General features: G+C 38.1%; 6 protein-coding genes across 9 annotated transcripts; 1 reads left to right on the top strand and 5 right to left on the bottom strand.

Annotated features, from left to right (window-relative positions):
- Positions 1–12031: 12031 nt before the first annotated feature.
- On the top strand, positions 12032–63364 carry LOC124157518 (extensin-2). The gene is made up of 2 exons (XM_046532318.1): positions 12032–12232; positions 59712–63364. The coding sequence occupies exons 1-2, from the start codon at positions 12212–12214 to the stop codon at positions 63195–63197; spliced, it is 3507 nt and encodes a 1168-aa protein (XP_046388274.1). The 5' UTR covers positions 12032–12211; the 3' UTR covers positions 63198–63364.
- Positions 63365–67882: 4518 nt separating this feature from the next.
- LOC124156865 (elongation of very long chain fatty acids protein AAEL008004-like) lies at positions 67883–73855 on the bottom strand. The gene is made up of 6 exons (XM_046531356.1): positions 73643–73855; positions 72199–72279; positions 71855–71911; positions 71533–71632; positions 70174–70307; positions 67883–68440 (listed from the first exon to the last, which is right to left on the bottom strand). Exons 1-6 carry the CDS (start codon positions 73721–73723, stop codon positions 68246–68248), a joined length of 648 nt encoding a protein of 215 aa, XP_046387312.1. The 5' UTR covers positions 73724–73855; the 3' UTR covers positions 67883–68245.
- Positions 73856–78034: 4179 nt separating this feature from the next.
- Positions 78035–79669, bottom strand: LOC124156864. 3 transcript variants are annotated; one of them, XM_046531355.1, is made up of 3 exons: positions 79329–79420; positions 78875–79248; positions 78035–78291 (listed from the first exon to the last, which is right to left on the bottom strand). In XM_046531355.1, the coding sequence occupies exons 2-3, from the start codon at positions 79224–79226 to the stop codon at positions 78068–78070; spliced, it is 576 nt and encodes a 191-aa protein (XP_046387311.1). In that variant the 5' UTR covers positions 79227–79248; positions 79329–79420; the 3' UTR covers positions 78035–78067. The 3 variants fall into 3 exon arrangements, 2 of the variants coding, with proteins under 2 accessions (XP_046387311.1, XP_046387310.1); XR_006864414.1 differs by having other exon boundaries at positions 78842–79669; XM_046531354.1 differs by having other exon boundaries at positions 78875–79399.
- Positions 79670–88114: 8445 nt separating this feature from the next.
- LOC124157517 (peptide chain release factor 1) lies at positions 88115–100364 on the bottom strand. 2 transcript variants are annotated; one of them, XM_046532317.1, is made up of 7 exons: positions 99938–100364; positions 99574–99656; positions 99201–99351; positions 91473–91639; positions 89937–90054; positions 88602–88789; positions 88115–88317 (listed from the first exon to the last, which is right to left on the bottom strand). In XM_046532317.1, exons 1-7 carry the CDS (start codon positions 100308–100310, stop codon positions 88168–88170), a joined length of 1230 nt encoding a protein of 409 aa, XP_046388273.1. In that variant the 5' UTR covers positions 100311–100364; the 3' UTR covers positions 88115–88167. The 2 variants fall into 2 exon arrangements, with proteins under 2 accessions (XP_046388273.1, XP_046388272.1); XM_046532316.1 differs by having other exon boundaries at positions 99201–99384; positions 99938–100363.
- A 2065-nt stretch (positions 100365–102429) lies between these two features.
- On the bottom strand, positions 102430–108068 carry LOC124157516 (rRNA-processing protein FCF1 homolog). The gene is made up of 7 exons (XM_046532315.1): positions 107975–108068; positions 107820–107902; positions 107667–107738; positions 107278–107426; positions 106724–106884; positions 106511–106605; positions 102430–102554 (listed from the first exon to the last, which is right to left on the bottom strand). The coding sequence occupies exons 1-7, from the start codon at positions 107975–107977 to the stop codon at positions 102506–102508; spliced, it is 612 nt and encodes a 203-aa protein (XP_046388271.1). The 5' UTR covers positions 107978–108068; the 3' UTR covers positions 102430–102505.
- Positions 108069–109992: 1924 nt separating this feature from the next.
- Positions 109993–136574, bottom strand: LOC124157515 (protein KRI1 homolog). The gene is made up of 12 exons (XM_046532313.1): positions 136259–136574; positions 135839–135918; positions 135550–135766; positions 133819–133994; positions 122411–122571; positions 117972–118164; positions 114730–114942; positions 113802–113940; positions 113343–113461; positions 112400–112732; positions 111409–111569; positions 109993–111285 (listed from the first exon to the last, which is right to left on the bottom strand). Exons 1-12 carry the CDS (start codon positions 136368–136370, stop codon positions 110724–110726), a joined length of 2466 nt encoding a protein of 821 aa, XP_046388269.1. The 5' UTR covers positions 136371–136574; the 3' UTR covers positions 109993–110723.
- Positions 136575–141764: the final 5190 nt, after the last annotated feature.

The raw sequence follows: 141764 nt of genomic DNA, 5'->3' as shown, positions 1-141764 counted from the left end.
TGTGACTTGTTTTTAAAATATCAATCAAAACGGGATGTATTTACATTGAGAAGTCTACCTATATATTTTCTGTTTCCATATTTCTTTGATAGAATTTGGGTGAATTTATCTTCAGTGCTTTTTCAAGATCAATAGATACGTGACGTGACTCAAAACGTGAAATCCCAGTGAGAAATGGGTGGTGGAATCCACGTGGAACCCACGTGGAGAATTAACGTGGATACCACGTGTTTTTGGTCGTGGAATCAACGTGGAACCCACGTGGAAATTTGGTGGAAAAATTAAAACAGCAGTAGGTGCTGTCCTAAAACCATTAAAACCTCAACCACTCTATATCTAAACCTTCTATATATGTGTCTACGATTTTTCATGTGCTCTCATGGCTGCCTTTCCACGAATTATATAAAAATAGAATGTGCGATACATTTTCACATAACTAGCGTGGTTTCAGGATGATAAATGACGAAATGTCACCAGAGAGTTAAGTTTCACAAATTAGAAATTCTGTTTAACATTTTATGATAATCACCACAAATCCACTTGAAATCAACGTGGATTCCACGTGGGTCCAACCACTCAATATCCACCACCACCAAATATCCACCACTCAACGTGGATTCCACGTGGGTTCCACGTGGATTCCACCACCCATTTCTCACTGGGATGTTGTTGAAATTCCTACCGATAATAAATGTTGCGTGTCACTGGCGATGGAACTGTTTTTTTTTTCAAAGACACTCATTTCCATCACAAGTGTACATAATTTAACCTGAGAATTGTATCGTGTGCGCTATCATCTCGTTATAGTCCTGTGCCCGTAGTCATTGCTATTTTTTCACCATGTAGCCAGTATATATTGGCTTCTACCTATAAGCATAAGTATTTTACCGGTTCAATTTCTCTATCCATTGTAAATAAGTATTGAATACGATTTCAAAGTTTCTGGAAGTCCTTATAAAAAATATGATCTTGTTTCAATATAACTTTGTTTATTTGTTTCACTTAAACCAGCATGTATTAGTCTCTATCGAAAATTCTCATAAAGGAATATAGATTCCGAAACCTGAATTGTACTTAATTTATAAGTTAAGTGGATTGAAGCAAATTATTATTTTTAATCATAGAAATAATTGACCTCCGCCAAATTAAAACGGAGACACATGAAGAAGTAATTTAAGTCTTCACATTTACACCTTAAGATAGTAGTTTCGTACAATGACGTGAACTGTTCTGAGGACGAAGGTGTTGAATGGTTGAAATATAAATTGAAGGTGTGAAGTGGGAAAGTGAGAAGGTATAGAATAGTGGAAGGAGCGCATCAAGCTATTCATAAAATTACTTTCATCCTTTGTAGCTTAATAATGGACCGGTGTTTCTTCCTTTGACCGCCATCATCAACCCCTAGATTGCCTACCGAGCCCTAATTCCGTTGGTATTTCGGTTGCCTGTCGTCTTCCTCCAATGAATTCCCGCGGCGGCCTTCCGCCTCAACCATCACTGCTTTGAAGAAACAACTCCAAAATACCTTTGACGCGCAAGATTGACTTAGAATCCGATCTGGATGCCGGGAGGAAAAGAAATCCTCCTGATAAAAATCTTCTTTTACACTTCCATAAGGTGCGTTGAAATCTCCCGGTCGCATTCCTGAGGCACGAAGACCTCACGAAGATATCTGGCCGAATCGCAATATTCGCTCCAACCCGGATCCCAATGTGCAGCTTAAGTTATGTTAAAATTGGAAAGTAAAATTCGAGAAACTTTTTGCAATCACGGAAGGGTGTTTTATTATCTTAGCATAAACTAATTATCTCCCTATCAGTGCGAGAATTCAACATCTACTTCAATTTCAAGCAGTGGAAGTTATTTGCTCTCCTCTAGCACTCGTAATTATAATAAAAGAGTATTTTTTTATGAATTTATTTGAAAAGATGTATTTCGTCGTACAGATGATGTGGCTTACGTATGGTTCAGAAGAGGCCAACATGTTTATTTCACCAGCTCTCAAAGTGGAATTTCTACAGGGTCGAAATATTTAATTAATTTTAATGGTTTATCAATTATAATTCACCTCTTTCAAACTATTATTGAAACCCGCGCGAGAACGCAAGAGCTTCAAGACTAATTTTCATACGCTTCACATGGGTATTAACTGCCCTAAAATGCTAACCTTCTAATAAATTAACCTTCAGACTGGTATATTGCCATCGATGACCGAGTGTATAAATAGATTCATATTTGCAGTAACGTTGAATGGAAGAGAAGAGTACCAATTTTATCATAGGAAAATTAACCTCTGCCTCTTGGTTATGTAATGACCGGTACAAGGACCTTAGAAAGGAACTTCAATGACGTAATGAAAATAAATATGCCATGCATAAGATTTTTTTTTTGAGTTTCTTGGTAAGAATATTCAAAATATTTATGGATTCTCTTTATGGATTCAGTTTTGATACCTGACAGGGAGAAACAATTTTAAAAGATGTGCTTTAGTTCTCGACTCGTTTTTTTTTCGTCATACATTTTATATTAAATTTTTAATTCTTTATGTATGCCGTAACTCGACGACTGCTCTTAAAATAATTTTTACGTGTGCTTTGGTCACTGCTGACGACAGCATGATAGTTTAAATACGCAAGATCTCAATGTTGGAGTAATTAAAAATATATAGTGAACACAAATCTATAATACACGGCTTTGTACTGTCTATACTAAACTACCCTTGCTGTAATTTATTGCCAGTCATGACGGCTCTCTTGAGCCAAAAATATGTTCATCTTTATTTTTGTTACATTCTTATTCCCTTTTTAACATACATGTAAAACAATATTTATTGATTAGTTTGACCTGTGTTGAGGGAGAAATGCGTAAGCATAAAGTTGAATATAAATTTCTTTTTCCTTGCAAATACGTTTTCAGAATCGCTGTTAAAAATGTCAATAACATTTACAAATAACCCAACAAATGTAATAACCTTCCGTTTGACTTCATCATTACCCTGACATAATTAGTACAAGAATTGTATTAATGATTCAAATTACAACCCTGTCTTAAACAGGCAGCCTTGAAATAATCACAAGAAATTTCTTCGCTTACGATCTTTCCATTGGACGAAATATATAAAATATTGAATGGAGATGATATCAGCATGAAGCCTGTCTGATCATTGTTGCCGTAGTAGAGACTTAAACTGGCGGCTATCTTACGGTTGGAAGGCGTAGATGATGAGAGGGACGATCATCCCCTTCTCTTGAATCACTCAGCCCATCCTCTGCGTGCATTCTCTCACCTCCTAAAGCCGCCAGACCTCACCCTCCCCTACCCTCACCCTCTACCCTACCCCCCTCCGGCCGCTGCCTTTCCTATACCTGAGCCACTGACCTACTTTCACGGGAGCGTCTCCTTTTCCCCGTAACCCTCCCTTCCCCCCACTCCTACTCCCCCTTTCACCCTCTTTCGTCTCCGATCAAAACTCTTCCACCACCTCTTCCCATGCAACGATCTCTCGGCGGGATTTCGGACTCTTCTGCTGGCGACTCATCTTATGCTGGCCGGTCGCCGGAGAAGTCGCTTTTGCCACGTTTGACACGGGCCGGGGGACAATTGTGCCGCGGAAAGAGATGATGAGGTGGTTACAGCGGTCTCGCAGTTATGGGGGATCGTGTTCTTTCCTTGATACTGGTGTGGTACCTTACTTCACCGGAAGGAAATCTGTGATCCTGGTATGGTAGAAGTCGAGACATTAAAGTCGGAACCTTACCTTACCTAGCGTATGTGGCCACTCAAACCCAAAGTTCTGGCCTTACAATCAGCTCTTTGCCATCCATCACGGTGCTGTATTTGCTCTGGCGTTACATTTGGTGTATCTATATCGGTCCTATCTGTAGGAGTTGGTAATATTTCATGGGTACAGGCCTTATACATAACTTAACCGGCTGACTTTCTTAAATAATGGTGAGATAAAAGTATAGACTCCAAATTAATGGGAAACCTTACTTGACCTATGTGCCACTCATGCCTAAGAAGGTTTTGGCCTCTCCAACAGCCTAACACCACCCGTCACGGCCCTAAATTTACTCTTGTTTAACATTTAATCAAACCATATCCTTTAACACTTTAGTTCCCATAGTGGCTGTCTGCCCCGTAAAATATTTTCTACTACCATCATAAATATGGAATCCTCCTCCTCCTGCTAATGTGGTAATCAAAGTTCATCTAAGCCTTCTGCTTTTGAATTGGGCAAAGACGTCAGGGTCTTGTTGTAGGACCCTAAGTTCTATGTTAGTCCGTATCTCCAAAGATTTTGATTGAGCACTGGACCAAAAACAGTGCACAATAGTAATTCGATAAGAACACAGAGAGAAACTCGCTCGATGGATACGACAGGAAAGTACAAGATATTTCATAGCGATATCCATTAACGATAATATGTTATATTTCACCATATCTTAAGAAACCTCTAAATAATTTCATCTCACACGGGCCCGCATGCCTAAGAATTGTCCACTCCATATCTCTATGTTTAGTATCCAAATGATTATTCCTTATCATATGCGCGTTTCTAAGCCAGCCTGGTGCGGCCGTATTAATATCTTCCGGTATCTTACGAAGGATAATAAATACCCGGTGTCAATAATAACACCTTGGATCTCGGTACCATATGAATGTGGCGTGTTATATTCAACCGGTGGTTCCAGTTCCAACCTCTTCAGTTTAAATGCTTTTTGGACTGCACCCGAACGAAAAGCGGCATTCCTCGGATAATCCGTCACCGAGATTTAGGGTTAAAATCCTGAATCATTACGCTTCATACTTCGATTCTTTTTGCCATAGTAGTATTGTTGCCAACGTATCGGTAAACTCTGTCTAGTTGCAAATACTATTTCATTCACGAGTCACTATGCACTAACCGATCTTTCAGATGCATGATTTTGGGAATAATATTGCGGATACATTATTTAAAGTGGATTTATAGATTATTATATATAGTATTTAAAGATTTATATATTATTTAAATCCCAAAATTTTTGTCGTAGTCTCAGAATACAATAAAATGAGAGGAGTTTCGTTCGGCAGAATAGGAGGTGATTTGCTCGATTGAATACTTACGAGTTTAAGGATGTGAAAAGGGGATTAAAATGAAAAAAAATTACTTAATGTAAAATAATCTATGTACGTAGTCACGTGTACGGGAGCTAAGTTATTTACACCAAGGATTAAATTCGCCGCGAAAAAAATATTTGTCTCATCATTCTGGCCATGGCTTGATATAAATGGAAACCTCGTCTACTCTAATCTAATTGCTAGATCTAATGAAAGTTAACGAAGGTGCTAAATCTTCCCTCACATTCGGTTTGTAGTACTGGATCTTGATTTGTCTGAACTGTATCTGCAGTTGTCAAGCATTGAATCCGAGCCCCAAATACAGGAAGCCGGCAATCCATCCGCCACCCAAACCTTTTCCTCGGCTGTGCCAATGTACCAGCCTCAGAATTACATCACGGAATGAATCGATCTCACGGTGTTAAGGCTGCTAACATTCGTGAATAATGGAGAGCGAAGATGCACGTGCGAATCGTGGGGCGATCATGTGTTCGTGAGCAGATCGGAGCACGAGCTTCCAATGAAGTCGGTATCGTTCAGTCACACCAATATCTCTCACTCGGAATGGGTTCGTCGATAAATTCATGGGTTGAAGCCTCAATCGTGCGTTAAAGCACTCTCTAAACAATACACTCCCTTAATAAAGCCTTTAAAATCTCATCTCTTTGAAATTGTGTTAGTAATCAATTTTGATCGTTGTGAATATTTGCTGAACTGGTCCGAGAAATAGGGAAGAAAGGATGAATCATTAATTTCCTGTCACAAGCATGACGTGGTGGTTTTAAACGTTTGAGTTAGCTTTCCTATTCCATAAACGAAAAATAATTTCCGTGAGAAAATTTTTGATACGGTTAATGAGAAAATTCTATGGGAATGTGATCACAAATCAAGAAAATTATCAACATCCTAAAGACAGCAAGAACTCCAATAGAAAATGGATGTATGTTATTATGTAATTAAATTGATTGAAGTCGATTCTTTTATTTATATTCCTGTTGCAAGCCAAAAAGATAATTTTGTATGATTATATTGCCATTCTTGTTGTCCTTAAATATTGAGAGATTTATATTGATGATGAAATTTATCATGACAGCGTGGAAACCATGGAGTATAAGTATCTTTTGAGAAGCCCCTAATGGAATCAGCTGACCTCGCATTAGAAATTTAATGGCTTTCTAAAATTATTTCATGGCCCGTTATGTTCTGAAAAAATATCTAAATAATGTCAAACGAATACCTTACGTTCTGTGTCACATCAAAGGCTGTTGGACACAATGCAATATATATTATGGTTTTTAAGAAGAAAAATAAGCATAAGAATCATAATTAAGCGTAATCATCTACGTCTTATCTAAATGACTAAAACACGTTCGAATACGTATTGCTGGTTTTAAATGTATTACTGTATACTTTCTAATGCAAACAGTTTTAACTCGAAGTGAGTGAGAGATATATTATATTATTTTGTTCAGTATTAATCCCACGGGTCGAACTCATTGAAAACACGTGTAAATGCCGTTGGTCGAGTTGAGGTTCTTTGCGGAGCCACCTTCGGATTACACATCCTGAACCACTTCCAACGAGATTGCAAAACGACGATTGCTCTTGGAGAGGGTAGGTGGCTTTTGGGGATGAGTTGATTTACTCGTCGATTACGTATAGGTCGACTTGTTTGCAAGCGCGCTCCAACCGCCTTTTACTTTAGATGGTGAGGAGGAGTCGTCCAACTCGTGCTGGGCAGGATGATCACTCGCTTTGCGTCCAGGCAAGGGTCATTTCAGCTGCAATACGCTAACTTTCGTCGGAATGCCTGAAAAAGGGCGACATTTCTTTGAAAAGAGATGATTTTTAGGGGCTCCTGTTTGCTTGCATTAAATTTACATTTTGCTTGATTTAAACTAATACATAGAAAAACGATTTTAATATTTCCTGGTGAATAATATTGAGGAATTCTTCTCGGGGTCACAACCAGGTTAATTCATAGTTTTGGAAAACGCCTTGTTTTCCATTGAGCGTAAAATTAGACATTCATTGACCAAAACAAAATGGAAGACAAGCCGTTTTCCGAAACGACGGCCAGTACGACTGAATTAATCTGGTTGAGAACCCGAGAAGAATTCGTCAATATGCATAGATACGTACCTACTCCCTAAATTCGCCTATTTAAATATTTCGCCTAAACCAATGGGGAAATTTTTTATTGCGTTAGAATATGTATTTGTTGTTTTCATTCAATAACACCATTTATATCAATACATCCCATATATTATATTTTCAACTATAAAGAATTATATCAACATATCCATATATTCGTATATCATATTCCTCGCCAGCGTGAAATGGTGGTACATCGAAACAAGGGAGCTTAGCAACCTTGAGATCGTGCAACATTGCAGTAATAATGGTAGTGTACCGCCTGTGATTGAAAAGCACATTCTAAAATTACCAGATCATATATCTGTAAAAATTAATGCAATGAAATTTTATTGCCTCTTCGTTCCATAAATCAAATTTGTAGCCATTCTTGGGAAAAAAATTTTTAGGTGCATAATTTTCAACAAGTTAATGCTATGCATGATACTTAGAGATAATTTTCATTTTTGTCTAAAAAGGTAATATCATTTTCGTGTGCCAGAAAAATTATTTGTTTCAATAGCGATATTTCTCTACCTAAAAACGAACAATCAAAAAAACCAAAGCCGCAATACCATTACTTAAAGTCACGACCTCGTAGCTTTTTTTCTTTCAAAACAATATTAATGTCATTTTCTGAATATTCTTAATGAGAACAAACAAACTTACTTTGCTGTGCTATTCTTTTCGAGGATTAAAGACATTTTCCTGAGTCACGTCTTTAACATTTCCGACGGCTCTAATATCTCTATGATTACTTACACGATATTGAACTTGAACATGTGCTACTCCGGCAGAATTAAACATATCATCGATATAGTTTTCACTTCATGTTATATAGGCATTGGTCGGCAGTCAGTCGAGACACCTAAATAATAACATCATTTTACGGGTAAGTAGAATTTTGAGTAAATATATTTCAACATCATTACGCATTAATTTTGCTATCGACCGATGCAAGATGCTTGATTATTCGATTTCAAATTGGAGCTAACCGGATGTGACGATTTTGATCACTCTTCAGATTCCGGCGGTTAGATGTTCCGGGCGGAGAGCAAGTGTGGGAAACCACAAGTGACGGAACGGGATGACGTCGATGTCGCAGGTGTGAATTTCACTCCCTGCAGGCCTTACATTGTGGTGATGTGATTCACTTGCCAGTATCCTCTTTAAGTAGGTGACATACTAAATAACGTGCACAATGGTGAAACTCAGTGGCATTGAATTTTTACACGGTTTGCTTCCAATTTGTCGAATATTGGTTGATGGAAATGATTTTCGTCTCGGCTCTTCATCACGGAGTAAGATTGGCAGCCCGGAAAGTATGAGTATCTTGATGCCAAATACAGATTATATTGACTTTTCTCCAGTCATACTTTTCCCCAAAATGAGATGCCAAGCTGGTGCATAATCTTACAAGCATGGATTGTCAGTGAGATAAAAAAAACCTAAGAACCAATTGACAACGATCTCTAGACATCATATCTCCGAACCATGGCATGGCACGAGAATTGCTCGCCAAGTAACAAAAGATAGTTTCGATTTGAGTTTGCGATTGCGAGTTAGATTTTCGTTATATCCATTTCCACTAAAATTTCAATGAATGCTTTCATTTCAGTTACAGTCACATTCCGCCACTACCTCACTCTTGATCTTGGCGACAATTTATCATGAGCAGCAAGGAACTGCTCCGCATATCTGTTAGTTTCCGTTGTAAACAGATAACATAAGGTGCAGCACCATATTTTTACGCTTTTCTCATTCAATGTAATGTTATCATTAAATGTGTGGCCCTTATTTATCTCCGTCACTATGAGAAATGTGTGTATTGTGAGTGTTTAAACTTTCCTTGCACACTTTCGCTTAGTTCGTGCGATACTTACTATTTTTGTTTATTAATTTGTGCAATTTTTCCATGCTTTACCACAGGTGGCGATATTGCACTAAGCGAAGGTTCTACGTTTTTTTATTGGAATTGGCTCTGTTTTCCTTCCTCAGCTTTCCTAATATCTCATCACACCCGCCGTAATCAATCGTCGCTTTCACTCTCTTCCAAGTAAACGTAATATCCCTGATGTTTATTCGAGACAAATATTTTTTCCAATCCAACGCCGAGTATTCGTCATTAGCGTTCACTGGTGTGTCACGAAATGGTCCATTCAATTTCTCTGAGGCTTCACCAAGCGAGTCATGCATGTCGCTGGATTATAATACTCCCATCTCCAGGGTCACAGTCATTCGGAAACGCTCTTCGTTTCCCTCATAAAACATGTCACTTTCTCTCCATCCGCCGATAACGTACCAAAATCATTTTTTGACACCCCAACCTTTCAATTCTGGTCTTAGAGACTACCTGTAACAAAATGGAGCTGTGAACATGGCTAGTTCTTGAGCTTCAAAGTTCCATGTTTCTATTAAACTTTCGCACCGACTAATTATCTCGATTTTGTAAAGAATCGTACTAGAGGGAAATGCATGGAATTCTATGATCAGTTGCACTTACAAGTTTTCTATAAATCAAATTAAAATTTTTATACCCAATAAGAATAACCAGAACCTGAACCCGACTTTCTTTATTTGTGAGCATTGAAAAGAAGACAAAAAAACACTTGGTTTGAATAATTTGAAGCTCATGGATGATGCAGCTCTTCATCTGCACCGTTTTTTAATTCACTTGGTATTAAAGGTGAATAATTAAATCTTAAGGTAAAGTTTTTCCTAAACTTCCTGTTTAAGTTGAAATTGATCACTTCTAATTTTTTCACTGTTTGGTGTTACTAATTTTGATGAAATCGTAAGTGTATTTTTTGCCACAATTAATATGCTAAACCTTTTAGACGAAATTCATGTACGCTTATAAGGTCCGGAATTTTTTTTAATTTGATTTATAAAAATATGAAGGAAAATATTCTAATTCCTATATTATCCCTGGCTCAATACTTTATTTTTTTATTAAGTTTGGCTATGCAAGTTCAATGACTCGTGCGAAGAATAGTTTACGCTAACCTGTTCTTTGATATCAAAGTAGACTGATGCTGAAAAATTACCAATGCCTCATTGTAAGGTCACTGGAATGGAAACTTGAGTTACATATTAAGCGAGAAAGGATTTGATGCTAAATTGCGTGGAGAATTAAGATGTATCCTAAAAATGTTGAGGCCTAGTTTAATGCGTGGGCAATCTTAAACATAGCGAAGAAAGCAATATAGATGACAATAATACAGAAGTATTATTATTTTGTCTACTTTTTAATTATATATTAAATCATTTCGTATTTGGCAGTGAATATGGGCTTTTAATGGGAATTTATTTCCATTTGCATGATCATCAATTTATCGTTTAATTATTTTTAATGAATTGAAAAAATATTCATTCCATATTCGGAAAACCAATTCCGGACTATTTTCATATAGCTGATGCATAATGTCATATTTGAAAACATATGATGATGCAATGCGCTGAATCATTTTGGAATGAGACTTAATTCTGTACCTGCTTCTTTATTCAAGGGATATCAATGCATTCCGACCTTTTGTTCAAATCGATAATTTTAAACTTAATTTGAGTAGTCCTTCAAAATTTGAATTATCACGAGGTAATAGGGACTACAAATTAAATTCATCGTTAAAACTGCAGAGTAAACGTGAGGTAGAACTGATGTGGATGATGTGAATAACTTAGAAAACCGATTTGGAACTTCAGATTAAGGATATTATGACTTATAAAATGGCTATGGGAAGAATTGTTCATCCACAAACATAAATCAACACGAATGAAAATAGAATCTATAAAATGTACATTTTCAAATTTGTAATTAATTATAATTGCAAAAAAACTCTTTAAAAAAGTAAACGGTAGGATTACTTTAATTTTTGCTTCTGTACATGATCTATCAATATTTTCTCGCACAGAGGGTACAAAAATTCAAGGCCATATCAATTATTATGTAATTCCATTATATAGTGTTTTTTAGTTTCTATTTCCCTTGATGGCGTTTCATGCTCCATATCATCCTATCTGACTACGCTCCTCATTATTTGTGTATAATTATTTACCTTACGATGTAGAGGTGTTTATTTTCAGTCACTACTGAATAAGCGCATCCAAATCCCTCTTTGCTCGGGCCACTCGTAAGATTTGATTTATTCCCGGCCAAAAATTCAAAGAAGAAAATTCACTATATGCCCAATTGGTAAGGAATTTCCCATTTCAAGTAAAACATTAGTTCTTGCTCAGTGGGAAGTCTGTGAGGGCTTCATCTCGATTAATAGGTGGTTACTTAACATTTTTCCTATCCCACAATTAGGGTCCATCCATTTTGTGCAGTAGCAAAGATCAACATTATCTTGTGGTCTCCTTAGATGGGTCTTTTTCAGAGCCACTGTCATTTTTTTCTTTCAAGAAATCCAGGAAAAGGGATATTATTTAGATACAGATCCCCAGGCCACAAACTGAACTCCGCTTTGCGTTCCTGAGTAATATAGGAGGTCTGGTAAAGAAGGAAAAAATCCCCATACGCCTCAATCTTGTGGTTACCTCACTCCATCATACCGGACCACTATTACCACGACTACTACTACTACTTCTGCATTTCCCTCACACCTTCTTCCCCCTTCCAAGCCATATAATTTCTCCCAAATCCCACCCCTTCAACCGCCCCTCACGGCTTTCCCCTCTCACCCTCCCGGCCGACTTCTGCTTCCCCCTCCCCCTCTCCCCGACTCTCCCACACCGCCCTCCTTCCACCAGGAGCCCACCTTCCCAAGAGGTCTTCTTCCTTTAGTCGGCATTCGTTAGTTATCCATGTGAGAGGGCGAGAGAGGCCGGAGTCGAAGGCGTCCGTAGGAAGGTCCTTTAAAAAAAATACGTGGAGATTTTTGTCGTGCGTTGAAGTCTCCGGTCACCCAGCGGGACCAGAAGATACTGTTTGTGCAGACGCGGGAAGGGAACCCCGGGAGGATAGTGGTCATCTCCGGAGATGAACGAGAAGGCTAAATGGGTGAGTGTCGATCGGTGTGCGTTGTTCTGTTCGGACGGATGGCTCTTTTTTAATCCTCGCTTCCAGATCGGATCGAATCCGTGCCACCGAGTCCGTGGGAAACTTATTGGGAGTCATCTCCTTTCCGGTGACCCATCGTCGGTGGACTTGTTTTTGATGCTTCATTTTCTGGGCAGTGTGTCGTTGTGTTCTTTTTTTCGTCTTTAATCGCCTGCGAACCCGGACTAGTTTGCACTTCTTTGACCTCTTGCTCTGGTTTCCTCGTAAGAAAAGAAGTGCGCGGGCTTCATGTGGACATTCACTCACCTTAATTGGCGAGTTAATTTTGTGTGTCGAGTTTTCGGGTATACGTTCATGTACAGAACAATGTCTCACGTTGAAGTACCGGACAATGCCTCACGTAGGAGTGTGAATTGCCATTTTGGTTTAAAGAGTATGGTCGTCACTACCAGGTCTTGCGACATGCTAAAAAGAGTGCACGGTCAACTTTCAAAGAGAAGGATTCATCGATTTGAGGTGTTTCTATTTTATGATGTGAGTGAATTGTTTACGTGGAGGTAGGGGAATTTTTTATTAACCTCAGTTTATTATGCGCAGAAAGGTTTGTGATGACTGTTATCGTTTGTGTGATACTAAGTATTACGGAATTTTATTAGCTTCGATTTATTAAATAAAATATCATAAGGTTGTAATCATTAATGAGTGAAGTTGCTTAATCGATGCTTCGACTATAATGGGGCTCTAAACATTCTATATCCTCAAATTATTCACACCAGAAATGTCGTATTTGCTCGTTATATTTAAACCCTTGTGGTAATTGCGTTGAATATCGAAGATTACCTTTCAAATCCAAGTAATTTTAATGGTTATAACAATACAGAAAGGTTATGGGACCCTTTTTAACCCTTGTTTGATTTTTTATTTTCCATTTTATGTCATTATCTTTTTTAATTTTAACTTTCCTTCGATGAAGAAGATATTTTAATAGTTGTTATCATAGTTTTTTAGAGAATTTACTCCTGATTTGCAATTTAATATCCACCCTACTTAAGATAGTACGATAATATACTTCCCTTCTGAAGATCGATACCCTTCCCTTAGGTAGGGAAGATGAAATTTATATTTGTAGGGCTGGATTTAAATATCAAGTTCAGAATATAAGTGACTGTCAGATGATGAGCATTTTCTATTGACCTTAGAAATTCAGGAATACCTATGATATCATGTTACCGGATTACTATTCTTTTTATATCCTGCCATGATGTGTGCCAAGAATCTTAAGATACCGAGTCAAATGTCAAGTATGTTTAAAAACATAATTTGTATGACTTGTTGAAAGGAAAAAGTCCATAACATTCGTTTCAACAAAAATATCATTTTCAGCGCATTTCCCAGTACTCGTTTCAATTTTTTCTCGGTAATAATATTTTTATGGTCGTATTTGTGAGTTCTTTGTGTGATTGGGTTAACTTTTATAGTTCGTCGAAATATTTTTGGGAATTGATGATCATCATTCAATACTGCGATTAAGAGTCGAGTTCGCAAAATTCATGAATTATACTTTTTCAATAGACTGTCTCGATCGGATATAAGTGCCATAAAAACCCTGTACAGGGCTTCCGTTTGCCGCTGGTTTAGATTTCGATCGCTCGTGGAGTCAACGTGGAGACGCGTTTCCTGCATATGGCATTGAGGTCACCAGCCTTCCCCATCTTTCTTATACTTCCTACTATTCAGCCTTCTCTTTTTCCATTCGAAATTGCTTAAGCTCGACTGGAAGGTAATGTTCTCATTTCTCTCGGAATCTTCATGCTTTTTATGAAATTGCAGAAAGACTGTGATCCTCCTTTGGTGTGTCGTTTCTTGAGTTCCCATTCAGTCACGTGTGGAATAGCGAAATGTACCATCTTATGAACGTAGTTCCATCAAGCTAAAAATTCCTCTCATTCATGTGTAGGTCTGAATTTGTTGTGAATATATTTAACATTTTTATTGCTACGAAAACATGGGTTGCTCTTTTAACTTGTTTTTATATACGTAATTTAAAATAATGGGTGGTACTTTACCGACCATAAAATTTAAGAATCGATGAAATTACGAACAGGTTTGTTTTACTTCAACGAAGTATTCTTCTGGTTTTCGTCGCCTCCAGTCGTGAAGTCTCAGAAATTGCCTTTATTAAATTGCTAGTTTCTATTGAAAGTTTTTATACAAATAATTTACATCATCATTTTATATTTAAAATTCAAGTTGTCTTTCAAAAAATATATTCCGTTTACATTTGTTAATTTTCGGAATAAACGGAAAAATTACATTTGTTAATTTTCACCCTCTTCGTTTTCCTATTGAATTTATAGTGAACTTGTCTGATTGATGACTGAGAAAGCAGGTTTTCATGATGTTCGCGTTCCTTCACATTTTTATTTAGTTTTAAGCGATATTCTGTGCAAGAGCCATTTCATTAATGGTAAATTCTCGCGGATGTCTCGAGTAGAGAAATCTTGAGGCTGCATACTGCAATGCCTATCTTTCATCTCTTGAAACCAATTGATTGGCGTTCGTCATTAAAAACCTTTCACATCGGTAAGATCCTTTCACAAGACCCTTTAATCCGTTATTTTTGCCAGCATCCATCAATTGCGGAGCTAGGTATCGAAAATCATGATCAGGCGTTCTTTAAATGTCACATAAATCGACCATCATTGGAGCGACTTAATCTATCCTTTTATTACTTCAGCAGCGGGAAATGCTTGAACCTACGATAGCAGACTGATTGATTTTACTTAGTCGCTATTAGATTGAAATCATGGCGAGGTATAGATTCTTAACTGATTAAATGAATACTGGAGGAATAGTATAGATTATTTTCAGTCAATTTGTTTTGAATCACTTCCTTTTAAATCGCCTCTTTGCAATCACACCCAGATAACCGTCTTTCCAATCCATCCGAGCTCCCGCGAGACGTAATTTACTATAAAATGGATTGCAATGGATTATGAGGTACAATTGGTAAAAGTCCTTTAAATTTCAATCGTAAATTGATAATGGGTATTTTTAAATTTCTTAGTAAATGATAGTAGTACTTCGCTAAGCAGTATTTTTTAAATCTACGCGTCCAAAATATTTGTGCCAACTAAATTTTTTCGAATTTATTTATATATTTATGCTTGCATTTATAGGTTTTGTCCAAGTATCCTGTTGGTGGAACAGCATGAGTTTTGGACTCAGAATTTCAGATTTATTTGTCATTAACATTTTACGACATCGATCATTTATATTGAACTTCAGATTTTGCGAATACACTTCATTAATTATAATTCTTCCATTGATTGTCTCATAAATGAAGGGCCCTTTAGTATTTTTCTTTATCATGGATTAATGGCGATAATAGATATATTCACCCTTATATTGTTCTTCCAGATATCCAATGTCTTTCCAATCCATCCCACCGATAAAAATGACGTAATTTTTCGCCGACCCCATTAAGAGCCGGAAATAAATGACTTATCAGCCAGAATAGGGTTATCATATTGGTTTGGTTACTCATTTGTCGACCGTAAGTTAACGCGTTAGGATGCCAGATCTTGTGAGGATTTTTTGTTTAATAACTCTTGTTTGAGATTCCTCTGGAGTAAATTTGAAGTTCCTCGGTTTATATTTTACTATGGTTCCCTTTGTGGATCTCTTTGTAATTTGGCTGCCGTTGGCTTCGAATTTCTCTTTGCCCATCCTTTCACATACTATAGCTCACGGATCGATCGTCGTATTTTACCCAAGGTCCGTGCTGCACTGATTCTTGGCGGCAGCTCCAAGGACAGTGCATTAAACAGCAACCGCTGCTTTTCTCTGGGGGCCTGGCACAGCAGTATCGGTAGCCCTGCCAAAATATTTCTATGATTCATACGTATAGCAGCCACTAAGTCCATGAAGTTCAATTGATCGTCGTGATCACTCCTCTTCTTAAATAAACTATGAACTTCCTACAGACAAGATAAAGGATCGACTGAAACCAGATGATATATAAAAAAATTTATGCATAATTACCTAATTTCTTAACCCTTAGTGATAACAAAAAATAAGAGAAAACCTTCAAACTATTTCAAGACAGATGATTGAACCATCGATGTGTCACTTGGAAAAGGTTTAGCCGTTTTGAATATCATTTTTGGGACTCCTCATTCATTAATATAAGGAGGAGTTGGTAAAAAAAACGTGATTGTCCCATGGAGAGTTTACAGGGCCTATCGTAATTGTGGAATTAACTGGCCGAGGTATTAATCGTTGGGAGGAATAGAATTTATTTTTACGTATATTGAAACCAAGAATAAATGGAAAAAAAGAAATCGCGATCTATATTAAGCTTATTTTTTTAGTTTTCACGACATTTTTTCGCTTTTTTTACGTGAAATTTCAAAATTTATAATGCTTTCATTGTTGGACAAATTTTTTCTTTGAGCATGAAATTTTAAACCCTTCATATCAATTGAAACTTTTCAAACCTTCGAACAAGATTTGGACTTCTCATCGATGAAAATATGGGAGAACTTAAAAATTTTCCCGGCGATACCTTGGAAAGTTTGCGGAACCTGTAAGTGATTCTCTTTGTGCCGTGGCAAATTGGCCGAGGAATTAATCGGTGGGAAAAAAAAGAACATTTATTTTCACCTTCGTCGTAAAAAGACAAGTCGAAGTTGGAGGAGGAGTAGGGGCGAGTCAATTAAGTGAGGAAATTGACAGTTTCGAGGGCATAGACGAGAGGATGAGCGGTGGGTGGCGCGTAGGGGTGGTTGGGGAGGCTGAGAGCGTGAAGGGGCACTTTCTCTTGGTGTTCACTCGACGGAAAGAGGTGCTTCCCACGGACGGAATAGTCCACAAACGACCCGATGAATCGATCTTCTTTGTTGTCATCATTACGTGATTCCGCTCATAACAGAGCGGCGCGAAAAAAAAAATTTTTTTTTCGATCGAAGGCTCGCTCAGCTGTCATGCCCCACTGCGCCGTCTGTCCATGCCGTCTTGCATCAGTAATCGAATGGGATTTGCCGTAAGAAGTGTCCCGTCTTGGTGACTTTCTGGAATTCGTCGCGTCGTCCGGATTCCTTCCCGGATACGTCTCTTACCTAATTTTATTGGTTTTTTTTTGCAGTCTACCAACTCATGATGGAGTTAATTATCCGCGGAGGGATCTGTCGCGTGCCAATGTTTTTGCTGCATAGTTTCATCGGTTTTGTCCTTCTTCTCTCTCTTTCACTGTAGGTAGTGATTGTTCTTGCTTACTCACCGCACCACTTAATTCTGGTGTGGTTTCTAGGCATGAAATTTCTGGATGGAGTCATTGCTCAGGCCGTGCCTTGAATTAGTATTAATCTTCCCCTGAGATATAACAGTTGGCTTTGTCGCTATCGATTAACTTCATACCTGGTTAATTTTTCAGGAATTCAGTTCAAAAGGAATTCAGTTGGAACTTACCACTATTGTGTCTGAATAAGTAAATGTCTTAGCAGCCATTCAATTTTAATTAAATGAAATCGTAGTTTAAAAATGAATTTCTAGCTCTACTCATGGTCCAAACATCGAATCAAAATTTTTGATATTTGATGAACTTTTTGATAGCAAATTTATGAGGGAAATGGCAGGGTCTCCCCCTATAATTTTTGGCCTCCTTTTTGATGTTGGGAAGCAATCTCAGAAATTTTTGTTCTGCAAGTTTGTTTATCAATTGGGGATTTACTCTGTGGCTCTGTTTATTAATTTTCTATTTTGAAACCAAATCCATGTAGCAAACCCTGTATATCAATTCAAGGTGGTTAGAGTGATACATTTGCCAAAATAAAGACACTACCAAAGTAATTTTCTTGCAAAAATTATAAACAGTATATTGGGAGGACATTAAAACCATTGAATTAAAGTGAATCCATAACTCAATTATTTTACTGTCCACATCAATATTTTTTTACTAAGCCATCACAAATGGTAACTTGGCTCTTAGATATATTCAAATTTGCAACCAAGGACTTCGCTCCGCATTCAATCCAATTTTGGTGATATTCGTAAGCCTTGTGTCGTTCGAAGTTCACAAGCTGATTGCGAGGCGAATGCGTAACACTGTAAAAGAAATTTTTAGCCTTTTTTAATTTCACGAGTGTATGCATCAAGAAAAAAATTGTTTTAAAAAACGCGTTGTTGTTAAAAATGATACTTGAAAACAGCTTTTTCTATAGTTGAGGAAATCTATTGCTTATGAAAATCAAGTTTAAAACCAGCGAGATAATTTGAAAACAATGGTAATATACAGCAATTGTGGAATGAACGGATTTATCACAGATAAACGGCTTAACTTATGAAAATGTCTCACATTTCATCAGACTACCGTGATGTTTCATGAATTGGAAGCCTTAAAAATGAAAAATTATTTTAAAATATCCCTGCAGCTTATTCATATTAAATCGTCCAGGTAGAGTATTTTTACTATAATTCGGGATTACATACGATAAATGTTATGTAAAACGTTGACGCCATAGTTAATTTTACGCGGTGTCTGTCCAGAGATATAGTAATTGAGGTAGAAATGCAGTCATTGAAGTCTCTCATCGAACACAATACCAGTTTCCCCCATAATTCACGCGTTTGGAAATTGAACTCACTGAAACAAAACTGAAATGCATATTTATCAGATAACGCAGGCCAGTGGCTGCGATTCGACCATTGGCGTCGAATTTGCTTAACCTTTTGGTATTGTCTTAAGCCATATGCATATCACTTGCGCCATTTCCTCATGTCACTTCTGACCAATTAGGTAACTATCAGCCTTATCCCGGCGGATGTAGCTAAATACAGTGAGTTGGTGGTAAAGGGGTTATATGCTCTTGTTCCGTGAACTTCCGTGTAGTCTTATCAACTCCATGGAATTCCTTATCTAAGGCTTTTAGAAGACTCAGTGGCATTCCTTTACCTTAAGTTTCGACCATTTGAATCAGGCATGCTCACGTAAAATGTTTCAATATACATCATAAGTATGTTGCGTTTGATAGGTGTTGTGAAGCGAGTTGAACTATGTATCAACCCCATGTATGCATGGTAATAGTGCTAGTGATAATGACGTATCCTAGAGCCATAAAATTTATTTTAATGGAGAGGAAAATTATTATTTTCGCTGCAGTAATTCTGCAAAATTAACTGGTACTGTAGGTATTCCCTCGGTATCCGTTATATCCATATTGCTGTGGCATGTTCAGTTTTTTTCCCATTTAGCATCTTTTCTTAATTATTTGTACCCTTTGCCCCTATAGAAATATGCCAAATACTAATACTAAGAGTTGGTACTTCATTACACAGATTTTTTTGTACATCGACTGAGTTTGTCTTTACACTAAAATATATGAAATCACCCAATCTTTTTTATTCATCCTAAAGCAGAGACTATCCTTGGTAAAGAAAGAAGCCATATTTGTTGCAAGCTCTTCGATTGAGGATCTAAATTGATGACAGGTGTAATATTGAATCAAGATGCAAATATAATTGAACATTATTAGAAGTATTAGTATTAATTTCAGGGTCATATGTCCCAGCAGGTCTAATAAAATTGATGCTGATATTATGTGGAGCCGGATGCTCAGATCTAGCTGTTCGAGCATTTGATAAATCTTTAGGTTGGTAATTGGATGAGACGGAATAAGGGAGCACCTCAATGATACGTGTGTCAGGGTGGATCTGGTACGGTGTTGAGGGCAGTCCAATAGTAGCGGTAGGACTGTTGAAAGCCGCACGAGGCATCGCATTCACTTCGATAGAGGCATGGAAGCCGGGTGGTCGGGCCACTTAACAATCGGTCCGAGAGCGAGGGAGAAGATAGCACAGATCACGACTGTCTCCGTGCCGAAGCGCCAACGCACGACTTCGAATGTAGACGGTCAGGTGCTAGAAATGGAAAGAGGCGTTGTTGAACCAGCGAAAGTATCCGCGTTGCTTTCTCAAATTATGTACAGTTTGATTCGCACCAGCCGAAAGCTTTGCCGATATTTCTATGGAAAAGGAAAATGTTAGTAATGCATTGATCCTTTAAAAATATATTTCATATTCAACATACAATTCATTTTCTTCATCAAGAGTTATGAATTCATCTGAGATTGCTCGACCTACTACACAAAGATTTTATTTCAAGGCCTTTATTCTTTAAGTTTCTGTTTTTGTAATGTCCTTTTTAAATTAAAAGGAGTGTCCTTACGGAGCAATTTCTTCATTCAAGGGTACTTGCTCGACTGACCCTTATCCTTTGTAGCTTTATTATACTTTCAACTATTCCCAAGTTATTGTTACAGGTATGCCATTTTACTGTTAACGATAACCAAACATTTTGAAACTTGCCCTTGTAATCACAAATTTATTGTGAATACATTTTCGCTAGAAATGAATTAACTAATCACTTCGAAATAAGCAATGCTCGACTGAATCAAGCAATCGAAGATTTACGGACACGAAAATGTTTGCACACTCAGTGATTCAAATCGAAGGTTAGTTTGGTAGGCTGAGCCACAGACGAGTGGAATTTTCACGCGTTCATGGTAGGACGGCCATTTCCTTTCCCTGGGCTAACTCGCATTTCGACAATTCTGTTTGGGGGAATCGAAAGCTTCACCTGGGATTAGAACCGAAAACCCTTCGATCAGCAGCAAAGCCCTCTACTCACAAGGGTACATCGCTCTACCTGCGAAAATATTAGGGGGAGGAATATTAGATCACGTGGGTTCGGGGATTTTCATATTTAACCATGGCCGCCTGAGCAGAACGTAAAAGCTTTTGTTTCTTATCCTTAAGCCTGAAATACACGATTATTTATTTCTATCCCTTGCGAGGGAAAGATCCAAAGATCACTCAAATGGTGGCGGAAAAAATTACCGTTTCACGCGATGGCTCGAGGGATGTAAACCCTATCCCTTTTTTCATCCCTGGGCACGTCCATTTTTCCGTCGCTGAAACCGTCGCTGGCACCGTCCTTCAGCCAATCAGAACGCACGGTCGCTAACAACAATTGTAACGCCACGTGGATTTTCATTGAATAACTATTATAAACACGGAAAGTGACGGAAAAAGCGATGGAAAAAGGAACGGTGGGAATGACCGTGTGATTCAGAAAATGATAGGTCGAGCGGTCGCTCTTTTGGTCCCTGAAAACCTATCGCTGGAGCTATCAATCTGAGGGACGGAAAAATTATCTTGTGATTCAGAATTTATTCTGAGGTTGCCCGCGGTGTGGGGCAATGGACGTTAGACGCTGCCACAGTTTTCGTCCGCGGAGTGAAAGTAGAATGGATGAGCAATGTCAAGACACGAGTAGGTACCCCGTCCCACGCAAGTGGGCAGAATCAAACTCGAGTCGCTCCATTTCCCTGCGGCGTCGACCTTCGACATTCGAATAAACCAGTAACTTCACTTTCGACGCCACTCGTAATCTTGTCGGAGAGGTCCCGAGCGAGTTCTCGCTAAGTTCTCACGCGTCCAAGCGGGAAGCAGACTCCCAAGGGATTCACTTTCATTAGCGGGCGGGAGCAGCGGTGATGACCAGATGAATTTTTAATGCTCTTTTTCCCCAAGGCGGAAAGTTCAACGAGCTTCTCCTTTACGCAAAATAACAGTTTTTTTTTTAATTTCCTTGAATAAAAATTTACAATTTACCAACGCTACTCTCCTGCCGGAGACCTAGTCTCGGTCAATAAGATGTGTCTCAGTTACGCGTCAATCTATTCTAATTATGGAAAGTCAGGTGGGGGTGGACATGGAATATTTCGGACAAACCTTTGTTCTAGAAATCACCAGGATCGATGAGTCACTTTTATTTTTTCTCTATACCCTATTGAAATTTATTTTTGTGGTTTCTTCTATTTTCTCTCTAAAAATTCTTATTTGTAAAGTTAATCTATCATTATAGATGCATCATAAGATAAGGAGTAATAAAAACAGTAATAATAGAGACCAAAGTTATATTAGTGGCACACAGCTCTCAGTTTTCTAGAAGAAGAAGCACCGTCCGGAATATTCTAGGTGCACGTCCCCTTCAATATTCAGGATACGTAGCGCAACTCAGGCAAGAATATCAGCCCTGACAAGATGTCCAGTATAGGAAAATCAGCGCTGGTCAATTTTAAATTTTGACGCTAGCAATTCCCAGAAACGACTTATTAACTAATGGAAGACCATCAATGAAAGCTTTGATACAGAGACGAGCTCTATCTTTGTTTGGGCATCGACAAGAATCAGGCCTTCCATTGTGGTGTCAACTCAAGAGAAGTTTGCGAGACACGACTTCTCTTTCAGTTGTGCCTCCAACGATGTTGCGCACCTTTATTTGCGTTCTCGTTTTTTTTTGTGGAGACTTTTAACGAGGTGAGAGGGAGTATAGTTGGTCAACGTTTCCTTTGGGATTACGATTTTTTTCGAGTTTCCACGGTTGGAGTTTTTTCTTTCAGTAGCATCCCTCACGATGATGTTCGTTCCAATTTCGAAAGAGAGAATGGTCGCTTGTGCGGGGAAGTAGCCAAAGGGATCGGAGCCAGCACGCAGGGCAAGACTGCAAACAGGATGGTGAGGATGACCTGAAATTTGCTGTTGAGAAATTGAGATTCCCGCACGTGAAGTCTGGGACAAACACATCTCCTTTTCACGACCGTTTCTGAGGAATTTAAATGTATCTCTGAGGTTAACTAATCGACCTTACTCCAGCAAGTTTCCTCCTCGCCGACAAATTACGCTTAATTTCCTTTAGGAATCAGGATTAGAATCTGTTTAATCGCTATGGATTACGTTATCTTGGACCGGGGCTGAAATAGTAAGGTCTCATTACAATAATAGGGTCTCTTAATAATTTGGAAGTTAATTTTATGGAATGGCAAATGTATGTTGATCGCAACCGTAGTAGTAGTGTCCAGGCGTTATCTAGCAAAGGTATTTATCGAATGAGGAGGTTTTTTATTTACTGCATTATTATGTTTGAAATAACATAAGGAAGCTGATTTTTCACCTAATTATTACATTTATTTTTTATATCTATCATTATTGAGAAAACCATCGTTAGAACGTAGTTATAGCGCTGTGCAGGGAATAATTCAGTAATTTTCCATAATATTCAACACGTGAACCTCGAAGGTGAAAATTACTCGTGAAGTCATTCTTTATTTTCGATAGTTTATGTTTAATGTATTTGTCTCAGCTTTAAATTAACTACGTCAAATTTTCCCTACAATCGAAATGGAAAATCTGATAGTTATTTTATAGAGATATATATGGGATAGTTGCCCTTGTCTGCAATGAAATACGTTGAGGGATTAATTATTTAAAATATTTCGCAGAACATTGAGAGTAGGCATAAATATCTCCCGAGGCTGGCGCGAGTCAAGCGTGCGTTGCGAGAACCTAACAACACTCCGTAATTTATGGAACAACGCCGCATCATTGTATTTTAAAGTTCAAAAGATTTATGTCTCCATTTCTCATTGAATACTGCTCAGCATTCGCATGCATCGGCGCGCTGTGAGTGCTCGCGAAGCATTCCTCGGGAGAAAGTATTCTCAAGTAGTCGGGAAACTATATGGATCTATGCAAATCGTTTGGCCTTCCTTTCTCTTTAACTTCCTGCGATTGGTGCGTTGAAGAGTGGAGAAAAAAAGAGACCGACGGCAGATGACTCCCTCGGGGCTAAGTGAGAGATTGTCTCTCATTTAAAATTCTCGGGTAGTCGTTTTCTAAGCCATGGCTCCCATCTGAATTGCAAATACAAAGGAAAAAAGCACTTCCTCTCTTAGTGTAACTGCTTCAATAGTGACAAAGCGTGAAGCCAATGGTACGCACGTAGCTTGATAGTTTGTGTGCTGCCTGAGTAGTTTATCGTTGCGCTAGGTCTTCACGGACTGTTAGATTCCCGACTCCCACTTTGGACAAGAAAGGTAACTTTCGACTCGCAAAATATCCGTTATATCCGTTTATCTTAAACAATCCGCTGTTGTTATGCAGAATTCGAAACGCTTTTTCACCCGGTTGGTTTTATTACGGCTTCCGTCAACATCATTAAGGAACACATGCAGACGTATTTATTCCAAGAAAGAAAACAGAAGAGAAATTTTAATTATTTGTATTCGAGAGAAGTTTGGGAAAATACATGGACGAAATGTACGCGAAACCCCCCAAAAAACTAAATTCTCCACTTCTCTTCAAATCCAAAATCTCAATCCAAAATCCTTGGAATTGAGGGCCACCTCACTGACCGATTTCATCTAACAATAAAGTATTGATACTCAAATGTATCCCTTACCGGTAGCACCCTTGATGGCTAATTAAAGTAAAAACAGTATATTTCATATTAGAGAAAAACTTAGTTTTAAAGGTTTTTCCCGAAATTAAGACTGCGTTCAATTTTCATCGATTTATTTTTGCATCAAAACTACGTGGGAAAGACGCGAGGGTAATGCAAATGCGGCGAAAATAGCAGGAACTAAAATAATCAGTCGAAATTTATACATTTGGTACCATTTTTATAGTAAGATTTTCTTCAACTATCTAGGTTAAAATTATGGAGGTATAACGGTACGTGAAGTTAGAATATATACCATGGATTTCTCTTCCATCAAGCACCAGGAACAACGGCTCATTAAGTGGTTCTCTGAAATGGTTCGCATCACGTATGTATCCGGTTTCGCAGTGAATTATTCCCATGCGCCGTTCAACGAAAATATCGCATTCTGGTAAGTATCGCGGACGAGACGAAGATAGAGAGCTCGGCCGATTGTGTGTAAATATCCCGTGGGACTCGGCTCCGTAACCATTTTTTCTCGTGAACGTATGTACTATATGCGTAGCCGGGGCTCACGTTTTGAGCGGTGAGAGGGCAATCATACGGTTACGGAATGGAAGATGAGGCGAACTGGATGATGGCAAGGCCCTGAGGGGAACGATATATCTGCGCCTGAAATCTTTACCTCGGAGCGTTCTTGAAAACGAAAATAACATCTCCATTTCGTCGGCGTTTTACATTCTTCCACTCCGCCCCTCGAGTCTTCCCTTTCTTCGAGACGTTCCTCATCTTTACTGCCTGCTCTCCTCCCCCACTCACGGGAGCTTCACTTTCATTCTTTTGAAACACCCACGCCCACCGGTCCCACGAAAGCTCGCTCGCGCAGTCGAGACTTCGTCATCTGCCTCACTTTCATCTTTCACTCTAATCATCCCCACCACGCAAATTTGCCGGCAAAAATTCAGATGTGGGAAAGTAAAAAAAAATAGCATTCGCCGTGTCCCTGGAATGGTAGGCGCGGCCGACTGATATAGGCATGCAATTTTGGTAGCACGGTTGTATTTGAAATGACACAACCAATATTTACGGAGAATATTCTTGGATTTCATATTTACGCTCTCTCTTGAGATATTCAGTATCCAATGTCAATGCAAGAGTCTCTATTGCATTTGATACATCTTAAAGATAGAGAGTATCCATGGAAATCAAGTGTAAATATTCTAAAAGATTGTGCAAGGTGGGGATGAAAATGTTTAGCTTTTAAACTACTTACCTCCCTTACAGCTTTCAAAGTATTTCCATTCCATCTAATTTTAGTAATTAATTTTTTTTAATTAACTCATATTTTAACTATAAAATATCACCGAGTGTCCTTATTTCAAGTTACTTAACCTAGCCGTATATTAACTTAGCCTCTTCATGGATATAATTGAATTAAATAAAATGGATATAATACGTTACTGTTTGGGGGTTCTGAGCTCATCAGAGTTTATAAATGGATTCTCTAACAGAGACCTTGACATAATTTTGGGATTGCTGTGTTTACCTCTATTTTTATGCAGAAACTTCTTGTGTAATTATGTCAGAATCTCATTTTTAGCGCTAATAGCAAGTTGTAGGGTGGATATTCATAATTTTAGCCGGCATTCACTGGTATTTTCTCAGAAAATTACACTGGTTAACATATTGTATTTATAAATGGAATTGAAAGATACATGTTAATTGAAAAATTATTAGTTTGATTTTATGTTTATATATAGTTTGATTCCTCGGAAATTCTTAAGTCTTGAAAACCTATTTGGACAATGATTCAGGGACTTACGCAATCCATATCCTCGTGTTTTTCCGAGTTGTGTCATTTATTATAACTAAGGTTTTTTTTCCTTTTGCCACTGGGATTATCTCTTCATTGCTCTTTTTATTTAATCAGGATTATTGAAGCTATGAAATCCAAAACGTCTCAAGTCAACTTGGCAAGAAATTGGAAGCAGCCATTTTCATGCATATTTTGGGGCAACTAGAGCTATTGATTCGATTTTTTTCATGAATGGATATTAAATATTGTCATACGTATTTATGAGAAAAACTTGGAGTGATGGCTTTGGTCGCTTTCGATATGTACATGAAAGGGTTTATTTTTCAAAACTTTGATGAGTGTATTTCTTCCCTTTTGAAATTCTCGGCTTCAATCGTACCAGATCACCTCCAAAGAATCCAAGGCCAACTTTTAAGACTCTTTCTCGAGTTCCATCCCGTGCAACGTTCACATATTTTAGCGTGGCAATGGACACAAGAGATGAGAATCTCCTCTTTGGCGTCATGTATCCACCATATGCCCAAATATAATTCGAAAGCGCTTCTGTGAAGTTTCTTTATAGACTACGATGCCAAGCTTCGACCAGTTAAGGCGGTCATAACTAGTTTTTACATCATAAAATTGGGATCTTAGTTGTTTCTTTTACTAATTAGAACATAGATTTCACCACTGGTCAAAAATCAAAGGTGAAATTAGTTTCTTTCGACAGCTTCAACCTGATTACTTTTGGTCTCAATGAAAATTCGCTCTTCTCTGGTTATTTCTTGGAATGCTATCAGTTTTGGCCGCATGAAAGCGCTCCAACGGAGTTAGCGCTGACATCTGGTGCACTTTCATCTTCCACTCTGATCTCTGATTGCCTCCCCACCCAACCAGAGGGAGAGAAAAGAAATGAGAGACATATGGGCTTGCGCCCATCGTTTTTCCAATGTGTTTCACATTACGAAAGACTGGTTGAAAGTAGTTTGCCGGCATCGGTGACGGTAGAGTGAAGTCCTCGCCTGGCAAACCGAAGGTCGTGAGTTCGAATCCCACCTGAATGAGTTGCTCCTACTTTAAATATGGGTATTTGTGATCGTTAATTCTTATATGTGGAGAACGCCGTCATAGAATACCATATTTTACTATTCTCAGGGAGATGAAGAGAAATAAAATGATAAAATACTTCCTCTAACAGCTCCTTTCGGAAATTTATTGTTCAAACTAGTGTGTACCTCGACCGACATAAGGTTATGAGGCAAAACAGGATATAGATGTCTTCTAGCGAAATATCAAGTAGAGAATGTAAATATAAATACTGTGATGTGGGTTCACACCTCAGGCCTAGTTAGAATATTCACAAATATTCATATGTTCGACTTTCGTGCGGTACGTAGCTTTTGTCGAGGCTCGAGTTTTTTGTGACGGATAAGACTTATGACAGAACTGCAATCTAACGTAAAAATTTTAGCTCACGTGATAACTCATTTCAATACAGTCTATTTGATTCAAATATTTTAATTTTAGTCCTTTCATTTCAACGCTATCAATGGAGATTCTTGGAGTGTAATTTACACTTCAAATGCCGACATTTTATCCTTAATTTATTGGTAATAGAAGGAAACCACGTACGTCATTATACGAAGCAAATGATTTCTTACCTTTAAACAACTGAAGTTCACGATATCCATATTGAAACGGTTCTTGGTTTCAGCCCACAATTATTATAGGTTACAGACCAAGATGTTTGCACAGCTATGTTGAAACCTGGGTTAAGTCTGTGAGAAATAATTATATATTGACGTCGAGTAATTTTTCATTATTTATGTTGCAAAATCATTGGTTCAATGACTCTAAATTGAGTCCCGTTGAGTCGTATTGCTCCGTTTAAATGGAACATAATCGCAATACCGTTTGCAACATGTCTTGAGGAAGCTATCTAACCACAATTCCTCTGTCGCAGTTTTGCAAGCCCTTTCCTCCCTTGTGTATCCCTCTGTTGAGTATAGAATCCCATCTTTATACAGGGAAGAGGAGAGAAGGACCCTTCCGATACAGTGTAAATTACATGAAGATTTCAGCTATAATTTCGTATTTGATTAAAAATGGTTACTAAAATGACCCGAAAGCTTGTTTTGGCAAAGTGATCGCACAATGGCGTTCAAATGAGCTTCCATGGATCATATCAAATAATTATACTAAAGACTGTTCTTTCCTGCATCGCACAACTAATCTTATAAATTTTCAGCGTTACTCATACTAATATAAATGTATGCGCAATTTTAAATATACTATTTATTACCATAATAATGGAGCGTAGATGATTCGGTAAAGTTCTCTTGAGTTCCGCAGTAATTTTTTTTCATAAATACAACACTGTTGCTCTAAAACATATATTTTTGGGTATAGGTTTCGATGTAATGTTTATGATAACATATAGAAATAATATAACTATATCAAAATAATAACTCCGAAATTTTGAATTTATGGTCGTAATTACTAATGTGCACTGCAGAACATAAATCCAAGTTTTTACTTTTCACCGTGTTCCGTCGATAGCATTAAATTCAATTTAAACCCATTGAATTAATTCAACACCTTGATTGCGGAATGACGTGATATCACGTCATGGTGCAGTTCCGTAAAAACATCTTCTAGCTCAAGAATAATAGCGAGAAGAAAACTTATCTGGCTTCCGTTAGATTAGTTAATTGTTAATAACACAACGCGATTAAATAATACGGGAATAACCCGTTTTTGTTCTGCGAGCGGAGATCGGTCACATTAACGTCAACAGTGGAGGTTATACGTTAAATGGGGTTCGGGATTTTACGAAGTCCTTAAATTCTGTGCGCAAATTTTAAGAATCATATTCATCGCGGCTACAAGGTTGACTTTGTTTCGATGAGGAAATTAACTCCTCGGTTCCTCTGTAGCAACTGGAAAAACCCTTTGCTCACAAAGTCCCCAATGCGCAGTGTATAGAGTCTCTCTTTCTCCTGAGGGGTGGCAATCAATCTCCCCCCCTCCGGCCCATAGCATCACCCATCACCCCTCCCTCCCCCACCCCCTGACAAGCCCTCCTCCTCTCTGCCTGCCTCGCTTCTTCAATCCTGAACTGAAGAACTGCTGGCTGTATAAAAATCCCATCGTGTCTTCTTTTTCCACGGCGCAAGAGAGGAGCTTTCACTTCTCCTTTCAATTAGAAAGTGCCCTCTGCCGTGAGGGTTTCGGAGGGGATGGCCACGTACGCATGCGCTCCCGGGGGTCTGAGGGAGAGGTACATCACCCCTTTCAAGCTTTTTCTCCGTGTTCGACCGTTTGTGAGTGGTCACGCGTTTGCGTCATCGCCGTCCCGCAGAATTTCATCCCCGCGGTTCGATTTCCTTGAGCAAGACAACTTCCCGTCATTTTCTTGAAGTGTCGGCCGTAAGCCTTCTGCGCAAGGGGACTACGTTGAGGATGGACTACCCAAACCCAAAACTACCGCTATTTATGCTAATATGACCAATCTCCACTCGTTGAAGAAAAACTAGGTTCATTCCCGGATTAAGATTCCACGCTGTATTATAAACGAGTATCTTATAGCGTAAGCCAACGAAATTTGTTTGCCGGTGTTTTTATTGACTACATAGCAGTAATTTGAAGTGACGGCCATTGAATTGATTTAAGGAGTTCCTTTGTAACAAATAACATCCAGAACAGTTCCTAGCTCGAGAAAAACACCGGGGGACAAATCTTGTCTTCCCTTCGCCAGTCCGTTCCTTGGTACCTTGATTTTTGTAGCCAAATTGGACACATTTTAATCGGATTTTTAAAATATCCGCAGCGCGGTGGTGAGTCTCGATCGATCCGTTTATTTTCAATACTTTTAATTCAGTACTTGCAATCGCGAGGAATAGCAATGAAAAGTTTTATAAATGCAGTGGTGTTGCGTCCGCATTGCCTAACATTGTAGAACCATTATTGTAACATTTTTATATTATTAGATGGCATTGTCTTGTACATGCGTATTATTAATTTGAATGAAACTTTCTTTGACTTTGCATGTGACTTAATTATTTTTCATTACGACAAAATTAAAGGTAGCTCAAGATATCTTTTGCGCCCCACTCTAGTTTTTTTCTGTATGCGCAACTGTATAAATGATGATTTACAGCATCACGAATATAAGTTTCAGTTAACAACCCTAATTGAATGTAACTTCTCCGTGAAATCGTATCGCTCTACCAGTCAGCGACGCGAGTGGCGACTTTAGTAAACCGATTTAAATGCAAGGTGGGTGACAATACATATAGCGTCCGACTGGATAACCCTCTATTGTGATATTCGTACTTCTTGGGAACAATTTTACCAAATTTTCTGTTGAGCACGATTTCTCAGCTATTGGCAATGCAAATAGATATGTCGATTACGATTCATCGGCTAATTTTTCTTCAAACGCGTCAATTTGATACCTCCACTGCATAAACGCTCAACAATCGCCCACCGAATCAATTCCGCTCATCTAGATAGATAGCCCTTAGAAAACTAGATGAGTGGATTTGATACAGTGGGCGATTGTTGAGCGTTTATGCAGTAGAGATATCGAATTATTTCAAGTAGAATTTACGTCAGTATGTCTTCCCTCTTTAAAGTGCGGAAACTCTTGACGAAATGTTACGTATATCGCCTTGCCCCACAACAGGGTGGGTACCAGCGGTGGGGTAGACTGCATTTTGGGGGAAGATCCTAATGGCCTTAGCCGTGCCATAACGTTTTCAAAACTCTGGTCTTGTAAAAAAAAAAGTAAAAACTATTTTTATTTTTATTGATTTAAGCAAAAATTGTAATTCATACAATAATCGATTTTCCTTTCTTTGTTGCTTAGTTTTTGACGCACCTTAGTTTTTGACGCACCTTAGTTTTTGACCTTAGTTTTTGACGCACCCAAAAACCCAAAACTGCTACTACTTATATACTGGCCAATCTCCGCTCGTTTAACAAAAATTGGGGTCATTCCCGGATGCGGCACTACATTATGAGGAAGTAACCCACAACGTAAACCAACGAAATTTGTTTGCTGGCGTTTTTATTGAGTTACGAAATATTCTGCTAAAAAGGAACTCCTAAAATAAAATCGATGTTTATATTTGATTGTTCTATTTTCGATGGAGCTCACCGAAAATTATTTAATTTGGTATGTGTGCTGCAGTATATTTAAGGAATTACCACAATGGTGCCAGAGTTTCTATGTGATTACTATGAATTATCCATATACTTTTTGCTTGCTATTATGAGTATATTCCATCAGAACCTAAATCCGGAAACTGACAATTTAAATAGTATCGTTAATGAAATCGTATTTATCAACATACCAATGCAGTTATCATTGATCATCTTATGTGTTTCGCAATTTATTTTTTGTCTGCAGAGCATAAGGAATAAATTCGCTGTTCACGAATAAAACTGCGTTGAAAGAGGCATGTGTCTAAGAAGACTTGATATTTATTCGCTAGGAATTGATGACAATCGGTTCACATGGTCTCAAGATTAAACTGAGTATATTATTTCAACCCTAATACGCTTTTAATAGCTGATATATTGTTGATAAACCATAAAATCCGAATCGTGATTAACTGAGACTGATTTATTGACTTATCGATCCCCCTTTCCGTTTGATCTGCCGATGTGACGCGTCATTCCTTATGCTATGCTCTTTACAGATGATGGTCTCGACTCAATGGTTCTGGATTTCTGAAACCAATAAGTCCAAATCAATATTTTCACGATAATTTTCCAGGTTTTAAAACACTGGCGGCTAAGGCGGTAGTTTCCCGTGTAATTCCGTTTAATACGTGGGTATTCATGAACAGTACTTCTTTCGCAGCAATTCGCTCTTCCTATAGGATGAAACACTGTAGCTCCTTTGGTGTCTTTCGTGAAAAGCAAGAACGCTAATACCATCAATAAAAATACTGTTCAACGTTTTAAAACTTTGAGAAATATACCAAGACTTGATTCAGATTTTAAAGTGGGTAAGTTTATTGTGAAATATTTTTGAATTCTTCGTTTAAAGTTTATGTAGAATGCTTTCCAAATTCACTGAAAGCAGAAAGGAAATAGTAAAATCAAAGTTTTTAGCGGATAAATAACGTTCATAAAAATGTTAGTTGCCTCGAAATGCTTCACTGCCTGTAATTTTATGAACTGAAGTTCAGGTTTAATTGTGCGCTCATTTGTGCGGTGATGACATTATTTTTTAAGAAATCACTTCCTTCCTCCGAACCTCGAGGTATAAGTTGATCTCATTCATAAGCACTTGCGTTGTATTAGTATTGCGGTCATTAATAAGTGTCCAAATGTTTATTTCCTGAAGTCTCTCTGGTCCTACGAATTTTTTCATTTAGTTTTATTGATTGGTTTCTGATACTACGATCAATGCAACTAATTGAAGTATTTCAACCACCTTTAGCTTGTAAGGAGAAAGCTTTCCTCTGATTAAACTTCTTGGTGAGCAACCATGAGGGCAATGCTCGAGATGGCCTCAGCCCAAAGGTCATAGGCTGTTTTAGGTTAGACCTTGATTGATCCACGAAGGTTAGCTTAGAAATTCACTTCTTTCTCCACATTTACGAGTGGGCCACACGAATTTTTTTTGTAGGACGGCTAGAGTTTTCCACTTTACGGAATTCACGTGAGGGAACTGGAAGTGGGTAGCTGGCACACTTGTAACTTAGACAGCTGATGCTCGATTTAGGACAGGGAAAAACCTACCTCGTTTCAGATTCTCCTATACCGTTTTGAGCTGAACTTTTTGACTCAGTTTGACCGGTCGTGAAGAGGACAAAGGTGTTTCCAATGTGATCAAGGTCACACCTTTTTCCCCGCTTCAAGGAGAGGCTTACATCATGATTATTCCGAGTGAATTTACTTTCCATTTTACCACCTTTTCTGTATTTTGTCGCATTGCTATTTTTTCCAGCAGATTGAGAAGAGAATTTTGTAAGATTCAACCGGACTTACTGAGATGGCGGCCCCGAATGTAAATGCGTACTCAAAAAATCAGTTTAATGCCTTGATATTTCACCACAATGTTAGGCATACTGATGTCTCAGCAGACGCATTACGATACCTTATGTGTATAACTAGAAACTTCATTCCTCGATTTATGCTAAATTGCATCTCATGATCGAAAATGGATAGCGCGTGATGACAGTCGAAGATTCTCGATATCGGAAATCCATCCAAAGTCGTTTGGCAGTCGAAGATTCTCGATATCGGAAATCCATCCAAAGTCGTTTGGCAGTCATTAACGACCTCACTCTGAGTTAACGACTGTATTTTTTCCGATACCCATTATTGACTTCGAAAGCTATCGATTAATTTAGCCTATCACTTGTCAACGGCAGAATTTGACCATCAGGTTAGCATATTATCATAGAACGTAGGTGTAAACGGCGGTCAAATCTTAATATCTCAATCGAATCTATCAAAGCAGTATAATATGACATTTGCTTGTAAATCTCCATTTTGACATTTTGCTTGCAACTAGATGACCTTCGGCGATTTTGTGGAACTATAAGGTACTTCTGAATTTATTTCGGTAGTTGAAAATGACGAAAAGGGGAATCCAATCATAAATTATAGTGGGGCATCTGGGCAGCGCAGAAAATATTCAATGCAAAATCAGGTATTAAATGAAGAATTTTACGCCCTTTGTTTGAAAAAGTTTGCATTTTTTAACGTTGATTCTGCAATGCGTCTCAATAGCCTCTGTCTGGCATTGAATTTGACAAGTCATCTAAAAATTACCCCCGGTTACTACTGGTTAAATTATTAACCAAAGAAAAAGTTTATCATTAAGATTCTTGGTTGGGAGAGAATTTCTCATAATGTATATATGTGGCTCATATATGTGTAATATGAGATATGTGGCTTTACAAGTATACGCTATCCGTAGAGGTTGCATGGATTCTTTACCGGGTTAAGACGCCAGTGAAGGATCCGTAAAACCTTTACTTGTTTTCCTAATCCATCGATCCGCCACTTAAAATAACTTAAGAGGTGACGCTTATGCGCCTAATCTAGATATACGCAAAATAATGAAGTGCACATTGAAAAATCAATGTTTTGTAACTACCAGCATGAACCACCACTACGTCTCCTCTTCTACAGTTCCATTCAAGTGCTTTTATTGCAACTGAAAGTAATTTTACAGGTAGAGTGTCTGACTTCTAACCGATGAGTCCTCGATTCTAATACCGGGTGAAGGCTTCGGACACCCCCAAAAACTCCTTGTGATGCGAAGTGGCACAGTGTTAGTAGGTTGCCCCCATACCTTGCATGTGTGGTAATCTCATATCAGCGGCTTAGATTTACCGCCCTCACTTATTTAACTCAACCTTCGGATTAAGGTTTTAAGATTCAAGCGTCAGAGTAAATTCACAAACAGCACTGAAGGTGGCTGTCCAGTGTGCTGTAACTAAAAGCTGTGTCTAACATGAACCACCTCAACCTCAATATTACTATTGGAAATCGAAAAAATATTTCCAAAAATACTTATGAAAAGCTTTCATGTTACATACCGATTCTTCTTCTTTGTGAGTTAAAAAAATCGAAATAAAATTTCCAATCGAAATAAACAACATGAATACAGAAGATATCTTTACAGGGAGCCAATCACACTTATGTCACCTATATATTGCTAAGGTGTCAACTAGACCCATCAGGTGATCACGGATATTGCCGTTTCAATCTTTCTCGCACGAGCTACAGCTCGCCCAAGCTCCCCAACACGCGAAATTACATACCAATCCTCAATTTTCTTCCTTCTCGTCGCAGTCCGGTCGTCCAGATTGCCTCGAGTCGGCGGCTGAAGAAGAGCGGTTTGTTTTTCCTCGCACGTCGCTCACGTGCTTCGGCGAGAGATTCTCAACCCCTCTCTCGCCCATGGCGCATGTGCCACATATGGTTTTCGAGGCATCGTCCGCTCCCTGCCGCTCCGTGCCATTTTTCATCGCCTCATCCAATGCCCCTCTCTTCCCACAATCCTCTCCGTTGCACTTCCCATTCGACAGTCCAATGCCTGCGACGCTGTCGGATGCGGAAGCCGAGTTTCTCCCTCCCCCCATGTCTTTCTCTTGTTCCTCTCTCTCTCTCTCTCCCTCCCTCCCTGGCGAGCCGGCTCAAGAGCCGCCATCTACGGACCAGTAGGTCAAGGTTGCACCCATTAAGTATTCATTTTTTTCGAACCCACTTTCTTTCGTAGTCCCCTTAGCCGCTTGCTGCTGCTTAGGCGACCTTCGGCAAGGTCAAGCAACCGTAAATACTACGCTTTTTTGAGAAAAGAGGCATTTCCCCAACACGAGCCGAACGTATGTGTGGTTTTCTGATATGCTCTGTCGCTTCTGCTGGATATGTTTAAAGAACCATTGCGGTACCCCTTTGGAAAGCATTGGAATTGAGAAGTACCGGAAGAGTTGTACCAACCATTTAGTTTTATGATAATATACGCGCAAGTGCGAGTATTTAAGTACCTACGTTTTCATCGCCTCGAGTTTTGTGTACCTTTGCTCGAAATTCAACTCCCTCATGATCTATTTTAAAAAGGTCGTTTTTCCATTTTCCCAACTCCCTTTAATCATTCAAGATCTTAATACTTTGATAAGTTTAAGGTACCATTCATATTATTCTATTCATATAAGTCTGTGGCTTTAGGCATTACAGCCATTGAGGTCACATAACAGCAATCTATCTCTTCCAATTTTGTAAAAAATTACTCGAAATCCAAAAGCGATGCTGGAGGTATAATTCAAACCCCCGACCAATCACATTTCCATTTTACCAGCCTTTCAGTTATTACGTTCCTTTATTCTATCTTAGAAATACTTCATCATCGCTAATATTTTATTTCATTTTACACTTCACCCAACCGAAACTAATGGCCGGTGGATATTTTATCAAAAGAAGGCTCCAAGGAAGATCATTATATCAGGTAATTTATTAAGATATGTGTACCTCCACTTACCACAGAGAACCCTTAATTGCATTGGGTATCGTAATATTTTTACCTTTCTGTTCAATAATATCTGCGCTTATAAATTCTACCTGCGGAACGATATGAAACTCGTTATTGAATGGCAAATCGTGTTTACTTCCTCTTCCAAATCAGAATATTTTTGTTTATCTGTCGCCAAAACGTAGTTTAAGCACATTTTACCAAACCATGGTCCCTAACGCAATATTAATGAAATGTCCGAGGAATTTTCCTCAAACCTTATTCTGCGTCTTATTTCAGGGTGCTGCACTTCATATTTTTTGAGGCACCCTGTTGCAAGAATGTCTGTATTCCATTTTCCAGTAAATACTCAGTTAGATCAGTTGGATCAAATCGATAACCGAATGGCCGCCTTTTTGTGAAGATGATAACAATTTCGTGCAGTCAAAACATCATCTGAGCGCGGAATTTTTCGCAACTCATTCTATCATTTCATTTTCCTTCGATTTGCGAAATTTCATTTTTTGAGCACAGTGCACCCAAAACTGGGCCCTATATCGAGCTGATAATCAGCGAACGATGCCTCGCTCTGAATAACCCGACCACATTCCCTACGCTTCGTTTCCTTCGACCATCTTATCCCAACATTTTCCCGAAATCTCGTAGAATGCAAGTTTCGCTGGCTTGAGTGCGAGTTCCCTTCGGACGTCGGGCCATCCTCTGATTAATTCACATTACCAAAAAAAAAAAAGGAGTCTTCGCTCATCTTCAGCCGGCGGTGCTTTTCCCTTCCAATAATCTCTGCCTCCCGATCTTTTCGCCTTTCTCCCTTCCCCTAATCACATGCTAGCTCAAAATCCCCCCCGGAACTCTCACCTTTCGAGACAATGTGCCGAACAATGTTCCACCTCCGCCGACGGAGGGAAAAAATGTTAGCTCGTCCGAGCCTAACCTCTTCCCCTCGGTCGATATGCCGGTACCCCAGAAAAGTGGTATTCCATTGTGAGTGGTCAGGTCCTTTTCATCTCCATCTCTCGGAACTAAATGAATTTTCGCGAATAGAAACTAGCGTTTGAAATAAAAAGGTCGAATTGGTCAATCGTGATGGAATCACGTTCCTTCAAGCAGAACAATTGAAGGCCCAGATGGGGTACGCGGACAACCATTAAGGACCACAATTTGTTAGTGCCCACTTTTGGAAAAGTGAGAATTGACGAGTTTCTTTATTTTATGATTCCTTCAAGGCATTTTCATTTGCCCAAGGTAATAAAATTTCTCTAAGTGAAAATGAAAATATATAATAAGTAAAATTTGGTAGTATTCTCTGTTTTATACGCCTAATTCAAACAGCAGTTGTTATTTCATTATGTTGTTAATTATACAGTCTCCTTGGAATTTATTTTTCACTCCCCATATGTTTCAATTTAAAAGTTGGTTTTCATTGGTTAGACTATGGCTCACCTCGTACTACATAGGTCATAAGCTAATCAATAATATCACGATAAAATTTGAAATTTTCCCAGGTGGTCCAGGTGGACACGACCCCTGGATCGGAGTCCAAGATATTTTGGTCAGTAGCCTAGCGTTAGCATAAAAATGACTACCTAGATTACAACTTGAGAACAACCCATTTAGCTTGACTTAACTGGATTTGAATCTATTAGTCTAGAATTGAACCTTTTCTGGTTGGTATTCGGAGGATTTCATTTGCGCAAAAGTGAACGGTAGGAAGGAAAGGTGGTGAGAAACCCGGCGTCGGCATTGGCCTGCTCTTAACGAAAGGCGCCAAAGGTACCACGGCTTAACATTCGATCCGACGGACGGAGTATTATAAACATATTTACACACAAGTCCTCTCACTAAGTACATCAAGTCCCCTCCACAAAACACTAAAGCAGGGATCCGTCACTTCCATTCATGTATATCCTAGAATTTTTTTTCTTGCAGGAAGCACCTTCGGATTGCAATTATGATTACACGTCGCTACAGTCATTGTATTTATTAATGAATTAAAAAGCACGTCGAGACTCCAAAAAGATCCCAATGATCTGGCTATTGAATGAAAGTACATGCCGAATTTCGGAGGGGAAAGTTGTGGTTGACGAATTGAAGATGTGAAATTGCCAGTCTTGAGATTCCATCCCCTACCCCAAATTCCAGTCGTGATCACCTTTGCTCCCGCTATATAAAAAAAACATCATCATTATGCCCCTCAGTTTAGGGATACCTAGAAATTTTGATATCAAATTAATTTTTTCATTGCTAGTGACATTGCGAGGCGATTTAAAATTCTGCCTGAATGTTGTTGGTTCTGGTGCCTCATCTCCCTCGCATCTCCGTTTTCCATTAAGAGGAGTCATCATTCCCACTCGCCCAGTCTTATTTTTTGTATTTTTTATAATGACCTAATTAAAATTTCATCAGCAAATTTTGTCAAGAAATTACACCGACAATTAAAAAATATGAATTATGGCATTAAAGGACAAAAATTGGATTAATAGACCACGCACACTTTTGATTACATTGATTTACACCCACGGCATCATAAATATTTGGGTGGTAAAAATGTTCCTATTTACGTAAGTAGCATGATTTTGCTTCGTATAATTCCAAAAAAAACTGTTACTTACTGGATAAAAGTCGATGTAGAAATAACGATTATGCGTTGGCAATTGGTGCGTCTTTTTTTTTTAATGTAAGTAAGAAAGCGTTGACTGAAAAATATTACGCTTCTCCTTTATTCCAACTGGAAGGGATTTCAAGTTGGACAAATTGAAGGAAAAGAAAGACTTTAACCTAAGAGAGACTCGCTGATAGTGCTTGGAGTAACTTCATCTTTTCTGTCACGAGGTAGACTCATTCATTTCAACCATTTCACATTCTATCACGATCATGGGTGAAATTTCATTAACACTGTGGCACCCACATAATTGGACCATTCTCACTCTGGAATTCCGCTGAGGACAAGAATCGAGTTCCATTAACTCGCTAGCAAGTTCCTCTTCACTTTCACTGTCATTATTATTGACCAAGATTTTTCGAACGAAACGGTACAAATTTTCTACAAATGGAGCAATATTTCTACTTGGGAGCGTGGATTGGATGCTGACGGCAGCAATTAATCAAGGGCTGTAGCATTCGAAATGTGGTACCTCCGAAGAATGATGAAATGGATCGACCGAGTAAGTAATGAGGAAGTGCTTAGAAGAATGGGGGAAAAAATAAGTCTTCCAAAAACTTTAAAAGAAGAGGGGACAACTTATTCGGCTACATTAATAGACATTATGGCTTGGTGACGGCAATCTTCGAAGGACATGTGGACGTAAATAAGGACAAGGGTCAGTTTATTAAGGATGTAAAATAGAATTACGTCAATTAAGAAAGAGAAGAATTACGTCACTATGACAAAACTATCAGATAGGAGAGCGCAGTGGCGCAGCGAGGGGGGGGGTTTGGGGATTAAACCCCCCCCCCCCCCAGAGCTCATAGAAATTTTTAAGTTTCATCCATTTTACTTAATTTACTTAATTACTTTTACTGGATTGATTCATAGATAGAATAGAATAGTGTAAGGATTAATGAAATATCCATCAGAAAGACGTAAAAACTTACCATTTTGAAACATTTATCTTAAAATTCCGCAAGTTATTAATATCTCACCTACCGCTTATCCTGGTGGGTATTCAATTCCCCCACACATCCCGGTATTAGTTGCACCTAAACCCCCCCAAGACTGAATTCCTAGCTGCGCCCCTGGGAGAGCGGAATATAGACAATCTGCTCGCGGACAAGCGGATCGCTGCGTCAAAACAATCTTGCGATTGTTGACTAACAATGAAAATGAGGAAGATGTTTCGGTAATTTTAGCCGTAAAAATTTTGAACCAGCGAATTTCGTATCCCTCTCGCAAGGGTATGGGATGAGATTTTGTACCCTCGAGCTCGCATCCGCGTTTAGCAGTTCCTTCCTGTCTTTCTTAAGCGACGCTCTCAGCATTGACTTCCGTCTTTGTTCTTCCTCCCTTGCAGAAAATGGATCTGATCTGGGTCCAGGAAGCTCACCTCGAATCACGAAACGATCGAGGAGAAACGAATGAACTCTTCGCTGTATGGATTTGGCAATCGTGGTCATTTCTGTGTGAGAAGTCATTGTCCTGATCCAAATCTAGAACCGGCATCATGACAGCGTGAAGTTATCTCGCCGATGACGGAAAAGGGAAATGAAATGATATAGTGTTGGCGTGGAATAACAAATGGGTGCTCAATACCGGCAGTAGCAATTCACGACTGAGCGGAGCTTATCAGACTTTACTCTTCGTCTAAGAAGGATAAAATGCTGATACTAGATATCAATCTAGCTTTTGAATCAATATAATTTCGAGTAAATCTTTCTTAATTTTTTCATTTTTATTCAATTTCTAAGATAAATAAGTTTTTATTTTATTGAAAGAGTTAAATACCAGCATTTTTTGTTGAAATAGTTCGCGAATTATTTTTTTATGGGATATAAGAATTATATTCAAAGAGTAAACTTGTAAATCTTTGACTTATCGTCACATCTTATCGTCTCTGTAATTTACAAACTGAAAATTTAAATGAACCCATTCGGTTTTCGGTGATGATAAATTTTTGCTTGTGTCTTAACATTATTTTTTCCTTTGAATGTTGTTCAGGAATAGTCTGATGATTTACAGTAGCTGTATTTGGCTAACCCCGTGTTAAACACCTTTCAAGTGGCCCGTACATTATTGGGAAGATATATTTACGAGCAATAATATTTGCAATCTAATCTGCTTCTGAAAAAAATTCAATTGCATTTGCGGTGTATCAACTTCAACGGCGAGATAAGGACCTTAACTGGGAAGTTTGTAACTTCGCTCTTTGAATATTTTGAGAAATCTGTCTAGCGAGTATTTGCCCAAAAGCCACGATATCATGACCGTGGGAAATAAAACCAATGAATAGCCTTTATTGCCTTCTTTGTGTCAACTCAGACGAAGATCGCGTTTCCGGATTATCTCATTGTTTGCAGCTATAGGAATTTTCCAACTTAAGAAATCCTCACACCGGAAGTTAAGAAATTAATAAGTCGCGATGGAGAAATCTCGTATTTTGGTCGTAAACGGGCTCCTTTGACTGGTCCATCCTTCTTAGTAGTCCCCACCTGGAGATACGATTGGAGAAATATATAGCGTCCGGAATATTTTACCGGTAAGGATGCAGTCACGTCATGTTGAATGAAAGATTTCATCTTCGGGAAAAGTTAATGTGGTGGTTTGCCGTTGCCTTTAACATTCCGACTAATTCCATGAAATTCACTCTTGCCCGAAGCTATGGCCGAGACCGGACCGATCCCTCAGACCTTTGACATCAGTGACTTCCAGTAAAACTGCTCCTTATTCTGTACATCAGGCAATATAGCCTTAATTTTTAGTTTTCTTCATCATTGAAAATTTAGCTTAAATGATACGCGGAAATATTTCATAAAATTGATTCCATAATATATGCTTTAAAATAGGTTTATATCGGTGATCGTAGAGAAAACTATTGTTTTTGTGACGCTCACAATTAATACATGTTATTTTCCGCACTATGTGGATTGATGAAAAAAGGCCACGGTGAAAAATAATATTAGTTAAGCTTCGCATTTATTCGTATTGAAAATCGTGGATTGGATGGTTTCGAGACTGCTAATGTACAGTCACATTATTATGCAAACAACACAGTTTCCTAGGAATTATAATTGATGAATTTTGGTTACTTCGGGGAGAAGAAAGTATTTTAAGGCATTTAAATTTATATTTTCGGTAGGATAGGATCTAGTAACTTGATTGTTTCTAAATAAGCTTAGCTTTCTTTGTGTTTGATACAATGAGCATTTCATCAATTCAACTCGCTTGCATGCGATGTTATATTTCCGCAATATTGGTACGCATAGTGTAGCAATATGGAAAAGGTGAAGGTGAGTTTCTCAAAAAATAACATAATAGAGTTTTTTCAATCGGTGGGATAAAATATATTATCAAAAGATGACAGTGTAAGCTTTGATGATACTTGATTTTTTTGCGATAGTCGGTTGGAAATTGATCCATTTGGTCATACGTAAAAACGCCAATATTATTTGTTTTTCATCATCTGTATGTGTATGCATTATAGTTCTGTGTAAAATTATTCTAGAAATATCAGGACTTCGAATTAATACAAATGTTTTATATCCTGAAGTTAAATCTAAAAATTACCTGCATTTGTAAATTACAAATACACACATGCATAAAATTACCCACTAGCATTGAAATCTCCAGATCAAGAAGAAGGCAACATTATTCGTAAGCGAAAAATTTAACTTAATCAGGGATGATAGTAAATTAGGCTTTTGGGTATGGAGGAGAATGGAAAATATGTTGTGGTCCGAGAAGGAAAGGAATGAGTAAGTGATAAATGTAGTGGGTGAGTAAGGGACACTTCTAGAGAAGACAAGGTGGAGACAGGCATACTATGGTGGGAGGGGGTACTAAGTGATAGCACATACTTATTATGATGTGATAGCACAAACACCAACCAGTCAATTAAAAAAGGGCTATAAAGGATTCAGGGCTTATTTAAAAGTTGAGATAGAATCAAGCTTATTCGAATGCATTAATCGTTATTTCGTGAAAACTAACATGAGAAGAATCTAGTAACTAGAATATTTTGCGACTATTATGAAACGGATTTATTATACCGATGAATTTATAGGTAGAAAGGATGGTCAGTGAAAAGATAGTGAAAAATTATTTCTGCATTGGTGTGTGAAGGTGAATGGAAATTCTTCAATAGTAAACTGCTGCAGAATTCTAGGTATCCCAGTATTCATCACTGTTTTGACAGTCTCTGGATTGCTATTGTATAATTATAACATACGGAGAATTTAGTTTTCTTGGAGTGATGTTTAAATATAAGTGATATGTATTTAAATTTTGGGTAACGCATGGAAACTGGAGAGATGCGGTATGATCATGATCCTAGAGATAGTAGTGAGACTCCTAATAGTAGATGTATGGACTAACAATAAGTAGTTATCTTCAAGTCCAGTAGAACTATCAATAGCTAACATTTGTGGGACCAACATAAATTGGCCATTACATCGCTAGTTATTCACATCACTGATTTAGGGAATACATTTGTTTGTTTCTGTAAAAAAGTAGACGTTCATGGATTCCTGATTGAATGTGAACGCTTGGATAGGTTTCACTGTAATGTGATTATTTATTACATGCACATTTACATTACAACTTCGACTCATTGAACTCACAATTATCTAACACACCGGCATTTCTGAAATAGCCAAATCATCTAACTTTAGGGATACGACACGGCACCGTTTTAGAAAATGCTTAGCTTAGAAAATGTGAAATAAAAAATGGATACGCACGTAGTGTTTGGCATGTTAGTTCCAATTCTTGAAATAGTCTCCGCGGTGCGTGTCATAAGATGCTCCTGTTGATGCGCATGGCTAGATATCGGCGCCAAGGGAATACCATGGATACCTCCGCGCGGCGTCCTTGCCCCCTCTCCCGCCTTATACCCCCACCCCTCTTCACACAATCCTCGTTCGTCTCATCAAGACTTTTTTTTCCGCTCGCCTACGTACCGGACACACAACAATAGAACCCTCATTCTAGGAGCCGTCCCATTCTCACAAGGGGAATACACGACCTTCGCATCGCCGATCGAGCTCAAATTTTGCGAATCGGTAGTTTATGGGTACAAATGTAATATGCCGAAGCGAGACGACGCACTTCTCGTAAGATTCCGAGAAAAAAGCAATTAAAAATCGTTAAAAATGAAGGTACGCTATATAAGCTATTTTGAACGCCCATGTTAAACAATAGGTTTCAAATCCGAATGACGTCACAGAATTAGCCAAAAATGATCATTTTTTGGAACTTCAATAAGTCTCCGCCTACGCTCTGAGAGTAACTGCTTATTTTTGGGCTCACTTCCACGGTTATGACTCATTTCCATATTGTAATTTATTGCTTCTGAAATGAGCAATGAATGAGCAAGAAACCTCGATCAATGAATGGCTCACTGAACAATTCATTTGAAGATCCAACAGATCTCCGAAAGTGGTCATTTTCATTCCGAAATACAAAGTGAACCCCGAGGCAGCCCGTAATAGAGAGATGTTGGACCGTACGTGTCCTCTTCTTTCTTTCTTGCTCGCCTCCTCCTCAGGGGAGAAATTGCGCGGGTCGGAACGGGTTTGATGACCAGAGGAGAGGGGGCCCCAGATTTCACCTGGCTCGCATCCGGAACGCTTGCTTGGGGGCGGGAGTGGGGGGCGGGAGAGAGAGGTCGAGCGGGGGGCGACTAAAGGGGCCATGAGGTCGTGTATCGGGGAAGGAGGGGGCGATTGCTGTTTAGGGTGAGGGTGGGAGAGGACTTGTGGGTTGGGGCAGGAGGATCGGATCAGAAGGAGAGAATGGTAATGTACCCGACTCGTGATGGGGATAACGAAAAGGACTCGAGGGCAGGTTTCCCTCCATTAATCATCTCGATCAAAAATACTCCGTCATTTTCATAATATATATTCAATTATTTGCATGCCAGCTAAAATATCCGTGTATTACCCGAAAATTCCCCCGGGAAAATATCATTTGCCTTCACGGGGGTTCGAATCCCTGTGAATGCAAAGGCTGTTGGAGGAGGAGGATTAGATCAGAAGGAGAGAATGGTAGTGTACCCGGACGAAGATGATGGGGATGAAAAATGGGGTTGTGGTCAGGTTTCCCCTCATTAATCATCTCCATCAATAGTACTCTGAGATTCTAATATTATTCATTTACTAATTTGCATGCCAGCGAAAACGGCCCTATATTACCCGCAAACTCCCAAAGGTAAAAATCATTCGCATTCACAGGGATTCGAAACGCTATCCCCCAGGCTCGAATTCTAGCTAAGGCAATGTTTTTTCCTGCGGAATTTTCCCTCTTCATGTGCACTTGCGGTTGATTCGGTAGAAGCATTCCTTTATGTAATCCTAGGTTATTTCCTTGAATGCGGCCCTACATAAGCCTTTTACTTTGGGATTTTTAACGAACTTAAAATGAATGCCAAGACACACCCATGCCACGGGCAAAGACAATACACCCTGACGGGATTCAAATCCACAATCTTCGAATTGGTATTTACCCGACCGCCGCTGCGGTTGGCCATATAAATAGCGGAGGGGCATGGTTTAGATGGATCGTGTTACACTGGTATCCTCTTTTAATACTATTATTAATAATAAGGTAATCACCAGAAATTCTATGGAATAATATTCGACTACGCTGAGAATCGAAACGCAAACCTGTAAAATTATAGGGATAGTGCGCAGACCACCTCACCACGTAGATTCGAGTTGGAGGTAATTTAGAGATTTCTAAGGGTACAATTTGAAATCCATGGCCTTGGATAATTTGAGGTCCGTGGTTTCACAACACTGCCTCTTCCTTTGATGTAATTTTACATTACTTCTGTAAACTTAAATTTTCAATCACGTTGGGTGTCATAAGAATTGTGTATTGCTGTAACTGAATATCGGAAACTCGTTTCCTAAAGCATAAATAATCACATTTGTTGAATGTGACAGTAATTGCGCGGGCGGAAAAGAAAGTGGTAAATTGTTACATTTGAATGTTTACGTCTGGGCTGAAGGTGTAGAAATTTTATGCTGAAATCACGAATGAAATCACATCCTAAGAATCAAGGTTCACAAATTAAGAAGGGGAAAATATTCGTTAACTGTGAAGTAGAAAAGTCTAATCTTATGATACGAAAATTTATTTATGCCTTAAGTGTTCTCTCGAGATTACATCATTTTCACAAGCATGACCAGGTGAACTTTTATTGCGTCCTTAGGAGCCCATGACGACGAGTGAAGCAGATGGCTCGAATGAAAGGTGAATTCCGAGCTGCAGTGAATTTATCTTCGGATTAACGGCTTCTTATGATGCCATGATCACTTCCGCGTTTCAAGTCGCGTTCGTGATTTCATCATTCTTTTAACCTCAGTTGGAGAGTGAGCAATTTACTTTTATTCCTCTTTTCCACTAGAAATGTAGTTAAAGTTCTTCTTATTTTATTGAAAACATCTTTTGATAAGATCCTTGAGAAAAAGGAAGGAAACATTGCATTTTGCTGTTTCATAAATATACAATGATTATGATCTATCTTAGATTCATAAAATTGGCCTTCATAAATTTGGTCTTTTCCAACGTCGCATCCTCAACCTTTGCACCATAGCCCATAAAGATTTTACCGGATATAGTTCTATTTTTTTTCCGCAGCGCGTTCTGCTTGTCTATAGGTCTGTTAGCTTAGAGTTGGCACTCTTCCCAGATGTTTACTCAACTGTCCTCCGTTTCTTTTCAGCTTTTACAGCTATGGTTGGACTACATTTCTTTTTCAAACATTTTCATTTTTCGTCTTGATGGGTGTCGCCTACTAACTCAGAGTGGTTTGCAAGAACTTCCCATTTACTACCTCGATTTTTCTATTACTTTCCTTTGATGGAATTCTTTAGTTAAATATTTACGCAAGAGAACGTGTGGCGTTTCCGTGAAACTCCAATCTTACAGCTATCCTAGCACTCTCGCTGAATGAAATGGGAGAAATTCATTTGACGGGACAATGATTTTCGTGTGATCCTGAGCCATTCATGAGCATTTATCTCGGTCGATGTTAAATAAGCGCTTTTTTTTCTAATGTGTCTAGGAATGTGAATAACTATAATTCAGGACTTATGAGTACAGTGTGTTAGTGACATTAAAGCTCTACCGTATTCAATAAAAAAATAGTAGACAATATACAAGCGTGTAAATTATCCACTCCCTTTTTTACTTGAATATGAATATGGCGGTGTTGAACCAACAAATAAATTAGATAGTCTGTGGACGAGATTCCTAACTACCCCTTTACAGCGTAAAATACGTTCATCCTAAAAAAAACTAGAACGTCGTTCTAACTATCAAAACTAACAATTAATGTTTTATCAGCAATGCAACCTGACAAATTTTATATAAGAGGAGATTAATGCAGAGTTTGAAAATGTTACCATTGTTTATGGTTTTAACTCAAGGAGAGACCTGATTTATTGGACTTCGTTACCTACGAGCAGCATATATGGTATTTTTTCATACTTTCTTCGAGGGAGATAAAAAATTCAACGGGCATACATTTGCTACGTATACTCAATAATTGCAAATGCATTTTACTCTAAAAGCAGGGACTTCATTTTTCAGCAAACCAATTGATTGGGGTCCCGATTTTATTGCGAGGAATTGAAAGAATACGTCGTCCAACCTGTGGCCTATGGTAATGGAAGAGCAGTGAATTTCTCATAGAATAAACATTATTGAGAATAGGCTATAATAAATTATTAACGTCATATATAACCTGGCAGTGAAGATTTCACGGATCTGACACCAGGAAAGGTTCTCCATATCTCCATCGGACGTTTCGATGTGCCATTCGACCATCGTCCTCAGGGATTCAGGTATCCAAGTTAATTGTATTGGTGAATATTTAGCACAACGCATGGATTGGATTCCGGATTCCCGACGACGATGGGTGAGTTCCACAAGGAAACGTCGCGTCGGAAGAAGATGTGGAGAACTTCACTCGGAGTGAGACCCGATAAACCTTTGCTGCCATTGTTCAACGGGAAATAAACAGGCATTACATCATATAAAACCTTCTTCCTGGGTATTATTGCCAAGGATGTAACCTATTTCCTATTCGCCTCCTTCGGAGTTAGCTTTAATGTAGGTGTCTCAAAGCTTATAGAGGGTCCCTAGGGCTTAAGAGTCCACATGCCTCCAATGAAGGATAGATGTAACTTACTCCAAGTATGACCCGACTAGTGAATGCGCTGGCGTATCTAAAGGCCGTTTTACACGGGGAATGGAATTGCGCAGGATAGAGCTGCATTAATTTCTAAAATGGCGTGGAAATGCGCGAATGCATGAACGAAATTAGAACAGGGGCTATTTCGCCATCTCACGTCCACGCATTCTCGCATGTGTTCTAGCAATTCACCGCTTTGCACGACGCAATTTTGACTGCGTCGTACACACGTCATATTGTGCAAGTACGTGCCCCGTGTAAAACGGCCTTAAGAAAACTGTATTGAGAAAGAGATAAAATTTTGAAGGAATCCATCTTCGCGTGTATCATCTCGGACTCACATGAGTTAGGGATTAGTGTGTGCCATCCAAAAAGCCACGTCTTTCATTAAGATTTTTCTTTTCAGCTTCTAGTATTTTTTCACTCCTTAATAATTGCTTTCACATTCCCAAGTTCGTAATAGTGTTCCCCTCCGGAGTGCAAGGCGCATCGTGTCATCACGTTCGAGTAGTTGGATTGAAATTTTGGACTGGTCGACTGATTCACCTCCAATTAATGAAGGGGTCGCAAATACGTGCACTCCATTGCAGTCATGACCGCATCATTTATTGTTGCACGGCTGTGGTACTTTCTAACCCTTGGGCAGGTAGAAGATAGAGCCCTGGCATACCTCCGCAATTCGTTCAGTCTCATTTCCTTCTGAATGGTGAAATCCTCTTCGCGCGACCCCGAACCAAGTACACCTCTTGTCTTTTCCCCGGCTCTGTAATGAGATTTTGCTGTGACAGCAGAATTTAAAACAAAAAATTCGTAGATATGTTTCAAAAAACATGATAGCCAAGAGGGCTGGCCGAACGAAGTAAAACTTTTAATGATATTGAAAGAAAGTGTAGGATATATTTTTTGCTCGGTTTCTTGTTGAAAGAGTAGTTAATCCGTTAAATATATTTAGATAACGCATCGGAAAATGCCTATTGATGCATCGAAGTGAATCCAAAGGAAGGTAAAAGCCACTTACTCCTCCACCTTTTGAGCCGTACAAACTTTTTGTAACTCTTTACACCAATAATTTCTTTTCTTATTTATGGTAAGTCTCGATAACCGTATGAATTTACGGTTGAAACTTCTTATATTTTCCCATTACTCCCACTACTTTAATTGATAGTTGTCTTAAGAGGAAGAAAATCAAATCAAATTGTGCGTTGAAAATTGTGTCTGATTGCGTCGATGAAACTAAGTGGTCGATGGCGTTCAGCGATGTCAACCGCTACGAAATTCGAGAGCTGTAGGTATGTGCTAATTCGCCACAATGTTGACGGTGACGCATGAAAAACACCTCCATCAGCTTTCCACTATGGAAACTGCAGTTCTCGCTCATCCTTTCAATTGCAATATTTTTTGGCTGTGTAAGAATGTGCGTTTATTATTTCGCCACGGGATCAGAAACTTCTTTTTTTCCTATGACTAGCGATTGCTGCGTATCTGTCTGAACCTTTGAACAGAAATACTCTGTGAATTCCGATTAGTCAAATTAAGTGAAGTTAGATTCCCTCCGTGCGATCAAATGTCAGAAGTTTTTGATCGCTTTTGCGTGAATTTTAATTCTTCGAAAAAAACTGAATGTATTCATGAAATCTACAATCATTTTCTAAAATAACGGTTTCTATTGTAATACCTGTATAGATGAATACCTACAAGACAATGCATAAATATATCGTTATTCAATTGACCAAACTTCGGAATTGCGTGAAATATATGGTTGATAATTTGTCATAAGGGACGTTTTTTATTAAATAAATGCTTAAATCACGTCGAAGTTGTAATTTTTTCTCTCCTTCAACGACAGTAGCGACTGGATTCAACCATGGTTTTCAACATTTGAGATTCCATCGAATAATAAAATTTTAGCTGCTTAAGCCGAAATTACACAATCGTTTCTTTCGTCCCTTTCGAGCGATAGCTCCTGTAATTGCTCGAATGATGGCGGAAAATGACTGTTTCCTGCGATCATTTTCCGCTATGACTCTACGAATGGGATTTCCATCCCTGCTTCCATTACTCGCCACGTTCCTCTTTCCGTCGCTAAACCTATCGCTGGCACCGTCTTTCAGCCAATAAGTACTAATGGCCGCTAACAACGATTGTGACGCCACATTTGGCCATCAATGAAATGACAGTTGTAATTACGGAAAGCGACGGAATAAATTAGGGGAAATGGGTGGCAGAACGACCGAGTGATTCAGAAGATGACAGGTCGAGCGATCACTTCTTTGGTCCATGAAAAGCTATCGCTGGAGATACGGAAAAAATTATCGTGTGGTTCAGGCTTTAGAGTCTCTATTTATGCATAAGGCCATGGAGGTAAATGACATGTACGAATAGTCATGTACCGCATGCTAAAATTTAGTTGATTATTAATGATACACGTTTCTATGACTTAACCGGTCGCAAAAATTGATAAAAGAGTGTTAATACACGCATTTATTGTGACTTTGTTTTTAATAGCCCCTTACCGCGAAGAAATAATGGTATTCTCGTGAACTTTTCCCTCGCCCAAGTCATCGCGAGGATTATCTACCGTAGTTTATCAGAGATTAGATTAGATCGTAAATTATCTAATTCACAAAATCTCACATAATATCAATGGGAAAATATCAAACCCCTAAACTGAGATGGAACCTCAGACCACGGAACTGCATTACTCGTCGTTCGGACTATTGCCATTCGATTCTATCACATTGATTCGCTATCGTTCGAGAAGGAGCCAAATATTTGATGGCGTCGAGTGTCGCTCATGTTTAGACTTCCGATGCGGGAGATGAAAGTAGCGACCACATCAGCACGCACGTACGAACTAGAGAGGCAACGTGAAGCACGCGTCCGATTGGAAATCCTGCCGGGATGGCGCTAGATATCCTAGGCTCGCATGTGTGTACCATCAATCTCGCCGCCGTAGCCAGCCTTCACCTCCACTCTAGAATGTCCCCGCGAATCCACGGCCTCCGCTGCCGCCGCTTTCCTGCGATCTCCGGCCAGCCTTCTTTCCTTGGAGAGCAATCGCCTCTTTTCCCTCGTCCGCGTCCAGACCTCGTTGGCCGGAAAACTGCCGACTTGCCCCACTTGCTCTCGAAAGCCTACTCCATTGGAACCTTTGACGCAAGTTCTCTTTTTTTCCTCAGCGGTAAACAATTTCAGAAAAAAATGCGTTTTTCCTAATCATCTCCCGACCCTTTTGGTCAAGAAATCACCAGAGAACCAAGTCGTGCTCCTGTTCGGTGGGAAATGCGGGAAAACCGCGGTACAGAGTGTGCGAACTCTTTTCCCAAGACCTTTTCCCGGCCTACACGTACTCACGTGTATGTTCATCGTATTATTTCGTAGTTATATATTACCAGGAAATGAGGTAAAAAAACTGAGGTTACCTATCACATTCATGTTTTCATTTCTACGCGTATCAAATCATCATCGCGAAAAATCTTTTATTTTATCAATTGATGTTCCAAGGCATTTTCGTTCGATAACGTTAAATATATATTGCATCAAAATACATTTTTTGCTTAAAATGCATAATTGAAGGAATATTTCCTCGTGCTATTGATAACTTCAGGCCCAAATCTAGAATGGCCATCATCTATAAATAAGCCTTAAACTGGGTGGAGCAATGTATCTCAAGGTTTGTCGTCGTAAAATGTTGTATAAGATGGTCATTAATGAATCGGTAAGGAGGGCATATCTCTACCCGTGGTATCATATTATCGCATTTAATTACTACTTATATGATTTAATTCCATCTCCGCTCCATAAGATAGGATTTGTTGGTAGATATTGAAAGACACTAGTAGCTTACGCAGAAAGATGATTTAAAGTACGTTTATTCATATCATATTTTAGCATACAGGTAGTTGCTCCCATAAAAATGCTTTTCAAGTGCGAACGATGCGTAAAAAGATGCGAAACTGCGCATATACATTTTGGTGCAGGGAAATTTAATTTGGGATTAGCTGGTGACGGCTAATATTAATTTTTTAAAGCAATTAATATCTGCAATTTTGTAAGAGCGTGTCCTTAATGTAACTTTCCTCCCAAATCGCGTGAAAACTGGCATTTATTTTGTACGGCTGTATAATATGAAATAACTTTGGAGTCAGAAATAATTCAATCAAAATATATTTTCGGCAGAGTCCATTTCTAATTAAGATCATTGCCTTTTGCATTGGAAAATACTGTGAAGTAAAATCGGTGGGCATTAGTGGTCTTCGACTTTCTCAGATCGATTCTTCTCATGATAAGATGAAAGTTATTTTAGTTAGTTTAGATAGTTTTACCTCTCAAGAGTGTGCAGTACGTACTTAAATTACCGAATTATGTGCTATTTTGTGGTTTCGAAGAGTGCAATCTATACCCTGTTTCTTTCGCTCCAGATAATGTTTTCTTTTTGCATTGGGCATATCAGATCGGCTGGATTCTCTGCACCCAATCGAAGAGAAGGGATCTCGGAGAGTTTGTTTTTTTCGAGCGCGCAGATACGGCAGGAGATGGCCGATATGAATCGCCGGATTCCTTTAATTCCACAGGCCCCCCGCAAAAGAAAGTGGATAAACGCTCGATCTTTACCCTCTTCTTCCAAAACACGACCTAAATGTGCGGAACTACATTCCTCCGTAATGCGTTTTCTCTTTCCCCCTTACCAGCAGTTAATCACATTTGTTTTTTACTTCTCAGTCGATCCGCATCCGACATCGAATCTCGTCTCATAATATGGAGTGGCGTGTATCCTATATATAATTTAAAAAAAAACATACTCTTGTCGTGATGTATATAATCATTTCCCGACAGACCGATAAGTTTCTCTTCCACCTGTCGGGTTTGGTTCGCGCGATGCTATGAAAATGCTTCCGTATAATCAACGTTGGGCCATTAAATACCAACACCAATGCTCTGGCCCATTTCTTAACTTAGCCGGAAGAAGAAGCAGCGCGCCCTTTAAAAAGCGATATCCACGACCATTTATTACCTCTTTTACTTCAACATTTGTCAAGCAATTTTAATTTCTGCGTCTCCGCCTAACGTATTTCCATCGGATTATCAGTACTAAGAGGACTCATTGATGCATTGTGAACGCTCGTGTTTTGTATATTTTCGTGACGTATTACTACTGGCAGCTTAAGTCACCATTTTGCAGTCAGCATCTCGAGTATGTCTTTTTTAACCATTACCAGTACATCTATTATGAACTATTTTCATATGAGATATTCTGAAGTTAAAATCTCAGATTTGTGATACTATTAAGTTTTGATGAAGATAAACTTGATATACACCAAAATTTTCATAAAGATTTCATAATTTTCAACAAAGAATAAGTCACAACAAAAGATGAGTAGCGCTGGAGAGATCCGTTCTCTTAAAAAGGTGCCTCTCAAATAGCTTATTTCTCTAATTCTTTAAGCAATTCATCATGCACCTCTGATATACTGACATCCTTATTCAGTACACATCGAGTTGAAAATTCGGGTTCATTCAGATCTTACTTACTCCCACTTCCTCTCAGGGATGCTCATTGGAATATTTCCTGTCTTTTATCATTTCCATATTATCTTTAATAAAAAAAGCTTATATATACGGTCCCATTTTCTTTCCCAAGAAAACACATTTTTTCTTTATCGTATATCTTTTTTGATATACATTCGATAAACTTCTCCGTAATCATCCGATCACCGAGAGTGATGACTGATTTCGAATTTAGTCAATCTACTTCTTCCCTATCAAAATTCATCACAGTGCATGAGCTCAAGGCTTGATCTGAATTTGTTGACAATTTACTTATTTTTCAAATGTACTTATTGATTCTACCATATCTTTTTAATCTTATATATCTTTTTAGTAAAAACAGTTCAGAAAAAAGACAAATAGGCAATTTCATTTTTCTTCCAGACTGCTTTCCTTTAAATAGGATGTATGTGCCAATGTACTGGGTGTATGTACTCATAGAATATCAACTCACGAGCCACATATTATGGATTCTTAAGTATCTGTTTCTGTTAATATGACGCATTCTTCTAAATCAATGGTTGAAAATAGTGTAACATCTTACTAAAGCGTTTTAGTAATAAATTTAGTATCCACCGATTGTGTTTGTACTTAAGTCAGTTCGCTTAACTACACAAATAATGTTTATAAAAAATTATTTCCCGAAATATGCGCCCAAATGGCTTCTGATTTTAGCGTAATAAAAAGTCGATTTTCGAGCCTCTCAGTCCAGTTCAAGAAAAATGTAGCAGCTCATGATATTTTTAAGTCGAAAGAGGCCATATAATTTAATTTTTTTTCCTTTAATTTAAAATTCCATTCCGAGCGCCAGCATAGTAAAGCAAATCTTCTAACTATTGCCTCATATTTTAATTATTGTTGCCATATTATGAAGCAAAATATTTATTATTACTACTATATCTTTTTTATATATATTTTCATCATTCGAGGAAGGATGAGGTCAGATGAAAGCTGTAAAATTTAGAAAAAATGTGAAAAATTGCAACAAAAAAAACTGAAAAATCGATCATTTTTAATGCGTTTTTATACAATTTTCGGGGACTTATTCCCCAAAATCTACCTCGTTACCATAAATTTTCATGCTTTAGAATTTTTCAATCCTCTAAACTCTTAGAATTAATGTAAATGCGAAAATAATCATTTTCATCCAGCCAAATTATCGAAAAGTGATTAATTATATGAGAGGGGACTCCCCCGAAAATGGTGGGTGGTGGGGAAAAACGGAGGTCATATCCGGATTCACGAGGTCATTTTACGTAAGAATAAGCAGGAATGGTATCAGGGCCAATTTTCATGCCGTCCAGTGTTTGCTATGCATTACAAAATGAATAGTAGTAGCTGATCTTTACTGAAGATATAGGTGGAACTCACAATTAACCATGTTTTTTTATCCTATTAGTCCTAATGTCACACATTTTGGCAGAAAGGCCAGTATTTTTCCTGGTGTCGCGTCGCATTTAAAGAATGTTTTGTGAATGTCGTTGGATATGAACCAGGGACCCCTCGACTAGAGCCCTGCTGCTCAACTTACTAGGCTACCACTCCCCTCTATAAATCCCCCATTGTTAATGGTGATTAATAAATACACAAAAGGCAATCCGCCATTAAATAGCCTAATTTAGCTCGGCTTTAGCTATAAAAATTAATTATCCAAATCGGTAGTTTAATTTTCCTGAAATAATAAATACATAACGATATTTAATGTCACAGATTGAGTAATTTCGAGACTGAACTCAAGAAATTTTCGTAACTCCATGAAAAACCGAATGACCCAAGTATACATTCCAAAACCAGTTTCACAACCTTAAATTTCCGTCCTCGTTTCCCATGAAACCAGTCCAGTTACATCTTCAGCTTCTCCTTCGATATTTGGAACCATGAAAAATCATTGATAAATTTCAATTTTTGGGGTTACGCACGGATTAAACACATGAAAAGGTCATTGAATAAAAGTCAAATGTAAGCGCAAAGTTCAGCTGCTGGAAACGGAGATAGTAATCAAGAAAAAAACAATTTTTGGGGACGAAGGATATGTTGAAATAAATTTTTTTGCAAATTATTGTGAAAATCATCAACCTTTGGTTTCTCTTTTACTTGAATAATTTTCCATAATTAAGCATAAAATAAGGAAGCCCCTTTTTTAATACAGCGGAATATTTTGCATAGTATAGATTTTTCCTTTGAAGTCCATCTCCCCACCTAATCTTGTGCCAAACTTTGATTGCTAGGATTCAACGTGCATTATTAAAGTCTGCTCTGGTATTTCAACAGCGGAAATGTTGGTCACTAGTGAAATATTTTTCTGACTTTTTACCTGATCGAGAATATATTTTGATCAGCTTCGGTTAAATCTTCAATATAAGCAATCAATTTAATACAAGGAGAAAACAGTTTTGATATTATCATTGATTTATTTGGGCGTGGTGGGATTAGGACTTCCCAGTGGCACGGTATTGTAATTATTTGTAAACATACGTGTAAATTTTGTCGGTCTATAACTGTTACAGAAGAGACAAGTGCTATTGTATGGTTCTAGTTGTTTTTAATGAGTGCTTAGAGTTCATGTGATTCCGTATTCTAACCATGTCACCAAGAATGTGTGGATTTTGGGTTGACACTGTAGCGGTTTTAGATTTTGACTCGGAATTTCAGCGTGACGAAATTCGCCGCTTGGCCTCACTCGATTGACGAAAACGTTTTAAATGCCTAAGTGGTGCCAAGAGAGGCCACTGTGTCGAAAAGCGTGTTGCCAGCTGATAACGCAATAGTCCGAAGAGGGCGTACAATGAGTTTACAACCATCAATCGCGTGTGATTTGGAATATAAAAACATTAAGCGATGAGGTAAAATGAAGTCGTGCCAAGGCGTGAGTTGAAAGGGAGAGGAGGCACACAAGAGAATTAATCCGAGAACAATAGAGGTGAAAGTGTTCCTCAAATTTCTCTTTCATTCTTTCCGACGCCATAGTCCACGTCTTTATTTGATTCAGTTTATTTTTGACGGGACGATTCGTGTCCACAATTACCTGCGAAAGAGAATTTTTCTCACACCTTGTTGGTAGTGATTGCGATATATCGAAATATTACATAGAGGTGACATACTGGGGCAAACGATGTAGAGAACTAAAGACTTTAACGTGTGTAATAAAGGTTATTTTTGTTCACAAATTGTCAGTACGAGTAGTGTTATTTTTAATCTGACATTCCCGTTTCATAGATTCATATATCGTGGTGCGTTTTTTCTTTCGAAAAGTAAATTTTTGCTATCAATCGATTTGGTATTCTCATCTCTCGACGTGTTGGGCAACCTTGTGAAGAAATTTTAATTAAAAGTGTTTCCTTGTTAAGATTGAAAGCTTGAGATCTTCTGTCTACCCATCCTTCTTAGGTGAATTTTTAGCACTTTATCGCTCTTTACGATGTAATCTTGCCTCGATTCACCCTGCACACCACCTCTTAATACACGTATACTACCATTGGGGTGTTTAGAAATTAGTGAGTTTTTTTCCCATCATGTGGGTAAAGGGTGTAAGCCAGCCATGGTAGTCTCATAGATAGGATTCTCTTTCAACAGAATACATATACTTATTTTATTCTTGTTGATAAAGGTCTTAGAAATGTCATTAAGTTATAAAATTTAAGCAGTACTGAATACCTGTTCCTGAGCAAAGTAAAGCCACTAGTAGGTAAAAAAATCACTCCCTTTTTTATAATTCCGGAAAAGTTGGCGATGATATCAGAAGTATATGCGGTACTTCTAAATGAATTCAATTGAAAAATGATTAGTCATAGCTGATAATGATTCTTCTCCTTTTTTAGATATTTCATTTTAGATATCTTTCAACACAAAAATGTTTTACAAGGTACCTGGTGTGGTCGTGAGGATGCAGCTGATAACCTTTCCTAACCGTGGAAAGCTTATTTAGCGATATAAATACTTAAAATTTACATTTTGGTGCCTAACTTTTGATTATAAATTTACGATTTACAGCTCATGAATTATACTTGCTATAAAATTCCGAAGCAGTACAGAATTGACGATGAAAGCAGGAGTTGGCATAATATTCAGTTGTCATTGAGTGCAGAAAACCTTTGATTCATACTTTTGCGTTTTACCTCACCTTACCGACTGTTCGAATACTTTTAATTTAAAAATTATCGCAATAGACTCTTTATCGCGAATTTGAAATGCAGGCTTACCTTTATTTTCCAATGGAACACTCTAAAAATGCTGTGGAACTCTAATCACTTCGATTGTGCGATGGATGCTGCCTAGATGTTAATGTTACATGAAAATATGGTAGATCTCCTTACATACATTCCCCGTCGGAACTTCAATGTCATGTTTTATTGTCCGCAGTAACAGTGAAAACTCTCCTAGGTCATTTGGAATTCTTGTCATTCTTACTTTCATATGAATCTAAGGCCAAGCGCTTTCTACCCATTCATTTCTCCATCAAAAGCCGTAGTATGGGATCGAGAGTCACAATGAAGATATGTGGTTGAGCGTAATTTATATGCGTCTGATGGAATACGATATGGAGATAGATCGGACCAGGAGAATTTATTTCCCGAGGCAATCAATGTGAATATATGGAAATACCGCGAGCATTAAATAGCTTCTGTTCTGTTATTTGAGGTGTTTACCAATTTTAAAGAGAGACCCATCCATTGAGCGTTGAGGAATGCAGAGCGTTTTGGGTATAGGTATCATTCAAATTGAATGCGGAATATTCTTGAATAACTAAGCTATCGCTGAAATTCGCAAGTGGGTCCTTAGCATTTGAATCCAAGCGTCTGGGTCCTCACCATCTATCTACAGCTACCTCACGCAACTAATTTTCGAGTTTACTTAAACGTATTGCTCATTATGGCACTCCATGAACATTACGAAGGAATAAAAAATGTTAACACTCAGCACTTAATCATTATACTTTTAAAATTCTATGGTTTTATACAAAAATATAACTTTTTTACAACAAAAAGCAACATTTTTTGAAGTTTTAGCGATTTAAAGCCTACAAATAATTAAAATGGTTAAAAAATATGGACCAATTTAGTCATTTTTACGATACTTAGATGTCGCATGGTATTTATCAATCTGGAAAAATCATTCGACTGCTATTTAACTTCAATTCATGGAAGTATTATTTCAATTATGCTAATAATAATTTTGTCACGTTACGAAATTTGGTGATTTACCCACCTCAATATTGTTCAGAAGCCTTATAACGTTAACATAGTATCATTTCATACATAAATCTTAATTTAAATATGTATGTTCATTAAAAATTTAACAACGTTGCTACGATGCATTTATCTCCTTTAGTTACTATTTAACTACGTTTCGCCCCCTTGGTCACCTCGTACCGCAAGGATTTCTGCTTGATTTTTTGAGGAGGAAGATGGCATGAGTAATACTGACACTATAAATAACTGTGATGGGTTTAGTTCATTTCAAATCATGCAATTTATGTTAATAACTCGTCCTAAATAAATAATTAAAATGTATTATTAATTGAAAGTTCTCATTTAAAAAAATGCAAGAAGCAAGTTTGGGTGTGTGAAATTTGTAATTCATCAAAAATTACTTATTATATGTGTGTTATATCGGAAGTAGTTTAGCCAAAAATATCTCCCAGCATGTTGGATTACATGGTGTAATTATCTGGAATTATAATTAATACTGAGAGATAATTTGTCACAAATGTCTTGACCAACGATGTATTTCGGCTTAATTTCATGTGACCGCATTTAAATCATACCGATCAGTGAACAATGTCATGCGACTGATTAATTACGCCTACCACAGTATCCAATGAATGCATATTCATTACCATGGTCTGAATTTTGGCATGAATCCCGTTTCGGAGTGCAAGATAACGATTTTAGACTAATTATCGTATTTTTTCTGGACCAATTACAATACTAAGCATTTCTCAGCGAACATAAAATATTCAATAGGAATGAACTTATGAACACTAATTCATCTGTAATTTATATTTGCAGGTCTCTGGCACAATGGCGGCCCTACCTCTGATTATCTTCGTGGTTGTGTCGATGTCGGCCACGGGGTCCCATGCGAGTGCAGTGCCGTCCCCGCTTCCCACCGCGGCCGCTAAGAAGTCCTCTTCGCCCCTCGACGGATCCCCTAAAGGCCCCTCCTTCCCCTCACACTACTTCGACCGCAGCACCCCAGCGCTCACCGTGCGACACGTCTCCTCGCCCGCGGGAGCAGATCTGCACCCTCCGCCGCTGCCCTCCCGCCACTCCCGCCTTCACCACCCCCACTACCCTCCCCTCTCGCTGAGGAGACGGCCCGTGGGTGGTGAGACGGCACCACCGTACGCCGTGCAGATGGAACCACTGGTGCAGTATTCCCCGAGGGACCCGCTATACGCCAACGCCGTCGACTCCGACGAGAAGGGCGATAAGGGAGAACAGAGGGCTCCAGAAGGACCGGAAGAACCCCCGCAGAGCCTTGACGAGGACAAGGAAGAGTTAACAGAGGATCAGGAGGGCGGCGCGGCCACTCTAAGATCTCAGCAGGCAGAGGATAAGTCCTCGGGTGGACACCCCATCAGAGGTTTTCCGCCAGAGATAGGGGAAATACGCCGTACTCACGCCCCTCAGTATCCTTACCACCAACTTCCTCAGATATACGGTCCACCCGCTGTCCACGGAGGCCACTACGGACACGGACCTAGATACGTCGTCCTGAAGGAACCCGAACCGATCATTGAGATCATAGTGAAAGAGTCGAACGTGAGTCTTCCCCCAATCCAGTTACCAGCGGTCCCTCCACAGCCAAAGCAAAGGGAGCCAGTTCAGGTATTCTACGTGAAATATGAGAAGAAGAAGGGCAAGAGCGGTGGCGAGCACGACGGTGTTGTGTTCGATAGGCCAGTGGCGGCCCAAGCCCCGGTCTCTCCAGAACCTCTCCCTCCAGTGCACATACCGGAGGTGGAAGATCAGAGTGCCGGAGTTCATGCTGTCACACCCTTGCCCGTTTACACACCACCGCCAAAGATAGAGACGACGACATTGAGAGCCCTCATCCGCCCGGACTCAGAACAAGTTCATCATCCTCACTCGCATACTCAGGCCTTGAGGGTTTCTTTCGGCGAGGAAAGGACTCACAGGAAAGAGTCGGAGGCCGTGGAAGAAGAACAGTCCGCACCTCAACCCTCTTTCGCGGCTCCCAACCCGGCCTGGAATGGTCAGAACGGCTCCCCCGTCCCGCCGTTCAGGCAGCTGCCGGAACAGCATTTCCGATCGCAGCAACCCACGAGGTTTTTCCCACGTCCGCATCAGCAGCAATTCGGCCCGCAGCCCGAGCAAGGCAGGCAAAACCAGTTTCCTCAGCAGCCGAGGCACGAAGGGCCGGCGCCGGACGCGAGGGCCTTCTCCGGACCTCCTAGATCTCTCCCCTCTCCGAATCACGTTCCCGTAGGGCCCAATGCATTCTCCAGTGGTCAAAGTTTCCGCAGTAACTCGGCGTTCCCCCCAGTATTTTACTCCGACTTGCCTCAACACGTTCACTTCAGACAGCAGCAACTTCAAGCATTCCAGCAGCAACACCAGCAAAAACAGCTGCCACAATTCCAAGATCAACAGAAGCAGCACCAGCATTCTTTACAGTTCCAGAGGCTGCCTCCTCCACCTCCATTCAATCCTCAAAACAAACCAGGTCCTCCATCATTTCAATCTGGCCCACCACAGCACATTCAAGGCCCTCCACAGCATATCCACGGACGTCCACAGCATATACAAGGTCCTCCACAACATATCCAAGGTCCCCAACAGCATAACCAGGGTCCTTCACAACATGTTCATGGTCTCCAACAGCATACTCAGGGGCCTGCTAAAGAGCCCCAGAGTCCTTCAATCCCACCTTTTATTCGCCTTCCTCCAAATCAAGTTGGGCGGTTTCCCGAGCCATCCAATCAACAGAATCCAATTCAAGTGGGAGAGATAGTGAAATCCATTTCTAAGTTGGAACATCATCAAATACAATCACCGACGCCTCAGGGCCATTCTCTATCACTTTCTCAACAAGACAGAAGGCCTCCTCAAGGCACCCCACAATTTCCTCGTAATCATCCACAACTCTCTCAGGTATCAGGTGGACAGCCTCCTCACTCTCAGTTCCTGCGTAACCAACAGCAAGGAATACATAGCTCACAGCAAACAGCCGCTCAGTATGGCCGGCCAGGTGTACAGCAGCAACCTGGTCAAAATGGTCCCTCGAGTCCTCGTGCTCCATTGCACTTAGAGCAAAGCAATCACCCAAGTCTCCAAAGCCATAGCATTCAGCATTCCTTCCCACCTCAACGGCAGCCACAACCTCAACAAAGCCTTTCTGTAGGTTCTCAGGGACACTTCAACATTGGTCAGTATTCAGTACCGCAGCAGCACGGACCCACGACTGATCATCCAGCACATCACCAGCATCAGACAATTACATCTAAGCCAACTCCTACCCCTACTCCCTCGTATGGCACGACCATCTTGCATTATCCAACGCCACCGAATACATCAGCCCAGCAAATTAACTCTCTAGGAAGCGGCATTGGCTATCACCACACCACTCCCAAACCTCATTCATCCACTGAACAGACTACTACGACAACCACCGAGAAGCCTATCCCAGAGCTGCCCGATGAGATTCCGGATGACCTTAGACAGCAATTGCTTTCCTCGGGCATTCTCAGCAACGCTGACATACAGATTCTGGATTACGATAAGATTGGGGACATCCCGATCGAGTCCCTTCCTCCCGAGGCCCTGAGTGGTCTTGCCAGTAGCGGACTACAGCCGGCCGCAAGCGAGAACAAACCTGTGTCCGTATCTGCTCCTCCAAGGATCAAAGGGAAGAAGAAGGAGGCCGTGGAGATGAAAGTGGTACGGTACAACCCCGGATCGGAAGAGAGTGCAGTCGATGGACTGATCAGGGATGACGTTGAGGAGACCAAGGTCCTGGCTCCAGTTGCTACTTCTAAGGAAGGCGAGAAGGAGGAGGGCTACCGGCGGTACCTTCCCCTCAGGATATCCGGGGAGAGATTCCCTGTCCCCGACGTCCCAGAGCTCAGGGGGCGAAACGTGACTAGCGTGGTGGTGCTGGCTCCAGTCGGGTTCCCGAGCCATGGTAGAGAGAGGCGGGCGGAAGGCGATGCGGTCGCTGAGGAACAGGCTGAAGGACTATTGTCCTCCGGAAAGTTGAATGCCCTCGTGAAGAATCCTTCAGGGAAAAACTTCAGGGAATGGCTCGACGAAGAGAAGTCAGCCTCTCCAGAGGAGCAGGCTGTTGTCCTCCTGGTGGCCCCGAAGGAAGAGCAACCGGAGGAAAAGGGTGACATCTTCATGTTGGACGTGGGTACAGGGCGGGTGAGCCAGTTGAGGGGGGAGCTGAGTGCCGCCTTTGTGCAGGTGGCAAACGAAAACGCCAAAGACAGCGGGCTGGGGCATAAAAGACATTCGGACGTGAGTTCATGATCAGCACCTTGAGGGACATGTTCCGGAGAAACTGCCATTTAAAGCCGTGCATTGTAATTGTCGTGACGTGAAATTCTTTGCCGGTGTCAGCCAATTCCTTGTAATATCCTATTTTATTGTACAGTGTCATGTTTTCTCAGTTACGTGTATATAATAATATATTTACATTTTTACAAAAAAATTCATTGTCAACTGTATCCTTATTTTTCCTATTTATCTGAACAGTGTTTAGGTTTAAACTGAGGATATTTTACTCCCACCAAAAAAAAATCCTTCAGATTCTAAGATTGAAAAAGCTTTGCGGTAGTTGTGTTCTCCCTGCTTCTTTGTACTCATTAAACCAGATTCCACAATTTTTGCAAGCAATGTTTGAAGACATTATGTAAAAGTGCTTATGGTAATTTGAAATATCTTATTTAACCACGTTTTTAAATTCCTCTATTGAGGTTCTTCGTAGTTTGGCCAAAAAATTAAAATTTTGCTAGTAAAATTTTATTATTATCGCTTCGTCAACTTTTTAATCGTACAGTGTTGGTCGGACAACTTTTTTAATTAAAAATTTGACCCATCCCTCAAATAATTCTGGAAGGAAATATTAAAGATACAAATAACTGCAGACGAGTATTCGAAGATCACTTTATTAACACTCTTTCAGTACTTCCTTTAAAAATTACCTCCCAAACTCTCTGGTCGACGCCACCAGTTTTTCAAAATGCACTCCCGATATTTTATGGTATTTTCACAAAAACGTTTTAGGATTCTATAATCACATTGCGGGAACTGGTTTCATGTTTATGGGCTTAAATCTGTTTGTTGTGAATACCAGGATCACCGTTTTTCCATCGCAAGTTTCAGGAGATGATTGCAGTATCAGGTAAGTTCTGCAATCCTTAATAGTACATGAAAAATGATTTCATTTACATCTGCTAGCTTTTCATGTTTTGTTGCATGATAACAGCTGATGTTGTAGCATTTGTTTTATTCAGTCTCACTGTCATGTTCACCATGATGACTACGATAGCGGAGGATTATATTTTCCTTTGTTGTCATAGTCATATTTTATACTTTAATATTGATGCTATTATAAATATTTTAACAATCACTTGAAAGCTTTCGTGAGAATGAAAATCTAGAAAAACCCAGGACTTTGATAAGTTATGTTGAATACAAACTGATGAAATCAAGTTTGACTTATGTAGTTTTTAATTTTTGGCCATTTGCTATTTTTTAAATTTTGATACATGAAATCTTACTGGCAATTTCATTTCATCAGTTAGAAACGGTTAATAATTATGACAGAAATGGTTTCAGCATTTAAACCTCCTCAGATGTTATGCATAAATTTCAATTTACTGAAAGGTAGTCATAGTTGGTTTATTATTTTTCATTTTCATGGCGGCTACACACGCAAGATATTATTTTTCATTATTACTTACATCATTCACCACAAATAACCCAACTAATCACATTTAAAAAATATGTATTTTTAATTTTAGTAAACTTAACCAATTGCAATAGAGGTAGTAGTTTTGTTCTGTCAAAATCTTCAGCAGTGGATATTGCTAGGATAAGATCTTGTTTATAGTCAAACCGTGCTTTTAGATCTGATAAAATCAAATCCAAAACTTCAAAACAATGCTTTTTCATTAGGAATGAAGTGGTTGAAATGAAATTAAAATTTAAAGGCCTCCACAAAAATAATTCATTTCCAAGGTCAGGTGAAATTTTTCCCGGCTGGTAGAGACGTCCTCCTCCCCCTCCCCATTCTCTGACTACGGCCCTATCTTAGAGGCTGAATTTTTAGACAAGGTTCCAACGACATTCATTCATACTTGCCAAAAATAATTGCCAAATAACACGAAATTTCGGGGTACCTACAGCAGTACCTGCCGTTAAGATCCTGGCGCAATTTTATTTATTTAATTAAATAATTACAAATGGAATCAACACAGTCAAAAAAATAAATGGTGAAAGGGAGCGTATGAGATATCTTACCGCTGAACAGCATGACACTTGACTTCATTCCAAGGATGCTTCTGATAATAGATTTTTCGGATGCTGAAAAGCTTTCCCGAAGAATGGTCGATCAAGTTACCACCATATTTATACTTGGACATGCTCAGGATTTTTTGTTTGGGTTAGCAGTTTTGCTGCCAACAGATACATTGTTTTTCCCAGATGATACTGTGGAGTCGATGCAAACATAATTACAAAACAATAAAATGCAAATATTCTGCACAGAGCGGCTCCAAAAAACATTTATTTTACTTTTCAGATTTAATAATTGACATTTTCGAACACTTATAACTCTTACTCGCCTTGCCGCAACATGGAAAGCAGACGAACCTCAATATTCTAGATAAAATGGGCCTGTCTGGATCTGTCAAGAAGAGAAGATTTCATAATGGACCCCTAATCTTACACGATCCAAAACATTACGAAAAAAGGAAATTTATTCATTTTTTTGTTCCCCTCCTTAGAAAATTATTCCCTTTTAGCAATTAAAAGGAATTTTTTTAGCTAGTCAATCTCCTGTTTGTATGTATTCACTGCAAGTAATTTAGTGACCTACGTCGTCCAATTATGAATTAATTTGACCTCCAGCGCCGGATAAAAATATCTATATTTTCTGTCATGACAATCTGTAGTTTATTTACACTAGAGAGAGGTACCCGTTGAATTTCATGGGGTTGCGACTGCTAAAATATAGCTAAATAATTATTCAGGTAGTGGTTTACTGTTTACGGTATGTTGAACAAAAGCAGTTTCACTTTTTTATGCATTTTATAAATGCATATATTGACGCAATCCCTGGTTGTAAGGATTAATTCTATTGTTGAAATATAAGAAAAATGGATAAATATGGTTATAAAAATACAAAAATCAGGAGAAAACTCACTGCATTGAAAAATTGAACAAAATTATTGAATCTAGCATTCCCTTTTCCGCTCATGGAAATAAATTTCAACCCAGCAGTTCGTATAAAAGTAATATAAGAGAGCAATGAAAAAAGGTCAATGCTTTTCTAAATGGAGTCAAAAGTAGCGTCAATGTAATAACGTTTTTAGGGGTGAAAAAGACCCCAAAAATGTTTCTCGCTAAAGACATTCCTTCCTTCTGGAGCTTAGGAGAGAGCATGGTAATACCATACGGCGGGGCAATACCGTGCACCGTAATTTTAGATCCACTGGAGTATGTAGTGAGCGCTAGGAAGTACTGCTGTATAGCGGAAGGAAAGCGAAACCGATTAAGACAATCGGGGAGCTTCTGCCTTTACGCAAGTGAATATGATGAAAGTTTGTCTGTTTTGTCCACTCTTCTTATAATTTTAAAGACTAACTTGAACCGAGGTAAGAGAAACATGTTATTAGTGACTATATTCAAACTAGTGGTTTTTAATAGCCCATATCATAGGCTATTTTTAATGCCGAAAAAGTCCTATATTGTTCTTATTTTAGGCTAGGGTTGAAAATACTGCGTCATGTCGTTTTGGGGCAATTCCGTACACCTTGCATGGGGCAATACAGTACAAGGCGCACAGTATACGGTATTGCCCCGTGTTGAACGACAATGCCCCATGTAGTATTATAACTTTTCTGAGCAACTTGAACATTAAAATGCTTATGTGAATTATGATGGACCTTAGAATGTGTGAGTTGACAATCCTGCCAAGTGCAGGCGAATCTCGATAGTCCGAACACACGATAGTCGGAACATCTCAATAATATAAACGACCCTCGTCTGTCGTGTCGTCAGTTTTTCTGTAGTAATTATGGATTTTCATATTTTAATGCTACAATAAAACATTTAATCGTAACTAGAAAAGGATTTTATTTAATTTTAGTTTTATGTTAGCTCACTTTCACCGTCACCGAGTCACCGAGTGCCGGGGCAATACCGCACAGAGTGGTATTGGCCCGGCACTCGGGACAATACCGAGCAGTGTAAGGGTTTTGTAAAATAGGTGTTACACCCAAAGTAAGATAACATTTTCCAAATATAAAGTAATGAATTGGTGGAAAGTCGCATTCCCTTCAAAATAATATGATTTCCTCTTTCGTTGAAGTTTTCAATTGAAAGATATGAAATAAAAATGCTTAAGTGTACCCTATTACCCCGCTCTCCTCTACTCATGCCGCAAGGACAGTATCCTCGACATTTCAGGGCGTTTATCATCAGGAGTTTAGACTGCGCGTTGATGAGAGAATCGGTCAGTCGGGAAAAGTTACTCAGGATACCTTCTACACAAAAATGGTGTAATTTTTTAGGAACCCAAAATATTTTAATGTGAATATCCCCGTGGCCATAAATAAACCATCTATCAAAAATTATGTTTAATGTGTCAGGCTTTAGTGGTCCGACTTATTCATTTCTATAATTTTTAAGTTGATGCATGATGATCTAAGCTTGAATTACAAGTCTTATTTTTGCACGTCACCATTTTGGGAAATTTCAACCTATCTTCAACCTAACCGAAAGGTTAAAATTATGATTACGTTAAAACTGCAAAGAATAACAAGTTACTCAATTTAAATGATCAAGTTCTTGTTTATTTTTATTGTACACATTGACACATCAGTACATCATTAACTCATTGAAAAACATCAATTTTTAATCTGAAAACAATTTTTTCGTCTTTCAATGGTTAGAGTTCAAATTAAATATATAATAATTTTTTTCTATGTCATTTTCCGTATTATACTTTCCTTTTGTGTCGGGTAAACAGAAGAGGTCACCTATTCAAAAAACTCGAGGCAAAAACTCTTGGCAACAGTAAATATCTCACTACAGGGCAGGAGCACAATATCTTTCATCGTGCGGCATATGATTCCACAGTTTATGCATTTTTAATTAGTATAGGTGTAAGTATTTTTCATTGAACCTTTCCCAGTTCCCCACCACGTCTTCAACTGCACAATCTGTCACTTTATTCTCTTGAGGATATTTATTTTTATTGGTTGTGTAATAATGTTCTATCATCTTTCCCTTAAAGGTAAGGTAATCGTCGTTGCATAGTTATTAGCCCGCCAAGCATTTTTCTTGAGTGATCATTTCCTCTTCTGTTTCGACATTTCTGCATCATTGTTATGCTTTTCTTTTTTCAATGCATTTGAAAACACTTCTATGAATGACACCAATAAAATACTGCTGGCTATAACAGCGAAAAATAGCAAGGTCGATGGGTAAGGACATCCGTACAAGTAAAGGAAGCTCATGTAAATCAATCCAATAACAATCCATCCCTGTAAAAGAGGAAATAATTACGATGAGTGGTCCAAATTGTGAATTCTCATTTATTTGTATTCGCTTACATTCATTTCTAAAATCTCGTATACGTGTATATATTTAAATGAGAGGGCATTATATTTCATCCAAGTTGACAATAACCCCCTTGTAGAGAGGAATCTAGATTATTACCAGGTGTTCTATGCTTGCTAGGACAAATATAAAGGGAACCCGAGTATGCTCGTGCCCTCCCAAAGTGAGGAATAGTTTAGTCACTTAATCTGCCTGCCGCCGCTTTGAGCAAGCGCAATACTTCCTGTCCAACTACTGGCGCTATTTTCATTCTTTATTTTCCAATTCCATATTTATTTCAGTAAAATATCATGGGTGCCTTGTTTAGGATTACTATCGCCCTCAAACCCAAGATAAAAATTATATTCGCTACTGTTTGTTTCCTAGATTTTTTAAAAGCGTTTCATATATTGGATCGGGTAAAGATAATGTGTATTACCATAGAGTAAGTATACACTTACTCTATGGTGTTACTATTAAACATATGTGTAGACCGGACCCTTAGGCGTCTCTTTTCGTATCCGTGAGCTTATACTGCGTAAGTGACGGTAGACAGCGAGGAATAAGGGTGGACAAGCATTGACCAAGGGGTGATACCATCGTACTTGATATTTAGCGTAAATGAAGAGGAGATGGTAAGGAAGGCGTGGGATGAGCTCGATATAAAACATAGGTTAGCATGGGGGAATGATGTTTCATCAGTGAAGTTGCCGGTGGATCCAGCACTAATAAGCCTATCGAAGAAATGCTTTCAGGCACCAGCAGATGCGCTAAGTAAACACCTCGAAGAAAACACCATAAAACTTAATCACAAAAGCACCTAAGTCATTCGTCGTTTTGAAGTCTCGAGAGCAATGGCTCTTAGGCTAAATATTAAGGTGGGCGATCACTTACTGGAGTGGATGGAACAATTTAACAATTTGTGCAGCACATAAGGAAAACGGTTACAGCAGCATGGATATCGTGAAGAGAACTGCTACGGTGAACGAATCATTTATGAATAGGGAGGATCGTTTAAAAAAAGTCTAATTAAAGAAATTAAAAATTAAAGAAAAGAAAAGTCTAATTAAGAGGCATATTAATCAATGCCCTTCGTGGTTAGGGAGCGTGGTCGCTGAGCAGCGGCGCGGGGTATCCAGAAATTTCGTTGGGGGATTTAAGGGGGGTCCAAAACCAGGGGGAACATTTTTGAAAACAGGTTAGGTACTAAGTAGAAGGTTTTTAACTAATTTTAATACTTTCCATAATCGAAAAAGACTTTATTTTTAAAGCGAGAGGCGGGTCCGGACACTCCGGACCCCCCTCTCGCTTCGCCACAGTCGCTGAGAAAGAAGGAGGAGACAAGAGTGGGTGGAAATAGTCCATTTGGGTGTGGAGGAGAATGGAGAAGGTATATTAGACGGAAAGAATAAGGATCGAGGGGGTGCAAAATCCCAATTCAGTCAGTGTTAAATTGATTAACTTACTATCAAGAAATATCGCCAATTCCATACGTTCGGTATTCGATTTGAAATTGCAGATTCTATACGTAGAGGAACCGAACAAGAAGCCATGTTTTATCCAGAAGGAAATTTGTTCTCTACCTTGAATTCTAAGGCTTGATAATTGCCTATTGGTTATTTCCTCACCATTCATTATACATACAAGAGGATACATATTAAATCATCAGAAGACTCACAATTTCCAGCAGCGTGATCAATTTCCAAAAGAAAGAACGATGCATGTTTATTCCAACAAGAGTAGCCAAGTAGTAAGAGTACATGGCAGCATGGGTAGATGCAATTCCAAAGATGAAGAGCATATTATGTCCTCCTAAAACAAAACCAATGTTGGTAAGGAAGCGAGAAATTTGGCAGGTATGGATTTTGTGGGTGAAAAATGAAATCAAATGCAAAGAAATCGGCTCAGTGAAAATTTATATCGAACAATAGGAAATTTAAACTAAGTTTACGTTTAGTCGGCATACCAATGGTTCCCAACCCGTAGAAGTCTCAGAACCACACATCATTAAATTTATTTATACACAGAGTACTCGTTCCCCAGCATATCCATGGTAGGTACAAACATCTAATTATTAAATTTATGAGAAACTAATACAGAAATATGACCGAATTGCGAATTTCGTATGGCATATATACACTTCATTACTTCCTTTAGTGCACATCACGTTCAAGGTTCCCATTTATCGACAACTTATCTTGCTTAGCGCATCATTCTCCATGCTCTCACCGACCACCATTTAGGAGCCACTGATACAGATAGAACATTTTAAAAATATCACTAATGTAGTGATTATAGTGCCCCAATATAAAGAAAGAATAGCTAAATGCTGAATGAATTCTTGTTTATGCAAGATTTTTATATGAATTCAAAGCTGTTTCAAGCGGAACGTGTTCTAATAATTCATTCACTGTGTGCTTTTATAACTTTATCATTCTCGAATACAGAACAAGGCAATAATGCAAACATTGTTTAATCTATGCGAAGGCTATCCATTGAAGCCCAATCCAATGGAATCAGATTATTACGTGGAGCTTTTCTTTGCATCCCGGTTCATGGTGAATAAGAGATCCCAAAAGACCCCTATGTCGTTTAAAATCAGATTGGTTGTCTTCCAGGTTCTAAGGGTCTCAAATTTTTGGATTTTAAAAGACGCCATATGCCAAAAGAGCGGGTGGACCCAAAACCCGGGGTAGCAGGCTCTCATGGCCCACAAAGGCCGGTAGGTTCAAACATTTTCAGAAGTTATTCACAACTCCTCCAAATTAATTTTTGCGACTCCAATTTCACATATTTTACAACTTTGGTGCCCCTTTAACTTTTTTATTGATTGCCTTAAAACTCGGCTAACGCTATTATATAAGTTACTTTCAGGGGCGCTCAATGTTCTAAATTCTCTATAATCGAAGAGGATCGTTCAGAAAATGTTGCTTTTTTGCGTTTAGTAGATGTGAAATGACCTGTAAATATACAGGCTGTAAATACTAATTCTGTTAGAAACGTATGCAATTGAACTTCATGGATTATTCTCACTTACCTGGGTATACTTTAAGTACTAGCCATGACCACAGGATGGCGATGGTGTGATGATAGACATGGAGAAATATCAGTTCGCGTCCTCTGATTTTAAGATGAACCTGTTCGAGTTATAAAAATAGAAGTATAAGTGTACTAAAAATAAAATTTAAAACGAAAAATTATTGATTAGTGATAAATCATTTCACTAATTGAATCCACATATCTACGTTCTTCAAATGAAATTTTATTGTACCGGTCCTCATTGCGCGTCTTATATTTTACATAGAGCATGATGGCGTTGTGTAGTATATTGGATAGATAATTAAGTCAAGCGCACTTACTGTGTCGAATATTCCTAGAACATTCAGCAGATGATACACCCAGCAAACTCTTAACATCTGTAGAAAAAAGTCATTGATTGTTTGGTTAGAACATACATTATAATAAAAAATAAGTGATTACGAATGCACAATATTGTAATATTATTGAAATATTTCAATTGCTCTATTTGAAATCATAATTTAATTTCCTCGTAAAATTCAACGGAGTATGTTCGAGTAAAAGGTAGGGGACGATGAATTTCGAATGAATATCAAATCAGTAAATTAACTTATTGACCAAGGACTGCTTCCAGACTGTATAATGTCGTCGAACAGTAAGTAATTCGTCAGTTTTTCAATCTCACCTGATGCGGCACTGTGGATGCCAAAATTTCATTCCTTTGGCAGTGGAATAGAGCATTGTTTATGCCATTAAACTTGATTATCTGGAACGAGAAGTAGAATTTTATGGTTGGAGTGACTTTCGGATTCATTCACGCCTAGGTTGTAAATTGAAATATAATCGTCGTTTTAATAATTGTAAAACATTTTCTTCTCATTAAAAACCAACAAACATTTACATTTCTCTCAAGTTATTTTTTATTTGGCATGACTTAATAAAATTAGAAATTTTTGGTGTTCTGGACCTTATTTTTAGCACTACTCAGGTCTTTTCAATTTTTTGTAATTAAATATTTTCTGTATCATTGGTATTATTGTGAAATAATGTATTTTCCGATAAGAATGGTAGGTATATCCTCGGGAAAGTTCCTACCGTGTAATTTTACATTAACTTTCCGAGTAACAAATTCTTTTGATGATAAATACCTCTATTCATAGCGTGTGAAGATATATTTCACTCGTAAAATATCCTAAAAAATATTGATGTGTCAAAAATCATCATAATTAGTTTTGAATCACACGATGCTGGCCCGAATGGTGGTAACTGTTGTAAAGAGTATTTTTCAGTTCTGACGGCAGGGAAGAATCAAGTGGTGAAAAAATATCGCTTTTTAACGCAGTATTTTTCAATTAAGATTTTCCAGCCTTTACCTTCCTTCTCTATTATATTAATTATTTATCGTTCTCTCGAATTGACATCTATTTTCAATGCATTTTTTTAATGCTGAAGTTCTCATGCAAGATAAATTTGTCCTGGATAAAATAAATAACGAGGGAGCATGAATTCATCATTAGTTGGCTCAAAAAAGGGGTAAAAATGCAGCCGTGATTTTCATACAAAACGTGGTGAGAGCCATGACTAAGTTTTGAGAAATTCTATTTTGAAATAACCCATCTAATCATTTGAAATATATATAATATGAACACTAGTTGTTCACCACGAAAATATTGAATTTGTTACTGTCTTATTCTTTCTGTTAGCATCATTAATACTGCCATTAAAGAAAGCAGTTTTATGATATTACAAGATGGATTGAACCCACCCTCTCTTAAACCGTGCATCCCTTTAGATGGCAGATGGGACTTCCTGCTCTCGAAAAGACAAAAGAATAAAAGCTTCAACTATAGAAGCGAAAATGATTCGTTACAATTGGACTCTTTTTATTTTCACAATTTCACCACGTTAAAAATGTCCCATTTGATATGAAGTCTCGTAGAGCTAATTCTAAACAGACTTCAAACGTGATCACATCATTTTGAGCAGCCTATTAACCATACTATTGAATCGAATCAAATGTAAATAATGACTATAGTATAGTATAGTAAATGTAAATATAGCCTATAGGCTTACTTAGTGCAGGTATGAATTATCAACAAAAACTTTTCGGTGCTTTTTGGCCGCGTTACCTGTATGACAATCCAAGAGCATGAGAGGATTTGAGTGAAGTTCACGATGACGTAAAATAATTTGAAAGCATTTGCGTGCATTTTGTACAGTCGAGCAAGGTTAGAGATTGCAGATTCAACTGCTCTAGGCGGGTACACAAATGCAATCAAATACGATGCAGTTAATCCGATGACCACCCATGTTCCGCCGTCTATATTTTTTAAGTTGTATTCACCGGGAGCTGTAAAGGAATGAAAACGTAAAATCATAATTACAATGTGTGCTCGAAATCAAAGGAGCATAACTACGAATGTATCGTTCTTCATCAAAAAATTAAATAAATTCCTTAATTCAAGCTGAAAAGAAGCGCAAAGGAATACACTTATCGAAAAAAAGGATTTTGTTCCACTATAAGGGAATTTATGTGAGATATATTTGCCTGTGCACCGACGAGAGAATATGAAGAAGGTTTGCATTATGATAGTGCATGATTCACTAGGTAACCCGTGCGAAAATTTCGCACGTTCACTTAGAATAAATTTTTAATGTTTTTGCCTGCTTATGTTACGTTTCTTTGGTTTAGTTATGGCTTTAACGAGTTTTTAACCCAATTTTTAAGGTATAGAATAAAAAAATTTGTGGAGTCGAGGGAGTGATCGACATGAAAAAACTGAAAGTTTTAAGTCAAATTAATGGGTAAATAGTGATTTTTGAGATTGAGATTGAATTTTTCGTCGGAAGCCGATGATTCAGCGTTTAAAATGACACCTCTTTTATCACTTCAGATACAGTATTAACGGAGCATATTCGGAATGACAGAAAAATATCTTTCTGTAATAATATATAATGATTACTCACTCACTGATACTGTACTTGATAATGACAATGACAATGATAATGACCTCTTTGGTTCGAAACATGTAGTTCGGACGAAAAAAATCAGTAGAAATCAACGAAGTCTCCTTTTCATTTTCGATTAGTCACTCACTCACAATCAGTGAATCAGCCCGATGGTTGGTGGATAGGTGAGGATAGAGTTCACCCCATACTAAACCAAAGGTGTGTGAATTTCACGCATTTAGGGTGCAGGCGACAGTTTCTTTCCCTAGGTCAACTCGAACATCGAGTACGAGAGAATATTTGGGGGTGTCCGAAGGCTTTACCCGGGATTAGAACCCGAGACCCTTCGTTCATCAGCCAGGCACTCTTCCCACCACTCCACTATTCTATAGTTAGTTAGTTATAGTTATTCAACTACCAAATAACTCTCTTATTTACCATGTGCCTTTTCCTTATTTTCTAATGTAGGTATTTTAGTATTTTAGGTACTATATTATTTTCTAATTCATTATTTTGAATGTAGGTATCTTATAATGTGGATTGATCCAGTGTACATATAGACCTAAAACGTTAACTGTAGAGTTTTCTAATTTGACCTTTCCTTTGCACACTGCTTTCATGGTACTAACCGTAAATTTCTCTGAAATATTCAGTAAATGTCTCCATCACTGCTCCAGGAATGAGTTGGTAGGATAAACTCTTTGACCGGAGACCGGAGGTTCAGCTACGCTCGCCACAAGGAGTTGTGTGGTTCTCGTACGGAAAGAAAGTCATTTCTGAAGTCGTTCATTGTGGGCCTCGTAGTTCTCGGCGTCTTTCAACATCTTTGCGTGCTCATAGAAGCTAAGGAAAAACAACTTACACAGTGCAACAAAGACGTCTAATTCGGCTCATTACTAACTGCGTTCTTCCCTGTCGATTTTCCACCATTTCTCGTCGGCTGCTATTATTCTTTTCCTCGATGCTCAACTTCGGCTTGCCTAGTTGTTCATTGGCTTGGATCGGTATCATTATTTCTTTCGTTTCGTCTACGGCATTTTATGTCACAAGATTTCATTGAGGCATTGATCACGTGATTTGCTGGATATTTTTCAAATTCCAAATAAAGTATGCTGTGTCGATATTAAGCATCTCGCGGAAATATGTCAAAATTCTTTGTTCCTGTATGAAAGGTTCCATTATCTATCCTTCTCAATACCCTCAATGTATTTTATTGCCCGGTAATCATTTGTTTCAATCGTTTTAAGTACTAATTGTTTCACTTTGAAAAATCAATATAGGTGGTTAGATATTCATTGTGAAATTTTCTGGTATCCTCGGCCAAGTTGTCCTCGGTATTCCCAGTGTTGATTAAATTATAGGCCTTATGTATGATGAATAGGGCGTTTCTTAATTATCCTTTAGAATTCCTTACGCCTTTCATAAATCTTTCAGAATTCTTAATTTTTTTATGCTTAGCTGAGCCCTTAGGTATGGCAAATATATATAATATCTCCAAATATACTAACCGCACAAAAATTTGATGAATATGTGGAAGCTACGCGTCCCATGTTTTCGCCAGCACTGTCAAAAAAAATCGAGCACGGCTTACGCGGTTGTTCTTCCTCGTTTTTTTTTGTGAAATGGAGTTATTTATACCGTTTGATTCATCTAGGTGAGATTTATGAGGCGGTAAAATTTTATATGCTTAGGATTTGCTGGGTCTAAAAAATTATTTGTGGCAATATATTATACATTTCACTGTCGTGCAGCCTCCTAAACTTAAAAGTTTCTCTCTAATTTGAAAAAGTTTCCTTTCACTCACATTTACAAAAACTACTTTATTAATCCATCTCACAACAGAAAAAATGGAGTCTATAAAGAATTTCAAGGAGGTATCGTGTCTGATTCTGTCCATTCTAACGGATTTTAGTACTCACACTAAAGTATACAGGAAACTATGAACTTACCTTGCATATTTTTAATATGTGCCGTAATCGTAAAAAGCCTACTATTTATTATTTATATATTATAACTTATTTATTTTGCCTCTACGTCTATAATCTATTCACTTAATGTTTGCGGGTGAGCTCTCGTGAAGTTTCTCTAATGGGAACTCTCGGAAAGTTTCGCTAATGGGGAAAGGGTATTACCGGGAGAGGGAGAGGAAAAGCGAACTTAACGTTGCCAAATGTTCATAGCTGCCCTACTTTGTAACTGAAAACGTCAGCGCCGTGACAATAGACCTACTCATTTCATATATATTGAGGATAGTTCTTTCACAGAATCCCATGATTATCAGCTACCATGCTGAATGAGGCACCGTGGTGAAAGGCAATCTTAATGACATGCAAGGAGAGGTTTGGCAACAGTGCTCCACGAGCAGATTCACGATGTTAACTCGACGGGGGCCTGAAATCGATTGACTGAGGCCACGCCTACTGTCTGCTGATTGACCAAGGCATGGGTCACGTGTCGAGAAACTTTCCCTCTCCTCACCCCCACTTGCTTTAGGCACACCAGCACACCCGCAAAGATAAAGTGAACAGAGTATAGTGGTATTGGAAACTATATCGTATGCCAACACCTCAAGCCACTATGTGTCATATAATAGTGTCCGATCCTAGACCAAAGGGACACCGAATCTTTAGACCACCAACAGGCCACCCGGGAAGGATAAGTCCCTAGAGAAGTGGGGAATTTGAAACCTGGAATTCATGATCATATGGCAGGATTTTAGGTAAAGGAACAGAGCAGGTATGATGTATGATGATGGTATACAGCAAATAATTGAATAAATAATTTCCGTATGCCGTGCACGGGATCAGCTCAAGGGCGCACCCGGGATCATTATTAGGGGGGGGGGCAAGCCATGGTCTTGGGAGGGGCAAGTGGCATTTTAGCATGGAAAAAGTGAATGAAACCAACATTTTAAGAAAATTATAACAGAACTTTATTAGTTTATGAGATTATTTCCTTGAAAAAAAGTTTTATATCAGTTACATATCTTATATTAATACATATCATTTTCTATGGGTTTAAAGAAAATTTGTTGAATACGTTCGTTTCAATTCAGCGCTGATTTTTCTTAAAGACTTTTGCGATTTTTGCTTCTAGGGGGGAGACAGCTGCCCCCTCCTGCTCCTCGCTGGGTACGCCCTCGTGTGGATCAGCTCAACCCCGCTCCACAACATTGATGGTTGTATTTCCGTACGTGCGTAGACCAAAAATGTCGTGTGAACGCATACCCACGCTAAAAGGTTTACACCAAGAGGATTAATAGTTAAGTGTAGAATCCTTTGAGCTATACTTTCCCTATGATCGTGTCAAGAGGTGTGCCTACTTGGCAGGATATCCAACCACAAAAGTTGTACGACGTGACGTAACAAACGGTGATGAGAAAAAGACGCATCGCACTAGCCCTACGGGATTTGGTATCATAGGATGCACCTACGTACTAACTTTTGTTGCCATCCGTGCAGCCGTATGGAAATGTATATTGGACAGAAATACAGACATCTTCTTTTATATACAGATATATATGTATAAGGGGGATAGGATATCAGAACCCCTGCAGAAGGACACCAATGAAAATCAATTCATGTGTTTATTTTAAAAATCTGTCTCTAATGCCATCTAGTGGATAATGCAACCACAGATAGGAAGATATAAAATTTCCAGTCACAGACGAAAGATAGAACCCGATCCCAACATACAGAAAATTTTTCATTGGCTCTTCCTCTTCTTGGACGGTCAACTACTGGGTTATTGATAGCTCCTCTGATGCGCACACGCTGCTCAGTGTTTCCTTGACGATTCGAAGGTTGTTCGACGTGAACGCCAGGTGTCGCTGAAATTAAGAAGTTTTTTTTCAGAATAAATATTATTTAGTTGGCCCTCATTGACCTACCATAAGTTTTAGAGGTGAGATGTAACAGATTCACAATGACATGGTGTGCAGGAATTATAATACTTTGATTTGTGGTTGGAAAGCAAAATAAAGCAGTACTAGGAATGGATGTAACATTCAACATTAGGTTTCATAGCACAAAAAATGATCATTGATTTAATATTTTTATTTCCATTTTAATGGGAAATTAAGTCACATTAGTAAATTGGCAAACTTAAATTTAGGTCGTGGAAGCGTGACCCCTTGTAGTAGAATGTTACATAGTTATTTGTAAACCCTATAATATTATATCATTTCCCCTCCTGTAGTCAAAGATCAAACTTTGTAGGAAATGCAAATAAAGTAGTTTACCGTTTGAGAGGGATGTTTGAGTAGTATGTTATTTGCAATTAAAATGACTTTCATCTACTGTAGAAAGGTCTCTTGGACGGTTATGCTTTATGTGAATTTTTAGACTTTTTAGAGAAAAGATATTTACTCGTGCAATCACCTCTCTGTCATTTTCGTCCAACACAGTAGGTACCTTTATCTTTGGCTCTCTTCTCCGTCATTTGGGGAGTATCCGGAATTGTCTTAGGTTTTGAGCCAACTTTCCTCTCTGTTGATATAAACTCTTCGGTCGTACTCTCCCACAGAGCGTCAGCTACGTCCTCAAAGGGGTCGTAGAATTCTTCGTCTTCGATGTTGGGTACATCTTTAAGCCTTTCCAGTTCCGCAAACAGCCTCATTTTGCTCTCTTCGTACGTTCCATTCCCAGCCGAAATGTTCGTGGCGAGGATTGAGTCATTGGAACTCACCTGATGGTCATCTGACTGTTTGCCGCTCCTTCCTTCCATTATTTCCGTCTTAGATTCATTTTTCAACGAAGTCACCATCTCAGCTTTAAAAATCCGTTACCTGAAAGTCGATTTGTCGGTATTTGGGCTTGGCTAATTTTCGTTTCATTCATAATTTCGGATTTTAACTCTCAGTTTTACCAGTTTTGCCATGATCTTAGCCACAAAAATCGGTGTAAAAGAAGCTTCTCTATTGTTGTATTGTTTACAAATAGTGATGCTTCATTACTATCTCTGCTTGAACCTGTTTGGACGTTAAGCCACAAACCACCAAAGCACTTACCAAAGTAAAAGCCTTGAGCTTCGATTATGCGCGTTGGTAAAATGATGTAAAATCATGATCTCATATTTCATCCAGTTGATAAAGATACAAATTCATTATGATTTTGTGTAAGAAAATTTCAAAGTCTTCAATAGGTGAAATAATGTTTTTTGAAGGAATAAAAAGGAGATTTTTATAAAATTCGTTTAAATTTCGCGTGTGAAAGCTATCACCTCTCTAAAAGAGGCGATTTCGGTCATTTATCTATCACTATCGCTTTCAATATTGTATGAGTTTATCGCAAAAGCATTTACTTGAGGTCTTTCTCCTCAAATACGTCCGTTCAGAAAAGGTAATCGTCCTTAGTTAAAATTTTTCGCCCAAACTTGGGTTTTGTTGGTTGTTGGAACATATACTACGTCAAAATGTAATTATTTTCATGTAATATATCGATTTTTACAGTCATCCAACGCCATTATATATTGCAGCGCCGATATCTTTAACCCTCGAATTATTCCTTGAAAGCCAAGGGTCTCTCTCAAGGGTCTGTTCGCCGTGATGATTCTAAAATTATTAAGTCGCGGATTCCAATTATGTATAAGTAACGTATTTTTCTCTCTGAATGTTTTGCGGTAGTCCAAGAACCATAATTAAATGATAAGTTACCATCGGACGGAATCAACGTCGTGCAATACGTTGAGAAATTCTGTCACCCGAGTTTAGATACTAATTTTAAAAATACCACTTATTTGAATTCAAATATATTTTGCACCATCTTGAACTAAACGTTTTTATCTGTTATTACTGATAGCATATCAACTGTTTATTCCAATCATTATTTACTGTGCACTCAGTAAGGGCGAGTCAAGGTATTTTGCTTGCACGTGCCGCACAGATGCATAAAAACGACTTTTTAGAAACAAAACGGATCGATTAATGTAACGATCCTTTCCATAAGATTAGCTGAAGGATTTTTTAACATTTATACGAAGTTTGATGCAATTGAGCTCATCAGTATTTTATTTATCGACGGCAATGTGTTTGAAAAACAGCGCCAGTAGCCGGAGTGTACAAAAATGCATATGGAGTGCATTTTTCACAACCATTGCGAGCAGTGGCGCAGCGAGGGGGGGTTTTGGGGATAACCCCCCAAAGGTCAGAGAATTTTTTTATAAAAATATGTTAATGTGAAATATTTTGTAACTAATATCAGGGGGACGGATGACTCACAAAAAAAAACATATCCAACAATTCACACAGCCGTAAAACTCACTAGTTTGAACCATTTATCTTTCAAAAATTTATGGGGGAGGGTCCCCGCACCTCTCGCTTACCTTCACGGGTTTCCTAAACCCCCCAGACCCGCCAGTATAAAGCCGCGTTTACTCCGGAGTTTCAAACAAAATGTTTCAAACTTTTTTTTGAAACAGTCGTTTGAAACAGTTGTTTCATACAAAAGTTTTATATTTTTGTTTCATGGTTTTTATTTCGATGTTTAATGAAAATGTTTGAAACACTTTCGACCTTGATCACTACTCGCCTATGTACGTTCTGGTTCTTGGGGCCAGTCCCTCTCAGGATGTCTTGTGCAGAGGATGTTGTTCCAGCCGCGGCGGCGTGTGACATCGCATCAAGGCAGCGTAGACCAAGACGTTACTGGGTGAGATCGTCTCTGCAATCCAGAGCTACGTTACAGTGGGAATGACCTGTTGGACGATATAAATAGAGACGATATCGACCCACTATAAGGAGAATTTCAGACGGACGGAAGCTTCAAAAACTTTACAAGAATGTCCAGTAAGGATTTTGAGTACATAATTTTAATGATGTCTCCATGTTCCTGGGCTTCACCGCGTGGATTTTTCTTTATGACGACAGTTTCTCCGGTATTCCAACCGGCGTCTTCAGGTCGATCTGAAGACGCCGGTTGGAATACCGGAGAAACTGTCGTCATAAAGAAAAATCCACGCGGTGAAGCCCAGGAACATGGAGACATCATCTAGACAACGCCGCGGAAAACTACGCATCAACATAATTTTAATGATTGGTCAGAAAATTTACGGAAAGGAAGCGGGGAAATGTCTCTGTTTCATGTTTCAACGGCTCATAGTTACCGAAATAAGCGTTTCAAACAAAAGTTTGCAACACCCTTTGATCTTTGCCGACTTCCATTGGAAAAAATATTTCTGTTTCAAACACCGAAAAACTATTTGCACAGCGAAATGTTTTGTCTACTAAGGCGCGCTTTTTGAGATGTTTGCAATTTTTGTTTGAAACACGTGTTTAAAACTCCGGTGTAAACGCGGCTTTAGTTGCGCCTAAAACCCCCCTAGCCTTACTTCCTAGTTGGCCCTTGATTACAAGCATGTTTAGCGTATTGCAGGTTGGTGAGCACTCATTCCTCGTCAATCACCCTAGACATTCTCAGGGCATATGGTCGTTGAAGACGCCCAGCGGCCGCTCCCGAAACTCGCTGTAACGCTCCGATAGTCGGTAAAAACAACGGTATTCTAGTCCCAGCGCGCTGAGAAAATTGAAAATTTCAAATATATGACATCCTTTAATTCCATTAGATTACATTCATTGGGATCTTAGCAAGGATTTCACTTGTTTTTTAATCGAAATTTAATGTTCAAGAATAAAAAAGTTAAGCCGTCGAAATGATTGATTAAGTTCCGTCAAATTTTTCCCGAAATATTTTATTCTGAATGCAACAAAAATTAAATGCATTTTCCCCCGAAAATGGGCGTAAATGATTACCGTCAGAACGAGGTATCTCCCGCGTTCATGCGTCACATGGCTACGATTGTCATAGAGGGGAGAAACCCCGGCTGGCACCCACGAGTTACACGCCGTTATTATTTAAAATTCAATAGCTATAAGATAATTTCTCCCTTTCCTGTGTGCTCTACTTGTCCGTTGGATTACATTCGTCTGTAAGTGGTAATTCTGGGTTCGAAATTAAGGAATTTAGCCAACACCATGGTTTTAACCCATTAGTTCTTAGCGTCCGATATATCGGACACTCATATTTAATTTTTACTGGGCTCCAGTTGACTTGCGCTACATTTTGATACTATATTAAGTCCAAATGGATATCTGTGTTCACCGCCCCACTAAAATTTTATTTGACTCCTTGAATTTATCGACTTGAGAAGCATTTTTGTGAGACATGACATTGAAAGAATTTCCAGTCACCCGCACGGGTAAGTACATTATTTTTTATAGTAGTATTTTGCTCAATACGTTGATAACTTTTATCTCATTTTTCTTCTAAATGCTATCTTTTTATTTTCTATATTATCAAGTTTTTCTATACTATTTTGAATAAGTAATCAACACTGAAAAATGACCGTCCGATATATCGGACTGGCTGTATTACTTAAACTATTGATTGTAAAAATTTTAAAATTGCACAAATAAGTTAAAATGAACCTTCTTAGCCAGAATAATTACTTTCTGAATGAATATTTGACAAAAATAACTTTATGCACTAATGGGTTAACCCGTTGAGTGCCAATCGATTTTCTAGGTACTGTGCCAAAAGTGCCGAGGCATTTTTGCTGATTTTGTAGTAGGTTAGGGAAAAAAATTAGGCCTCAAAAACAAGTAAAGGTATATAATTATTACGGAGGCTTCCGCGGTGAGTCGATTGGTGATAGTTTTCCGGGTTCACACCGCATTGATTCATGTTTTTGCGGACGACAGTTTCGGGCGCGTTCCAGCTCCCGTCTTCGGGTCCAAAAAACCCGACCCGAAGGGACCCGAACCCGAAGACGGGAGCTGGGACGCGCCCGAAACTGTCGTCCGCAAAAACATGAATCAACGCGGTGTGACCCCGGAAAACTATCACCAAGTAAAGGTATATGTTCAAAAACTTTAGGAAATCTTTATTGCATGTGGTTTCACCTTTTTATTATATTATTTGACGAAGTTTTTGTAATATGAGTTAATTTTCATAATTTGAAGAAAATAGTTAATTTTAAAATAAAATATTGGCAATTGTATGATTAGTTAATTATCAGCATCTAAGAGCGACATTGCATGAGGAGCGCGATAGCGCGGGACTATGGGACTTTTCTCGAGAGATAGGAGGAGTGCATTAGCGCTCCCCGCCACCCCGGCACTCTAAGGGTTAAAGATCATATTTAATAGAAATAGTATATGAGAGGCACCTATGTGTATGCTAAACTATTGGTGTCTCGCACTTGCAATGTTATAGTGTCTCAATCGCCTAATTCTGGTGTCAAAGTACCACATTCCCTGGCTACGTGCTGTGGCGTGGTCTTTCCCGTTCTGTTCGAATCTGTTCCCGTGACGAGGGGCCGTATTCTGTACCTCAAAACCGATCGGTGCGGTACCGACGAAATACAGAATACGGCCCGAGGTCGCCCAGCTGGGAGCCATGCGTCCGCGCGCCGCTATTATTTAAAATTCAACAGCATCGGTAATTTCTCCCGCACTAATGTGTTCTACTTGTCTGTTAGATTGTATCCGTCTTTTAGTGGTAGTTCTGTGTCCGAAATGAAGGAAGTTTTTCTTCACATAAAGAATGTTCGTCGAATACTTATTTGGTAATCATCAGGCTTAGGTAAATAATGTGTCATGCATTATGGTGTGCTCTCACCCCCTACCAGTCACCCTTGATGTAATTATGGGTCATATTATGGATGGAGACGCCGCGCTGTCAATATCCTACGTTCACTGCAAGGACGCACACGGAACGCTAGCCCACGCGGGCTGGGAAAAAAGAAAAACCCTCTCACACAATTAGCTCTAATTTTTTATTATCTTCATCGCGTGCCTTTAAAAGATTGCATTCATCTATTAAACGAGTTTCTACGTAAAATTCTAAGAAATTTAGCCATCGGAATATTTTCTTCAATGACAAAAATGCTAATATAACTTGGCCGAAAATATCTAAAAAGAGCGGTGAAAAATTATGATTTAGGCAAGAAGTTACCATTATTATATTTCGAATGAGACATTGTTCTTGTTTCAATTAAGCATATTTTAAAGACACGGCTAGCTATCGGTACACACATTATTCATATAGAATGCTTTCCTTGCCACTACATATGAGGTATGGATGCATGGGCGGTCTGGCCAGACTGCCCCCGGTCCCCAGGGCCCCGAGCTTAAGGGGCCCCCACAACGCTCGCGTCTATCGTGAAGAGCATCTATATGAAAGGGGTTACAAAAAAAGAATAAGATTCCTTGAACCTAAGTTTTTTGTAATTATAAATTTCTACGGTTTCATTGGTAGCTTCATTTACAACATACTAAGTGAGAAAATATCGTATAAAATAAATAAAATAAAGGCATTAGAAGATTAAAGAGAACCTGGCGCTTATTTGAAAGGGCTATTCGAAAAGGTCATTTTTGAGATTTTTTTTAGATTAAAGTGCAATTGCATAGAGCAAATTCACTAAATAGTTAATAGAACCATAATACGTTACTACAGTGTATGAACTGTGAAATAGTATTTTTTTATTACATATATCTGGTTTTCAAGAGCAAGAACAGCATTAAATTCGATTTCCGGGCATGCAATTTCCTAAAATTTTCCGAGGCGAGGCCCGGGATGAGGAGGAGGGACCCGTAATGAGTCCCAGCCTAGGGCCCCCAATCACCCCAGACCGCCCCTGTATACTATTAATAGGTTTATTAATAGATACTATTAATAGATGTAGCGTATTCCATGATTGTGAGCACTCACCCGCAGCCTAACGCCAATGAAGTAGTCCTCAGGGCATATTGTTATCGATGACACGTCGCGACCGTACCCTACACTACGGACGGCGTCAAAATGACGTGCCGCTGTACTTTGCAAATTTATATCTGGACTTCAGTGCATGCCATAATAATGAATAATGCGTCGTTTTAAAGGAAATTTTATTAGAAATTCATATTTATTTTTTTGTTCATGAAAAATTCAAAAATGTAGACAAGCGAGTGCAATAAATGACTCCGCGCACCATTAAATTAGCCGATTTGTCAACTTCATGAACTTTGTAACTCAACCTAGGGAAAACTACTACGTCTACAACGTTCATCTTCCACAATAATCCAAAAATACATGATTTTTATGTTGTATAGATTATATATGGGCATTAAAAAAATACGCCGCAGCGGACGAATGCTGCGTTGTCACGTCATGCGCCCGAAACTTTGCTTCCCGGTAACCAGCACTGCCCCGGCGAGGCACCGTTTGGCAACATGGCATTAATAGAAGTTATTGACATTCACAAATATCAATATTTTTATAGATTATGGATCATAGAAAAATTGCAAATAAATTAAGGAGTGTTTCTATCAATTTTATTTCTTCTTTCGGAGTAAACTGTAGGACTAGAGAGTGTTTAAACATTTTCGTTATTTTGCAACAAAATATGCGTTCTAAAAATACGCAAGGGCCATTTTATCAATCTACATTAACGTTTGCATCTTATCATGGAAGATGAACTCGGTAGATGTAGTAGTTTTCCCTAGGTTGAGTTACAAAGTTCATGAAGTTGACAAAACGGCTAATTTTATGGTGCGCGGAGTCATTTATTGGACTCGCGTGTCTACATTTTTGAATTTTTCATGAACAAAAAAATAAATATGAATTTCTAATAAAATTTCCTTTAAAATGACGCATTATTCATTATTATGGCATGCACTGAAGTCCAGATATAAATTTGGAAAGTACAACGGCACGTCATTTTGACGCCGACAGTAATGTAGGGTCTCTTTCTCCGCAAGTCCGCTCATTGATCGCAAGCCCCCGCGCGCTTAGAAAACCAAAAATTTTTAATATATTATTTACGCTAAATCTGTTAAATTAATTCAATTCCGCTCCTTGTAATGATTATGTTATTTTTTGAATCGAGATTCTATGTTTAATATTAAGAAAGTTGAGCCATCGGGAATGTTTTGAGTATAATGCTTACCTAATATTTGTTGAAATATATTAATTAAGAGCTGTAACAAATGATATAAGTGAGTCAAAATATAAAAAAAGCAATTAGCTTCAAAATGAGGTCTCAAACACATTTCTACGTTGCGTAGCACCTGAGAAATATATATTGACAAGTATTTTACCCCAGCGCCTTTCATTTGGAGAAATAGGCATGTTTCAAGGGTTTCATAGAGGCCCACTTGACTATCTACAAGTGTCCTCTTGGGGCTCAAGGCTGACCTTCACCATCTTTCTGTGTCTTCTCTTTCCCCACACCTTTCCTGAATTTGACCTTGAACGGCCCACTTCCACGCAACTTTGCGAGTTCGAAAAATTTTGGTTTTCGGTTTTCGTATTTACGATTTAGGATAACGGTAAATAGAACCCAAAGGATACAGAAAAATACAACTTTGACCTTGGCTGGCTTCTTTACGATGGATATTCACACCATTCACTCACACCCTTCCCGAATTTCACCTTGAATTAGGGACGATTTCCACCACCGCCAACTCCCTATGATATGGCGCTGCGAACGAAGGCGGGCAATGTAATCGCCCCAAAACTGAAGAGGAAATTACGTAGTGAAGGACAGCTTAAGTAATTTATCTATTATTAAGCCATGTTAATTATATTAACATTTTCATGTGTAATTTAGCCTTGTTTTAATATTGCAATACCTATCGCCGCAACAATGCACGCTAGGTGACTTCTATAAAATGTACATCTCAAGCAAAAATCGTTAGATATGTTGCTAATGTTCTCGCTTCGTGCGGCGGAGGTCATCGGTTCTAATCCCAGTGAGGGACATACTTTTTTTTATTTACAATGGAAAGGAAGTCTCCAAACTTTCAATCTTTCAACCGCAATCTTTCTTTTCTTTTCACCATGGAGTATATAATAATTTATTAGTCATGCTTTTCACTATTATTTCCACTAATTAGTGTTAGACAATCCTGGCTAGACATATACACTATAGTCGTAGCCTCAGCCATCCAGGTGGAAAATCAGCACACTTTGGCGGTACTTCAATAAGTTTTTCAACCTGTTATTCACCCCAGGTTATGGTCATGATCATGGGCGTACCCAGCGAGGGGAAGGAGGGGGCGGCTTCCCCCCCTAGAAGCAAAAATCGCAATTGTTTTAAGGAAAATAATATTTTTTCATGAAAATAATTTTAAAAACTAATAGAGAGCTGTTACAGTTTCCTTAGAATATTGATTTCATTCATTTTTTCCATGCTTAAATCTTACCTACAACTTGAACAACCATGGCTTGACCCCCCCCCCCCCCCCACAACCCCTCCTAGCTTTCATCCTGGATATGACCTAGGTGGTGATGTTATCAAAATAAGTAAAAATTCCAAAATGAAAATGAATATTAACAGAGGTTTAGTAATTAAAATTCATTTCATCAAATTCTCATTACACAAAAGTTGATTTGTGATTCAACTTTATTACCTTAGAGAACTTAGTTGCACAATTAGCATTAAAAGCATGATGGCAATGATGATAAAATGTAATTGACCTCTATGAAATAAGCTCACGGTGACTATCAAAAAATGGAAAACACAAAGCAGTTTTCCATCAAGAACTTCTGATTCAATTTCCAATATTCATATTATACATGACACATTTCTCCGTTTACTTTTCAAGGGAGTCAAGGGATAAGGGAGTCCCAATTTTGAGAACTGTTGCATACCCAGCCAAAATAAAAATTCCTTAGGAGTGCAAAATAATTATTTTATTACACGTACTTAAATAAATCTATTTAAAATATTATCTTACAGATTTAAGAACTCTAATTAGCTTTTCTTCCTTCAATTTTTTATGCAACGATGTTATCAATCTATCAAATGAATCCTTTCCCTGCAAAAATTCTTCTAATCCATGCTCAGTATATCCAATCCGATGGTCAGTGATACGGTCCTGAAAGGAAAATTTTTTGATAGATATTCAAATATTTTGGAAGAAAAACTGCAGAAGTAACCTATGTATGAGAAAGAATAGTATGTAAATACACAACTATAACATTTCACACATCACCTTTAAACTTAGCTCATATGAGTATTTTTTTCCTGAAGAAGTTTTTATAGCATCTTGAACATTGAATGAAATTACATATTTTTTATGCCACTGCTACTGAATTTGGCAGCTTATTTACATATATTTATTCATATTCTCCTTCAGTAATTCATTCATATTATTTTTACCTGACTGAAATTGTAAGTCCTTATCTTTTCAGATCGAGCAGCATCTCCAATTTGTTCTTTTCTAGATGTGGCTTCTGTTTCATCCCTTTTCTTTTTTTCCGCCTCAAATAGCTTTGCTCTTAACCTTTGCATGGCTAGTTCCTTGTTGCGGTGCTGGGAACGCTCTGTCTGACATTCTACAGCAAGACCTAAATAGAAGAATTATCATCACAACAGCTCAAGATGAGAATATTGAGAGATTTAGCACCTTTTGCTTAGAGCAACATTTAGCTTTAATTTAAAAAATCATAGATTTATCTATTTTGATTTCCTCATAATTTGATTTTATTTGATTATTTGCACCAAAACCTGATGTAGCAATTCTAATAATTTCACAATGTTCCCACATTAGATGAAGTCATCATAATTCATCATAATGATACCTCTTTCACATTCATAACTCTAAGCAAAATTAGTGATGGTCACAAAACATGATATATCCTGGTGACATAAATCCATACATAATGGCAAATTAATTTTTCACCAGTTTATCATAACTACAATTGATTATTTATCATGAAATAAGTGATGATCAGTAATTACTAACAGAACTCATACAATGAACCATTAGGGATTCAGGAAAATTTTCTGAATATGCAGCCAGCCGAGTCTAGCCACTACTGGCCACTATATTAGCTAGTAGTAGCAGCAGGCCTAAGCATGATTCAATGTAGCAAATCAGGCAATGGTTTTCGTGACACTTGGTGTTCAATTTGGCTTGGGTAGGAATGTTCTGATCTCAATAAAAATTTTCACAAGCATGCTTTAGAGTCACTGTAACAAAATTAGGGGGGTAAGATCAAAAAATATTTAAAGTCGGAGAATATGGGACGCTTCTACTGTATACCAAGTTATTCATCATGTATTGCATAGGACTTACTCCTCATGTAAACTGTAATTGGAACAAAAAACCATCCAATGCGCTTTTTAGCTAAAACTTATATGAACGCCACTCAAAGAATTCAACCATCAGCAAAAAATTAGATCTAAATTTAACCATATAAATACAAATCCATGCATGCTCCATTAATGCTAAATGATTGAAGACAAAAGAGAGGGATAGGGGCACAAAAAAACATAAATTTCCACACTTTTACCCTCTGACATAACCAATCTTCGACTTCATCATTGTGTACATCCATTTTGAGTTGATTGCTTTATCTTCCTTTCCTCTTTTTTTATTAGAATCGATTTATTCAATTGCCTCATGGCATTTTTGAATGAATGATAATATCTACTGATACATATAAATATGTATTTATATCCAATATGTTACAAATGATAATATGTACATACCAGATGGAAGGTGGGTAATCCTCACAGCACTATCTGTGGTGTTAACATGCTGCCCACCAGCACCACCAGCTCTCTTCGTCTCTATCTTCAGATCATCTTTTTTAATGTCAATATCAAGCTGGAAGGAAAAAAAAAACATTTAATGGCACCACGCAGTATGTTGTACATACAGTGTGCGACCTCAAATCCAGGAATCTCATGACCAATCCATCTCTACTTAGGACCTGGGAATAGGGAGGTAAACTACGGATGAAAAATGTGCAGTTGAGCATACTGAAGGAAAAGGGAGAAGTAAATAAATCATAAATGAGAACAAATGGTGGTAACCACTTCAATGATTTATTTTTAAGGTAAAAAGACCAGCTGGGCCATTTGAAAGAGCAGAATTTCTGCCAAGGTATTACACTAGATGAGAATAATTAAGTTGAGCAACTGATTGGCTTAAGTGAATGCACGTGTCCAAATACAGGAAATATAAATGTTAATTAAAGATGAAGGATAATAACAGCAAAACCAGTTTTTCAATTGTCTTATGGAATTACCAACAGGGACGAGAATACATGCTAACCTGGTGAAGGCTAGGATAAGAACAGAATTGGCAAAACCTTGCTTGAGTAACATGCAAAACCAGTTTCCGAGATATTTTTCATTGTGACTATAATTGACGTTAAGATTTCTATTCTTCAGATGTATCCACACTAGAAGTGAGAACCGTTGCACTATTGACAACAAAAACTAGTCCACCTTATAGCACCAATGCCAATTTTGCTGAAAATTACAATATAAATCTCCTGCAATATTTAGAGGACACAATAATCAATATTTAATCACATTGTTGCAGTTCTTAATTCTTGAAAGTCAATTATCAATCCTTAGTGACATACATTGTAAAGCCCTGTCAACTGTAGGCAAGTGGACCTTGTTCAGATTTTGAGTTATGATAAAGAGAAACACAGTATGAAAAACCAATTGACACAACCTTGCACATTGGCATCATGTTCACTGTGAAACTCTAGCAAAAGGCAATTTTTTTAAACTTTGATATTTTTAAGTTGCCAATGGATTAAAAGAGGAGATTAAAACAAAAGACAACTGTGCAAATTAATTAATAGAGGAGTCAGAAGAATAAATAGGGAAACATTATTTAAATTTATTTGAAAGTTGTATTTGTTACTTTTTGGTGTACCTCAAATACTGATTCAGTTATTATTCAATATCTTGTAGCCAATGCTCCGATCATTTTTCCTTTCTTTCTTCTTTCATTCACTCAGAAAAAGTGACCAGCAACAACCATAAAACATAAAGCAATAACCAAATCAGATAGCTGAGTACTTCCGAAAATAACTAACACAGCCCTAATGGCCCAAGAATTCTGTAACCAATAAATACATTTTAATGTGTAAAATAAAAAAAGAAGACTAACAATTCACACCAAGGATTATACACTTTCATTCAAGATAATGAAAAAACAGGGAACTACCCACGTCAGGCATTCTCATCGAAGACTTTTGTAACCAACTGGTGCAAATACAGTACCTCAGAAGGTTGAGGCAGGACTGCAACTTTTACTGTGCTAGTATGCATCCTTCCTGACCTTTCAGTGACTGGAATCCTTTGAACTCTATGAACACCAGCTTCATTGGACAAGAGGCCAAATACATGTCCCTGACCAGAAATAAGAGCACTGCTATGTCGCAAACCACCTACAAAGTATACATAATTAAGGTAAGTAAGCAGAAAAATTCTTAGCACGTGTTCTATTAGAACATTAAGTCTACAAAAAATAACTGATATTTTTCGCATAGAGGGAGATGTATTTATTAATATTTCCTTCAAAGAGACCCATTTAAATAAATTCAGAAAAACGTTAGGGTCACTGAATTTTGTGATCAAAGTACACACAAGAGAAAGATTCTGAAATTAGCCAAAGTATTAATATCCCAAAAGCCAATGATTCAAAGTATTCAAGATTATGTATTTTATAAAAACTTTGGTCATTTGAGCATCACTGTATTAATGGCCGCAAGTGCAAATGGGATACATTTGAAAGTATTCAAAGGAAAATATTTTTGGGATAGTTGGAGCGCTCCAGAAAATACAGGATTGTAGAGGAGATTGGATTCTGGCAAGATTCAGCAGTAAAAGGTCAGTGGCTCACTATATACGGAAAATTCTGGAGATTAATGGATCAGGTGATCCCGTGGTTTGCTTTCTGAGGACATGTTTTGGTATTGAAATAAGTTTCACCTATCCACAGAATGAGGATTTAAGCGAAATATGTACCTAGGGAAGACGTCGTAAAAATATTACCTAAGCCCTCGGTAGGCTGTCGAGGAAAGTTAATGTTTTGCCTATCTTTCTCGGGGTACAACTTAAAATAAACAAATCATTATTCAATGCTCAATTGCTAGAAGACCATGAGTTTTTCTTCATTTTGCTTTTTTATGTTGACAAAGTAAGCTACATTAGAGAATCAATTTTTTGTTCATTTCAATCAAGTTTATATTCAGATATCTTGTCATATATAAGATTTATACTATTTTTATTATTATTTATTCAGATTTTATGCACTTTAGCTATTTTAATATGCCTGTAAATTAATGTATGAGAGTCGAATACTGTCACTATCATTAATAAAACACATTTGACTAAAATGTATTAGTGTGTCATAATTAATCAAAATGTGCCAAAAAGACTACCTAGATTACCTTAGATAAAAGTTGATTTCTCAAGAATGGTTAAACATACTTTGGTACTTTTAAAAGTAATGTAAAGCTGAATTTCTGGGCAAATTGCATTTACCCCATGTGCCACCTAATGTGGAAATATACTGCACACCAGCCATGGAATGCACTTGCCCCATGTATGGGGAAAGTGTGATCCCTTGACAAGATTGTAAAAAATAATTTATAAAAATTGCCACTTTACAGAGAGAGGAATGTAAATCTAATTATCTTTTTCAGTGATTAACATATATATCATACATTGAAAAGAAAATTTTCCTTAGCTAGTTAAAATTTACATATGCTATTTAGAGGTCGCACTTACCCCACCTTATCTTACATAAGAGTTGTAACTATTCACCCAAATGGTGGCAAAAGAACTTTTTGCTTTACATTGGTTTCCATGTCATCCGTTCCTTGGGTTTTTTTGCATCCATTCAACAGACAAACTAGTTGTTATGAGATGGGAAGGGGTGCAAAAGGGTGAATAGGTAGGAATGGGAGAGTGGGGAAATTTTTAGGTTTAAAATCAACTTTTTCCAGAGAGATATCATGGAACAGCATATCAAATGATACACAAATATGCAATATAGCCCACTTGATTTTATTTCACAACTCTACCCCACATGTTTCAATTGGCTTGCAATCACCATAGGGTGGGTACTGATGATGATTATTAGACAATCAAAACATAGTACCTGTTGATGATTGCAAGCCAATCAAAACACATGCAGTACAGTTGAGAAATAAAATTAAGTGGGCAGTACATTATATGTATTTGAGTACCACTCAAATTTTCAGGGGGCTATAGGCTACTTACTTTATTAGGTGGAAAATCCAAATAGGCTGTCAATCGAATTACAGATAATCAAATCTCTACAGTAGGTTTTTGGTTAACTATAATGATTGCTTTAGCCACAATGTAGAATGTAGCATTGGAATCATTGCGCTCTACCGCCGAAAGGCAGCAACGCCTAGAGGGAGACAGGCGGGGGACCCTAGGCAACGGTAGAGTAATGGGACCCTAGGGATTAGGCACCCTTGGATGAGGAGTAGTGTCCCGGAGTCCATGAGAGTGAGACCTGCCTGGCAACACGCGAAGCTGGATTGAATCCGCAGCCATCAACCACTACACACATTTCCAAGCGCACCTGCGCGACTTCATGACCTAACCTTCCTACCTAACCTATAAGCACCCAACCTTCACCCTCCTTTCTGTTTCCATTTTTTTTTCTCTCTATAATTCCAGATCCCTGTCAATGGTGAGGGGATGGTGTAGCATTCAAATCATTGCGTGCTACCACCGAAAGGCAGGACCGCCTGGAGGGAGACAGGTGGAGGACCATTGGCACCGGTAGGACCCTAGGGATTAGGCACCCTTGGAGGAGGAGTAGCGTCCTGGAGTGTACAAGAGTGAGACCTGCCTGGCAACACATGAAGCTATGATTGAATCTGCGGCCATCAGCTACTAAACAAATTTCCCATGTGCTTGTATTTGTGTGGTAAAATAAACGCACATGATTTCAGTTGTTATATAGGGCACAGTTATTTCTTTAGATACAAGATAATCCTCGAAGGCCCTAAACAGAGCATAACCTAAGGGAAGACTGGCAATGATTCCTGTCAGGACACTTGACGAATATCCAGTGATATGATTTTGGCCCTCCTGGTTTGCCTTTATTTCGCATTTCCTGCTTCACAAAAACTTAAGGTGGTGGATTGTTACAATTGGGCAGGTCCCGATCAATCTAACACTAGATTATCTCACTTTAAAGGACACCTCATGATGTGTTATACATATTTAATGCATAGAAGAATAGATAATTATGTTTACGTGGAATATCACTACACAAAACAGCCATGCCCTCACAAAATCCATTAAATTAATTCATGCTATGGTACCCTTTTTCTTCATTTCAGTGGGGTTGGATTGGGCCAGTAATGTACTCCCTACTTGCATAGAATCAGTGATTCAAACTACTTACCTAAAATGTTAGACTGAAAATATCCTTACTGATTTCAGTATACATTAAACAGGCATTTATACAAGGTTAATCCTACATGCAATGTCATGAAAGCAAGGTAAAACAGCATTCTTCCTGAAAGCCCATGCAGTCATTGCATTGAAGTGTTTTGGAGCCGAGTGCAGCCTGTGAATCTAGCTGCCACTACACTCCGAAGTGACTGATCGGAACTTGTGCAAATGCCCATGTTGCACCCAATACCAGTTCTAGACTTTTTCTAGTGCAAGTAAATGACACTCTGGCAGCCTTCTCTTCCCCCCATCAAAAATAAACAAAGTGGAAGTAAGGATTCTCTCGGGACACATTTCAAAATAAATACAAATTCTTCGTGAAGGGGGTAAAGACATTAATATCAGTGTCAACTTATAACGTCCAAGCTCTTATATATTGAATGTGATATTTTCTAGAGCTAAAAGCCATTTACAAAAAAAATTCAGAGAACTATTATGAATGAGTCAGTAGGTGATGGAGCGACTTACGACTGGATGAGTCCAAGTCGATGATGGAGGGGCAACCAATGGACAATTCCATTTGGGAATAACAATAACTCGAGAAATGGGGATATGGGTATCCACTTTACGACACATCCTTACTTCCACTATAATTTTTTGGAGTAAATTAACCCTCAACCTTTAACCACCTTGTTTAATTAGTACATAACATTGAACCCTTTTACTTCCCTCATAAAAATAAACTCCTCCATTGTGGAGAGGTCTACCCTACAATGAGGGTAAGGGAAGGATAGGTGTACCCTTCCTATACACTTCAGCAAGGGTAGACGAAGGGTATTTTAGAACATTGGTGGGTAGGCCCTATCCTTCCTGGAGTGTAGGGGAAGGGTAGAGGAAGGGTTGGGCCAGCCTCAATGAAGGGTAAAGGAAGGATAGATCTACCCTTCCTATACACTTCAGCAAGGGTAGACGAAGGGTATTTTAGAACATTGGTGGGTAGGCCCTATCCTTCCTGGAGTGTAGGGGAAGGGTAGAGGAAGGGTTGGGCCAGCCTCAATGAAGGGTAAAGGAAGGATAGATCTACCCTTCCTATACACTTCAGCAAGGGTAGACGAAGGGTATTTTAGAACATTGGTGGGTAGGCCCTATCCTTCCTGGAGTGTAGGGGAAGGGTAGAGGAAGGGTTGGGCCAGCCTCAATGAAGGGTAAAGGAAGGATAGATCTACCCTTCCTATACCCTTCAGGGAGGGTAAAGGAAGGGTATTTTAGAACTTTGGTGGGTAGGCCCTCTCCTTCCTGGAGTGTAGGGGAAGGGTTTGGTCATCCTCTATGAAGGGTAGAGGAAGGATAGGTGTACCCTTCCTATACCCTTCAGCAAGGGTAGACGAAGGGTATTTTAGAACATTGGTGGGTAGGCCCTCTCCTTCCTGGAGTGTATGGGAAGGGTTGGGCCAGCCTCAATGAGGGGTAGGACTAATATAAAAACTAAAAATCCATAAATTAACATAAAAATTTAAAAAATTGCTAAGCAACTAAATTAAACGAATGGGGATGAGTTGTAACAGTGATTTCAAAAATTATAAGACAGAAATAAAATTACCCTTCACATGGTCTTGAACCCAGTACTTACATATTGGTGGATAATGAAGTAGCGACTTATCAACTTCGGCTATCGAGGTATTTGTGCGGTGATGCTTCTCAATGGAACTTATACTACAAAATTTTAAGATGAGATTCACACCCGGGCCTATGTGGAAGAAAGCTGTGACTTTTTTTCTACCATACCTATTTTGTTTCAGAAAATAAGATCGGCATTCAAATACCGAACATCACTCTCGCGATGTCTCATTGTCAGCCACACAAATAGGTTACATCCCAAAAATGTGAATGAAAGAACTTCTAAATGAGCTTTTTTCACACAATTATAGAAACTATTGTGTACAGTGGCGCAGCCTGGAATTTTGTTCGGGGGGGGTTCCAAAACCAGGTGGGGAAATTTTTGAAAAACAGGATACTAAGTAATGGGTTATTGGCAAATGGAAGGAAATCCAGGTGGCAGCACTAAGTTAGGTGTCATGGCCGAATAGGGAGGATCGCCCACTTTAGTACGTTTGTTTGTGTGGAACGATAACCTGCGAATACCCGAGTTTTATGTTCTTATTGAAAGCGTCATTGTTCTTATTGACAATTGCATCTGGAAGGGAATCCAGGTGACAGCACTAAATTAGGTGTCATGGCCGAATATGGAGGATCGGATGCATAATTAGTACGCTTGTTCGTGTGAAACGTTAGCCGGCCAGCACTATACCGTTTAGCCGAATATCAATGGCATTATGATGAAAAACTTAGAAGGAAAAGTTCATGAGCAACAAAATGTGCGGCGTTTATGATTGCACCGACCAGTGTGAGACAAAAGCTATCTCTCTACATAGATTCCGCAACACCCCTAATTTGGGAAAGAAGTGGGAGCACGTCATGAAGAATGGGCAAGAGTGAGCTAGCATGCTAGTTGTATTTAAGAAAAAAACAAGAATGTGTCATAGAGAAACATATGAAGGCATGACACCTTCATTGTATCATTTAATGCCTACTTAAAAATTGTTCGCGTAAGTATGGAGGTGTCAGAGGATGAGATGCCGACGGAAACGGTTGAACAAACTTGCAATAACTATCTCTGAATTTTCAGATATCCAATAAGCCAGGAAAGTTAAGGTTGGGGAAATGATTCGAATCGCGACAACTGAGAAGTATATGAATATTCCCGGCCGGCTACCCACCAATTGCCGGGACTAAGTCTGCTTGAGACAAGTAATTTCTCCCAAAGTCGCACAAACTTTTCCCAGGCGATCCCCCCCACGATCGCCCGGACATCTTCCGCCCGGGGGCCCGTCAAAACCGGGTCGGCCCTTAAAACATCTGTCTCTTCCTCATTCAATAACTAGGCCCTGCTCTTCCGAATACGATGCGGTGCGAAACCCCGACGTTTCTAAGGCCTGCGTGCTTCGTTGTGTTAAAGGATTTCTAGAGTCGCTTTGCCCAAATGGCCAAAATTCCGGGGCCAAGGCACGGAGACCCTCGCGCGACCCGTCTCGCCACTTCCCCATCGATCTTCGCTAGCCGGTGAGAGTCGAGTGACTCCACATAGCAGTCAAAACGCCAATACAAGGGGAATTCCACTCACGACCACACCGACGTCGAATTCCCTCAAGAAGAATAGATTATTGAGGACGTATGGCTTATGTGAGTAGATGCCTATCATATTGTTTGATGATTTTAATAATGATATATCTCTTGTAATAGATGGTTGATAAAATCGTCAAACAATACGCACGAAAACGGAAAAAGAAGCGCCAATTTTCTTCTGAAAAGCTTGTATCTCGTGTGACATGCCATTAATAACGCTTGTTTGTATGCTAAAGCCCATTGCAAGAACCAAATACTCCAAAGTGCTTCAACCATGACGGGTTACAGCATTCCACCTCATAGCCCTCAACGAGGGACCTCTTGATGTCTCTTTTGAACTCCAAAACGTCAGATGTGGAGAAAATTACTTCATCCATTATTCACAGCTGAGATTTACCATATACATCAGTATTCCCTTCACATAATTGCTGAAAACACATCCGTATCGCACACCGCTAGGCTGTAGCATTAGTAAACAAACCGGCCGATCCTCCACGTCTCATTTCTGAAATTGGCCACCAGATGTCAGCTACTTTGATTCCTGTTGCCAATAAACTAATTCAAACACTTTTCATAATCGAAAAAACTTCAATAGTTAAAGAAATATTTTTTAATTCATTATTTTTCAATATTTTGTTTTCTTTCATGACGGAAAATGATTGTGTTTTTATATATTGGGGGGCGGGGGGTCCAGACCCCCCGGGACTCCACCCCTGGCTACGCCACTGAATATGTATATAATTGCTTTCCTTAGGGGAATTTTAAAGATTAGTTGTGCAGCCAGTCTATCTTTGCTTTCAAATACTGCTTACGTTCTTGTACAGAACGCAATACTCTTTAGCAGGTGAAAGTAGCTGAGGAGACACTTTCAGGATATGTTTTCCTCAGCAATAAATGCTAAGTCCCAAGGAAGGGTAGACGAAGGAGATTCCTACCCTTCCCTTACCCTTAATGGTGGGTAGAGGGAGGGTAGACGGATGCTAAGGGAAGGAGTTCCAAGGAAGGGTAGACGAAGGATTTTTCTACCCTTCCCTTACCCTAAATGGTAGGTATGGCGTGGGTTGTGCAAGGGTAACTACCCACCATGAAGGCTACTACCCTTCCTTTAACCACCATGGTGGAGTTTATTTTTATCAGGGTTGGCACCCTATGCAGCTGCAGACTTTGCTTACCGCATAACCGGCCCTGCTTGCACCCAGCCCTTATACAAGTACATATACAATATTCTCCTAACAGTAGGCATTACCAGAACTTAAACTAATTTTGTTATTCATGCAACATAATCCTAGTGCTACATCATGTCTTTATACATGTTAATGTAATGATACAGAAGGATTAACCTTACCTTATTTCAAATAAAAAATAAATAAGAAATTCCCTCACCCATCTCATTAAGATCCATTAATGCCAAGTCCACAGACCATCCCCGGAAGGAGGCATAGTTGCAATACATATCAAAAAGCTCTCTAGAAAAAAGCATGGCTTCCTTGCCTCCAACTCCAGCTGATACTTCCAGCACAGCTCCAAGGTTTTCCTGAGGATCAGCAGGAACTAGATTTTCCATTATCTGAAAGATATTACAGTAAAATACTGAACCAAAGGAAATATATAATCTCATTGGATATGACGAACTGTCCCATAAGAAGGTTCATCGTTAACTGATTTATGTACCTAAATAATCTCACGATGGCACGAGAGGAATACTTAAAAATGAAGGGAGCACGCAAAATATTCGACTCCTATAGAACTGCCATACCTTCTCATCAATTTCCTTCATTTTCTGCTGATATAAGCTCATTTCTTCTCTAACCATATCTTCCAATTCGACATCAGAGCTTCCTAAAGGAGCAAGTATGAGAGACAGGTAAACATACTAGATCTTCAACGTTCGCATTGAAAAAGTTAGAACTTGTATGACCGACTTCGATCCACACTAAATCTAGGCAAAAAGACAAATATTTTTCTGCACCTCTAGTCTGAAGTCTTCATATTTTTCGGTCTGTAGAATCATACATACTTCACAATGTGTTATAAAGTACAAAAAAAGGTGTACATAAGTCAGACGAAAAGTAGCCAAAGAGCAAATTAATCAGCTACCAAGGGCTAAATCAAAGACCTACCTTCTTTTATTGACTTAAGCTCATCTGCATCAGCCAGCAAAGCCTTCCTAGCATTGATTAATTCAACCAAGTTGCTCAATTCAGCAATCCGCCCATGGGTTCCCAGAGTTTCTTGGTTATTCTCTTTGCCTTTCAGGGTATTATATTCTTCCACCACCGCAGTGATGTAGTTTTGCACATCAGGGCTGTCGAAAGTAATATGACTTTCCAAGGTTTTACAGAAATTCCTCTTCTGCAGTAAATTCCATGCACAGACCGCATAACTACGTTGAATACTGCAACAAAACTGAAGAGTACACTTGGTCTTTCGGCCGTTGCAAAATAGTAAATAAGCTTTTAATAAGGACGATGCTTTCGTGGACAACCCATTCATTTTTCAAGATTTAGCAGAAATAAACACTGCAAACGCTATCGACTGCGCGTTTGAATCGATATTCGTGATGCAGATGTTTTTAAAACCCGCCCAAACTACCCACGAAATTCAAAACTATCCACGGAAGACGAAGATTATTTCAAGAAAACTATTATTTTACTGGGAAACAACTTCTCCAATACGTAGCATATTCAATTTATCAGATAAAACATCATAAAATCGTCGTTTAACATGCATGAATCACAATACATAATGTATTCCCCTAAGTGCAGGGTACCCATATTCAAATATTTTATTAACCCAGACACTCTTACAAATCGAAGCATAGATATTTTTCTTTAGATCTGATTTCATCCTCAGGATTGAGTTTTCGAGCACATATTTATTGAAAATTGTATCACTAGTTAGCTTACAATGTCAATCCACAGTACTAAAAGGCTGATATATACGGTGAATGATCATGCGAATGAAATCATTCGCCGTGTATAACGGAAAAATTTGCGAATGAAGCTACATGTACATGATCATTCAGTGAAAATTCAGGTTCTATTTTGCTTGCATATTCCCGTCATCATTCGCCTTGTATAGCGGCCAAAAGGAACTGATTTAATGCAATGCCACTGATATAGGAGAAGACCTAAAAGCAGTTTGTACCAAGCTTAAATTTTGAATCAGCTATGCAATCTGATTGCGGCGCTTTTTTAATTTACTATAATTGAGACTACATAATTTTGTTTCTGGAACCCCATAATAACAGTAAAAATAATAAGTATGGCTGTATCAGAATAACCTCTTCAAAGTCATAGTTTTACATCAAAATTGAGCCTGAATTCCCCAATTCCATTACTCTACTACCTAAGCAACTTTGAGTTTCCCAACCATGTACATCCAAACTCTAAACGAATACTGCTTACTCAATCAACTGGCAGTACTGTTACAACAATAGATGACTTTCGTGGTTCAGAAGTTACCATAAAATGTTCTTGTAGCAGTTTCCATGTCATATTAGCATTTCACAGATAAGATTTACATTTAATAGATATGAAAGCTACAGCACTAGTAATAGTCGAAAGACTATGGGTCAGGCACAAGCAATTTTTTGCATTATTCTTAGGTGAAATTGAAATATTTAATTGATTCATGTGAGCTCTTTTAGTCAATTGCAATGAAAAGTAACACTGACAGTTCCACACCATGCGGACTTTGGTGTAATTCCTAAATTTGAGGAATTGAATTATGCACAGCATCTATCATTATTGAGAAGAACTATTACTTGGCTCTTTTTTCTAACAGAGACCTGCATTTAGATTCAAAATCTGGTCACACACAACACCCCTTGTTCATTATACCCTATTATACCATTATATAATACCCAAGGTCAATATTCTTCGACATCTTTTAAAACAAGGGCAGCTATTGACCTTGAGTTTATAATTATTCCAGAGGCAGGAGAGTAAAATGGGTAAAAAAATGAGGACTACGCCTAAGGCTATAGAAACCCAACCTATGACTATGATGACTTCGGCTGTGCCTGAATATATATATATACACACACACCTCTGCACAGACGAGTTGTAACCACAGCAAGGCAGACCTGTAGTTGCTAATAATTTGTGGGAGGAAAGTAAGTTGAACCTTTACAATGTGAAATAAAATTGTCTGAGCACAATCTTCCTGGGCCATAAAATTTTTGAGATACGTAACTAGAGTTATGTCCCAGGCTAGGATCTACAAAATTCTAAGGAATGCCCACCGAAATGTGACATTTCTCAAAGTGGAGACATTACATTAGCAAACCTTTCAGGGCTCTGCACAACTGCGAGGCATATTTTTACTTCCACCTTATAACCATAAAAGAAGCTACTATATAAATTTTTAAAACAATAAATTGAAGTATGACAAGACATTAAGAATGGCCTAGTATCCCAGTACCTTACACTTGCTTCCCAGGCATTATGACAGAAATTCACCTTTATGAAAAATTGACCACAACATACCATATATAAGCATTCCGTAATGTAATAGCCAAATGAATCATAAGATAACTGCAAATAACATTGGATTACAGAGGAAATTTTATGTACTTAGTTTTCAATTCCTTCAGGCAATCAAACAATTATTTTTTGCAAACAATGACACCAACAGCATCTTTATTAAATAAAAATACAAAAATCATTCACTATAAACCAAATATTTTAAGTCTTTGGAGCTCCATAAGCATCAGGCATCCTTTCAATCGTGTACCTGGAAGTATAAAAATGTAGCATGAGAAATCGAGTTTTAAGTAGAAGTAAAATGGAATATTTAAATACACACATGCAAACTGTTTAAATTGTTAACAAGAAATATTCATTCTCATAAATTCATAAAGAAAGAATAATTCAATTAAAAGAGATGGATTTCCTAACAGAATCCCAAATCACAATTAATTTAATTTCTTTCTTCATTAAAGACAAGAAGATGAAATACAAATCAATGTCTGACTGGTTGATTATAATGGTGCTCTTGGAACAAACTCATGAACCCAACTTTCAATGCAACAAAAATGACCTATGAGCATTAAAATACAATTAATTATATGAATCTATGGGCAAATGATGAGCACAGGTGTATAAATGAGACGGTAGCCATTGAAAAGGCCACAATCACGAAATAAAAAAGTCAAATAAGTCAGGCCGATAAATCGGCCCGTGACAGTTTTTGCAGAACCAGCTAGGGCCAATATAACAGCACCGTGGCAGTAATAGGGTCAATGACCATCCAGAAAAATATCACTGGGCAGTAAAAGGGAGAAGATGGAGAGGGATATGCTGGTGAAGCATTGATTGAAAGGGACTAATAACCTGTTCACAATACCATCATTCTCAACTACCATCAAAATGACATCAGAACCAGCATGCATTCACACACACCATGGTTAGACACAGGCGACATCTGACGAATGGTAAAGTAAGTCCAAGTGAAAAATGAATTGACAGGAGCCAATAACCTGTTGGAGGAAATAGCGGATGCACAGGAAAAAGTTCTTGTGCAATTGCAATGATTTTCAAGGTATACGCATAGTATCTGCTGCTTAGGAATGACATAATTGCATTCCAGCATCATTGCTCCTTGCACCATTCTTGCTACCCTTGCTAAGTTAATTCAGTTGCATTAGTCCAACCAATCATTCCATCAATAGCGTGGTTTGCATTTTTCTACTGTTCTATTGAATTCAAAATGAAGAGACTATTAAAATAGACTCTAGATATTAGAAAGTTCACGGGACTGAAAAACCAGAGGTTCGTAATAACAAAGTTTGTATGAAGTTTCTTTTAAGAATCGTCAAAAAGAGAAAAAAAAATACTTCGTCAAAAATTTCTTGTCTCTTCTATCTCCCGCACTTACAATCTTCAGAGTCAAGTATATAATATATGCGATTAAATTATGTGTAAGTCCTCGATATACGAAGAAGTTGCATTCTGAGACTTTGTTCGTAAGTTGATAAACCTATAAAATGCATTGAGGAGAGTGGTTATCATGCGTTAACTCACGACTGTGACAAACTGATCTAGCTTGCAACTTAGCCGGAGCCAAAAAAAATTGCTGTCTGCAAGAGGAAAGAATGGGCGAAACGCTGAAAAGTGCCTGACTTCACTCCGGATTAAATGATACTTTGTTCAGATTATGCCCAAAGTGCAAGTTCCTCTATGCCACGTCGTGCCTCATCAGCAAACTCCAATGACGCCAAATTTGAAATTTCGGGCATGCTTGAATTTTTCGAATGTTCGTATCTCTGAAAGTTTGTAAATCCAATGTGTGTAGAAAGAGGACTAACTGTATGTCCAATTTACAAGCGTTAATGAGTGGGTCACCATAATTCCACAGGAACGAAGCTTATTATATGATGTTGCATGCATATTGAAATATCTCCTACTAAGGAAGGAACCAAAATTGACGCTATTGGGCACAATACAAGAAGAGAACTTAAACATAGATCAATGATGATAATGTAGCATAGTCTATATCCACCTAATTGCCGTTGCTTTTCACGGAACTTCATAATAAAGTTCATTTTGTAACCCGAACTGAGGTTTGTAATTTTGCAATAACATTTCTTTATCTATAGGTTGGATAGGCCTTTCCATCAGAACCAACAAATTGCTCCATAATAACGAGAACTTAGTAATAAAGTTGTACGTACAAAACGAGAGTCTACTGTAGTATTAATTTGATTGGTATCAACAACATATACTACTACTTGCCCTTGATTCGGATGTGTTGACACATCATTGATGTAGGTGATGAAAAGAGGACTAATATTGAGCCTCAAGCCTCAATTGAGGCACCCTTGTGGTGATACGGAATTGAGATACACTTGTCACTGCGTTGCCGTCCCAGTAATTATTGTTTTCTGATTTTGACAAAGGAGATGATCTAATATGATGCAATACCATGAAGTATAACTTTATTTTACTTCAATTCAATGGTTGACGAATTAACTGTAGTAGAAATGTGATTTGAATATTGTAGAAATTAATCTTATGAAATATGAGAGAGAATACGGTAATTGTTTGTACTACTATCACCCGATGTTTCTAACTTTATTTTCCAGAGTAAACTGACTAGCAGTTACCCTGATATTTTATAATGGCATGGGAAGAAATTTCGTTCAAGGATGAACATAAGAAATATTCGTTGCTAACGGCTTCCGGGTGCAGCTGCGTGTTGCGCTTTGTCGTGCAAGCTTTCACGACCATTGCAGGACGCATCATCAGGCGATGAATGAAATTACGGAATTGGTGGTCAATTAATATACTCGTCCAACCTCCCCCATCCACCGGAGTAGTGGGGGAGGAGGGCGGAGCTGACGTCAGCAGAACTCTCACCCCTGTCCTTGAGCGGCGAGCGGACTTTTCTTATCTAGCGAATAACCTTGTTTACCAATTACCTATTTTTCATAAAAATCGATTACACATCTGAAATATGGAGGGTGAGGGTTTTCAACATCCCTTAATAATTTAAATATTCAAGATTGAAATCTAAACTTTAGTGATCTCTGCTATAATTCAGCATGAATGGTCAACAAAGTTGGCGATGGTTGTGACAAACCATTTACCAGATGTGTCTGATCCACTATTGTGCCCAAATATGTACATGAAAATATAAAAAATCATCATTTAAAAAATACACATTTCCTTTCCTTAAGTTAGAAGCAACTGATTGAAAATCACTAATTATTTTTAAAGACGACAGCTCTGAAACATCAGGATTCAACAGAACAGCCCTCTGCCTTATCATGCATTCTGTTTCAAAGGAACTTCCCCTATACTTTCTCAGGCTGTGGTTTTAATAGCGATTAGCTCTATCCTAAACAACCATCAAGTTGAAAACACAGGATGAGAATTAATTTAATTTAAAGAGGAGGAGACGAGGCACATGAATAGACAATGACAGAGGAAATGGGGAGAAGACTACTTGGATAGACCATGTGTGCAGGTAGATTGCATTCTAGTAGCATCTGTGAACAAGGGCCACCCACTGGTGTGATATATGGCACATGTCACACCATCAAAAAACTAATGGGCAGGATTAAGAATTAAGGGGGAGTTTTAAAATCCATACTGTAAACTTTCATAGAGGAGAGTTATTGCTTCTTGGGGAGAGTGCTCCATCAGCATTTGGGGATGAATACGTATGGTTTAAATATAGGTTAATGAAAGAGGCAAAAGAAAGGAAGAAATAATTTGTTTACTTCAAGTTGAATTAGCTTTTGCGGTGCAATACATGGGTCTGAAGTTTATTCAATTAAAAATACCCTAAAGAAGATATGTACATTAAAATATACCGAGGAGCTTCCTCTCTTCCCGGCAGAAATACACAGGGAATAGAATCATTCAATTGCAGAGCCATTGTATGAGGGGCAAAATGAAACTTATTAAATTATAAGGTGAGAAAAAATCTGATATCAAATATTAATTCGTCACCCTGAGATAAAACATGAGAAAGAAGCAGAGTTCAAAGAGGCAATGAATTACTAAATAATGTAAATACTTTCAGTAGCCAATGGAATTTTTACATCATCACAATGTATTGCTGATAAAATAAAGAAACGAAGAAGAAAACAGAAAAACATTACCAACCAACACTGAACTACAAAATTGCTGGTAAAATATCAACTATCAGGACTTAAATTTATACTGAGAGTTTTAAGTTCTTACCGGTGCTGTGCTATGTACATAATGGGAACACCAGGAATTTTCCTAATTCTCCTCTTCAAATCCTTATCACAAGTTGCGACAATATAGCACTTATGCTAAAAAAAATAGACGATAATCATTACCAACTTAAGGATAGACCACAGAAAATAGTTTGCACTTGTCATCCATTCATGAGAAAAATCAGTGAATTCAAAATAAAAAACCATTAATTACCTGTGTCACTCGTTGTACAATACAATCATCAGCATATGTGCCTTTGTGCATACAGGGCAACCTTTCATAACGAGGATCCTTAGCTATTTTTAAGGCCACTTTATATTTCCTTCCTAGTTTTTCCAGTTCTCCCATAACACAATCAGTAATGTAAGGAATGCCTATTCATGAAAACGTAAGGAAAAGTAAGCATATATTCCTTAGGAAAGCATCATTTATGGAATTGATCACATATCAATAGCCAGCCGATGCAATTGAAACAATTTATTTACTCAATTAATTTTCATTTCGTATAAATTCCATCAGTGACATTAATACAGCAATACATCTCAGTGGAGGTTAAATTTGATTAGTAGGAATGAATGCATAATACTAGAGTTATTTCCAAAATATACCATTTGAAAAATGCTGTTAACTGCCTAAAACTCTTCCATTGCACTAAGGTGTCTTCCGTGTCAAAATTAGACTGACCTCGACCATAAGAAGTTCTAATCAACAGCCTTACACAGAAATTGACCAAAAGAGGGAAGAGGCTTAACATACTTTAAACTTACTTTTAGCATACAAGCAATCCATCATACTCTGAATGATATCCAGCTTGTATTTTATTGAGAAATTAATGAAGTTGGTATCAACAATTACATGGTAGGGTGGTCCCAGTTGCGTATTATATTGGAAAAATAGAGCAGACGAAACTTGAGGCCTGCAATGACAGCAAATTCATAATAAATAAGAATAAAACAAAAAGGAAAATATATCGTCTTTGTCAGTCACTCACGAGAAAAATATCTTTCCCATCACCTTCATTTCACATGCATATTTTCCAGAATACTTTTAAAATTACAGCAAAAATATCTGGGTATACATCCACTAAACATTTACCGAGATATTATTTCATTTTATGATAACTACATCATCGATCACGCGTAGAAAAATTACTCACACTTCTCTGACTTTTAAAGTGTGTGGGTCATCTGGTTTCTTTTTCTTGGGTGCCGCCCGATCCTTATCTTTTCTGCAATGAATAGTAGAGCGGGAAAATCATTCTAGTCCAAGAAAAAGTGGCATGCAAAAGAAAAATACACACAATACTAACATTCTGTCGTCACTCAAACTGATCATCCTCTTCATCTGAGCAAAACGATTTTGCGCTGCACGCTTTACCCGTTTGGCCTTTCCCTGCGAATTATTTCTCGTTATGCAAAGATATAATACTTCAAATCGAAAACTATATAGATAATTCATACTCACCATCGTCACGTCTTACAGATCTAAACTAAACAACAGTATAATCCACAGTTCCTATTCAAAATATCACCACCCATGTGTCCCGAGGACGCTTCGTGATGCTAACATTTTTTAGCGCGTGTGACGTCACTAAGTTTGTGTTTTTCAAAAGTGTCATTCGGATTCATGAAAACATTTGAGTTGTATCAGGCTATATTCTTCAATTAATGCGCATTCTAAGAACAGCTTGCAAAATGCGGAAATAACCATGAATTAATGTTCCATGCATATAAATCAAACTATTAAAACAAATTTAGGCAGCTTAATAATGGAAGAACTTCTTCCATGGCTTAATGATTAACTACAATTTCCATTAATATATGTATATATTGTTTCAATTTGGTCCCAAATATACAAAAACCACAGAGAAAATTTTGACCTAAACATAAATTTAATATCGTAAGCATGTAACTGGACATGAATTTACACGAAATGGCAAAGGTGCTGTGAGGTAGTGGTTCCATCATCTGTTATGAGGCAAAATGCACTCTTCACTATCACATCAGCATTGAGCGACCTTCCTTTAATGGAAATCCCATTTATAGTTTAATTAAACGCTCAATCTCTCTGGTATTGTGTTTGGAATATGCAACCAACAAATGGTGTCATTTGCACCATGAGGGAAGGGTAGAGATGGAACAGTGGAGAAACCTGCTGTCAACACTGACCTAGTCTAGAAAAAGGCACCATGAGGACTGAAGCTAACGTCCCATCCTAAGATGCCCTCCCCAAAGCATTCAAGAAAGAATAGGGCATGATACTATGAAAAATTGATCTCAGCTACCACCACAAATTGAATATATTGACCCAAAGGGTAGGAAGCCACTACACCAACAATCCCCCCCCCCCCCCCCTCACACATTCATTTTCAGAGTCTGAAGGATGACAACAGCACTTTTATTGTCACAACAAGTGGAATGCACTATAGGAAAAAAGGTGTCCAGAGTTTTCACTGCCATTATGTCAATCTGGAAAAAGTATAAGTTTCCATTATGATAGCTTGTAGCTAAGGTATAACACATGAAAAGGGAACTTTAAACTAATTGTATCTTCCTTCTTCTGCGTTTTTCAATGGCATTTTAGGTACTGCAAGCATTCCAGTAAAGATTAAAGGGAGGACATCAGTAATTTCTTAAAAAAATGTTAAGATTATAATCTTTAAAGTAAGTCTCCTATGACAGTTTTATTTCAACAGTATAACCAACCATTTAAAAAAATAATTGATGAATATCTTAGAGAAACTTGTCTACACATAATAGACCTCAGATGCATTGCTACCAAGAGGTAATAGCAGAGGAGAGAATACCACCAAGTCACCACATAAATTAATGTCCCCCCTTAAACTAGGTACATACAACCTTTTCCTCCACTATATATTTAACTCCTTCTGGACACCAGACCTGTGGTGCATATAAATATTATACATCATTCCATCATCATGTCACTGCTTACAGATCTAATCTAAACAACAGTATAATCCACAGTTCCTATTCAAAATATCACCACCCATGTGTCCCTTTGAGGACGCTTCGTGATGCTAATATTTTTTAGCGCGTGTGACGTCACTAAGTTTGTGTTTTTCAAAAGTGTCATTCGGATTCATGAAAACATTTGAGTTGTATCAGGCTATATTCTTCAATTAATGCGCATTCTAAGAACAGCTTGCAAAATGCGGAAATAACCATGAATTAATGTTCCATGCATATAAATCAAACTATTAAAACAAATTTAGGCAGCTTAATAATGGAAGAACTTCTTCCATGGCTTAATGATTAACTACAATTTCCATTAATATATGTATATATTGTTTCAATTTGGTCCCAAATATACAAAAGCCACAGAGAAAATTTTGACCTAAACATAAATCACCATCACATGTCTGTGTTTTTTTTCTCTTTGTTTCATATTCTATTTGTATTTCAACTTACGCTGGGGAATAAGGTGTCGAATTTAATATTTTAAATTTCCTGAACAAAACTGTATTACAGTAAATTATTTATTATTGAAGGGCAGTCATGGTTGGAAAAAGGAAAATTCTATAATTATTTTGCCGAATCAACGAAGTATTTACGCCATCAGAAAATAAATACATATACATATGTACTGTATAAATTGAAACAGTGACGGCATTGAGTAAAATTGAAAAATATGAAGTATAAGTTAGGCTAGAAAAGGAAGAAACATTTCCTAAGATCTGATAAACAAGATAGGTGTCCCAGAGTAATGTTAAAAAGGACCACATATATGTGCATATAATGCTGCCATAAAATTAACCAAATTAACAATTCTCAATCACAACTGCCTGGACCTATTGAGTCATATATTTGTAGAAATGTGTTGGATTTTGTAAAAATCTATAGTGCATCAAAAAAGAAACTTATTATAGTTGAATAAGCAATAAATGAACTACATAAATGTAAAAAATGGTAATAAATCAAATCCTCGAGTAAATTTTAATTTTACTTGAGTATTTCATTTATTAACCATTTAACAATTTTAATACACCTTCGGGAAACAAATGATACAATGAATTCATTATATTTCCATCCAATGGCAACATAATCAACAAATTTCTTACTTGATAGAGAAAAGTCCACGAACCAAGCAAGTTTTAGAGAAGGAAGGTGGATGAATTTTGAGTAAACTTACAACAGTCAAGATTTTTCTCAAAAATTTGATCAACTTTTCAAGTATTCGAGTCCAACATTCAACATTAAACAGATGGTTTGTACTTCAACTTATTGCCGAATTTTTTGGGATTTATTCCGTAAGCTTTCAGCCTAGATTTTGATAACCCTGAGAGATAGTTTTCAGGGCCATGTTGCTTTTTAATCTTGCCAGCTTTGACTCCTTTTTCTTTCTTCCTTTTATTCAGAGATGTCACATCTTTCGTCTTCTTCTTTCTCTTTTCTTCTCTTCTCCCTTCCATCTCCTTTTCTTTCACATTTGAGATCTGCTTGGCATCACTTTCCTCAGTCCTCACCTCTGACCCCTCCACTTCCTTAGCAGATTTTTCAACACTTTCACCCGTTTTTTCAAGAGGATATTCCAAAAACTTCCCACTTTTGTTCCTCTTCCTCTTTTTCTTCTTTTTTTGGATAACATCAACTGAATTTGCCTCCTCCTGTACTACTGCCTCCTCATCTTCCCCAGAAGCACCATTAGCATTTTCTGACTGAGAAATACAAGATTGATCTTCACCTTCTTGTTTATGCTTGTTCTTTTTAGACTTCTTATTCTGCGACTCTTCTTCATCTGCCCGAGGCTCTTCAGGACTGAGGAGAAAAAGAAATATTGACATAGAAAAAAGAAAGTAAATTAGAAGTCAAAGTAATTTTTTTTCATCCATTCTAAAAAAAGCCACTCATTCTTAATTTCTTTCACTGAAGGCTCCCTACCTTGCATAGATACTACGGAAGACCTTCTTCTTCAAGTTAAAGTTTGAACTTTTCTTCCGATATGCTTGCAGATCATACTTTTCACTATCCTCGGGCCGTATCTGAACTGCTTTCTTCAGAGAACACCATCGATTGAGTTCCTTATCATCTGCACTTAAAATCTGAGAAAAAAATAATCACTCTCATTAATGTTCATAATATTTAAAATGCAATTAAAACTAAAAAGGACCAGGTTATCCATCTCCAGGTATTGCTTCTTTACTTAATGCATAGCTCTTCTGCCAAGTGAACATAAGAATTCAATTCATCCATCAATGGTTATGCTTTACTTGCCGATCACACTAGCCCAGACAATCTTCTAGCCAGAATCCTTCACTAGCCTAAGGTGAAATATCATCAGCCTGCCCCAGTAACCATTTTTTAAAATACTTATTGCTCTCCTGCTACCCCTAATTGCCACAATATTTCACAAAAACAGTCACCAAAAATTTGCAAATAACACAAAGCATACAGTAAATATGCTGGAGTACAAGCACCCTTCTAACACCTTTCATTTTAAGATTTTAGCGAAGAAACATTAGGTAGTTCCATGTTCGACCCTGTAATTACAAAAAATGGAAGAAGTTTCCATGAGAAATAAAACACCTGCTGACTCCACCATAAAATCACCCAGTTGCCATATCTCAGCTTCGGGTGACTACTCCGAGGGTGGTGATATGTTTGATGAATGTGACATTAGGATCAGAGCTAACCTGTGGATTCCTACCACAAATTTCACCAGGAGATGGATACACCTGCTATTATTAATTATTAATATATGGCTATAAACAAGTGACATGGTCTAAAGGATTTTTCAAGTAATTAAAAGATAAATATAGGCAAGCCCTAATACAGATAGGCCTGAATTAAATTTCACACCATTCAGAAATGTTAACTATTGTTTTAAACTTTATTTGAATATCCATTATCATTAGTTTATTCCAGAACTAACCTCTTCAACAGATAGTCCAAAATCATTGGGAATCACTTTCCGGTACTTGAACCTACAAGGAAGGTCTCCACCAATAATGTCTTCATATTCTAATCCATAATATTCATCAACATACTTTTCAAAGGCAGTAGCTGCATCACCTTGGCATAACTTGGCCTTTGAAAGAACTTCCATTGGATCAAACTGAGGTTTTTCTTTCAGGAGGCCCTTTGCAAGTCGTGATTGTCTTGCTCTCCAGCGACGCCCTTTCCCTCTTTCACCCTTGGACTTCTTACCGCATGCAGCCATCATCTCTTCTTGGAAAGATTTTTTTGGGTCATAGTCACAGTCCATCTGAAGCATAGGAAAGAAGACATAATACAATACTTATGACTTTACATTTATGGGGTTTCCAACAATGTAATCTTTCCTTCAAACTTTCAGCACCACATTAGGGGGAGATTACACTTTTCAAGAATATGTCTTATAGAATTGGTTTCCTCATGCCAATCATATTGTTTATTGAGATGGAGAGGTCATGAGATACAAGAAAATCTACTTTGTTAACTGATAAATGAATTTGAACAAATGCAGAAATTTGTAAGTTTCCATCAGGTACACTTTGTAAATAATTTGAAAGCAAATGCATAGATTTCTGCGAGACAGATCAATTATTGCTAAATAATACAGAATACAGCATTTCTCCGAATATAGTCCCCCCCCCCCCCAATTTGGAGGCTTCAGTTTCGGGAAAAGTTAAAAAAATGTGTTTGAATATAGTCCCTCCCTTTACTTTTACCATGGGCATTTTTAGAAAAAAAGGGGGGACTATATTCAGAAATATATGGTAAATAACATCAGTTCTTGATGATAGTAAACACAATGAGTAATCTCACACAAGGAAAATAATAACCAGCAAGGAAAGGTATAAATAAATGGAATTACACAGAACAAGAAATCTTACATTAAAATTGGGATCTTCCGCAGACAAACCATCTTGAGATTCACCAGATGGATGATAATATTCCTGGTTTGCAGTGTTCTCTCCATATGACTCATCTCCTCCCCATGTATCCCAATCCTCTGAAGCACATGTAATAAATGAAATAGAATAACATTAGAGTTAAATTTTAGAGATTTCTTTCTCTAACAACTTTTACGGGTGAATACAAAATAAAACCACAGATTCTTACATTAGAATGAAGAAGCAGCTGTGCACTTCCATTTCAATTCCTGTCCCACATATCCCCCAGTAACAATGTGAGAACCAACTGAGGTACAGAAATATGTCTACTAGGTACATTTAAACTACTTTTTAGTTTTTATAAGGATATCATCAGCATTTTAGGTATCATTCACTCAATAATTATGCAAATTATGTAAGATAAAGGCATAAAGTGGGAGTATCAATAATGAAACTTGCCCATGTCCAATTCTTCATCCATTGAGGGGAACACTGGCTTTACATTGTCTTCAACACCATAAAAGGCATCCTCTGAAAAAATTTCCTTCATTCTCTTGTCGTATTCAGCTGGATCAAAATCTTCATCAAGATCCTTCCCCTGCCACATAAAAGAAATGAAAAGATGTTGCAAAACTATAATGGTTATCAATACTAGGTGTGTTTTTCAGAAATATTTTAAGTTTCTCTCCCATGTGAAATAAAACTGTCATGAGTCATTTCATTCACAATACATATGAGTACACAATACATGTTAGCTTAAGACAGTTAAAAATGCTGATCCTAATCATTTAATCTCACGAATACAAGATAGATTAGATGTGCTCACTTTTAGCACGGCTCATTCATTGTACATAAATGTTTGATCCTCAATATGGTGTGTCCCATCCTTAACAGTTTCTTAAAAATTAAATTAGATTGTACTTTTATCTCGTACCTACGTTGCACAAGAGTGTCCATGAGACTAGATCTGTTTTATGATCTACTTCATCAATTTTGAACATTCCTTTTTTCTTCGTACGTCCAGAATGTCAAGAAGAAAATACACAAAGTAAATTTATTAAAAAAAACACTTGAAATATGACAATTTTTATACTAGATTCCATTAAAATGTACTGCTAAAGGATTATCCTCCACACTACTTTTTGTCAATCGAAGCGTATGTCCATCATGAATCATTTTTACCACATCCCACTTCTATTCACTTAATCACAATAAATATCATATTACACACCTAAATATTCCTCAAATATAAATTCCAGCAAGCTTCTATCCATTCCATTACCATTTACTCACTGATAATGATGTTAACGTAAATTACCACTTTCTCTTAGATGACAGAATGTAATTCTGATTCCCTATAGAATATTTAGCACCCAGTAACCTTTACCTCAAATCCTAAATTTTCATTTCCAGTGATGTTGCACAGTTGCTTGAGTCGCTCTTCGATTTCCCTTTGCTTCAATTCCTTTGCCTTGCCCAACTGTTCCTTCAGCTTCTGTTTCTCAGTTTCTTTTCTTGTTCTTAGCTCCTCTCTTTTCTGCTTTCTCTTGTCGTCCTTCTTCCTCAAACTGTGATCCAATGTTCGAGGAAAACGTTTGATCTGGAAAAGTCAAAAGTCACTCATTACAGCATTACATCCCTGATGGCACAATGTGACAAATATGCATCCCATTATTTTCGGTACTGCACACGAGCATGAAGTAGAGCTAAGGAAGAACATGTTCATAATTGGGCACATGTCTCCTACATAATCAAAAGCATAATGCAAAAGTACATAGCAAAGTATATTAGACAGAGCAGTAAGTTACAATTGGTTGCTTCTAAAAGCAAATATTCCAAAATCTTAACTTTGAACTCACTACAACAGACTTTTGGCATGCATCTTTGCAACCTTGACATCCAGAGCACCAAAAAACAGATATTTAAAAGGAAAAATTTTCCAATTAATTTTGCAAAGGTTAACAGAACAAAGTGCATGCTAATCCTATTTTCACCCTTTTATTTCGGCAACATATATCAGCTGTGCTACCACGGAAGGAATAAAAATCATGAATAATAATCAGCCATGGCCTGGAGTCAAAATTGAAATAACATTCTTTTTTTCAAATGACCTTGAAAGCCAGATTACACATGGAGCAGGTCGTGGAGGAGACACTGACAAGGCCAAGCAGCCTCAAACAGCTATCACGTTGTCTAGGCAACTTAAAAACCCAAGTTGGCAAAATTCTAGAAAACAACAGCTACTTCTGTGGTTTATATTTCAGCATTAAAGAACATATATAACTGTGTGCCATTTGATTTTTTTCTCCCCGCGTTCAACTAGTGAGCAGGGTGCAAATAAATTTTACCGTTTTTGGTATAGGTTCATTTTGACACCAACACCAACTTTGGTCACAACCTCAAGAATCATCAGAAGAAGCCAAGAATATTTTTTTTAAATACACACCTGACTTATAACTAGAGATGTGCGAATATTATCCACGAATACTCGAATACTAGAAAGTATTCGATATTCGAGATCTCGAATAATTATGGTTAAGGTAAGATCTCGAATATTTTGAATTTCGCGCCATACACTGTTGCACCCACGTCGTTGGTAGTTGACTTGGAAAAATGTAGAGAACTCTAGTTGTTTAGTAAATGCTGTGCCGTTTTAGGAAAGTTGACGAACTATATCAAATTTGCGGATTAGAGCAGTGAAAAGAGTTTGACATGGGAACCGAAAATGATCAGGTGAAAAAATCCGTAAATCCCCAAAATCTGCTACCCCATCCATCCATCAGCCCTCAGCCCCTCCTACGATGCTTTCCTCCTCTCCGAGACCAAACAAAAGGCCCCAGCTTGCGCAGGATTTGTATCACCAAGACCATAAATCAAAAGCTTCAAAAGAAAATATAAAGTTACATGAGAATAATAGAATCTTGTTTAACCCTTCCCTCTTTCTCCCCCACTGACCTTTTTCCCCCTACCTGCTTCGAAGTTCCCCATTTCTGGAGGTCAACTGCTGCATGAGTCATCTATTAGGCCTAAAGGTGTCTAACAATGACTTTCGGCAATTGATATTACACCTTTATTGGATTGTACTATTAGTAATGTGCGCGTAATTTAAAAAGAATAATACCAAACACATCGTATTTTTGAATTTATTTAAGCATTTTACGCAAGGAAATAAATGTCAAAATGCGAAGGAGACATAGCATTTTGGCAAAACTAAATATCCTTGCAGCTGAGTTTCTTGGAAGTTGATGCAGTATTTTTTCCAAAATATATATCAAGTTACAATTTATGAGTTATGCTATAAATCTCTATTGTAACAGTCACAGACGAAGGGATATTTTCCCAGGATATTTGGTTTCTCCCAGCTAGCAATTTGAGTTCATCTGCTTATCTCGTGAGAACTACCAAAGATGGACTGAAAATAATTCAAGAAGAAGAAAATCCCGTGGAGAAGCACATGTATTTTGCAAAACGCCTCGGATTGTCCGCTAGCACTTGACAGTAGGAATGGAGGTGAAGCGAGCTACCTGTTGAAAATAAGAAGTAGGATGAAGCCGAGTATCAGATAGGCATGCCGCTGAAATGGCGTTTGGTAGATAAGAATGTATATATCAGACAGAAATCCATTGTAGCAGTGTAAATGCCGAGATGGCATGCAATCATTTTTTTGTGAGGTGTGTCCCCATACGATATTTGAAAGAGATGTTGGTTGAATAAACAATACGCCCAAATTGTTTCCATAAAGTTAAAATATTCCATTAATCAGCTAAATTCCTGTTTGAATCCTTCAAAGGAAATCACAATTACTCGCCAAAATCCTGGGTTTCCTGCTGCATAGGCAACCTAGTCAAACATTCCTGCATTTACCCTTTCTTTTTTTTTTTCATCCATCCCCTTGAAAAACGATAGATATAGGTTCCACTGTACACCTTTATATTCGCTGCATTCGGCACGCTCGCGAAGGGGCTCCGCCCCTTAGAAACCCCAAGTCTAACGTTTAATATGCTTTGCGCAGTTCTAGTATTGGAAATTTGAGGTATTCGAATATTCAACCAATGATTTAATATTCGAATTCGATATTTAAGTACGAGAAATCTGCTATTCGACCCATCTCTACCTATAATGCATACACTGATATATCAACCAAGGAGTAAACAAATTAAATTTTTCTCCTTCAGCACCATTACAACTGAATAATAAGGCAATTTTTTCTGGATATCAGCTTAATTTTTCCTTCTCAAGTCATTATTTTTAAATGCTCGTGTAAATATTGATAATTTGCTTCTGTTACTGTTACTCCACCAGGAGTTAGATACTTCACTGTAATTCACAAATAGCCTCCAATGTGTCAGCAGGCTGAAAATGTTGGAGTGTAGACTAGCCCAATTATTGACTTAGGGTGACAAATATTGATTATGAGGTTTAATTTTGAATTTAAAGGTTTAGGAACTAACTGGAAATCAGACGGAGGGAATATTGAAATGCTTTGAAATTTTGTTTCTTACCAGCTATGAGCTGTATTAACCCTTCCGAAACTCATTAGATGAAGTGCACATAAAATTTGGCAATTAAATCTCCAGACTACACGCACCCAAAACTCTAGTTAATACTTTTAGAAAGAATAATACATACAAATTCTTGATCTGGCTCTTCAAATCGGAAGTTGAACTTATGCTCAAATTCTTCCATTTTCTCAATCTCCTTTTCTTCTTGTTCCAAAAGATCTCCATCAGTTATTTCATCATCTTGATCACTTTCACACTCTTCCTCCTGCTCTTCCATGTTACTCAGATTCTTTTTGACTTTATTCTCCACCGGTTTAAACCTATGGAAAGTAGAGAATAAATCATTTAGCCCTTCTTTCGAAACTAAATGTTTCCTTCAATTAGAATTATAGATATGTTCCTAAAATTATTTGTAATTATGTTAGTATATTCGCCTGTGGTGACTTGTGTGAATTTGAAAAATTAAGGTTAGGTGAAGGATATCTTAACATTGACATTACAAATACAAATTTATAATGCAGGTGGACCTCGATTTCCAAACCTAATAAATTCCAAAAAATGAGCACTAAATATGAGCAATTAGGTTGCCTGTGTGTTTAGAGATCGTGTTCACCAGAAGCTAAGATACAATCTAACCTTATAATCCATCGCCAAAGCTTTAAACAGGCAGTCTACCAGTTAGCTGACAGTGGTTTAAAAAATAATTTTAATTTTATAATTATCTTTTTCTTTTCCGATAATTGACAAGACCCATGGCTTTGTACGTCCCTATGGTGTTCATAAAAATATTATTATTACTACTGAAGTAAATAAAAGTTGTTTGAAGGCAAGTGTTAGTTTATTTGGAAATGATAATAAAAATTTGTCATCAGTGTTGAAAACGATATCACACAACCTTATTCTGTAGATAAGAGCTTGGAATTGATGAGTACTGGCAGAGTTTCTGTGCACTAGAGAGTTTCCCCGAGCCCCATTGCCAATGGTAGAGGTAATGCCATTGAATGGTAATCCCGTTAACCGGTTCTTGACTCGGTGCATGCCGGGAACGAATCTTCGAAAGTGACAGTCTGAAAGAATCGCCGAAAGCGAATGTGATGCAGCTTTTAAAAAAATAAAAACACACAAATTCTGGCTAATTATCATAAATTTTAATTTATTTTTTTCTCTGGAAAAGAAATAAGAATTCATCCAGCTATTTTAAATTCAGTAAAGACAGCTTGTCACTCGTATTGTCATCATTTAAACTGAGCTAAGTCTTTTACTAAACTGAACGCCAAAGCCATTTGAAAAATCAGTTGCAGTACAGTGCAATCTCGATAAAAGGAGACCCCACGGTGCATCAATAAACACTCGCTATAGCGAATTTTCGTTTTACCGGAGGTGGAGCAAATAGTGCATTTACGTAATCATTCTATTATTTTCGTATTTTCCACTGAAAATTCAAAAATTAACTGATAAAACTGTATCGTGGTTATTTAATGCCTCAAATATTTCCATTGGTGTATGTTTATTGTTCCTGTACGTGGAGCGGCAGTGAAGAGGAATAACGTATTGCATTTGTTTCTGCAGTCGAAAACGGTGGAAGGTTGTATAACGTTCCTGCCTAGGAAGACTTTTTCTATCAGATAATGTAATATCTTCATTATCTACAGTAAAAAGTTTGCTAAGCTTGAAAAATGATGTGATTAAAATTGCCGTTGTTAAAAAAAAGTTCCTTTTTGAGTGTTACCTTCGCGACGTATTTGAAATAATACACCGAGTTTACCACGGCACTGCAAACGAGAGTCAGTTGTTCTGTGAGTTCTTCCAGCGGCCACCAGGGGATGCTTGGCTACCCACGTGACGGAAGAGACCGTCGGTACGACTCCGACCACTGACGCGAATAGTTCACCCTTGTGAATCCGCAACAGAGAATAAATACGTCCATCCAGACAATTCAAGCTGAGTATCATAGCATTGTACATCCTACATCATCACTAAGGTGCACTACCTACTTTTAGAGGCATCATTGCAAGAAATACCTCGTACTGCAGGGAGTTTGTTTTGTCAGGGAGTAGGATGTAAAAAAGTTCCGTTTCGTCTATGTTATATCACGCGAGGAATACTTCTTAAGATACTTATGATCGGAGTCCTTTCTTCCATGACTTTGGGTTTACACCGCAGACATCACCAGCAATTATGAGGGGAGATAACTCTTTTGTGCTTTGCATTAGTATAATCAACCTTCCGCACTCTTGAAATTCTCGATTCGCAATTTATCCCTGAAATACTCCGCTTTAGGCTTAGGCGTATCCCCTTTCTCAGATGTTCCCGCAGATTGGAGTGGGCAAAACCACCCGAACAAAGCTCCTTATATCTCTACATAGTCTGCATTCCTTGGGCGCTTTTGTTTTTTTAAATTGTGAAGAGCGAATAGGAAGATAACTTTATTTCGACACTCTCATATTACTCCTTTATTTTTATTTTCTCTCCTAGACGGGTTTGGCGTTTTTTTGGCCATGGTGTCTGCCATCAAATGCTTTCTATTCACGCAACTCACGGACGTGCGGGTATGCTGCCGACTGCTTTCTGCCGCCCGAGGAACAAAAGAAGATCAACCACTCGCGAATGCTAATGCCACAATATTTTCACCAAAATTAACTACTTATTTATCGGACGACAGTTTACCACATAAATTTGAGACTGAGCACTCTATTAACTTCATTTCTAACAGATCGCTAGCAATTACAGAGATTAAGGAGTCTTGACGTAAGTTTTTCCGACGGTGAAACCCTCACAATGGCGAAAGCCAACACCAAAAGGGCCTCGTTAAAACGAATTTTTTAACATGCTTATTATAGGGTCTACTGACGGTGCATCGGCTATCTCTCGTAATAGCGGGGGTCTCGCTATATCCCGTACTCGCTTAAACAAGGTTCCACTGTATTTAATTTCCCTTTCTAATAGGTTAAGGTATTTTCGGTCACATACATTTTAATCATAGCTAGGATATGAAAACTTACTCATTTCCAAATGCTATGAAGTTCTAAAACAGATATTGTTTGTAATACCAAAATGGACTTCCAATGAATTCCTTTAAACTCAAAATGCATGGAATATTTTCATTCCTTTCACATTTTCCAAATTAACATTCATTTTCATTTCATTTCGTTGAGTTATAAACATTCATCACTGTTTGGAATGCTTGGATTCAACCATTTGATGGTTTGAAGTATTGGGGGGAAAAGCCATACGACAGAAACTCTACCACAGCAATTTTTTGCACCCATAATACCACCACCAAAATGACTTCTGAGAAGCAGCCTTGTTCCATAGTCGCATGAAGCTCCACCACTTCAAATTCTAGGAAAAACTCATTAGCGGGTAGTGTATTTCTGAGTGCCGTGGGCACAAACCCTTGAGACATTCGCATACAACCGTGAAAGGAAGGCTACGTGGTTCTCCTCAGGGGCACCCAGATGGCCACAGGGGTCACATTTTAGTCAATAGATTTTTGGGTTTCTACAAAAATTTTAAATGAGCTTTCTGGGCCTTTGAAAGATGAGCTATAGCTAAAACATTGCAAGTCCATCGAAACCTTCCCAGCAAATCTCGTCTTCAGTGGTGCTGTGTTATTCTCTTGTGTTACCTTGCTGAAGATATTTTCTGCATAGCCAAGGGAATGCATTATAGGCATTTACCAATACATCTACAAGGAAATAGTGAAGGTAACTCCCCCGGATACTCGGAGCGACAATCCTGTTGTATATTGTGAAACACTGTGTTCAGATGAAGTGCCGAGTAGCAAGCATTATAAAATCCTTGGAATCAATTTATATCCCCTTGTTGAGGTTGTTATTCCCCTTGGATATGAAATAGTGATAATGACAGAAAACTGATGCAACAAGGGTCAGAAACAATGCTGCCTACATTAAGATCTAAACCACCAAAACCACAGAGGTGTGTAGTGGGATTTACATGATACAAATTATGCTACAATATCATTTATCTGCTCTTAACTACGTTACTTTCAGCAAGCCATTTTGTTAAAATTTATCTCTAGTGTGGTTAATTCTAATTCCTTCTCCAGTGCCTAAATTCAGCTGGTTTTCTTGAATTTTTTTGGGTGAAGACGTTTCGAGTTTTGTTTTCATTTGTTTGTGTAATCATGGGGATTACCTTCTCAGCCCCAACAATGCATATTGAAATCTCTGTAAGTTTATGCTCGATATCTATTGTAGTTACTTGTTCATAAAATTTCTACATTAAAGGCCAGCACGTCGATGAGGCTTTGGCGATTATTTTGCATCGTCACTTTCGAATGTTCGTACCTGACGTGCACTGAGTCAAGAACCGGTTAACGGGATTGGTCGCCGGTAGCCACTCGGAGAGCGTATACTCTGGGAAATAGGGCTTGGGGAAACTCTCTAGTGCACAAAAACTCTGCAAGCACTACAGGAGGGATGGCCTGGATTAAGGATGGATACTTAGACAATAAACCTATAGCTAAAGAGTTAATCACAGGTTATCCAAGACACTTCTTTCCAAAAATATCATACTTAAAATTGACTGACATGAATATCTCACTTTTTTTTAAGAATGTAGTCTCTGAGAAAGGCTTCTCCTGGATCCAGTTTTGGGTCAGTCCAATAGGATCGTAAATGAGATAACTTATTTTCTTCCTCAGCATCTTCCAGATCTCCTTTATTGCCAAGTAACCAAGAAGAGTAATCATCTTCTTCCTTTTCCTGCATTAATGGAAAGAAAAAAATTGCAAATTAAAAAAGTCAAGACTCATCTTTCTTCACAACACAGCTCTGGGAGAAAGTAATACTTACTATCTAACATTTTAATAACAAAACTCAGTATTCATAAAAATTCTATGCTTAAAGATAAATTGCAATCTATGAATTTCATGGTCAGAATATATTTCTGATACGTAATTAAATTATTAAGACTTGGAGAAGATGAAATGCTTTCAAATGGGTATTTGTTTTTTTTTAACTTCAAAAATGAAGCTGCATCCGCATATTAAATCAAAGTGATGATATCCATAAGAAATTATGTATCTCCTAAAAAAATACATGTTTAAAGCCTGGTATATTTATCAGACAAAAAATGGTGTAATAGAACTGCGTCAAAGTGCTAATCCCCAAATATTAACAAGATTCAATTCTCCTGCTTGGCTTACAGTGCTGAAGTCTGCATTTAGACAATGGGTATCAATTATTTTTAATTTCCCTAAGAAAAATTACTGCCAAAAAATGGTACACAGTTTTATTCAGCACACAATTGTTGATGTTTTATTTAAGTGGAATGAATTTTCCAAAAAATAATTGGATAGGCTATTGATCTATGGATTACATTTGTATAGATTCCAAGGAAATTATGTACACAAATCTTTTAGCTGGTTTCCATTATTCACAGACAGTTTTTGGCCGCAAAAAATAAAAATCCAATTAGTATTTTTGAATTCTTTTAGATGAATTAGCTAGAAACTGAGCGTTCATCACACTCAAGGGTGTTGTAAATTTGGTACTTAACCAAATGATGACGATTTTAAGTCTCTAATACACTGGAACAGAAATATGCACTTTAATTTTGCACGCAAAAATGATTGTCCATTAGTTATCATAGGTTCTCTTTATGCTCATAACCTATGTTTAAATAACTATGATGCTATGTACCACATTTGAAATGAATAAACATCATAATTACGTCATAACTGTAGGCCTTTCTGGCAGACTAAAGGATAATTCCCTCTCCGGGGCTTGGATTAGGTTAGTGTGACTTGATCTATCATAAAATAGGGCATTATTTCCCAAAATAGGATCTATTCAGAATAATGATTACCAAATGTGCTACTCTCAATGCCATTCACAAATGTGATATAAATTACAGCTGATTGAATTAGACTACGTAATGATGGTTTTCGAAGATATGCTTTCATATTGTATGATGGTATACTCTTCTTCTCAAGTTTTCCTTTCTTAAGCAAAAATGCTTGGTTACATAGATTAATGGGAAAAGGAAAGAAGACGTTATCACATGTACACAAAAAGATATTAACATATTCTGAGTAGACTCAAGTTTACTCCAGCAGTCTACAGGGCCAGTATGAAGGCCCAACAATTTAGGATATACTTGGTAATGGTAATGGATGGATGGAAAAGTCTGTAATGATTGAAACTGAAGGAGAAATATTTGATTGATTGAAAATATGTCCATCGGAAGCATCAGGAAGAGTGGCATCATTACAAAACATCATTGATCAAAGGATTACTCAGATGGTGCACTAATGAACGTTAAATTAGAATGACGAAATGGTAGGGGATAATACAGTGCCAAATTGAAAGAATGGAAAAGGAGGGAGGTGCTAAAGAAGAGTGGCAGAAAAAACTCCAGGCACCAAACTTTGTCATTCAGCCCGATATGGTATGTTGATGTTCTGGAACTTGAGAGTCAACCTTATCAGCAAGGCCGAATGTGAGTAAAAGAGATAGCTCTCTTCAATCACCTTCGGCATGCTTAGGCACAACGGGATGATTTAGTCCTGGAAAAAAGATGAAGGAAACAGAAAACAACTAACAATCCCATGAACGACATCAAAAAAAAATTTCTACTGCCACCAAGCATTTTGAGGTACCCCTTGGCATAAACAGCTTTTTGAATTTATTCGGATTGGGAGAGGATATTACAATCAACTCTATCACTAAATTTTACATTATATAAGTAATTATTTAATCACAATCCCAACCAAATGTTAGTGCATGAAAATAAAAGGAGAAATTGAAAATAAAATCACTTTCAAAAATAGATTAATTGTGATAGTTGCTAATAACACTACACCATGAATTATGGTGATGCTCAAATGTTGAATTCATATTTTTTTCCACTTGCAGCACTTGGGGTTCTATAAAAATTCTTTTTACTGTGTACTATGACCTGTACGGCTTATTATCAATAACCCAGTCAGCACAAAAGATAATTTGGATGGAAATTATTTTGGTAATTTGAGGCAAATTTACCCTAGTAATTTACCCTTTGTTTACCACGTAATTACTCACGTGCAGAATTGCCAACAGTGAAGTATAAAAAATATATAATGAGGATTTACTTAATTGTATGAGCTTGAGTAAAGTTTATAAAGTAGAAAAATATAGCTCAATATATCCACAGCGACACTGTAGTGATATTTTTCAAATTACTTTCGATTTCATTTCGCAAATAGTTTCACATTATATACACTAGGCCGGCCCTTATTTTTCAGAATTGAGAAAAGTTATGTTTTCCTAGTCTCAAAATGATCCAAATGAGGCTTATATTCACGTGTTAAAATTTGGTTACTTTAAAATAACGGGAACCCGTGCCCCAAGGGCCCTAAGTACTGAGGACCCTCAATTGAGTTTTTTGGGGCCAAAAAAGTGCTATCCCTATGTAAAACGTAAAAGTAGAGCCCTTTAGGGCCGAATTCTTGTTTGTTTTGACCTATCTCTAATAGTTTACGAGATATTGTGCGTCGTAATGTAATCCACCCTCTAGGGCACTACCCCGCACCGCGGCGCCGCTGAGGTACGGCCCGCACCACTTACTAGAGACTTCCCCTCCACCCCCTCCCCTCCGTCAGCAAAGTCTTTGCTCCTATTGGCAAGATTTAGCCTCTGAAGAAATGTGCTTCCGTTAGAAATAATTTAATTGCCATGACAGTATTTCCAATCCAAGTGATCAATTTATTAACACTCTGTCCATGATTTTTGGTACATATTAACCAAAATAAAATACATTTTCATTGTATTTCTAATCTTTCACTGACACCCCATATTTGACAATTAAATTGGGAGGTTGGGGTCGTGTTACGATGAAAATTCACACTAAGTAATTCACTCTTTCTCCTACGTAACTGACTTAAAATCTTGAATTACTTTCACCCATTTCCCTGCACGATCATTTACCACTTGAAGGCCCCGAATGTATTGCAAATCGTTCTTGTAATCATTATGTTCATCCCATTCTCGTGTGGGCACATCAAAGAATGCCATGCATATTTCCAATGTATTAAATAGCTTTCTAGAATTAGTAGTGACAAAATTTGATATAGATACCTTAGTCAGGTCTTTGTGTTTATAGAATGCGTTCTTCGGTGGATCATATTTTCCCTCATATGTCCTCGTACAGCGTATCACGTTTTCCTTTTCAATACTAGAAAAGGATCCGTCAATGAAAGACAGGCCTACCAACTCCTCACTCAGGTACCACTAGTGGTTTGAAAACCTCTTTTGTACTGCTTTCGCTAAGTCCAGGTTTACACTTTCGTAACAAATCTTTTTAGGAACTGCAGGTCACTTTTGCAGCAAATGTAGCACAAGGAGCGGAGAACATCATCTATTTCTTTCTTCTTTAACATATTGAAATATATCCCTACAATAACTGCATTCCGTGCTGCTCTTTGATTGCGTAAGAATTTTATTTCTTCAGCCCAAGCTCATTTTTCCGAGAGATCAACTGCACATTCCTCCTCGTGTGTCAAAAATTCAATGGCACCGCTCCTTGCAATGTCAAACAAATCATCAAGTTTTGTCATGAAGGATTCTCTTCTCTTCATCTCTACGGTAATTCCCTTTATCTTCTAATGTCGTCGCAATTTTATTCATTCCTTGAGTACTTTTTCCAACTTTTCAATCGCCTCATTCACTGTACTATCAGAAATTCTCGTTTTTTCCGTGGGTAAACGAATTTTTGATGTTTTTTCGCGCACCAAGTAATACATTTCGAGCCCATTAGGTGATAGAGAAAACACTTAGTACTTCTCTCACTGTAGGTAGCTTTGAGCCAAGTATTTCTCCACTTTCTTATTCTACCAGTTCAATGTCTGAATTTAGTCTTGAATTCATGCCTTTCGTTGTTGGCCTATTGTTAAAACGAACGTCAGGTGTATTCATGGTAAACTATTTATTTCACTACTTTTCTCCTTAAATCCTAAAGAATTAGCACTCCCTTTCCTTTGCACACTGTACACAAGAACTAACTATCTCTCCACATTTATCTACATCAGTGAACTGACTGCGTCGTTTCTTTTTCCTTAAATATTTCTATCTACCGTTGGAGCCCTGGAAGTCCTGCTCATTTCTTTAATTCCTTGATAATTCACGAACGCAATTGTATGACATACTTATAATATTTTGTACATAAAGAGCACTTTGGAACAAAGCATGCTGGAATGGTGCGCGGTCGTATGGTGGCAACAAATTAAGATTTAAGGGGTCGGTACCTAGTACACAAGGCGGCGTTGAAGGGTTAAAATTGACATTGCGGGATTTAACAACATTAATCATGACAAAAGAGAAACAGTCTGATCAAATCCGTACCACTGGCATGTAAATCTTGCCATCAGGAGCAGTCTTTGCCGAGGGAGGGGAGGGGTTGGAGGGGAAGTCTCTAGTAAGTGGTGCGGGCCGTACCTCAGCAGCGCCGCGGTGCGGGGTAGTGCCCTAGAGGGTGGATTACATTACGACGCACAATATCTCGTAAACTATTAGAGATAGGTCAAAACAAACAAGAATTCGGCCCTAAAGAGCTCTACTTTTACGTTTTACATAGGGATAGCACTTTTTCGGCCCCAAAAAACTCAATTGAGGGTCCTCAGTACTTAGGGCCCTTGGGGCACGGGTTCCCGTTATTTTAAAGTAACCAAATTTTAACACGTGAATATAAGCCTCATTTGGATCATTTTGAGACTAGGAAAACATAACTTTTCTCAATTCTGAAAAATAAGGGCCGGCCTAATATACACCCTATCCATGAAAGGCTATGGCCATTAACAGAAATTCAAGTGATTAAAAATTACCTGATTATTTTCGTAAATACATAGAGAAGACTACTAATTTTCATCGGACAATTATTTTCACTAAAATAGTTATATGAAAGATCAAATTCAAATCTTGCCGGTTGGCTACATTGGATCCTAAACTGCGATTTACGAATAGTCCCACACAGCACATCATTGCCAAAGGATGTCTGCTGTGCATCCTCTCAATGTCCGCGGATTTTCAGGACAGCCAGAGGACGACCGGCTGCCGTCCGTGCCATCCGTCCACACACTGTCCTATCTCGGATATCCAGCGGACGTCCAACTAGTGTCCCATTTGTACAAAGGTTTTGAACAGTACACTGGCAAATTCATATGCAGTGATAATTGTATCATAAACGTCCAAATTTCCTAAAATCTTCTGAATTAACATACGACACAGTAGTATCCAGTTCGTATCTGGATACTAAGATTTGTAGCCAGTTTGGGCCTATTTCCTTTCTCGGATGGTGCCATAGCCACCTAGAAAAAGGCCCGCAACTGACGGCTGTGGTGCCAGCCAGCTGGCGTTGGAGATCACATTGTTAACGTTACATCTCACCACATTTCAGGGATTTTTGTGGTTAAGTTGGTGAAAATTAGAGTTTCTGTAAATAGTGAAGTTTCCGTAATTCTTTAATTTCATTTGGTAGAATCTAGTAACTTGTTTGTGAGGTATTTTTGTAAAAAATGCCTTTCACGTACCTGTGGTGCCGAGATGTGAAGGAAACTCTGGGACTAGACCCAAAGCTCAAGTTTTTAGCTTTCCAATAGATCCTGAGTTGAAGAAGAATTATATTTGGGTGATAAGATGAGACAATTTCACGCCTACGAAAAACATTAAGCTATACAGTGGAAACCCGATCTATTGTTCCTGCATTGATTGTTTTCCCGCATTCATCGCTCACCGTTCCTGGTGTTAAATAAAGTTCCATAAAGGCATTGTAATTTTTTCCCGCATCCATCATACTCCGAAGTATCGTTTTCCCACATTGATCGTTTGAACGCGGTCCCGGCGTATAATTTTCCCACATCCATCGTTTGACGAAAATGAGACAAAGTGTTTATAATGTGCTATATGTGGCTAATGACGACAGACACATAGTTTGAATCTTCCCACGAGATTGAACTACCATAGGAAGAAGCTGAGTGCCGTGGGATAGTAACATTAGTGCATTTCCCAAGATCCGCTATCCCCTTCCATTCAGCACTCGCCTCCCCCCCTCTCAAGCTTTCCTCTTCTCCAAAATTAAACAAAAGGTTTTAGCTCGCGCAGGAATAGGGTGGTTTCCTATTATTTTTTTATTGCCTAAATCGAAAGATTATTACTCCTGGAGTACGTATTTCGCGCTTTTAGATTTTTAAATGACGATATCTATTTTTCGTGATTAAATGAAAAGTGAAAAATTTCAAGCGCGCGAAAACGCGACGCGTAAGTAGGAAAGTCCGTGCGATGCATTTCTGGTTCCCCCTCTCTCCTTGTGAAGTGACCTTGATCGAGACTCTGAGCGCTGATAGGACGCAGGATGCTAGCGGATAGCTGAGTGCCTTGCTGAATGGTAGCGCTTGGCTTAAAAAAGGTTTATTAATACCTTATCAAACGAAGAAAACTTTCCGACCTTAGCCAGTTTTAATAGGTGATTATTAAGACATGTTTCCCTGAGCTCTGTGCCTCATGCATGCATTGGTAACCTCAGACGATGTATAACTCCTATCCTCTCGTGTAGAAACTAGGTCCCTGTGACGTCACGCGGAGTGGAATCGCATGGGCGCCAATCTGGCCTTTTTCAAATGAGGATAAAATTTGACCCTTGCCATTCGTCTAAACCGGTATTTCAAAAACCAAATAATTTGTGTATTATGAATACACTAATGGTGGGTAACGAATCGTAATCAATGCCTATCGTTTTCTTTGATGAAGGAAACTACCCTATTGTATTACGAAAACCTTAGCTTTGAAAAAAAAATATCAAGTTACACGAGAACAATAGAAATGTGTTTCACACCCAACCCCTTTTCTCACCCACCGACCTTTTTCAGCCTATCTCCTTCAAAGTTCCTAGTTTCTGAAGGTCACCTGCTGCATGAATCACCTATTACCCCAAAAAGTGTCTAACAATGAATTTTGGCAATTGGTATTATATTTTAATTGGATTGAAATATGTATTTGTAATGTGCACGTAATTAAAAAAAGAATGAGATTAAACACGACGTATTTCTAACGTTATTTAAGCATTTTAAGCTAGGAAATAGTTGGAAAAATACCATTGTGATTTCTGGCGAAACTCGATATACTCGCAGCTGAGCTTCTCGGCAGTTGATGCAGCATGTTTTTCCAAAAACAGGACATCAGGTTACAATATACAAGTTATACTATAAGCCTCACTTGTCAGAGTTACTCTCGGAGGGATATCTTCTCAGGATATTTTGTTTCTCCCTACTAACAATCCGAATTCATCTGCTATTCTGGTGCTACGCTAATTATATAAGAATGGGTAAGTTTCCTCCTTTTTAGGACAAAAAATTTCATGGTGCAGTCATATGGTCATGCTTCACCCTCTGCAGTATGCTTTGAGTATGCCGTACGTGAGAGCATCAGTTCCGAACTTCATCTCATACAAGTGGTTCCGTACTTTCCGGGATGGGTTGACTTCAAACTAGCGAGTGTTTTCGGTGTACGTTTAATAAAGTGAGGTTTTATATTTACTAGTTTTATTTTTATCCGTCTTCGGACCATGGCCCTTCCGAAGAAACAAGTGAAAAATTTAAAAAATGGACTGAAAATAATTGACGATGAAGAAAAGAATTCGGACTAGTAGCGCGTGAGTATTGCAGAACGCCTCGGGTTGTCCGCTAGCACATGACGGCAGGGGTCGGGGTAGTGCGAGATACCTGGTGAAAACAAGAAGTGGGATGAAGCCAGGGGTCAGGTGGGCGTGCTGCTGATGATTAACGCAACATTGTTAACACTTTACACATTGCCTAAATCATATTAAAAATTTAATTTTTAGAAAGGAACATTTCAAATAATAAAACTATTTTTGGCCTTTTTGATCCATCTCACAACCAATCACTGCATCGGCGAAAGTGGTTGTTTTAGGCATAACATGCACATTGCTCTCGTAAATACGAGCACTGGAAATGGCATTTCATGGATAAGAATTTTACACCAGACAGAAATCCATAATAGCAGTGTAAATGCCAGAGTGGAGAGCAAACATTTTTTTGCGAGGTGGAATGTTCCTTCAGGATATTTGAAAGAGATATTGGTCAAATCAACAATATGACCTAAGTATCTCGATAAAGTACTAGTATCCCTGCAATTGGCAAAATATTGTTTGAGTCCTTTAACGAATATCATAATTATGCACCAAAATCCTGCATTTCCTGGTACATAGGCAACCTAGCCAAACATTTCCGCATGGATCGTTTTCCCGCATTCATCATTTTTTTCATCCATCCCCCTGAAAAACGATAGATCGAGGTTCCACTGTGTACTCTTTCTCCCTGAAATTATTTGGATGTAATTTCTAGTTAGAAGTGGCTTCGAGATGTTGATGAACGACTCGAGGACTGAAAGTGGTGATTTAAAATATTGCAGCAGCAATTCATTTGAAAATTCTTGCATTTTAGTTGTCTTTTTTGTATTCTGTCGTTCGGTCAACGTGTGGCTGAAGGAGTTACTAGGAATAAGCAGCCAAGTTTATAGAATCAAATACTCTTTCTAAGTTTGCCTTTTGATGTGTTATGCGTTGGCTTTCATCATTTCAAACTATCTTATGCTATAGTTTTAAATATAAAATCATTGAGGTACAGTGAGTCCTCGTTTAACGTCACTTACCGTTCCTGAAAAATGTGACGATAAACGAAATGACGTTAATCGAAGCACAATATCCCATAAGAAACAATGTAAAAAGTGAATATCGGCTCCTAGACCTCACAATTCCTACGCGAAAAAATTTTAGCGTATCATATTTGGGCCATTTCTTACGATGGGAATGCCAAACTATGGCATAAACACGAGTCCCTGTCTTCATTGACGGCAATACCAGCAGCTACGTGTGCATCCTTCTCCATTTTTGTATCTTCCCGCGTTTGTTTTTTCGGCTTTGCTATGGTGGTCACCTGGGCATCATCGCCTGGGCATCATCATCGCTGAAACATCGTCGCAGTTACAGGAACCAAGATTATTGAGAACACGGCGAAAAAGTGACGACAAATACTCCGAGTTCTACACGGAAAAATTCCTAGAAATCACTTTTCAGGTTCCAGAAAACCGTTATGTCAAGTAAAATTTGCTAAAACTTTACTTGACATTTACGCACTTAACATTTGCGCACCTACCTAAGAATTCATTTTGCAGAAAATTTGCTATAAACGTAATCGAAATTGACAATAAACACACCGTTTTACACTTCGTTTAGACTGACTGTATTACCGCCCACAAAATGTACAACCTGCAACGCCCACCGCTTCGCATTTTTTCCCGCACGAAATTTAAAAGACCTGACCAGACCTGACGTTATCGCGAAGCAAAGGTGCGATAAACGAATGACGGTCTCAAAATTTTCGTGACGTTATCGCGAAATGACGTTAAACGGGGTGACGTAGAACGAGGACTAACTGTATACAATTATCTCATATATTTATAAGCCTAGTCATTTGATTTCTCATGCAAAATTGCCATGCCATAAATTGGAAATGAAATGATCAAGTAATTTTCAGGGTATTTTCGTATTAATTAATGTTAGGTGTGTCAGCTTCACTTCACACCTTGTGATATTAGAAAATAGTCTGTGGCCTTAAACGAGAAGATGGGTAAGACATTTCATGTAGAATTGAAGGTGCCCAGGTTGGAGGAGGGTGCCATTTCTTCAGTTACCAAACTATCATCTAGAAGACATAGCAGTAGAAGTGACTTTTATATATATGGTGGATGTGGATTTGTTTTTTGTAAGTGAATGCTGTGATAGGGGACATTCATCAGAGAAACTATTAAAGATAGTTATGTATTAAGGCCGTTTTACACGGTACACGGAATTGCGCAGGTTAGAGCTGCATTAATTTCTAAAATGGCGTGGAATTGGGCGAATGTATAAACGAAATTAGAACAGGGGTTATTTTGCTGTCTCGCATCCACGCATTCGTTCTAGCAATTCGCCGCTTTACACAACGCAATTTTGATTGCGCCTTCGCACGTACGTCAGATTGCGCAATTCCGTGTACCATGTAAAACGGCCTTTATGGCTTCTGCCAGTGCTCTTTTAAATAATTTTTGTTTGAAAGAGAATAAGAGTATTTGTTTCGCCAAATTAGATGTGGGTTAGAAGAGAAAATTGCCGATATTATTAAGGCCTACTGTGGACAAGTTTCACAATTTTAACTTTATGATTTTAAGAATTTAAGTATGTTAAGCCCAAGATTAATAAGGCTCTATCTTCCTTGTCTTAAATGTTATCAGTCCTTTATCTATAAGAGACGATGCCCTGAAACAATGCCATAATTATATCATTCATCTTTATAGGAGCAGTGCAGGAGAGCATGCCTGCCCCTGGAAAATATGTAGAGGTGACTGAGAAATTACATTAGGCACGTCAAGAAGCGCTTGCAGGGGAAGAAGAAAAATAAGTAATATTTAATTTCTTGAGTTAAGATTGTTATACCAAAGAAGTCTAATAAATATTGTACATGAAATTGATGCCTCATTTATTTAAATTCTTGTCCGGACCTCGTGTTAATTGGTAACGAAAAAATTCAGTCCTAACCTAATGTGTCCTTTGAGTGCCTTGAGGGTGTCCAGAGTGGACATTCAGGACATCCGTCAGCAGTCTTTTTTACTGACATGCGGACGTGCAGCTGACATCCTTTGGCATAAATGCGGACGGTCTACGGACATCCGTAGGCCACTTGGCGGGCAGTCACCGGATGTCCTAAAGATGTCAGAGTGCTGTGTGGGGTGGACAGTAACGTTGGCTACGAGTGGACAAATAAACAATGAAAGAAGAACATGAACGCGACTGCAAGTGCCGAAGTAACGTGCCTGGCAATTATAATTTCTAACCATTACTGGAGCATAAGAGTAATAATGGGGTAATTTATCTTTTGTGCTGACTGGGAAGAAGCTAATAAAATATAAAAATGCAACTCTTACCAGCTCCTCTTGAGATTTCACTTTCTTGGAGAATAAGCCACCAATTCCTTGCTCTTCCTTCTCATCGTCATCAGCTGAATTGAGTGCACCTTTAAAACTTTCCTTAATGGCATCTTGTTCCTCAAAATAAGATGGGGATATCACTTTCTCTTCTTCGTCTCCGTTCACCTCTTCATCTAAAATAAAATGAAGTTAGCTTTCAGGAAATTTATAAATGTAAGGCATTTAAACTATATCCCTTTTAGTAAGACATGAAGCTTTCCACATGCATGTAGCCAGTGAAGACTCCTAATGTTTTAAACACCTTAATCTTTATTGCCTTATTGACAAGTTGTTTAGAAGTTTTGCGCTCCTCTCCTCATTTGTCACATTATCCAGAAACTTGGCCAATGTCAGTCTAACTTGAAAATGAGGGGTCTTTCCTCCTTTCTCTCTCTCTCCCTCTCCCCCCCTCCCTCCCTCTTCGTACAGCTTTCTTTGATGCGTTAATGCTGTAACCGTCCAGCTCAACATGCTCTTATATAAATTAAATTTTGCTATTGAGAAAATATGGAGTGAAAATTATAAATTTGAGATAAAGGCAACTATTTACAATAGTCTAATTTTTATGCATTAAACATTGCAAGTTGATATCATAAGCTTTGAATGAGTAATAAGTAAAAAGATAAAAACTAAAGATAATCAGATTAAAAACTAAAAATATCCATCAAGCTGGAGTGATGATTCCTCTTAATGAAAATAATGCAGACACTAGCCGGCAGGCAAGTGCCTCGCTTGTCTACTTGGCCACCGTCAGAGATGAAGCACAAACCCAATGCAGAGGGGTTGAGCTCAGTGAACTACAGTTGCCACTCTTGGTGTGTCAAGTACACCACTCACGAAGACTCAAGGCGAGTGATATCTATATGGTTAGACCCTCTTGGAAAAAATCTACCGATTCAATTGAAAAATTACAATTTAATTTCCTCATTTTCAATTAAATTTCCAAAAATTCAATTGAATTTGAAGAAAAGATTTGAAATTGAATTCTAAAATAATCAATTGAATTCCCAAATGTTCAATCGAATTCACCCACAAGGTTTCTACTGGAATTCATTATCACGATCATCACAAACCACCAATGACGGCTAATGAAGTGATCACATAAATTAAAACTACTATCACAACTTTTATGCACGTTAAATCCTTACTTCTCCAATAAAAAGATAGTGGGCATAGTGCTGGCACCTGCCAAGGGAAGATAGCTAATGACAACAATTCCGATACCGTTATCCTGTTGTTCGTGTTTACGTGCATGTGGTTGACTGAATTGAAAAATTTTCAACTGAAAAAAATTCGATTGAATATTTTTAACGGCGGACAAGTACTTGCTAGGAAAGAATTTTTCCACAAAAGTGAACAAAGTGAACAATCTTATAAAACTGTCAGACAATTCACCCAATTTTTAACAAAGTGAATAAAAGTGAAAAAAGTGAGTTAGTGGACGTCCTGTATGTAAGTCTTCTGATAATACTGAGAAGATAGGACAACCCAATTTGCCCAATCATGAGAAAGTCTAGTCCCATGATGACATTCATCAAAGGGAATGGGAAAGGAAGAAAGGCTTTGAATAAGCCACAAAGACAACAAGTGATTACAGATGTAAAAGACGAAACAAATGTTAGGTGATGAGAGAGCTGATTGAAGCTACATCAAAACAATCTTAGAATAGACATACATCTCATTACTCACCTTCATCAGGCAACAGGCCACCTTCTTGAATAACTTTCCTTTCGTAGTCTCTCAGGAACATTGGTTTGGACTTTTTTTCTGACTTACTTCCTGCCCCTTTCAATGGAAGGCTTACATTGTCAAAGAACTTTGTATTCTTGTCATATATTTTAGGGTCCCTCGATTTTAAAGATGAAAGAGTGTGATAAAATTCTTTGTCGAATTCCATTGGCAGCTCCTTTGTAAAAAATCAATTAAACATCAAGCATTGGACAGTTATTCGTAACGACATTAAGGCATTCGTAATTACCAAGTCATCGTCATCCGACGACGAGCTACTGCTATCATCTTCACTCTTCTCCAGGGCATCTTCGCCAAAACGATCTTTAACTGAAAACATAAATACACAGATTTTAGAAATTACTCCTACACAGATTTTATAAATTACTCATACCGACCTAAAAGAAGTATTGCAACAAAAAAGGCACGAAAAAATAGACCTAAATACATTCCAACAACTATACATATGTACGTATCAACATGATAAGACAATCATTTACTCATAAAACCCTCAACACGTAAATTTTACGCTGGTACAATAATTTCAGCTTTACTGCCATTCTTACCTGAATATATCCCGGAAATTGGATGTAAAAACCGAAGAACATTTATTACTACAATATTTAACAACTATGAAAAAACAGTTAACTAACTTAATCCAAACACTTACATTTTTGCAACTCTTCCTTCCTTCGCCAACTATCATACCTATCTGCATAATTTTTGTTTATATTAAACTTCACCTCTAATTCCTCCTCGCTATCACTTAATAGTGTTGCCATTTCTAGGACAGTTTTGATATATGGACAACAAGGAACAATAGTGAAAGTTTAACTAAAAGCTCTCTCATCGAGGCGTCAATTTCGAACAAATATTTTGATTAACTTCAACCTGTCATCACAAGCTGGCACAACGTAAATAAACAATTCATTTCGTATGGTTCATATAAAAGTCAGCACCAACGATGTACCAATCTTCTAGAGCTCGCACGTGTGACTGAGCGGTAGTGATGGGTCGGTCATGAACGATCGAATCATGTGACCAGGGTCATCTCCGAGATTGATCGGTGAACGGGATCATTCAGATGACCGAGAGGGTCATTTCCTCCCGTCGGTCGTTCGTGACCGTGGACGTTCTCCATCAGTCGCGATCGTCGGTCATTCATGATTGTTCTAGACGCAGGTCATTCGTGATCGTGGTCGTTCTCCGTCAATCGCCAGCCATTAGGTCATTCGTGATTGCTCATTGCATAGGTCATTCTCAAACACAGTCCAATCGCTATCATTCTTCGAAGATGTCGCGGTTGATGAACGTCACTCGCGACCTGAATTGACCGTTTTTGACTGCTCTTTCACTCGTGGTGATGAATGGCATGGTATTGTAATCACTTTTAGAGACAATGTTCGTAATAATTGTAAAGTTTTCTATAATCGACATTTCAGGGTACCTATGGCCTTCATATCTCAGGTGATATGCCGAAAATCTTGAAAGAGCCCATTTATCTCTCATGCCTTTCAATTAGTTCCATTATTAATATTGACTTTCCATAATAAAATATTGATCACTAACCCTATGGGTCACGAATGATTGGAAATTATCGTTGATTCTGTACCTTGAAAAACAATAAAAGGAGTGTAATAAACAACAATTAAGGCATATTCTGTATTTGTAAATGTTTTGGAAGTAATTAAGATAAAAATTAACTAGTTTCTCGTTTTAATAAATGAAAAAAAAACTTTATAGATTAATGATAATAACAACTCATCTCTCCTTTAACAAGATATACATAGATATTGTCCTTAAGAAGAAAGCGATAAGCGGGTCATGATTGACAACAGGGTAGTGATTGCCCCCTCGGTCGTGATTGTCTACGCAGTCGTGATTGCCTACTCGGTCGTGATTGCCGTCCACTTTCCACAATCATGACCCATTCAATCATGGGGCCGATTGTGTAACTTAACGTTCGAACGATCGTTAGAGATCCGTTCACTCTCGATTGAGTTCCCGGTATTCGAACGTAAGCCGTATGTGCGATTGTGTATGGACGATCGTCAACAAGCAATCGAAAGTTACGACGTTGTCATATTTACTTGGAATTGGGAATACGTTACGCGATTGTTTTCTTTCTGCTCATGCGCAGTAAGGCTGAGAGTGCTTGTGGTTGTTTTGAATAGCGAAACTAACTTAACAATATTGGTTTCAGAGACAATTGGCCAATTAAGTTTATATTAATGAAAGCATCTAACTTTGCGTATAAATCAATCTCTTTCAATTCAGTATTTCCTTTCCTCCTTTTCGTTGGAGCGTAGCTGATATTTGGGATAAGTAGTTTTTACTTAGATATCGCTGACTATTTAGAAATGCCGCGGTAAGTCTCCGTTTCGTTACTTTTGCAATTCGCTAAATAATAACTTGTATCATTTGTAATTGACTAAAGTCATTTAGATCAAATATATGAACGGATATTCGATATTGATAGGCTCTCGTCTTCGCCTTTGTGTGTCTGCAAGGAGCAATGCCGCAGAATATTGAATATTTGCAAGAAATAAAAACTGACGAGTGTGAATTAGTACAACGTCTTAATAATAAGTCGTAAGATAAACAGTTAAAAAAGCACGTAACTCATGAAATAAATAAGTACGTTAATATTCTCAATCAAAAGCATTCTCATCATCACAAACCTTTCACCTATTACTTGAAAGAAAAAGCAAATATGCAGAGTCATCTTTGATATCCCCTCTCGTCTCAAACACCCGAATATCACTTCAAAAAATTTACCTTTGTTGAGGAAACCATATCGCATCAGAGACATTAATGGAAGTACATAAACCATATAAATTCAACTTAATTTACGACGTCATTGAGAAGTTAAAATAAACTATTTGAATACATAAATTAAATCATTTACTTGTCAATAACCGCCCGATGATCTGAATTAAATTAAACCTCGTAGAGAATATAAATTTGGCAATGTATTATAGCACAACTATAATTTACCTAATATACTATAGTGGAACCACGTTTAAATCAAGCATACAAAAAGGATAACTTCATTTGAATTGCACACACATTACATAGCGAAGCAATTGTAAACGTCCTCATCTTTGTATCGTATAGTAAACTAACACGTACAAATTGTAGTTATCGATGTAATTTCACTACTTATTCACGTTATTAAAACATAACACAATGATGTATAAATTAAATAGAATGTTTAATTCACTTAATTCCACATGAGATAATTTCCTTTCAATTGCACACACATTACACAGCGAAGCGAATGTAAACTTGCTCATCTTTATACCATAGTGAACTAATACGCATAAATTGCAATTATTTATGTCAATTCACTACAAATTCACGTAATCAACAACATAACACTGCGATTTATGAATATAATTGATTGCATAATTCACTTAATCCCAAAAAAAAGGACATAAAACGTGGCCATGAAAGGTAATAAACATTTAAATTCCATCCCAAACCTCACCTGTGAACGATTCGATAGCCTTATCGCCAAGTGATGTGTTGACGAAGAGATGCTTTCGATCGAGAGCCGGAATACTTTCGAACGTAAAGTTACACAATCGCTCCTTCAATTGTTTTCGAGTTGTTGATCTAAATTCCACGGGAACCGGATCGTTACGTTCGAACGTAAAGTTACACAATCGGCCCCCATGACCTCCCGTTCATGACAGAGTCACTGAAATGAATTGTCACCGTGATTGGGATCACGAGAATGACCGACTAAGTCCACTACTGAGCGGAATCCGACATTCAGTTGTTGGGTTTGGCGTCGAGGCGGCAGATACGATTAGTTGCACAGTCAACTTTGCTTGCTCCTCTCAGGAGATCCACGATCATACGCACGATATAATTGAATAACAGGATTTGGCTGTATTCCAGGAGAAGAAAGAGTAACTGCCAATTCATTTATCTTAAAAGCTATCAAAATAACTCTGTATGTCACCTCACAACTTCCATGCATAGAAGAAGATACTCCAATAAGATGTTCCATACCTCTCATTTTCTAGGACGGTGCCTCCACCTGTATCAGGGGCGGATCCAGGATTTCTTTCTGGGGGGAACAAGCAAGGCCCTATCCAGGATTTTGTTATTGGGGGGGGGGCACAGGGATGCCCGTAATACAAAATGAACACGATGATAATGGGACCGTATTAAAAATCTTGCATATATTTTAAAGGCCTGGAGGGGCACGTGCACCCGTGCCCCCCCCCCTATGACCTGTATCATGATTTAGTGGCATTTGGTCTTTCATGGCAAAAGTATTGAAACCAAAATGTAAAATAAAGTGCTGCATTGTTGGAATAGCAGTGGTAAATTGGAGTAGTGGAAGCTCTCAACCATGAAGAAGGTGATATTTCAATTAAATTCATGACATCTAAAGGACCCTCACCTTCATTCTCTTGGCCAGAGAGAGATGATGTTTGCTGTGTGCCACTATATAGGACACTGCATATTGTGTGCGCTTAGTTCTCCTGCGACCACAAGCTCTAGGAGGTCATACTACTTCTTGAGGGTGGAAGTGGCCAACATTCAAAAAAATATTTAACTGGTCAGCCAGTTAAAAGGAGAAGTCTCGCTTTCAAATCAATTGGTAAGGTTGTTAATTTAATTGTACTGTTTTTACCGAAATTTCAATGATATAGAATCACTAAATGAAATATTGAAAGGAGTAAGTACCTGAGAAATTTCTGAATTCAAGTGATTTGATGAGGGTTCCCTTTGGCAATGTACATTCCTGTGATGTCAATACTTCTGGATATGACATGTACATATCTGGTCTTTGGACTGAGATTAAAAGAAATGGAGAATGTGATAGTGCACCATGGGTCACGCAGTTTTTTTTAAATTAAAACTCCCTCCGCTCAAATAGTTCTGATAGCACGAAATTACCAGTACATGGGGGAGTACATTCACATGATTGCTTATGCGTTTCCTACTCTAAGAGCCGGTAGCATACGCTATAGCAGTGAGATAATGCATGCATTAATCCAATATTGTTTAATTATGAGTTTAAGCTTATCTCTCCTCTAAATTGTGTAATTTCTATGTGCCTTGAAAAACATGCCATATTTTTCCCGTGACCATGAATGGGTATTTCTTTTTACAAAATGAAACACCAGACTCATGATTTTTTACCATCAGGATCTTTGCTCATACATTATAATGATTACTTTAAACTGAACCATGAGTCTGTATTCGCATGGCCTTTCCCTGTGGATGCTGACAATGAAAACTGGTATCAATGTGTACAAGTGAGATTTTTTTGTACTTTATTTTTTTGCAGCTGAATTACTTCATGCAGTGAATATTCAATGATAAAAGTGGGATCATTATGAACTACTTAACTTTAGAAAAAAATCATGCTTTTTCAACTCACAGGAATGGAGTTATGGATGAAAATATGTCACTATGTGTTGCACGTTGCGGCACTTAAGGGGTATAACCCAAATTTCAATTGCTCATATTTCATTAACAATTACAGGCTAAGGTTGAACATAATCTCTAATCATACCAGAATGTATGACTATGGCAAGTTTCATGAAAATCCAAGTCGGTGGGTGTCATTTGGTCAAAATATTGGTTGATTTGACATGAAATGACCCAAAAGGCAATAACATATTACTGCTCTATTAACAGTCTGAATGATTACGCAAAGTAGAGTTATATTGCATCAATTAAAAAGCATAATTCTAATATTAATTTTTCTTCCCTTGGGACTTTAATCACTGTTCTGCAAAATTTTAATGACCTGAAAAAGTCCACAATATGAACACAGCATCCAATCAGCTGTCACTAAGATTGGATCGTTAGATCTTGAGGCCCATAGCTAAATATTTTACCCACCACAACACAAGAACATTGGGCATTCAAGCAGTTTTAATGCCAAGAATATAAGCTGTGATCACATGAACCCCAAAACAGTGTATCCCAATTTTGGAAAGATAAGGAGGAAGACTTAATTTTTTTTACTCAAAGCTTTCCTAATACAGACCTTTCCAAGTAGTTTTCGTGTTTCCTACATAAAGATATCAGGGAGCTTTGTGTTATTTTCACAACACTATATAAGTATTTTAAGCTTTTAGTGGTTTAGCCACTGCAGGTGATATGAGATTCAAGTCCAAACATACATAGCAAGTGACTCATTCACA

This window comes from Ischnura elegans, chromosome 4 (genome assembly GCF_921293095.1).
Source record: "Ischnura elegans chromosome 4, ioIscEleg1.1, whole genome shotgun sequence".
NCBI classification, from domain to species: Eukaryota; Metazoa; Arthropoda; class Insecta; order Odonata; family Coenagrionidae; genus Ischnura; species Ischnura elegans.
The sequence above is the reverse complement of the archived record's forward strand: the minus strand, read 5'-3'. Positions and strand labels throughout refer to the sequence as shown.

Coding starts and splice junctions, on each gene's coding strand:
- LOC124157518 (XM_046532318.1), top strand. CDS start 12,212: ATGAACGAGAAGGCTAAATGG. Junction 12,233..59,711: donor TGAACGAGAAGGCTAAATGG/GTGAGTGTCGAT, acceptor TTATATTTGCAG/GTCTCTGGCACAATGGCGGC.
- LOC124156865 (XM_046531356.1), bottom strand. CDS start 73,723: ATGCACGCAAATGCTTTCAAATTATTTTACGTCATCGTGAACTTCACT. Junction 71,633..71,854: donor TTCTAGGAATATTCGACACA/GTAAGTGCGCTT, acceptor TAACTCGAACAG/GTTCATCTTAAAATCAGAGG. Junction 70,308..71,532: donor AGTACTTAAAGTATACCCAG/GTAAGTGAGAAT, acceptor GTTTTGTTTTAG/GAGGACATAATATGCTCTTC.
- LOC124156864 (XM_046531355.1), bottom strand. CDS start 79,226: ATGGTGACTTCGTTGAAAAATGAATCTAAGACGGAAATAATGGAAGGA. Junction 78,292..78,874: donor GAAGAGAGCCAAAGATAAAG/GTACCTACTGTG, acceptor TCTTAATTTCAG/CGACACCTGGCGTTCACGTC.
- LOC124157517 (XM_046532316.1), bottom strand. CDS start 100,310: ATGAATGGGTTGTCCACGAAAGCATCGTCCTTATTAAAAGCTTATTTA. Junction 91,640..99,200: donor AATGGATCTTAATGAGATGG/GTGAGGGAATTT, acceptor TATACTTTGTAG/GTGGTTTGCGACATAGCAGT. Junction 88,790..89,936: donor GATTACCCACCTTCCATCTG/GTATGTACATAT, acceptor TCTTCTATTTAG/GTCTTGCTGTAGAATGTCAG.
- LOC124157516 (XM_046532315.1), bottom strand. Junction 107,739..107,819: donor AGTTTGAGTGACGACAGAAT/GTTAGTATTGTG, acceptor TATTCATTGCAG/AAAAGATAAGGATCGGGCGG. Junction 102,555..106,510: donor ATGTACATAGCACAGCACCG/GTAAGAACTTAA, acceptor TTATACTTCCAG/GTACACGATTGAAAGGATGC.
- LOC124157515 (XM_046532313.1), bottom strand. CDS start 136,370: ATGGCAACACTATTAAGTGATAGCGAGGAGGAATTAGAGGTGAAGTTT. Junction 114,943..117,971: donor AAGAGCCAGATCAAGAATTT/GTATGTATTATT, acceptor TGACTTTTCCAG/ATCAAACGTTTTCCTCGAAC. Junction 112,733..113,342: donor CGGAAGATCCCAATTTTAAT/GTAAGATTTCTT, acceptor CCTATGCTTCAG/ATGGACTGTGACTATGACCC.